General features: G+C 46.2%; 1 gene segment (V, D, J or C); it reads left to right on the forward strand.

Moving 5' to 3' along the window:
* Positions 1-6,885: 6,885 nt before the first annotated feature.
* On the forward strand, positions 6,886-111,840 carry LOC146859503 (T cell receptor alpha chain MC.7.G5-like). The segment is given in 5 exon segments: positions 6,886-6,941; positions 84,365-84,640; positions 87,526-87,579; positions 88,601-88,741; positions 107,456-111,840. Coding segments are annotated over 4 exon segments (477 nt in total).
* The last annotated feature ends 32,339 nt before the right edge of the window (positions 111,841-144,179 follow it).

Here is a 144,179-nt window from a genome sequence, read left to right on the forward strand (position 1 = left end):
TCTTAAGGTAGAGGTGTTAGTAGGCTGTGTGTTATTCTCACTGCCTCCTCTGGTCTTGAGGAGGAGGTGTGAGGAGGCTGTGTGTTATTCTCACTGCCTCCTCTGACCTTAATATAGAGGTGTGAGGAGGCTGCATGTTACTCTCACTGCCTCCTCTGATCTTGATGTAGAGGTGTTAGGAGGCTGCGTGTTATTCTCACTGCCTCCTCTGATCTTAATATAGAGGTGTTAGGAGGCTGCGTGTTATTCTCGCTGGCTCCTCTGATCTTAAGGTAGAGGTGTGAGGAGGTTGCATGTGAATCTCACTGCCTCCTCTGATCTTAATATAGAGGTGTGAGGAGGCTGCTTGTTATTCTCACCACCTCCTCTAACCTTGAGGTGGAAGTGTTCAGAGGCTGCCTGTTATTCTCGCTACCTCCTCTGACTTTTAGGTGGAGGTGTTAGGAGGCTGCTTGTTATTCTTACTGCCTCCTCTGATCTGAAGGCAGAGGTGTTATTTAGGAGGCCTTGTGTTATTCTCTCTGCCTCCTCTGATCTCAAGGTAGAGGTGTTAGGAGGATGCATGTTATTCTCACTGCCTCCTCTGATCTGCGGTAAGAGGTGTTAGGAGGCTGCGTGTTATTCTCTCTGCCTCCTCTAATCTCAAGGTAGAGGTGTTAGGAGGCTGCATGTTATTCTCACTGCCTCCTATAACTTTTAGGTGGAGGTGTTAGGAGGCTGCTTGTTTGTTTCATTGCCTCCTCTGATCTGCAGTAAGAGGTGTTAGGAGGCTGTGTGTTATTCTCTCTGCCTCCTCTGATCTTCAGGTAGAGATGTGAGGAGTCTGCATGTCACTCTCACTGCCTCCTCTGATCTGAAGGCAGAGGTGTTATTTAGGAGGCCTTGTGTTATTCTCACTGCCTCCTCTAATCTCAAGGTAGAGGTGTTAGGAGGCTGCATGTTATTCTCACTGCCTCCTCTGATCTGTGGTAAGAGGTGTTAGGAGGCTGTGTGTTATTCTCTCTGCCTCCTCTGATCTGTGGTAAGAGGTGTTAGGAGGCTGTGTGTTATTCTCTCTGCCTCCTCTGATCTGTGGTAAGAGGTGTTAGGAGTCTGTGTGTTATTCTCTCTGCCTCCTCCAATCTCAGGGTAGGGGTATTAGTTAATATGCTGTATGTTGTTCTCACTGCCTCCTCTGAACTCACAGTAGTGTTATTAGTCAAGTAGTGGTATGTTATTATCACTGGCGTCTCTAGTCTCAGGATGGAGGTATTAGTTAAAAGAGGTTTCAGTTACGGCGAGAGGTGGCCATACGCTACCGATTTAAGTTGGTCCACCTAAAAATTCTCCACAGATCATATTCAAATTGGTAGAATTAACTTGCCTCACTATCCCAGACAATGTGGTCAGACAGGCCCGTTCCTCCATTTATGGTGGGACTGCCCAAAAATACAAGAATACTAGGGCAAGGTCGCTACATGTAGGCTCACGTTGTGTGGAAAACAGATGGAGAAGACACCCTGATGGTGTTTATTAAATGTTTGGGATACGACAGACCTAATAGCGGGGAAAAAAATCTGGATCACACTGGGCTTTACAGTGGCGAAGAGCAAGATTGCGAGGAAATGGAGGGCAGATGTGCACCAACCTTGAGAGACTGGAAAATCGAAATGGACTGGTGCATGCAGGCCGAGAGGGTGGTATAAGAGAGTAGGGGATGCCCACATAAATGGATTAGAGTATGGGGAAATTAGAATATGGCAAGAGAAGGATCGCATTGTAAGGCTGTCAATACCGATGGCCCCATTATAGCGTAATGAGATCACAACATAATGTAACTATCTCTTGTAAATTGATTATTGTGACAGGAGATGATCTATATGCCATGAGATCAAAGCTGATGATCCTGTGTTATAATTGTCTTGCTACCTTGAATATGTACCATTATACGATTTGATAATTTAAAAAAAATAAGACGCTACTGTTGTTTTCGCTGCCTTTTCAGATGTCAAGGTGTAAGTGTTAATTAGGAGGCTGTATATTGGTTTTGCCTTCTCCTGAGATCTCTGGGTTTGACTCCTGAGTTCAGAGAGACAGCATGCTATTCTAGCAGCCTCCTATGCTCTCAAGTTTATACTTTTTAGTGAATCGAGTTTGCTTATGATTGTCACTGATCTCAGGGTTAGGAACGTTATTAATATGCGGCTTCATGACAGTCTCACTGCCTCCTTAGAGAACAGTTTGAGACAGAACAGCAGGGGTCTGTTCAAATTTAAGGTTTCTCCTCCACATCTGTCCATATGTACTTCAAAACATATCTGGCAAGACCCCGGTTCAGAGAGAGGATGTGATTCATGAAAAAATATATATATTTATATACATGGTTGTGGTATACGTCTCCCCGTGGTGTCAGGCCTCTCCGTCTCTTAGGTGTCATGCTTCTCTCTCCCCAATGTCCCAGATCTCACTCTCCATGTGGTCTCAGGTCTCCTTCTTCCTGTAGTCACCAGTCCCACTCGTTCTCTATGTGGTTTCAGGTCTCCTTCTCACTGTTGTCTCATGCCGCCCACTCCGTGTTGTAACCACTGTTCTCCTTCTCCCTCTGGTATTATGTCTCATTCTTCTGGTGGTCTCCAGTCCACATCAGCTTTCCTTGTGGTATAAAGTTCATGTAGTCTCAGGTCTTCACCTCCATGTGGTCTCAGGTCTCCTTCTCCATGTGGTCTCAGGTCTCCTTCTCCATGTGGTCTCAAGTCTCCTTCTCCATGTGGTCTCAGGTCTCCTTCTCCATGTGGTCTCAGGTCTCATTCTCCATGTGGTCTCAGGTCTCCGTCTCCCTGTGGTTTCAGGTCTCCTTCTCCATGTGGTCTCAGGTCTCCCTCTCCATGTGGTCACAGGTCTCCTTCTCCATATGGTCGCAGGTCTCCTTCTCCATGTGGTCTCAGGTCTCCTACTCCATGTAGTCTCAGGTCTCCTTCTCCATGTGGTCTCAGGTCTCCATCTCCATGTGGTCTCAGGTCTTCTTCTTCATGTAGTCTCAGGTCTCTTTCTCCATGTGGTCTCAGGTCTCCTTCTCCATGTGGTCTCAGGTCTCCTTCTCCATGTGGTCTCAGGTATCCTCCTCCATGTGGTCTCAGTTCTCCTTTTCCATGTGGTCTCTGTCTCCATCTCCATGTGGTCTCAGGTCTCCTTCTCCATGTGGTCTCACGTCTCCTTTTCCATGTGGTCTCAGGTCTCCTTCTCCATGTGGTCTCAGGTCTCCTTCTTCCTGTCATCGCCGGTCTCTATCAGGGCTCCGTCTCCCTCTGGTATCATGTCTCCTTGTGGTCTTGAGTCCACATCAGATATCCCCGTGGTATCAAATCTTCTTCTCCATGTACTCTCAGGTCTCCTACCCTTGTGGCCTCAGATCTCCTGCTCTCTATCATGACAGGTCTCCATCAGGTTTCCTCCTCCCTGTGGCCTGCAGTCTCCTACTACCTGTGGTCTCAGGGCTCCTGTTTCCTGTTGTCTCATGTTTCCTTCGGGTATCTTTCTCCCTGTGGCCTGAGGTGTACTACTTCCTGCGATCTCAGGTCTCTTTTATGCATCCTTCTACCTCTGGTCTCAGTTCTCCTTCTCCCTGTCATCTCAGGTCTTCTTCTCCCTCTGGCCTATGGTCTGCTACACTCTGTGGTATAAGGTATCCTTCTCCCTGTCATCTCAGGCCTCCTGCAGGTATCCTTCACCCTGTGATCTCGGGTCTTCTTCCTATGGTCTCTTCTTCTTCCTGTGGTCTTAGGTCTCCTCCTCCTTGTGGTTTCAAGTCTCCCTTTCCATATGGCCTCATGTCCCTTTCTTGCTGTGGCCTTGGTGTCATTCTCCCTGTTGTCTCAAGTCTTATTCTCCCTGAGATCTTGCTTTTATTCTCACTGTGGTCTTAGGCCTCATACTCCCTGTGGTCGAGGGTCACCTTCTCTCATTCATCTAGGTCTTCTTCTCTGCATGATGCCAGGTCTCCTTCTCCCTGTGATCTCAGGTTTAATTTTGACCTGTGATCTAAGGTATCCATCACATTTCCCTCTCCCTGTGGTCTCAGGTGTCCATCTGATTTTTTCTCCCTATGGTCTCAGGTCTGTATCAGAACTCCTTCTGTCTGTGGTTTCGGGTCTCATTATCCCTTTGGTCTAGAGTCTCCTCCCTATACTGCGACGTCTCCTTTTCCCTGTCACCTCAGGTCTTCATTAGGTCTCCTTCTCCATGAGGTCTAACTGTGGTCTGGGATCTGTTTTTCACTGTGGTCTTAGGTCTCCTTCTCTCTGTGGTCTTAAGTTTTCTACCTGTGGTCTCAGATCTCCTTCTCAATGTGGTATCAGGTCTCCATTTCTCTGTTGACCCAAGTCTCCATCAGGTCTCCTACTCAATGTTGTCTTAGGTCTCCTTCATTCTATGGTGTCAGGTCTCCTCCTCCCTATAGCCCTGGCTCTCTACTATGTGGATTCCTTATTCCTGCTGTCTCAGGTCTCCTTCTCCCCATTGTTACAGGACTCCTTTTATTTGTGGTCGTGGGTCTCCTTATCCCTGTGGTATCAGGTCTCCTTCTCCCTGTGGTCTCAGGTCTCATTCTCCCTGTGGTCTAAGGTTTCCTTCTTGTCTCCCCTAGACCACAGGTCTCCTTCTATCTGTGGTCTCAGGTCTTCTTCTCCCTGTGGTCTCATATAATCTTCTCATATAACCTGTCAGGCTTTCTTCTATCTATAGTCTCAGGTTTCTTTCTTACTGTGTTCTCACATCTTATCTCTGTGGACTTTGGTGTTCCCCTAACTGTTGTTTCATTTCTCCATCAGGCCTTTTTCTACCTGTGGTCTCAGGTTTCCTTCCCCCTGTAGTCTTGACTCTACACCAGGCCTCCTTCTCTGTGTGGTCTCAGATCTGTTTCTTCCCCTGATCTTCTATTTTCTTTTCCCTGTCGTTTCAGGTCTATTTCAAGTCTCTTTCTCCCTGTAATCTCAGGAACCCTACCTTTGGTCTGAGCCTCTTGTCCTTTGGTCTTTGGTCTCCCTGTGTTCTCAGGTTTCTCTTTCTGTATAGTCTTGGGTTTCCATCAAGTCTCCTTCTCCCAGTGTTCTCAGATCTCCCCATCCCGAGCCCTTAAATATACTTCTATCAGTGACTGCAGATCTACTTCCCCTTATTGTCTTATGTATCCTTCTAACTGTGGCATCATGTGTAATTTTCTCTCTAGTGCCAGATTGCTCTCTTACTGTGGTTTCACATCTCCTTCTCTCTGTGGTCTTAAGTTTTCTATCTGTTGTCTCATTTTTCCATCAGGTATCCTTCTACCAGTGGTCTCAGGTCTCCTTCTCCCTTTGGGGTTTCCTTTTCCCTGTGACCTAAGGTCTCCTTCTTCACAAGGTCTCAGGTTCACCTCTCCCTGTGGTCTTAAGTGTTCTATGTTTTGTGTCATGTTTCCATCAGGTATCCATCTACCTGTGGTCTCAGGTCTCCTTCTCCTTTGATCTTGACTTTCGGTCCTGGACTCCTTCTCACTGTAGTCTTATGTTTCCTTCTCCCTGTGGTCTTAGGTCACCTTCTCCCTGTAACATTAGGTCTCCATCTCCACACGGTCTCAGGTTCACTTCTCCCTGTGGTCTCAGGTCTCTTTCTCCCTGTGATCTCTGGTCTCCTGGTCTTGTCCTGTTCATCTTATGGGTCCTTCTTCCTGTGATTTATGTCTCCTTCTCCCTGTGGTCTCAGGTCTCCTTCTCCCTGTGATTGCAGGTCTCCTGGTCTCATCCTGTTGGTCTTATGGGTCCTTCTCCCTGTGGTCTTAGGTCTCTCCTCCCTGTGGTCTTGACTCCTGACCAGGACTCCTTCTCCCTGTGATCTTATGTCTCCATCTCCCTGTGATCTCAGGTCTCCTTGTCTCATCCTGTTCATCTTATGTCATATTCTCCCTGTGGTCTCAGGTCTCCTTCTCCCTGTGATCTTAGGTCTCTTTCTTCACAAGATCTCAGGTTCACTTCTCCCTGTGGTCTCAGGTCTCATTCTCCCTGTGGTCTTAGGTCTCCTTCTCCCCGCTGCCTTTGATGTTGGCTCTCCACTAGGACCCCTGCTTCCTGTGGTATTATGTCTCCTTCTCCCTGTGGTCTGAGGTCTCCTTCTTGTTGTTGTCTAAGGTCTCCTTCTCCTTGTGGTCTTAGGTCTCCTTCTCCCTGTGGTCGTAGGTCTCCTTCTCCCTGTGATCTTAGGTCTCTTTATTCACAAGGTCTCAGGTTCACTTCTCCCTGTGGTCTCAGGTCTCTTGATCTCATACTGTTCGTCTCATGGGTCCTCTCACTGTGGTCTTAGGTCTCCTTCTACTTGTGGTCTTAGGTCTCCTTCTCCCTGTGGTCTTAGGTCTCCTTCTTCCTGTGATCTCTTAGGTCTCTTTCTTCACAAGGTCTCAAGTTCACTTCTCCCTGTGGTCTCAGGTCCCCTCATCCATGTGTTCTTAGGTTTCTTTCTTCACAAGGTCTCAGGTTCGCTTCTCCCTGTGGTCTCAGGTCTCCTTCTCCCTGTGGTCTTAGGTCTCTTTCTTCACAGGGTATCAGGTTCACTTCTCCCTGTGGTCTCAGGTCTCCTTCTCCCTGTGGTCTCAGGTCTCCTTCTCCCTGTGGTCTTAGGTCTCTTTCTTCACAAGGTCTTAGGTTCACATCTCCCTGTGGTCTCAGGTCTCTTGATCTCATTCTATTCGTCTCATGGCTCTTTCTCCCTATGGCCTTGTGTCTCCTTCTCCGTTCGATCCTGGTTCTCATTATGTAAGTGGTTCCTTGTCCCTGTAGTCTCTTATTACCTTCTACCCACACCACTACTCTCCTCTGCTCTAGACATGCTGGCTGAAGAAAGTGATGCTTTTTGTAAGAGTGTTTGTCACAGTGAGACTTATGACACAGGCTGGAAGATGTTCTTCGGAGATGGAACTAGATTAACAGTAAAGCCAGGTATGTACTCACCACTAAAGCGTGAATTAGAACTTAGAAACATAGCTTACAAAAAAATAATTTCTAGCATAAACTTTTTAATCACATGTATGCGTCCAATGAGGGCAATTATTTTTCAGGAAGCCCTGAAACCAAGTCAGTAAAACATAGAAAAGCTGGGTTTCTGATGTTGTCACTTTTAAGACAATGCGTCTCTATAGAGTTTGTGGACAGAGTACTTCTTCCACAAATGTGGCAGAGTAGCCTGTCCACCAAACCGACTGACTACCTTCTCTAGCTAGAGTCATGGGTCCATGGCAGTGTCCCTTCAGACTGTCCACCGAACAGTACCTGAGACCATCTTCCCTATTTAGAGCGGACAGTCTGACATGCCTCACTTCCTGCTTGGGACCAGCAGAAAAATCCTGTTGGTTCCAACAGACAAAATAAAAAATGACCCCCCCAGACTGGCACAATGTCCTAAGTTTATATAAATCCGATAATAGGAGCTGTATAGTATACTCGACTTCCAACTATTTACGCTTGATCATATGAGGGAACGAACTGCTGGGAGAAATGTATTATGACATCTTTCTACCTTTTTATTGTTTTTAAAATTTTATTTTCTTAGCCGTTGCAGTGCGCATTTTTTACCTTACCCTAGCGAGTATTCTTGAGCTGCCCCATAATAGAAAATAATCCCGATAATGCGGGTGGCATAGCGGACCCTTAACGAGGCGACTTCCAAAGACGTTTCTGAGGTTTTTGTTCCTCTAGTTTTTGTCTTAGTATTGTGGTAGCATATGGACCGTCCCTGTATCAGGACTGTAGTTGTTTTATATACTTGCACTGCTATGATCTGTGATTCGTATCCATCATGTTTTTACGTATTTATAAATGCTTTGCACTGTGCACTTCTATGCTTCATTGAACCGAAATAAAGTTAACTGATGGTGATCCCCAAACCTTTGCAGAAAACTTCCAGGGTATCAGGGCCATTATTGTTCTTTTAGGTATTTATTTATCTATTTAGTTTATACTCCTGCTTAGGGAGGTTTTTTTTTAAAGGCAAAAAGTTTGCTGCGGTCCGTGTGAAACATTGCGAACGTTCAGTAAAGTTACATTGCCTGTAGGACCCCCCTCCCCAGGTGGCGGTTCCTCTCAATGCACAGAGCGCTCCTCCAGGCAGGTAGAGAACACCAAAGATAGTGGCTCGATGTCCGTTAGCGCAGCGGGAAAGATGGCGCTCTATGTCCACATGGGCAGTGGGAAAGATGGCGCTCTATGTCCGCTGGGGCAGCGGGAAGATGGCCGCTCTATGTCTGTTAGAGGCAGCGGGAAACATGGTGCTCTATGTCCACTTGGGCAACAGTAAAGATGGCGGGCTATATATCCACTGGGGCAAAAGTAAAGATGGCGGGCTCTATGTCCGCTAGGGTAGCGGTAAGGCTGGCAGCTCTATATCCGCTGGGACAGCTGTAAAGATGGCGGGCTCTTTGTCCACAGGGGAAAGGGTAAAGATGGCAGCTCTATATCTGCTAGGGCAGCGGTAAAGATGGTGGACTCTATGTCCACTGGGGCAGCGGTAAAGATGGAGGGCTCTATGTTCGCTAGGGCAGCGGTAAAGATTGCAGCTCTATATCTGCTAGGGCAGCGGTAAAGATGTCAGTTGTATATCCGCGAGGGCAGTGATAAAGATGGCGGCTCTATGTCCACTAGGGCAGCGTTAAAGATGGCAGCTCTATATCCGCTAGGGCAGTGGCAAAGATGGCAGCTCTATATCCGCTAGTGCAGTGGTAAAGATGGCAGCTCTATATCCGCTAGGGCAGTGGTAATGATGGCAGCTCTATATCCGCTAGGGCAGCTGCAAAGATGGCTGATCAACCTCCGGGCGATTTTCCTCAATGCGGGGGGGGGGTTCAGGTTTCTCATAGCGAGTGGTCACAAATGCTCACGACCGCTCGCGTTGAGAAACTGCCCGTTCGCGTTGAGAAAGCTGCCGCTCTGGAAAAAATCCACTCAAGCGGCAGAAAAGGAAAGCAGGAACCACTTGTGCTGTGCATGGTGCCGTTCGCAATGATTGCACAGTGTGGACAAGCATCTGGCACTGTGCAATCTCCGCAAACAGCATTTTTCTATTGTACTCCCCTACTTGCGGAGCTCCGCAACGTACGGCAGAGTAATTTTTTGCTCTTTGCGGAGTTCCGCGTAGCGCAACTCTGCAAACTCCGCCCAGGGTTAGTCACTGTGATGAGAGTGCAGGGTGAGGGGGGCTCCAAGGACAGGAAATTGGAGTGTGAGAGATGGTGCCAGTGTGAGGAGAGTGCAGGGTGAGGGGGCTCCAAGGACAGGAGATGGGAGGGAAAGAGATGGTGTCAGTGTGAGGCGAGTGCATGGTGAGAGGTGGCGTCACTGTGAGAAGAGTGCAGGGTGAGAGGTGGCGTCAGTGTGAGGAGAGTGCAGGGGGAGAGGTGGTGTTAGTGTGAGGAGAGTGCAGGGTGAGAGGGGCTCCCAGGTTACTAGAATGCATCAGCAATTCTCCCGGGCTTCAACTCATTGTGAGGGTGTCAGGGAGAGAAGAGGCAGTGGAGGGAAAGAGAGTGTCAGGGAGAGAAGAGGCTGCGGAGTGTGAGAGGGTGTCAGGGAGAGAAGAGACTGGGGAGGGAGAGAGGGTGTCAGGGAGAGAAGAGGATGGTGAGTGTGAGAGGGTGTCAGGCAGAGAAGAGGCTGTGGCGTGCGAGAGGGTGTCAGGGAGAGAAGAGGCTGTTGAGGGAGAGAGGGTGTCAGGGAGAGAAGAGGCTGGTGAGTGTAAGAGGGTGTCAGGCAGAGAAGAGGCTGGTGAGTGTGAGAGGGTGTCAGGCAGAGAAGAAGCTGTGGAGTGTGAGAGGGTGTCAGGGAGAGAAGAGGCTGTGGAGTATGAGAGGGTGTCAGGCAGAGAAGAGGCTGTGGAGTGTGAAAGCGTGTCAGGGAGAGAAGAGGCTGTGGAGTGTCAGAGGGTGTCAGGGAGAGAAGAGGCTGTGGAGTGTGAGAGGGTGTCAGGCAGAGAAGAGGCTGGTGAGTGTGAGAGGGTGTCAGGCAGAGAAGCGGCTGTGGAGTGTGAGAGGGTGTCAGGGAGAGAAGAGGCTGTGGAGTGTGAGAGGGTGTCAGGCAGAGAAGAGGCTGGTGAGTGTGAGAGGGTGTCAGGCAGAGAAGAGGTTGTGGAGTGTGTGAGGATGTCAGGCAGAGAAGAGACTGTGGAGGGAGAGAGAGTGTCAGGGAGAGAAGAGGCTGTGGAGGGAGAGAGGGTGCCAGGCAGAGAAGAGGCTGGTGAGTGTGAGAGGGTGTCAGGCAGAGAAGAAGCTGTGGAGTGTGAGAGGGTGTCAGGGAGAGAAGAGGCTGTGGAGTATGAGAGGGTGTCAGGCAGAGAAGAGGCTGTGGAGTGTGAAAGCGTGTCAGGGAGAGAAGAGGCTGTGGAGTGTCAGAGGGTGTCAGGGAGAGAAGAGGCTGTGGAGTGTGAGAGGGTGTCAGGCAGAGAAGAGGCTGGTGAGTGTGAGAGGGTGTCAGGCAGAGAAGCGGCTGTGGAGTGTGAGAGGGTGTCAGGGAGAGAAGAGGCTGTGGAGTGTGAGAGGGTGTCAGGCAGAGAAGAGGCTGGTGAGTGTGAGAGGGTGTCAGGCAGAGAAGAGGTTGTGGAGTGTGTGAGGATGTCAGGCAGAGAAGAGACTGTGGAGGGAGAGAGAGTGTCAGGGAGAGAAGAGGCTGTGGAGTGTGAGTGGGTGCCAGGCAGAGAAGAGGCTGTGGAGTCTGAGAGGGTGTCAGGGAGAGAAGAGGCCGTGGAGGGAGAGAGGGTGTCAGGGCCTGAAGAGGCTGTGGAGGGAGAGAGGGTGTCAGGGAGAGAAGAGGCTGAGGAGGGAGAGAGGGTTTCAGGCAGAGAGGAGGCTGTGGAGTGTGAGAGGGTGTCAGGCAGAGAAGAGGCTGGTGAGGGTGAGAGGGTGTAAGACAGAGAAGAGGCTAGTGAGTATGAGAGGGTGTCAGGCAGAGAAGAGACTGTGTAGGGAGAGAGAGTGTCAGGGAGAGAAGAGGCTGTCGAGTGTGAGAGGGTGCCAGGCAGAGAAGAGACTGTGGAGTGTGAGAGGGTGTCTGGGAGAGAAGAGACTGTGGAGGCAGAGAGGGTGTCAGGGAGAGAAGAGACTGTGGAGGGAGAGAGGGTGTCAGGCAGAGAAGAGACTGTGGAGTGTGAGAGGGTGTCATAAAGATGGGATTGTGGGTGAAGGGGGGTCTCAGAGACAGATGGGACTGAAGGATGAGATGGGATTCCAGCATGAGGGGGGCTGGAGGATGATGGGACTTCAGAGAGAGGGGGACCTCATGGTGAGAGGGCCCTCAAGGCCTGCAGGATGTGGAGATCCCAGCAAGAGTGAGTTTTTGATGCATACGACACCACTGTGTGAATGATGCAGCGGGCTGGAAACTTACATTTGGATCCGGGACAGCACTGGTGGTGACACCAGGTAAGCCCCCCCTTGTCCACTGCCGCCCTGACCCGAGCAATAAAGAAGCCCTTTTAAGGAAACAGAGGCCGGTCAATGGCAGCGAGGGTGGGATAAAAGTTAGAGGCGCAGGTCTTTTTTGATGTTTAGTAATTAATGCAGTTTTTCATTTCTATAAAAACTAATTAAAGGACACCATATAAAAATCAACTGCACCAATTAATTTAAAATATGAAACCATTAAAATATACAAAAGTCAGTGATGTCCCAGCTGCCTGATTCAAGGTGAGCTGCAATCTCCTAAAACTGTTCTGGCCTCTTACAAATGAGTTGTCCACCCGCCCCTCCCACAGGACTGCGGATGGTCATCACAGACCAGGCAGAGTAATTAGGAACTGGGTAGAAATCCAGTCTCATCACTCTGAACTAGATTAATGCTGGTTATTTGTTGCAGTTCAAGCTCACAGCATGCGATCCATGTTGCTTTGGAGGGACACCCTGCCAGAGCGGGGGTACTCAATGTTCCCTTTCATTCCGCTTCACGAGACAAGATTCCAATGACTGCCCTCGTGACGGCCCTTAAAGCCTCCGCAGCCTTCTAGCCCACACGCAGTTGCCAGTAGAGTGTAAATCCAGGTAGGAGAAGTGAAATACTTCTGCAAGATACCCACCCTCAAATGCCAAAGATCTCCTCTTGGGAGCCCTTGAACCCATTTTCAAGAGTTTAGATTTTGCTACAATTTGAGTCCCTAGAAAATTTGGGCAACTGCCAAGGAGCTGTTTCTCTGTTGCAGAATCAGCCCCTCATCATATGCAGACAGGAGAAAGGTAGAGTTTGTGTATTTTGAGGAGAGTTTTGGGTATGTTTGGTCTCTATAGGAAGCGGCACAGTGCGTAAAGAGTGATGGGCTGGAAAGTGGTGCGAGTGATTATGAGTGACTAAGATTATATCACGCAAACCACCCACCACTGCTTGATCTTCGTCAAATAGCTGAAGGACTCGGGCCCTTGCCAGCGATACTGCACCCCTTCGGAAGTGGACCGATTTAAAGGCTTGTTCCAATACCTTGTCCATGAGCAGTGTCTTACAAGTCCTGAGTTCTTATACTTTTGGTCTCAGTGAAACTTAAGACCAAATCTTAAATTTAACTGAGACAAAAGTCTAACTTTTCTTCTCGTCAATGCCGTTTTGAACACCGAAAGTGGTAAAGATAGACTTCCTAGGGGGAGACAGATGTTTTTGTTGAGCCCCCCCTCACTGTGGGGATACTGGCTACAAATTCTCCTTTGGAAAAGGCACAGCATTGACGGTGAATCCAAGTAAGTTCACCAGAAATATTCCAGCAGGAATTTAAAAGAAATACACCATTGTCTCAATGCAGAAACTCATCTGAAAATCCCACAAATTATATGGCACTGCCTGGGTTCATTGGAAAAGGGGATTTTATAGCTGTTGCTTAAAATGTAACTCTATGCACCTTGTACTTACTTATAATTCACGCTAATTACATGATTGTTGCAGTTGTTAAACATTAATTAATGCTCAGTCCCATATCTGGACAGGATTTGTCAGACAGGCTGAAAGAATAAAGGGTTTAAATAGAACCCTAGAGGCATAGACACCTGGTAAATAAAGCAGCTTTGCTGGAAGGGCGCTCACACATATGAAAACGTGCACGGTAACATGAGAGCAATCACCCATGAAAGAAACATACACTTCATGTTAGGGGTGGATGTAGCTAGTGTTTTTCTCTCTCACGCAAATACTCATAATTACGGCAAAATTACTCACAGATTGGGGTATTTATGTGAGAAGCATAATCCAGAATTCAGCGCTATTTACTTAGCATAAAAGGATGCATGTTGCGCTAAGAAGATAGCATTGAAAGCTACAGACACGAACCGCAGAAGCCGCAGTCACTCGCTCTCTTAATGTGTTGTTCCTGTGCCCCTGGGGTGGGATGTGTGGCCAAATTACTCTTAATTACTCAAGCTGGCATAATCGCCTGATTTCAGTAATTTTGCATCACAAGAGTAATCTGTAATTACTGAAATTACTCTGATTACTCAAGGATAATTAAAATGTCTCCCAAGATGACTTCATATCATAATAAGAAAAAGCACTTGTCCACTACACAGCCGCTGTTTCAATTCGATAGTCTCTTCTTGCTAACGACAGATTCAGTGTTAATAATATAAATGTCCTGAATTATTCATCTAAAAAATGAATCTCCGAGATGGCCCTGCCGGATTGGAAATGAGATTTTCTAACTGCAGACAAATCGGTCCATACGGCTCATGTGCCAGCAAACTATCTCACTGGAATATATTTTACTGGATTATATCTCACCAGATTATATCTCACTGGATTATATCTCACTGGATTATATCTCATCAGATTATATTTCTCCATATTATATTTCAATAGGTTATATTTAACTGATTATATTTCACCAGATTATATTTTACCTGTTTATATCTCACTGGATTACATCTCACCAGATTATATTTCACCAGATTATATTTTACGTGTTTATATCTCACTGGATTACATCTCACCAGATTATATTTCACTAGATTATATCTCACCTGATTATATACCACCAGATTATATCTCATTAGATTATATCTCACCAGATTATATACCACCAGATTTTATCTCACAGGATTGTATCTCACCAGATACACCACCAGATTATATCTCATTGGATTATATCTCACCAGATTATATATCAATAGGTTATATTTTACCTGATTATATTTCAACAGATTATATTTTACGTTTTTATATCTCACTGGATTATATCTCACCAGATTATATTTCAATAGGTTATTTTTTATCTGAATATATTCCGCCAGATTATATTTTAAATGTTTATATCTCACTGGACTATATCTACCCAGGTTATTTTTTCACCAGATTATATTTTACATGTTTATATCTCATTGGATTATATTTTACCGGATTATATCTCACCTGATTATATACCACCAGATTATATGTCACTGGATTGTATCTCACCAAATTATATCTCTCCATATTATATTTCAATAAGTTACATTTTATCTGATTATATTTCACCCGATTATATTTTACGTATTTATATGTATGTATGTATTTGACTCTTATTAAGCGCATCTGTCACCCCAAGGGTATCCTGGCGCTGAGACCCTATTTAAACCACCGAAAGAATGTTTATATTGCCCTAGGGAACAGATAGGTCTTAAGGTCCCTTTTGAAGGAGGTCAGATCTTGCTTACCCCTCAGCACTAGCGGAAGGGAATTCCATAATGAGGCGGCTGTGTGGCTGAAAGCTCGGCCACCTATCCTAACTCTAGTGATCCTTGGGATCCGCACCAGAAACGCCGATGAGGATCTCAAAGGCCGGGCAGCTTGGTACCAAGAAAACAGGCCCTGGAGTGGGATTGGTCCAAGTCCATGCAGCGCCTTAAATACAAGACATGCTGCCTTAAACGCGATCCTCTGTTGTATCGGCAGCCAATGTAGGTCAGCTAAAGCTGCCGAGGAGGAAGCAGATCGTTGGCGCGATAGAGCCAGTTTTGCCGCCATGTTCTGGATCCTCTGCAGCTTCAGGATCAGTTTTTTTGGGGCTCCTAAGAGTAGTGCGTTGCAGTAGTCTAATCTACTGAGTATAATACTCCGCACCACCTCAGCTCTAAAACCTTTGGGGAGAATAGGCAAAATTTTGCGTAGGGCACGGAGCAGGCCCATACAAGTCGCTGCGGTCTTATTAACTGAACCATCCAACTGTAGGTCCGGTTCGAATACCACTCCTAAATTACGGGCCGACTTAGCTCCTGCCACAGAGCCAGGAATGGAAGGTGGCCAGAAGTCGTCAGGCAGCGCCCGGGGAAGGCGATCAGGAGAGCAATGGAGAACCTCTGTTTTAGCCCCATTGAACTGGAGTGAGTTGGTTCGCAGCCATTCAGCTGTGGCCGACATACAGCGATGAAAGGTGTCTTTCGAAACCGACTCACTACCCTCAAATGAAAAAATCAGTTGAGTGTCATCGGCATAATTGATGACTGATATGCCGAATGACTTAATCAGTGCTATAAGGGGTCGAAGATATAAATTAAACAGGATCGGACTAATCGCCGACCCTTGAGGAACTCCCTGCTTCACCTGTCGAGTGGCTGATTGAAAAGGTGGTAAAGCCACTGCTTGCTGTCTGTCACTGAGATAGGACGTTAACCAATCTAAGGCTAGACTGGTTACACCCGCGCTATGGAGACGCTCCAGGAGAACCGCATGGTCAACCGTGTCAAACGCGGCCGACATGTCCAGCAGTACCAGAAAAACTGACCTGCCCCTGTCGACACGCGTTCGCAGATCATCTAACACGGTGACCAATGCGGTTTCCGTGCCATGTGCCGGCCTAAAGCCATAAAGCCATATATATATAACTGGATTACATATAACCAGATTATTTTTCACCAGATTATATTTCACGTGTTTATATCTCGCTGGATTATATCTCACTGGATTATATCTCACTGGATTATATCTCACTAGATTATATTTCACCAGATTATATTTCACGTGTTTATATCTCGCTAGATTATATCTCACTGGATTATATCTCACTAGATTATATTTCACCAGATTATATTTTACCGTGTTTATATCTCACTGGAGCCCTGCCCCTCGCATCTATGTTCCTCGATCAAGTGATTTACTTTTCTCTAGACATCGCCTCCTCTGGGTCACAGCCCCAAATATTCACTTGTGATTGCTTAATAATGAGTGTGTTCTCAGCGGAGAAGGGTGCGTGTCACGTCTGTCTTCCTTGTTGTACCGCATACCTTTCCCACACTTATTGAGTATTTTGACCCATTAAAGATCAAGCAGTTCTGGTGACTATGGGACCCTTGGGGTGATGGTAGGTGGGTGGCTGGTTTTTCCCAAGTTAATGTACCATAGGGTGTTGTGCATTATTGTGCATTCGTCGTCTGAGTACCAGGGGTGACCAGGGAGGACGTTGAGTCTCAGGTGGAAAATACTGGCGGTAAAGGAGCGCGCACTGAGGTTTATGTGAAGACACGCTCTACTGTGTGAATGCGGGTCTTAGAACCGTCTTTGGAGATGGGACCCAGCTGACAGTGGCACCAAGTGAGTTGATTTGTATCAGTATCACTCAAAAACAATTCTGTGGGACTGGGGGCTCAAATGGTGAACCCTGGTGACTAAAACATAATTACTTTGCATAAAATGGCAAAGACGTGGTATATAAAGTTCTGTTCTACAGGGCAGGCAGGTCACTGAATAAGGCAGAGAACAAGAGAGCTTATTGGAGTGTTCATTTGTTGTATTGATCATGTCTGTTGGGTTCAAGGGTGTGGATCTTTTCGTCCCGTAGACCTTGGGACGGATCACAAGACATTTCTGACTGGCGCTAATTCATGTCCTTGGTGGTAAATTAAGGTTGTGCTTGCTCCAAACACAGTACACAATGGAAACACGATTCAGAAGGTGTGACTCAAATGTTTGTGCTTATTTGTCGTGTTGCTTCTTGTGGTGGTAACGTGTTCCGTTGTTTTCCATGTCGCTGTGTATTTGTGTTGTCTTATTGCAATGTGATTTCATTGTAATGTACTGCAGTTGTTGTGTTCTCTCTTGACTCTGATTTTGTGATGTCCCTGTTAAGTTTGGATTGTGTTGTCATGCTGCTTTGTGTTGGCTATTGTGTTATTCTCTGTTGTTTACTTGAGATAGTTAAGAAAATGCTGCTGCGCTTTCTGCACCAGAATCACTTGCCTTAAAATCTTCTATGAAGAGCAACCATTTACCTCTGTCTAAGGTGGTGAAATAGTGCCGCTCCAGCTCTCCAAGTACGTAAGAGACCAGCCGGCCCCAAATCATGGCAGATCATGTCGCAACCTTTTCATTTCTTTTGCAGTTTTATAAAGTGTGAACTCGACCAGAAGGTATTAGAGAGCGTTACATGAGCACGAGTTACATGACACAAAATCACATCCATTTCTTGTTTTTGTTTTGTTTTGGGGCACATGGATATTAAGTCATTTGCCCAGAATCACAGGATGTTGAGCTGATGGCGGGACTCTAATGGCATAACACTAGCCTCTGTGCGGTATAGGGGGCGGTATAGGGGGCTTGAGCTCCCCGGGTCCCCTCCAGCACTGTGCGCAGGTGGCGGCCCCTGGCCTGAGAGCTCCTGACTGGGTCCAGAGCATGAGGGACTCCTCGATTACTTTTCAGAGGGGCCCCTTCATGTTTCATTATGCCACTGCGAGACTCAAACCTGGTTACCCAGTTCCAAAGTGGACAGCTCTGACCTGAACGCCATCTTAATGCCCCCCATACTATCTGTATGTGACAGGGCCCCTCGGGTGTCTGTAGGATTTTGAAACCAGTATTACTCTTTTCTAATGTGGTGCGGCTTCCATGGGAAACACTTGGTGGAAAGTGAGAACAGGAGGACATGTGCATTGTGATGGTGCTCGCTTGTGGTTTAATGCATCGATGTCAACCAAAAGGAGGAATAAAGAAAATATGATCTTAATACTCCAGAATCTACATTTACGTTGCCAAGTTCCACAAAAACTCTAAAGCAGCCCTTTAGAACAAGTAAGCCACATTTTATCATAGGATATACACGGGCCCGATTCACAAAGGCAATCTACGACAAAATTTACGACTTTTGGTATTCACAGAGGTCATTTTCCAGTAGTATCTTTACGTCCGCAGAATGCAATTTTTACATAAAGGAACATAAGGAACATGTGATAAATAGTAGAGGAACTCATGAAAATCCGTTTGGGCAGGGAAAAGGGTGTGGCCGTACACGGCATCATATCCCAGAAATGATTGCTCCTTCTCACCATGGGACGTGCAGTCGACAATTTGCGGCGCTTCCCTCAATGTTGGCTGTAGTGTTGAAACAATGTTGACTTTAGTATCAACACTACACTCAACACTAAGTGCAGTGCCTTGAGTGTTGACTGAAGTGTTGAAACTACAGACAAGATTCAGGGGAGTGCAAACTGTGCACTGCGTGTACAACGATGCAAAGGAGCAATCATTCTGGGATATGATGTAGTGTCAGTCCACACCCTTTTCCATGCCAAACTGATTTTATCACCTGCTCTACTATTTATCTCAGGTTCCTAATGTTCGTTTATGTAAAAATGTTGTACCACCCCATTGATTACACTTCATCAGGCCTGAGCCGGAGATTCTGGCCTGGTTGTGAAGATTTCAGCCCGAGGCGGAGATTACAGCTTGAGCCGGAGATTCTAGCCTGGTTGTGGAGATTTGAGCCCAAGACAAGAGTACGGCTTGAGCCATAGAGTACAGTTTGAGCCGGAGATTCTAGCCTGGTTGTGGAGATTTGAGCCCAAGACGAGAGTACGGCTTGAGCCATAGAGTACGGCTTGAGCCAGAGATTCCAGCCTGACTGCAGACGTAAAGATAAGACACGTAAATGACCTCTGTGAATACCAAAGCCGTAAAGTTAGACTTTTGTCTCAGATTGCCTTCGTGAATTAGGCCCACAGGTTTCTTTCTTTCTTGATTTAGGACCAAACACACCACTTTCACGTTAGGGTGATTAAGAGTTGAGTCAGGCAAGGGGTAGTGAGTGGCGTAGCTTTGTCTGCTTGAATCAGCTCTAAAGGGACTTTCCTGTGAGTCCTTGAATGAAAGTGGAGATCTTATGTAACATCATCAAGTCCTCTCGCAATAGCTGGAGGGACACACAGGGGAATATTTATGAGAGACTTGTGTCTTGGTTGCACCACGCAACGTGGTTCAAGGGTGACACAAACTCTAAGTCATATATCTGAATGGACACAAAGTCACTATGTGTGGCTTTGAATGGCGTTAAAAATATGGACTCACCCTTGTACCATGCAAGGGGGTGCACGGCAATGCAAAACCTATAATGAGATATACCAAGCCACGCAAGTCCACCTTGCGTGGCCCTGCGTGGCTTGGAAAATCTGGAGTAATGCAAGGCAGCAATTGCCACTGCTCTGGAATACTCTTCTCTAGGGAGGCGTTCCAATGGGTGGAGTGTGGGTGTTCCCACTCACCCACCCATGGATTCTGAAGCAATCCCAGATTTACTAATACCGGTAGACCAGGGAATGCGTCAGAATGCTACGCCTTCCCAGGGGAGGCGTAATAAGGAGAAATATACATGAGCTGCATCGTGCAGCACAGGTTGAAAGAGGAAAGAGACTCAGAGGATTGTTTTTGTGCAGGTAGGTGTCCCGTGGTGCAATGGTGCCTGCATTAGTGCTAGGCAGACGTTTGTGCACCAGCGCAGGCAGAGAGCAGGAATGTGGGTATCTTGACAGATATGGCACAATTCTGCCCATTCCCTTACACGCAGCGCAAAGCAGCACAGCAAAGTGTCTTGCTGTGCTGCGTGAAATAATGGAAAATATGGCCCTGAGCATGTAGGTGAGGGCTGAAATGGAAAGAGTTTGGTTAGGGGATGGAGGTAAGGACTCAAATGCAAACATACACACACAGGCACACACACACATGAAGTTGCCCGCCCACCCACACACAGGCACATACACTTTCTCTCTCACTCTTCCTCACTCTCTCTCTCGCAAACCTTAAGTTACTGCATGCAACGCACAACATAACTCACACCGACCGCCATATTTTACTCTCCGTAGTTAGTCTTTTTTTCTGTGCCTTTAGCAAACTGCTGTGTTGTGTGTTGCATAACATAACTAGACTGTTTTGTGTGTTGTGTGTTCAATAAAATAACTAGAGAATATAAGGTATTTGTATTGTTTCCCTTCCTTGAACCTTAACTAAAGTTTGCTTCTGTAAGATTCTATGTTTTTATGTCACACCTCACTCACCTTCATGTACACTGTCAGCCCTCTGCTCAGCCTTTGACCCTGTCATAATCACAGCCTCCGAACCACTTGACATTGTTTTTCTATTGTCAGGAATTCTAGGACACATGACATGGAGGAAACATTATGCACTAAGGTTATCTAAATTATGTGGCAACGAATGCAACTCTTTCGGCGCATTATTGGGCTGGAATATTTTCATCCATTTGAGCTGCGAAGAATATTTTTGATAAAATATACAAATTGTGAGGTAATTATGGTACAGCTATAATTGTACTGTAACTCTGCAGCCACTAAATCGTGCAAATCCACTGAGCCTCACCCTTACTCATTGTTTTATTCATTATTTAAGAATGTGAATGAACCGCTAAATATTAATTTATGGGCCGATTCACAGAACTTATCTGAGAAAAAATCGTACACTTACTACCTTTGGTATTCACAGAAGGCATTTAGTAGTAGTAAAGTTAGGATTTTGTCTTAATTTAGGATTTTGTCTTAAGTTAAACTTAAGTTAAACTTAAGTTTGTTTTAAGTTTTGGTCTTAAGCCAAAATCCTAACTTAAAACAAAATCCTAACTTTACTACTACTAAATGCCTTCAGTGAATACCAAAAGTAGTAAGTTTTGAATTTTATCTCAGTTTAGTAGTAGTAAAATTAGGAGTTCTAACTTTACTACTACTAAATGCCTTCTGTGAATAACAAAAGTAGTACGTTTTGGATTTTATCTCAGTTTAGTAGCAGTAAAGTTAGTAGTCCTAACTTTACTACTACTAAATGCCTCTGTGAATACCAAAAGTAGTAAGTTTTGGATTTTATCTCAGTTTAGTAGCAGTAAAGTTAGTAGTCCTAACTTTACTACTACTAAATGCCTTCTCTGGATACCAAAAGTAGTACGTTTTGGATTTTATTTCAGTGTAGTAGTAGTAAAATTAGGAGTCTTAACTTTACTACTACTAAATGCCTTCTGTGGATACCAACAGTAGTACGTTTTGGATTTTATCTCAGTTTAGTAACAGTAAAGTTAGTAGTCCTAACTTTACTACCTCTAAATACCTTCTGTGGATAACAAAAGTAGTACGTTTTGGATTTTATCTCAGTTTAGTAGCAGTAAAGTTAGTAGTCCTAACTTTACTACCTCTAAACGACTTCTGTGAATACCAAAAGTAGTAAGTTTTGGATTTTATCTCAGTTTAGTAGCAGTAAAGTTAGTAGTCCTAACTTTACTACTACTAAATGCCTCTGTGAATACCAAAAGTAGTACGCTTTTCCATTTTGTCGCAGATTAGTTCTGTGAATCGGCCCCTTAGTGTCCATTGTTAGCAGCACTTTGAAGAAATCAGCGATTTCACACTAACTATTCCAACATAAAGGTGTAATCCTAAACAGAGCTAGCATTGTGTAATATTGTCATATATTGCCTTTTCCGGGTACTGGTGACATTTTCAAACTATGAAGCGGGGGACCCCTTGCGAAGCGTCTCTCTCACCTTCACCATATATCCTTGTCTACACGCGCCTCTATCTCCTCTGCCCAATGTCTCCAGGGGAGGCGCATGTTTTTGTTGAGCCCCCCGACACTGTGGGGATACTGGCTACACCAAACTCTCCTTTGGACAAGGCACAACATTGACTGTGAAACCAAGTAAGTTCACCAGAAATATTCCAGCAGGAAGTACAAAGCAAGAAGTATTTTTTACAATATTGTCTCAATGCAGAAACACATCTGAAAATCCCACAAATTATATGGCACTGCCTGGGTTCATTTGAACAGGGGATTTTATAGCTGGTGTGATTTGCGTAAAATGTAACTGTATGTACCGTGTAATTAGTTATAATTTACAATAAATGCATGAATGTTGCAGTTGCTAAACACTAATTAATGCTGAGTCTCAGATCTGCACAGGATTTGTCAGACAGGCTGAAAGAGGAGAGGTTTTAAATAGAACCCTAGAGACATATAGACCTGTTATATAACGTACCTCTGCTGGAAGTGTGCTCACACATATGAAAACCGGTGCATGGTAACATGAGTGCAATCACCCATGACAGAAACATACACTTCATATTAGGGGTGGGCATAACTGGGGTAATTCTCTCTTGCGTAATTACTCATAAATACTGAAAAATTACTGGAAATGATGGTTATTTATGTGAGAAGCGTAATCCATAATTTAGTGATATTTTCTTAGTGCAAAACGCACCTTTGCATCTAAAATGTGCCAGAGGAAGCGTGTTGCGCTAAGAAGATAGCCTTGAATGCTACAGACATGAACCGCAGAAGCCGCAGTCACTCGCTCTCTTAATGTGTTGTTCCTGTGCCCCTGAGGTGAGATGTTTGGATAAATTACTCTTAATTACTCAAGCTGGCATAATCGACTGATTTCAGTAATTTTGCATCACAAGAGTAATCTGTAATTACTGAAATTACTCTGATTACTCAAGGAGAATTAAAATGTCTCCCAAGCCTACTTCATATCATAATAAGAAAAAACACTTGTCCACTGCACAGCCGTTGTTCCAACTCGATAGTATCTTCTTGCTAACGACAGATTCAGTGTTAATAATATAAATGTCCTGAATTATTCATCTAAAAAATGAATCTCAGAGATGGCCCTGCCGGATTGGAAATGAAATATTCTAACTGCAGACAAATCTGTCCATACAGCTCATGTGCCAGCAAATTATCTCACTGAAATATATCTCACTGGATTATATCTCACTGGATTATATCTCACCATATTATATTTCAATAGGTTATATTTTATCTGATTATATTACAAAATAATATATTTTACGTATTTATATCTCACTGAATTACATCTCACCAGATTATATTTCAGCAGATTATATTTTACCTGTTAATATCTCACTGGATTATATTTTACCGGATTATATCTCACCTGATTATATACCACCAGATTATATCTCACTGGTTTATATCTCACCTGATTATACACCACCAGATTATATCTCACTGGTTTATATCTCACCAGATTATACTGCACCAGATTATATTTCAATAGGTTATATTTTACCTGATTATATTTCACCAGTTTATATTTGACGTGTTTATATCTCACTGCATTATATCTCTCCAGATTATATCTCTCCAGGTTATATCTCACTGAATTATATCTCAACAGATTATATCTCACTGGATAATATCTCACCAGATTATATCTCACTGGATTATATTTCACCAGATTATATCGCACCAGATTATATTTCAATAGGTTATCTTTTACCTGAATATATTTCAACAGATTATATTTTACGTGTTTATATCTCACCGGATTATAGAGAGAGCGATTTGATGAAGGGGTTGTGTTGTGATTGCATCACTTTTATGGTGCAGCCCAAAGCAAAATCCTTTTTGGCATGTATTAATCCGGTTTGCATTGTTTGGTAAATACAATGCAGCACAAGGCAGCGTCAGGGGGTGTTCCATGGGTGGGGTGTTGGTGTTCCCGTGCATCCAACCGTGACTTTTGGCCTCGGTACTTTATTACTCGGACCAACCAACGAGTTCACGTATGTTGTGCTTTAGAAATATTGCCTAAGAACAGTCCCTCGTGATGTGCTGATTATAATTATCATGGATTTAAAATGAGACATGAGTTTAGCAGCATTAAGTAGCACTGAGCTGAATCTTAATAGCAGGTGTTAATTAAAGCGCTGCGTGACAGTTCAGGCTGTGGACAGCGCTATATAAATGCTTGCTTTACTTGAGCCCAGTCCCGCATATGAGCCGCTCTGGTGCACACGACAGGTTTCTGCTCTGCTGTGCACCAGAGTGTGAATGCTGGTGCTGGGTACAAGCTGATATTTGGAGAAGGCTCTCAACTGAGGGTAAAACCAGGTAAATGCCACTGTTTGATAGTATTGAAGACTTAATTGCTTCTCTTCTACAGCCTAATGCTTCACCTTAGCGGTAGCTTGTGCCTATTCTAAATTTTACTTCACTTCATTAATAAATCATATCTGGATTTAAATACTGGGTTTAAATGTATGTATTTTGGTTTGGAAACATGAGAGTTAAGATTGTTATTCCGAAATAAACAAAAAGGTGGCATAATTTTGGAGGGAGGTTTTATGGTAAATTAGTTTTAAAATATTTAATTGTGATCCGTAAAAAGCAAACAATGAAAATATGGAAAATTAAAATAAGAAGAGATGGGGCAAATGGTATATCTTTTGTGGAATGTGGTTATTAGTTTATACTAATAGACAGTCAGATAAAAATGTACAAAAGTAAAGTTAAGGAGCCCTCGGCTTAAGTGGAGAAAGGAGATTCGAGTGATGAGGGAACATTGCTTAGTTATATCTTTAGTTTGAGAATACATTTTACTTCAGAAATCAGTTCATACTTTTGGAAGGAATTATGTCACTGTAGATGTAGAGAAAAGCAAAGAACTTTAGAAGAAAAGATAATGAAAGATGCCTTTGTCCATGCGCCCCTCCTACAGGACTGCGGATGGTCCTCACAGGCAGTATTCGGTTCATTAGGAACTTTGCAGACATCCAGTTTCCTTACTCTGAATCAAATGAATGCTGGCCATTTATTGCAGTTCAAGTCCACAGCATGCAGCATGAATCCCCCCCAGAGCTTGGGTGGTCATACCTCCCTCTGAAACTTTTCCAATGACTGCCCTTGTGAGGGCACTTACAGCCTCTGCAGCCTTCTAGCCCACACGCAGTTGCCAGTATAGTGAAGATTCAGGAAGGAAAGTGAAATACAACTTTACCCTCAAATGCACATTCTCCAAAGTCGGTGCCGGAGGGCCGGATTCCTGTCTGATTTTTAAGATAACTGCTTTTATCTTAATGTGGATATGCTACAAATCTGGCATGGATTTCATATTTTGCCTTCGTTTGACTCCCTAGAAATTTGGGAAACACCCAAAGAGCTGTTTCTTTGCTGCAGAATCAGCCCCACATCATATGCGGACAGGAGAAAGGTAGGGTTTGTGTATTTTGGGTATGGTTGGTCCCTATCTGAAGCAGCACAGGGAGTGAATGCATGAATACATGAATGAATGAATTACACTTGTAGAGTGCAAACAGTGACTTCATTGAGGGAACTCAGCACTGATAAGAGAGTGTTAAAGGCAAGTTCAACTATAAGATGAGTAGGCTTGGTCGAAGAGCCAGGGTATAAGTACTCTACCGACTGCCCGATGGTTGAAGACAGGCCCGATAGTGGACGGTAGGTTGTTCGGTGCTTCAGATGCAAAGAATGAGAAGGGTCTACCTCCAAGTCTTGAGCTCCTGTTGCAAGGAAGTACTGAATGGCTGGAAGAGGCTCACGGCAGAGAGTCGTTGGGAATATATCAGCCACATTGAGAGCTGGTGAACACGGGGCTATGGCTCGCCAAAGCATTGTGCCGGAGTCATAGGGTTTCAAAGAGGATGTGTTCATAAATGTGAAGCCAGTGCAAGGCAGCTGGATGTCCAGAGCTCTGAGCTGGCCTCAGAAGGACTAACACCAGCAGGTGGCATATTCCGAAGTGTCGGAAGGCGTCTCAGTATAGTAGAAATACCTAAATAGATTGCTTTGCTATAGTCCAGTTTCTTATAGGTAAGTGCTCAAATGGTCATCCTGCAGCAGGAGACTGGGGGAGGGGGAATATTCCAAACGACTCTGAACAACATAAAACAAGAAGCAGAGAGTGTTGTAATCCATGATGAAAATGTAGTTTAGTATTAAAAATGATGCTTAGTTCATGGGAATGTTCAATGGCTGGAGGGGTATATGTCAATTTAAACCTGAGTTCAATTTCAAGTGGTTGAATGTCGTACAAGAAGGAACATCGTCTCATCCAGGTTTAAGAGCCTGTTGAATGAGAGCCATGTCTAAGGCCGGCTCGCGCTTCCTGATGAGGTGGGCAGGAGGGGTCATGTAAAGAGAAACTAGCTTGGGTGGCTTAGTACCTTCCCTGGATGTGGGGCGAAGGCTGAGCAGAAAGGGGGAACTTAAAGTGCTTACCCTCTGTTTGCTAGAAAAGGGGTATCCTTGCGTGAACACTGTCCCTCACTTCCGTCTCCCGGGATGGGGTGGGAGACAGTGTCAAATGCTGATGAGAGATCCAAGCACATCAATATGTTGGATCATCTGCTACCCAGACGGCGGTGCAGCCCATCAAGGGCAGCAGGCAGGACAGACCTGGGCCCATGACCTCGGCAGAAACCAGCTTGTCACAGAGGGAGAGGATTCTTGATTTCTAGCGAGGAGGAGAGATCATTATTGGGCACGGATTCCATAGCGTTTGCCTCTAAGGAGAGAATCTAAATCAGATCATCTTTAGCTGGGGGCCACCAAAGGTTGTTTCAGATGGTGGGGGTCACCATGGCTTTCTTCCAGGAACCAGGAACGGAGTCGGAAGACAACAAAAGTAGACAGAGGAGCAGCGATTTGATGAATCATCAATTTAAACATTGCATCAGGACACGGATCAAGACGGGACACAGAAGTGATGGACAGGCACAAGGTCAAATGTAGTGAGCAGAAGAAAGGATCCACTCTAGATGGTTTGGGATCCCTGGTGAGGCGAACAGTGGAGCAGTAAAGGGATCCTCCCTGTATGGTGCAAGATCCATGATGAGTGGATCAGTTGAGCGGTGTCATAGGGTTTTGTGGTCACACACCCTGTAATTTTGTAAATCAGAAATGCCCTGCCCCTCACACCTATGTTCCCCGGTCAAGTGCTTTACTTTTCCCTAGACGTCGCCTCCTCTGGGCCACAGCCCCAAATATTTACTTGTGATTGCTTAATAATAACTGTGCTCTCAGCGGAGAAGGGTGCGTGTCAGGTCTGGTCTTCCTTGTTGTACCTTCCCCACACTTATTGAGTATTTTGACCCATTAAAGATCAAGCAGTTCTGGTCACTATATATATATATCTCGCTGGATTATATCTCACTGGATTATATCTCACTGGATTATATCTCACTAGATTATATTTCACCAGATTATATTTCACGTGTTTATATCTCGCTGGATTATATCTGACTGGATTATATCTCACTAGATTATATTTCCCCAGATTATATTTTACGTGTTTACATCTCACTGGATTACATCTCACCAGATAATTGAGAGAGTGATTGATGAAAACCTTGGGGCAGATTTACTAAGGTTTCACGTCGGAATTGCGTCACTTTCATGGTGCAGCTCTGATGTGAACTCCTTTATAGAATTTATCAAGCCACACCAAGACACTTTGCATGGTTTAGTAAATACAAAGTAATGCAAGGCAGCATCAGGGGGTGTTCCATGGGTGGGGCGTTGGTGTTCCCTCGCATCCAACCGTGACTTTTGGCCTCGGTACTTCATTACTCGGACCAACCAACGAGTTCACATATGTTGTGCTTTAGAAATGTCGCCGAAGAACAGTCCCTCGTGATGTGCTGATTATAATTATCATGGATTTAAAATGAGACATGAGTTTAGCAGCATTAAGTAGCACTGAGCTGAATCTTAATAGCAGGTGTTAATTAAAGCGCTGCGTATCAGTCCAGGCTGTGGAAAGCGCTATATAAATGCTTGCTTTACTTGAGCTCAGAGTGCCCAGTCCCGCATATGAGCCGCTCTTGTGCACACGGCAGGTTTCTGCTGTGCTGTGCACCAGAGTGTGAATACTGGAGCTGGGAACAAACTGATATTTGGGGAAGGCTCTCAACTGAGGGTAAAACCAGGTAAATGCCACTGTTTGAAAGTTATGAAGCAGTTCCATGTGTCTTTTCTAAACTCTAATTTACTTCACTGAGTTTACATATGTTTTAATTTGTCTTCATTAGTAAAAAATATTTGGATTTAAATACTGGGCTTAAAATGTATGTGTGTTGTTTTAGAAACATTGGTGCTAAGAGTGAATTTCTGTAAAAAACAAGGCGGTGGCATAATTTCTCGAGAGGTTTTATGGTAATATAGTTTTAAAAAAATGATATTGCGATCAGTAAAAAGCACCGATTGAAAAAATGAAAATCTAAATGAGAAGAGAAGAGGCAAATGACATATCTTTTTAGGGATGTGAATATGTGTTTCTACTAACAGACAGCTAAATAAAAAGGTATAAAAATAAAGCTAAGGATCCGTCGGGGATAAAGGACATCCTAGTGGCGAGAGAACTTTGCATAGCTATATCTTTAGTTTTAGAATACATTTCACTTCAGAAATCAGTCCAGCCTTTTGGAAGGAATTATGGCACTATAGATGTAGAGAGAAGCAGGAAACTTTCAAAGAAAAAGTAATGAAAAATGCATTTGTCCACCTGCCACTCCTACAGGACTGCGGATGGTCATCACAGGCCAGATAGGGTAATTAGGATCAGGGTAGAAATCCAGTCTCATCACTCTGCACCAGATTAATGCTGGTGATTTGTCGCAGTTCAAGCCCTCAGCATGCTATCCATGTTGCTTTGGAGGGACACCCTGCCAGAGCGGGGTACTCATAGTTCCCTCTCATACCACTTTACGAGACAAGATTCGATTGACTGCCCTCGTGATGGCCCTTAAAGCCTCTGCAGCCTTCTAGCCCACACGCAGTTGCCAGTGGAGTATAAACCTATGTAGGAGAAGTGAAATACTACTGCAAGGGCCAGATGTATCAAGCCTTTTACTGGTCGCAAACAGGCAGATTCGCCTTGAACCCTTAAATTTCATTCACAATTTGCAATTATAAATTTGGTCATAGCAAATTGCGAATGCCTTCCCCTTCATTCCTGTGGGCCTCTAGGCCTTCCTTCTATTAAGGTATATGAAGGAATCGCTATTTATTTTGCCAAAACCTACATACATTGCATTTTGCGATTCTATAATAGCGAATCGGTAAAATTCTCTACTATAGAATCTCAAAATGCAATGTTGATACACCTGGCCCCAAGATACCTACCCTCGAATGCAATAGATCTCCTTCTGGAAGCCCTTGAACCCATTTTCAAGAGTTTAGATTTTGCTCCAATTTGAGTTCCTAGAAAATTTAGAAAACTACCAAGGAGCTGTTTCTCTGTTGCAGAATCAGCCCCTCATCATATGCAGACAGGAGAAAAATAGGGTTTGTGTATGTTGGGGTGGGTTTTGGGTATGTTTGGTCTCTATCGGAAGCGGCACAGGGAGTGCTGAGAGATGGGCTTGAAAGTGGTGCGAGTGATTACAAGTGACTGAGATTCCACCAAACGTCCAACCACTGCTTTTGTTTTTTCCAAATAGCTGATGAACAAGGGCCCTTGCTAGATATACTGCGCCCCTTTGGAAGAGGACCGATATAAAGTCTTATTCCAATACCTTTTCCATGAGCAGTGTCTTTACTCCTGGACACACAGGATAATCTGACACATTACTTTACAAAATGAATGCATGAGTGAATGCATGTATGAGTGAATGCATGCATGCATGAACGAAAGGATATGATTTACTTATAGAGTGATGATAGTGACCTCACTGATGTATCTCAGCACTGAGATGTGTGTGGTAAAGGCCAGTCCATAAGATGAGTAGGCTTGACAGAAGATCCAGGGTTTAAGGACTCTACTGACTGCCCGATGGTTCAAGATTGGCCTGATAGTGGACGGTAGGTCATCCGTGCTTTAGATGCAAAGAATGCGAACACGTAAATAGATTGCTTCGTTATACTGCAGTTTCTACTAGATAAGTCCTCACATTTAGAAAGCAGAAAAAGCCTCTAAGGATTGTTTTTGTGCAGGAAGGTGGCCCGTGGTGCTAGGGTGCCTACCCTGGCGCTCGGCAGCAGTTTGTGCCCCAGCGCAGGCAGAGAGAAGGAATGTCTGTATCCTGATAGATATGGCACATTCCTGTCGTCTCCCTTTCACACAGAAATGCGCAGTGCTGCAAGGTGTCTTGTGTGTTGCTTCAAATAATCCTAAATACGACCCACGCATGTAAGTGAGAGGTGAGAATGAAGATGTCGGGTTCGGGGATGCAGAGAAGGATTCAAATACACACATAAGCACACACGCACACACACATGAAGGTGCACACACTCACAAACACATACAGAACAGACTCTCTCTCTCTCTCTCTCTCACTCTTCCTCACTCTCCCTCTCTCAAACCCTAAGTTACCGCACACAGTGAACATCATAACTCACACCGCCCACCATCTCTCTCTCTCTCTCTCTCTAGTTAGTCTTTTTTCCTGTGCCATTGGCAAACTGCTGGGTTATGTGTTTCATACAATAACTGAAGAATGCATGGTATTTTCATGGTTTGCTTTCCCTGAACCTTAACTAAAGTTTCTTTCTGTTAAATTCTCTGGGCCTCATTTACATCAGTTGGAGTAGGGCAGCACCGCAGGTACTTATGCTCCGCTGCCCTACACCAAATCCAAAGCACAGGGATACACTGTATTTACAAGATATGGTGCATTCATGTCTGTTCTGCTTCCAACGGCTTACAATATTTGGTGCCCAGCACCAACGCAGCCCCCTTGCACTGTGGTCGAAGGGTGTCAGTGCTGTAGGCCGGATTGTTTTTGTGCAGGAAGGGACACCTGCCTACACAGAAAGAATCCATAGAGGTTTTTTCCTCTTTCTGCAGGACACATAGCAAGAAGAAGAAAAGAGGAGAAATAAAGTTATTTAAGGTTACCAGCTTTACAGATTCTCAGGCTTACACATCCTTGTAAATCTGGGAATGTGTCAAAACCCGTGAGTGCTGCATGGGAAAGCCAAAGGCAACGCCCATGAAACGCCCTCCGATGCAGTGTACGGCAAAGCGGTGACTTGCATTGTGTGCCTTCCACCATATCTACGAGGCCATGAAATGCCACACAAATTGGACTTGCATGAGCTCGTAGATATGGGTCTGCACTCTGAACTGCCGCAGCGTCATGAAAAGTGATGCACAGGCGGCACAAGGGGCTTGTAAATAAGCCCCTATGTTTCTGTGTAGCAATTCATTTGCCTGCCATGTGCACTTCCGCCCTCTGCGCAGCCTTTAGCCCTGTCAATAATGATAGCCTCTGGACCGCTTTGCATAGTTTTACCATTGTCAGGACTTCTGGGACACGTGGCACTGAGGACCACATTATACCCCAAGGTTATCTAAATTATACGGCCAAAAATGCATCTCATTCGGAAGGGTCTCAGGCTGCGATATTTTCTTCCATTTGAGATCAAAAGAATATTTCTGCTAAAATATAGAAATTTCGTGGTAAATGAAGCCGGGGACCCCTTGTGAAGCGTCTCTCTCACCGTCACCATATATCCTTGTCTATACGCACCTCTATCTTCTCTGCCCAATGTCTCCAGGGGGAGGCGCATGTTTTTGTTGAGCCCCCCCACACTGTGGGGATACTGGCTACAACAAAGTCACCTTTGGAAAAGGCACAACATTGACCGTGAATCCAAGTAAGTTCACCAGCAATATTCCAGCAGGAAGTACAAAGCAATAAGTATTTGTTACAATATTGTCCCAATGCAGAAACACATCTGAAAATCTCACAAATATTTTGGCACTGCCTGGGTTCATTGGAAAAAAGGATTTTATAGCTGGTGTGATTTGCTTAAAATGTAACTCTCTGCACCTTTTAATTAGTTATAATATACAATAAATACATGAACATTGCAGTTCGTAAACAATAATTAATGCTCAGTCCCATATCTGGACAAGATTTGTCAGACAGGCTGAAAGAGGAGAGGTTTTATATAGAACCCTAGAGACATATAGACCTGTTAAATAAAGTTTCAGCGCTATTCACTTAGCATAAAAGGATGCATGTTGCGCTAAGAAGATAGCATTGAATGCTACAGACACGAACAGCAGAAGCCGCAGTCACTCGCTCTCTCTTAGTTCTTTGATACTGCGCCCCTAAGGTGAGATGTTTGGACAAATTACTCTTAAATACTCAAGCTGGCATAATCGCCTGATTTCAGTAATTTTGCATCACAAGAGTAATCTGTAATTACTGAAATTACTCTGATTACTCAAGGATAATTAAAATGTCTCCCAAGCCTACTTCATATCATAATAAGAAAAACTACACAGCTGCTGTTCCAACCCGACACTCTCTTCTTGCTAACGACAGATTCAGTGTTAATAATATAAATGTCCTGAATTATTCTCACTGGTTTGTATATCACCAGATTATATCTCACTGGTTTATATCTCACCAGATTATATCTCAGTGGATTATATCTCACCAGATTATATCTCACTGGATTATATCTCACCAGATTATATCTCACCAGATTATATCTCACTGGATTATATCTCATCAGATTATATCTCACTGGATTATATCTCACCAGATTATATTTCAATAGGTTATCTTTTACCTGATTATATTTCAACAGATTATATTTTACATATTTATATCTCACCGGATTATAGAGAGAGCGATTTGATGAAGGGTTTGTGTTGTGATTGCATCACTTTTATGGTGCAGCCCAAAGTAAAATCTTTTTTGGCATGTAGAACAGTGTCTCGTGATGAGCTGATTATAACGATCATGGATTTAAAATGAAACATGAGATTAGCAGCATTAAGTACCACTGAGCTGAATCTTAATAGCAGGTGTTAATTAAAGCGCTGCGTGACAGTTCAGGCTGTGGACAGCGCTATATAAATGCTTGCTTTACTTGAGCCCAGTACCCGCAGATGAGCCGCTCTGGTGCACACGACAGGTTTCTGCTCTGCTGTGCACCAGAGTGTGAATACTGGAGCTGGGTACAAGCTGATATTTGGAGAAGGCACTCAACTGATAGTCACACCAGGTAAATGCCACAGTTTGATAGTATTGAAGATTTAATTCCTTCTCTGCTACAGCCTAATGCTTCACCTTAGCGGTAGCTTGTGCCTATTCTAAATTTTACTTTACTTCATTAATAAATCATATCTGGATTTAAATACTGGGCTTAAATGTATGTATTTTGGATTGGAAACATTAGAGGTAAGATTGTTATTCAGAAATAAGCAAAAAAGTGGCATAATGTGGAGGGAGGTTTTATGGTAAAATAGTTTTAAAATATTTAATTGTGATCCGTAAAAAGCAAACAATGAAAATATGGAAAATTAAAATAAGAAGAGATGGGGCAAATGGTGTATCTTTTGAGGGATGTGATTATTTGTTCATGGGAACAAACAGTCAGAATAAAACGTACAAAAGTAAAGTTAAGGAGCCGTCGGCTTAAGGGGAGAAAGGACATTCTAGTGATGAGGGAACATTGCTTAGTTATATCTTTAGTTTGAGAATACATTTTCCTTCAGAAATCAGTTCATACTTTTGGAAGGAATTATGTCACTGTAGATGTAGAGAAAAGCAAAAAACTTTAGAAGAAAAGATAATGAAAGATGCCTTTGTCCATGCGCCCCTCCTACAGGACTGCGGATGGTCCTCACAGGCAGTATTAGGTTCATTAGGAACTTTGCAGACATCCAGTTTCCTTACTCTGAATCAAATTAATGCTGGCTATTTATTGCAGCTCAAGCCCACAGCATGCAGCATGAATCCCCCCCAGAGCTTGGGTGGTCATACTTCCCTCTGAAACTTTTCCAATGACTGCCCTTGTGAGGGCACTTACAGCCTCTGCAGCCTTCTAGCCCACACGCAGTTGCCAGTAGAGTGAAGATTTAGGACGAAAGTGAAATACAACTTTACCCTCAAATGCACATTCTCCAAAAGTCGGTGCCGGAGGGCCGGATTCATGTCTGTTTATTAAGATAACTGCATTTATCTTAATGTGGATATGCTAAAAATCTGGCATGGATTTTATATTTTGCCTCCGTTTGTTCCCCTAGAAATTTGAGAAACACTCAAAGAGCTGTTTCTTTGTTTCAGAATCAGCCCCACATCATATGCAGACAGGAGAAAGGGAGGGTTTGTGTATTTTGGGTATGGTTGGTCCGTATCTGAAGCAGCCCAGTGAGTGAATGCATGAATGAATGAATGAATGAATTACACTTGTAGAGGCACAACAGTGACTGCGTTGAGGGATCTCAGCCCTGATAAGAGTGTGTTAAAGGCAAGTTCAACTATAAGATGAGTAGGCTTGGTCAAAGAGCCAGGGTGTAAGAACTCTACCGACTACCCGATGGTTGAAGACAGGCCCGATCGTGGACGGTGCTTCAGATGCAAAGAATGAGAAGGGTCTACCTCCAAGTCTTGAGCTCCTGTTGCAAGGAAGTACTGAATGGCTGGAAGAGGCTCACGGCAGAGAGTCGTTGGGAATATATCAGCCACATTGAGATCTGGTGAACCCAGGGCTATAGCTCGCCAAAGCATTGCGCCAGCGTCATAGGGTTTCAAAGAGGATGTGTTCATAATTGTGAAACCAGTGCAAGGCAGCTGGATGTCCAGAGCTCTGAGCCGGCCTCAGAAGGACTAAGACCAGCAGGCGGCATATTCCGAAGTGTCGGAAGGCGTCTCAGTAGAGTAGAAAGACCTAAATAGATTGCTTTGCTATAGTCCAGTTTCTTCTAGATAAGTGCTCAAATGGCCATCTAGCAGCAGGAGACTGGGGGAGGGGGAATTTTCCCAACGACTCTGAACAACATAAAACAAGAAGCAGAGAGTGTTGTAATCCATGATGCGGAGGTAGTTTAGCATTAAAAATGATGCTTAGTTCAAGGGAATGTTCGATGGCTGGAGGGGTATATCTCAGTTTTACCTGAGTTCTATTTCAAGTGGTTGGATGAAGTACAAGAAGGAACATCATGTCATCCAGGTTTAAGAACCTGTTGAATGAGAGCCATGTCTAAGGCCGGATCGCGCTTCCTGATGAGGTGGGCAGGAGGGATCATGTAAAGAGAAACTACCTTGGGTGGCTTAGTACCTTCTCTGGATATGGGACGAAGGCTGAGCAGAAAGGGGGAACTTAAAGTGCTTACCCTCTGTTTGCTAGAAAAAGGGTATCCACGCGTGAACACTGTCCCTCACTTCCGTCTCCCAGGATGAGGTGGGAGAACGTGTCAAATGCTGCAGAGAGATCCAAGCACATCAATATGTTGGCTCGTCTGCTACCCAGATGGCAGTGCAGCCCATCAAGGGCAGCAGGCAGGACAGACCTGGTCCCATGACGCTGGCAGAAACCAGCTTGTCACAGAGGGAGAGGATTCTTGGTTTCTAGCGAGGAGGAGAGATCATTATTGGGCATGGATTCCATAGAGTTTGCCTCCAAGGAGAGAATCTAAATCAGATCATCATTAGCTGGGGGCCACCAAAGGTTGTTTCAGAAGGTGGGGGTCACCATGGCTTTCTTCCAGGACACTGGAACGGAGTCGGAGGACTACAAAAGTAGACAGAGGAGCAGCGATTTGATGAATCATAAATTTAAACATTGCACCAGGACACGGATCAAGACGGGACCCAGAAGTGATGGACAGGCACAAGGTCAAATGTAGTGAGCAGCAGAAAGGATCCACCCTAGATGGTTTGGGATCCCTGGTGAGGCGAACAGTGGAGCAGTAAAGGGATCCTCCCTGTATGGTGCAAGATCCATGATGAGTGGAACAGTTGAGCGGCGACATAGGGTTTTGTGGTCACACACCCTGTAATTTTGTAAATCAGAAATGCTCTGCCCCTCACACCTATGTTCCCCAGTCAAGTGCTTTACTTTTCTGTAGACATCGCCTCCTTTGGGCCACAGCCCCAAATATTCACTTGTGATTGCTCAATAGTGACTGTGTTCTCAGCGGAGAAGGGTGCGTGTTAGGTCTGGTCTTCCTTGTTGTACCTTCCCCACACTTATTGAGTATTTTGACCCATTAAAGATCAAGCAGTTCTGGTGCTTCCAGAAGCAAGTGACTATTGGACCCTTGGGGTGATGGTAGGTGGGTGGCTGGTTGTTCCCAAGTTAATGTACCATAGGGTGTTGTGCATTATTGTGCATTCGTCGTCTGAGTACCAGAGGCGACCAGGCAGGACGTTGAGTCTCAGGTGGAAAATACTGGCGGTAAAGGTTTATGTGAAGACGCGCTCTACTGTGTGAATGTGGGTGCTAGAACCGTCTTTGGAGATGGGACCCAGTTGACAGTGGCACCAAGTGAGTCGATTTGTATCAGTATCACTCAAAAACAATTCTGTGGGACTGGGGGCTCAAATGGTGAACCCTGATGACTAAAACATCATTACTTTGCATAAAATGGCAAAGACGTTGGATATAAAGATCAGTTACACAAGGCAGGCAGATCACAGAATAAGGCAGAGCACAAGAGAGCTTATTGGAGAGTTCATTTGTTGTATTGATCACGTCTGTTGGGTTCAAGGGTGTGGATCTTGTCGTCCCGTAGACCTTGGGACGGATCACAAGACATTTCTGACTGGCGCTAATTCATGTCCTTGGTGGTAAATTAAGGTTGTTGTTGCTCCAAATACCGTGGACAACGGAAACACGATTCAGAGGGTGTGACACAACAGTTTGTGCTTATTTGTTGTGTTGCTTCTTGTGGTGGTAACGTGTTCCGTTGTTTTCCATGTCGCTGTGTATTTGTGTTGTCTTATTGCAATGTGGTTTCATTGTAATGTACTGCAGTTGTTGTGTTCTCTCTTGACTCTGATTTTGTGATTTCCCTGTTAAGTTTGGATTGTGTTGTCATGCTGCTTTGTGTAGGCTATTGTGTTATTCTCTGTTGTTTACTTGAGATAGGTAAGAAGATGCTGCTGCGCTTTCTGCACCAAAATCACTTGCCTTAATATGTTCTATGAAGAGAAACCATGTACCTCTGTCTAAGGTGGTGAAATAGAGCCGCTCCAGCTCTCCAAGTACGTAAGAGACCAGCCGGCCCCAAATCATGGCAGATCATGTCGCAACCTTTTCATTTCTTTTGCAGTTTTATAAAGTGTGAACTCGACCAGAAGGTATTCGAGAGCGTTACATGAGCACGAGTTACATTACACAAAATCACATCCATTTCTTGTGTTTGTTTTGTTTTGGGGCACTTGCAAAGTGTCTTGCGGTGCTGCGTGAAATAATGAAAAGTATGGCCCTGAGCATGTAGGTGAGGGCTGAAATGAAATGAAAAGTGTTTGGTTAGGGGATGGCGATAAGGACTCAAATGCAAACATACACACACAGGCACACACACACCTGAAGGTGCCCGCCCACCCACACACAGGCGCACACACTTTCTCTCTCACTCTTCCTCACTCTCTCTCTCGCAAACCCTAAGTTACTGCATGCAACGCACAACATAACTCACACCGCCCGCCATAATCTATAATTATACTGTAACTCTGCAGCCACTAAATCGTGCAAATCCACTGACCCTCACCCTTACTCATTGTTTTATTAATTATTTAAGAATGTGAATGAATCGCTAAATATTAATTTATGGGCCGATTCACAGAACTTATCTGAGAAAAAATCGCACACTTACTGGTATTCACGGAAGGAATTTAGTAGTAGTAAAGTTAGGATTTTGTCTTAATTTAGGATTTTGTCTTAAGTTAAACTTAAGTTTGACTTAAATTTTGGTCTTAAGACAAAATCCTAACTCAAGACAAAATCATAACTTTACTACTACTAAATGCCTCTGTGAATACCAAAAGTAGTAAGTTTGGGATTTGATATGAGTTTAGTAGTAGTAAAGTTAGGAGTCATAACTTTACTACTACTAAATGTCTTCTATAAATACCAAAAGTAGTAAGTTTTGGATTTTATTTCAGTGTAGTAGTAGTAAAGTTAGGAGTCCTAAATTTACTACCTCTAAATGCCTTATGTGAATACCAAAAGTAGTACGTTTTTCCATTTTGTCTCAGATTAGTTCTGTGACTCGGCCCCTTAGTGTCCATTGTTAGCAGCACTTTGAAGAAATCAGCGATTTCACACTAACTATCCCAACATAAAGGTGTAATCCTAAATAAAGCTAGCATTGTGTAATATTGTCGTCTATTACATTTTCCGGGTACTGGTGACATTTACAAACTATGAAGCCGGGGACCCCTTGCGAAGCGTCTCTCTCGCCTTCCCCATATATCCTTGTCTACACGCGCCTCTATCTCCTCTACCCAATGTCTCCAGAGGGAGGCGCATGTTTTTGTTGAGCCTCCCCACACTGTGGGAATACTGGCAACAAACTCTCCTTTGGACATGGCACAACATTGACTGTGAAACCAAGTAAGTTCAGCAGAAATATTCCAGCAGGAAGTAAAAAGCAAGAAGTATTTTTTATAATATTCTCTCAATGCAGAAACACATCTGAAAATCCCAGAAATTATATGGCACTGCCTGGGTTCATTGGAAAAGGGGATTTTATAGCTGGTGTGATTTGCTTGAAATGTAACTCTATGCACCTTGTAATTAGTTATAATTTACAATAAATGCATGAATGTTGCATTTGCTAAACAATAATTAATGCTGAGTCCTAGATCTGCACAGGATTTTGTCATACAGACTGAAAGAGGAGAGGTTTTAAATAGACCCCTAGAGACATACACACCTGTTAAATAACGTATCTCTGCTGGAAGTGCGCTCACACATATGAAAACCTGTGCGCGGTAACATGAGCGCAATCACCCATGACAGAAACATACACTTCATATTAGGGGTGGGCGTAGCTGGTGTAATTCTCTCTTGCGTAATTACTCATAAATACTGAAAAATTACTCATAATTCTGGGCAATTATGTGAGAAGCTTAATCCAGAATTCAGCGTTATTTAGTTAGCATAAAAGGATGCATGTAGCGCTAAGAAGATAGCATTGAATGCAACAGACACGAACAGCAGAAGCTGCAGTCACTCGCTCTCTCTTAGTTCTTTGTTCCTGTGCCCCTGAGGTGGGATGTGTGGCCAAATTACTCTTAATTACTCAAACTGGCACAATCGCCTGATTTCAGTAATTTTGCATCACAAGAGTAATCTGTAATTACTGAAATTACTCTGATTACTCAAGGATAATTAAAATGTCTCCCAAGATTACTTCATATCATAATAAGAAAAACACTTGTCCACTACGCAGCCGCTGTTCCAACTCGATACTCTCTTCTTGCTAACGACAGATTCAGTGTAAATAATATAAATGTCCTGAATTATTCATCTAAAAAATGAATCTCAGAGATGGCCCTGCCGGATTGGAAATGAGATTTTCTAACTGCAGACAAATCTGTCCATACAGCTCATGTGCCAGCAAACTATCTCACTGAAATATATTTTACTGGATTATATCTCACCAGATCATAGCTCACTGCGTTATATCTCACCAGATTATATTGCACCAGATTATATCTCACTGGATTATATCTCACCAGATTATATCGCACCAGATTATATGTCACTGGATTATATCTCACCAGATTATAGCTCACTGCGTTATATCTCACCAGATTATATTGCACCAGATTATATCTCACTGGATTATATCTCACCAGATTATATCGCACCACATTATATGTCACTGGATTATATCTCACCAGATTATAGGTCACTGGATTATATCTCACCAGATTATATCTCAACAGATTATATCGCACCAGATTATATATCACTCGATTATATCTCACCAGATTATAGCTCACTGGATTATATCTCACCAGATTATATCGCACTGGTTTATATCTCACCAGATTATATCTCTCCGGATTATATCTCACTGGATTATATCGCACCAGATTATATCTCACCAGATTATATATCTAACCAGATTATATCTCACCAGATTATATCTCACTGGATAATATCTCACAATATTATATTGCACCAGATTATATTTCAATAGGTTATATTTTACCTGATTATATTTCAACAGATTATATTTTACGTATTTATATCTCACCGGATTATCGAGAGAGTGATTTGATGAAGGGTTTGTTTTGCGAATGCATCACTTTTATGGTGCAGCCCAAAGCAAAATCCTTTTTGGCATGTATTAACCCATGAAAAGCCGGTTTGCATTGTTTGGTAAATACAAAGTAATGCAAGGCAGCGTCAGGGGGTGTTCCATGGGTGGGGTGTTGGTGTTCCCGTGCATCCAACCGTGGCTTTTGGCCTCGGTACTTTATTACTCGGACCAACCAACGAGTTCGCCTATGTTGTGCGTTAGAAATATTGCCGAAGAACAGTCCCTCGTGATGTGCTGATTATAATTATCATGGATTTAAAATGAAACATCAGTTTAGCAGCATTAAGTATCACTGAGCTGAATCGTAATAGCAGGTGTCATTTAAAGCGCTGCATAACATTTGAGGCTGTGGAAAGCGCTATATAAATGCTTGCTTTACTTGAGCCCAGTAGCTGCGTATGAGCCACTCTTGTGCACACGGCAGGTTTCTGCTGTGCTGTGCACCAGAGTGTGAATACTGGAGCTGGGAACAAACTGATATTTGGAGAAGGCACTCAACTGAGAGTCAAACCAGGTAAATGCCACTGTTTGGATAGAATTGAATATTTAAATCCTTCTCTGTTACAGCCTAATGCTTCACCTTAGCGGTAGCTTGTGCCTATTCTAAAATTTACTTTACTTCATTAATAAGTCATATCTGGAGTTAAATACTGGGCTTAAATGTATGTATTTTGGTTTGGAAACATTAGAGTTAAGATTGTTATTCCGAAATAAGCAAAAAGGTGGCATAATGTGGAGGGAGGTTTTATGGTAAAATAGTTTTAAAATATTTAATTGTGATCGGTAAAAAGCAAACAATGAAAATATGGAAAATTAAAATAAGAAGAGATGGGGCAAATGGTGTATCTTTTGAGGGATGTGATTATTTGTTCATGGGAACAAACAGTCAGAATAAAACGTACAAAAGTAAAGTTAAGGAGCCGTCGGCTTAAGGGGAGAAGGGACATTCTAGTGATGAGGGAACATTGCTTAGTTATATCTTTAGTTTGAGAATACATTTTCCTTCAGAAACCAGTTCATACTTTTGGAAGGAATTATGTCACTGTAGATGTAGAGAAAAGCAAAGAACTTTAGAAGAAAAGATAATGAAAGATGCCTTTGTCCATGCTCCCCTCCTACAGGACTGCGGATGGTCCTCACAGGCAGTATCAGGTTCATTAGGCACTTTACGGACATCCAGTTTCATTACTCTGAATCAAATGAATGCTGGCCATTTATTGCAGTTCAAGTCCACTGCATGCAGCATGAATCCCCCCCAGAGCTTGGGTGGTCATACCTCCCTCTGAAACTTCTCCAATGACTGCCCTTGTGAGGGCACTTACAGCCTCTGCAGCCTTCTAGCCCACACGCAGTTGCCAGTATAGTGAAGATTCAGGAAGGAAAGTGAAATACAACTTTACCCTCAAATGCACATTCTCCAAAGTCGGTGCTGGAGGGCCGGATTCATGTTTGATTTTTAAGATAACTACATTTATCTATATGTGGATATTTTAAAAATCTGGCATGGATTTCATATTTTGCCTCCGTTTAATTCCCTAGAAACTTTGGGAAACACTCAAAGAGCTGTTTCTTTGATGCAGAATCAGCCCCACATTATATGCAGACAGGAGAAAGGTAGGGTTTGTGTATTTTGGGTATGGTTGGTCCCTATCTGAAGCAGCACAGTGAGTGAATGCATGAATACATGAATGAATGAATTACACTTGTAGAGTGCAATCAGTGACCGCATTGAGGTATCTCAGCACTGATAAGAGTGTGCTAAAGGCAAGTTCAAATATAAAATATGTAGGCTTGGTCAAAGAGCCAGGGTGTAAGTACTCTACCGACTGCCCGATGGTTGAAGACAGGCCCGATAGTGGACGGTAGGTTGTTCGGTGCTTCAGATGCAAAGAATGAGAAGGGTCTACCTCCAAGTCTTGAGCTCCTGTTGCAAGGAAGTACTGAATGGCTGGAAGAGGCTCACGGCAGAGAGTCGTTGGGAATATATCAGCCAAATTGAGAGCTGGTGAACATAGGGCTCTGGTTCGCCAAAGAATTGTGCCAGAGTCATAGGGTTTCAAAGAGGATGTGTTCATAATTGTGAAACCAGTGCAAGGCAGCTAGATGTCTAGAGCTCTGAGCTGGCCTCAGAAGGACTAACACCAGCAGGCGGCATATTCCAAAGTGTCAGAAGGCGTCTCAGTAGAGTAGGAAGACCTAAATAGATTGCTTTTCTATAGTCCAGTTTCTTCTAGATAAGTTCTCAAATGGTCATCTTGCAGCAGGAGACTGGGGGAGGTGGAATTTTCCAAACGACTCTGAACAACATAACACAAGAAGCAGAGAGTGTTGTAATCCATGATCCGGAGGTAGTTTACCATTAAAAATGATGCTTACTTCATGGGAATGTTCAATGGCTGGAGGGGTATATCTCAGTTGTACCTGAGTTCTATTTCAAGTGGTTGGATGTTATACAAGAAGGAACATCATGTCATCCAGGTTTAAGGACCTGTTGAATAAGAGCCATGTCTAAGGCCAGCTCGCGTTTCCTGATGAGGTGGGCAGGAGGGATCATGTAAAGAGAAACTAGCTTGGGTGGCTTAGTACCTTCTCTGGATGTGGGGCGAAGGCTGAGCAGAAAGGGGGAACTTAAAGTGCATCCCCTCTGTTTGCTAGAAAAGGGGTATCCACGCGTGAACACTGTCCCTCACTTCCGTCTCCCGGGATGGGGTGGGAGACCGTGTCAAATGCTGCTGAGAGATCCAAGCACATCAATATGTTGGATCGTCTGCTACCCAGACGGCGGTGCAGCCCATCAAGGGCAGCAAGCAGGACAGACCTGGTCCCATGACGCTGGCAGAAACCAGCTAGTCACAGAGGGAGAGGATTCTTGGTTTCTAGCGAGGAGGAGAGATCAATATTGGGCACGGATTCCATAGAGTTTGCCTCCAAGGAGAGAATCTAAATCAGATCATCATTAGCTGGGGGCCACCAAAGGTTGTTTCAGAAGGTGGGGGTCACCATGGCTTTCTTCCAGGACACTGGAACGGAGTCAGGGGACTACAAAAGTAGACAGAGGAGCAGCGATTTGATGACTCATCAATTTAAACATTGCACCAGGACAAGGATCAAGACGGACCCAGAAGTAATGGACAAGCACAAGGTCAAATGTAGTGAGCAGCAGAAAGGATCCCCCCTAGATGGTTTGGGATCCCTGGTGAGGCGAACAGTGGAGCAGTAAAGGGATCCACCCTGTATGGTGCAAGATCCATGATGAGTGGAACAGTTGAGCGGCGACATAGGGTTTTGTGGTCACACACCCTGTAATCTTGTGAATCAGAAATGCTCTGCCCCTCACACCTATGTTCCCCAGTCAAGTTCTTTACTTTTCTGTAGACATCGCCTCCTCTGGGCCACAGCCCCAAATATTCACTTGTGATTGCTTAATACTGACTGTGTTCTCAGCGGAGAAGGGTGCGTGTCAGGCCTGGTCTTCCTTGTTGTACCTTCCCCACACTTATTGAGTATTTTGACCCATTAAAGATCAAGTAGTTCTGGTGCTTCCAGAAGCAAGTGACTATTGGACCCTTGGGGTGATGGTACGTGGATGGCTGGTTGTTCCCAAGTTAATGTACCATAGGGTGTTGTGCATTATTGTGCATTCGTCGTCTGAGTACCAGGAGCGACCAGGGAGGACGTTGAGTCTCAGGTGGAAAATACTGGCGGTAAAGGAGCGCGCACTGAGGTTTATGTGAAGACACGCTCTACTGTGTGAATGCGGGTCTTAGAACCGTCTTTGGAGATGGGACCCAGCTGACAGTGGCACCAAGTGAGTCGATTTGTATCAGTATCACTCAAAAACAATTCTGTGGGACAGGGGGCTCAAATGGTGAACCCTGGTGACTAAAACATCATTACTTTGCATAAAATGGCAAAGACGTGGTATATAAAGTTCAGTTCTACAGGGCAGGCAGGTCACAGAATAAGGCAGAGCACAAGAGAGCTTATTGGAGAGTTCATTTGTTGTATTGATCATGTCTGTTGGGTTCAAGGGTGTGGATCTTGTCGTCCCGTAGACCTTGGGACGGATCACAAGACATTTCTGACTGGCGCTAATTCATGTCCTTGGTGGTAAATTAAGGTTGTGCTTGCTCCAAACACAGTACACAACGGAAACATGATTCAGAAGGTGTGACTCAAATGTTTGTGCTTATTTTTTGTGTTTCTTCTTGTGGTGGTAACGTGTTCCGTTGTTTTCCATGTCGCTGTGTATTTGTGTTGTCTTATTGCAATGTGATTTCATTGTAATGTACTGCAGTTGTTGTGTTCTCTCTTGACTCTGATTTTGTGATATCCCTGTTAAGTTTGGATTGTGTTGTCATGCTGCTTTGTGTTGGCTATTGTGTTATTCTCTGTTGTTTACTTGAGATAGGTAAGAAAATGCTGCTGCGCTTTCTGCACCAAAATCACTTGCCTTAAAATCTTCTATGAAGAGAAACCATGTACCTCTGTCTAAGGTGGTGAAATAGTGCCGCTCCAGCTCTCCAAGTACGTAAGAGACCAGCCGGCCCCAAATCATGGCAGATCATGTCGCAACCTTTTCATTTCTTTTGCAGTTTTATAAAGTGTGAACTCGACCAGAAGGTATTAGAGAGCGTTACATGAGCACGAGTTACATGACACAAAATCACATCCATTTCTTGTTTTTGTTTTGTTTTGGGGCACATGGATATTAAGTCATTTGCCCAGAATCACAGGATGTTGAGCTGATGGCGGGACTCTAATGGCATAACACTAGCCTCTGTGCGGTATAGGGGGCGGTATAGGGGGCTTGAGCTCCCCGGGTCCCCTCCAGCACTGTGCGCAGGTGGTGGCCCCTGGCCTGAGAGCTCCTGACTGGGTCCAGAGCATGAGGGACCCCTCGATTACTTTTCAGAGGGGCCCCTTCATGTTTCATAATGCCACTGCGAGACTCAAACCTGGTTACCCAGTTCCAAAGAGGGCAGCTCTGGCCTGAACGTCATCTTAATGCCCCCCATACTAGCTGTATGTGACAGGGCCCCTCGGTGTCTGTAGGATTTTGAAACCAGAATTACTCTTTTCTAATGTGGTGCAGCTTCCATGGGAGACCAACAAACACTTGTAGGAAAGTGAGAACAGGAGGACATGTGCATTGTGATGGTGCTCGCTTGTGGTTTAATGCATCGATGTCAACCAAAAGGAGGAATAAAGAAAATATGATCTTAATTCTCCAGAATCTCCATTTATGTTGCCAAGTTCCACAAAAGCTCTAAAACAGCCCTTTAGAACACGTAAGCGACATTTTATCATAGGATATACACGGGCCCGATTCACAAAGACATTCTGTGTCAAAATTTACGACTTTTGGTGTTCACAGAGGTCATTTTCGAGTAGTATCTTTACGTCTGCAGAATGCAAATTTTACAAAAAGGAACATAAGGAACATGTAATAAATACTAGAGGAACTCATGAAAATCAGTTTGGGCAGGGAAAGGGTGTGGCCGTACACGGCATAATTTCCCAGAAATGATTGCTCCTTTGCATCATGGGACGTGCAGTCCACAATTTGCGGCGCTTCCCTCAATGTTGACTGTAGTGTTGAAACAATGTTGACTTTAGTATCGACACTGCAGTCAACACCAAGTGCCGTGCCCTTAGGGTTGACTGAAGTGTTGAAACTACAGTCGAGATTGAGGGGAGTGCAAACTGTGCACTGCGTCTACAACGATGCAAAGGAGCAATCATTCTGGGATACGATGTAGTGTCAGTCCACACCATTTTCCATGCCAAACTGATTTTATCACCTCCTCTACTATTTATCTCAGGTTCCTAATGTTCATTTTTGTAAAAATGTTGCACCGCCCAATTGATTACACTTCATCAGGCCTGAGCCGGAGATTCCGGCCTGGTTGTGGAGATTTCAGCCCGAGGCGGAGAGCATGGCTTGAGCTGGAAATTCCGGCCTGCTTGTGGAGATTTGAGCCATAGAGTACGGCTTGAGCTGGAGATTCCGGCCTGCTTGTGGACATTTGAGCCCAAGACGAGAGTACGGCTTGAGCCATAGAGTACGGCTTGAGTCGGAGATTCCGGCCTGACTGCAGACGTAAAGATAAGATGCGTAAATGACCTCTGTGAATACCAAAGCCGTAAAGTTAGACTTTTGACTCAGATTGCCTTCGTGAATCAGGCCCACAGATTTCTTTCTTTCTTGATTTGGGACCAAACACACCACTTTCACGTTAGGGTGGTTAAGACTTGAGTCAGGCAAGGGGTAGTGAGTGGCGTAGCTTTGTCTGCTTGAATCAGTTCTAAAGGGACTTTCCTGTGAGTCCTGGAATGAAAGTGGAGATCTTATGTGACATCATCAAGTCCTCTCGCAATAGCTGGAGGGACATACGGGGGAATATTTATGAGAGACTTGTGTCTTGGTTGCACCACGCAATGTGGTTCAAGGGTGACACAAACTCTAAGTCATATATCTGAATGGACACAAAGTCACTATGTGTGGCTTTGAATGGCGTTAAAAATATGGACTCAGCCTTGTACCATGCAAGGGGGTGCACGTCAATGCAAAACCTATAATGAGATTCACCAAGCCACGCAAGTCCACCTTGCGTGGCCCTGCGTGGCTTGGAAAATCTGGAGTAATGCAAGGCAGCAATTGCCACTGCTCTGGAATACTCTTCTCTAGGGAGGTGTTCCAATGGGTGGAGTGTGGGTGTTCCCACTCACCCACCCATGGATTCTGAAGCAATCCCAGATTTACTATTACCGGTAGACCAGGGAATGCGTCAGAATGCTACGCCTTCCCAGGTCAGGCGTAATGAGGAGAAATATACATGAGCTGCATCGTGCAGCAGAGATTGAAAGAGAAAAAAGACTCAGAGGATTGTTTTTGTGCAGGAAGGTGTCCGGCAGTGCAATGGTACCTGCATTAGTGCTAGGCAGACGTTTGTGCACCAGCGCAGATAGACAGCAGGAATGTGGGTATCTTGACAGATATGGCACAATCCTGCCCTTTCCCTTACATGCAGCGCAAAGCAGCACAGCAAAGTGTCTTGCTGTGCTGCGGGAAATAATGAAAAATATGGCCCTGAGCATGTAGGTGAGGGGTGAAATGGAAAGTGTTTGGTTTGGGGTTGGAAATAAGGACTCAAATGCAAACATACACACACAGGCACACACACACGTGAAGGTGCCCGCCCGCCCGCCCACACACAGGCACACACACTTTCTCTCTCACTCTTCCTCACTCTCTCTCTCGCAAACCCTAAGTTACTGCATGCAACGCAAAACATAGCTTACAACGACCGCCATAATCTATAATTATACTGTAACTCTGCAGCCACTAAATCGTGCAAATCCACTGACCCTCACCCTTACTCATTGTTTTATTAATTATTTAGGAATGTGAATGAACCGCTAAATATTCATTTATGGGCCGATTCACAGAACTTATCTGAGAAAAAATCGCACACTTACTGGTATTCACAGAAGGCATTTAGTAGTAGTAAAGTTAGGATTTTGTCTTAATTTAGGATTTTGTCTTAAGTTAAACTTAAGTTTGACTTAAATTTTGGTCTTAAGACAAAATCCTAACTTAAGACAAAATCCTAACTTTACTACTACTAAATGCCTTCTTTGAATAACAAAAGTAGTAAGTTTTGGATTTTATCTCAGTTTAGTAGTAGTAAAATTAGGAGTCTTAACTTTACTACTACTAAATGCCTTCAGTGAATACCAAAAGTAGTACGTTTTGGATTTTGTCTCAGATTAGTCCTGTGAATCGGCCCCTTAGTGTCCATTGTTAGCAGCACTTTGAAGAAATCAGCGATTTCACACTAACTATCCCAACATAAAGGTTTAATCCTAAACAAAGCTAGCATTGTGTAATATTGGCGTATATTGCCTTTTTTGGGGACTGGTGACATTTACAAACTATGAAGCCGGGGACCCCTTGCGAAGCGTCTCTCTCACCTTCACCATATATCCTTGTCTACACGCGCCTCTATCTCCTCTGCCCAATGCCTCCAGGGGGAGGCGCATGTTTTTGTTGAGCCCCCCCACACTGTGGGAATACTGGCAACAAACTCTCCTTTGGACATGGCACAACATTGACTGTGAAACCAAGTAAGTTCACCAGAAATATTCCAGCAGGAAGTACAAAGCAAGAAGTATTTTTTACAATATTGTCTCAATGCAGAAACACATCTGAAAATCCCACAAATTATATGGCACTGCCTGCGTTCATTGGAAAAAAGGATTTTATAGCTGGTGTGATTTGCGTAAAATGTAACTGTATGCACCTTGTAATTAGTTATAATTTACAATAAATGCATGAATGTTGCAATTGCTAAACACTAATTACTGCTTAGTCCCAGATCTGCACAGGATTTTGTCAGACAGACTGAAAGAGGAGAGGTTTTAAATAGAACCCTAGAGACATATAGACCTGTTATATAACGTATCTCTGCTGGAAGGGCACTCACACATATGAAATCCTGTGCGCGGTAACATGAGCGCAATCACCCATGAAAGAAACATACACTTCATATTAGGGGTGGGCATAACTGGGGTAATTCTTGCGTAATTACTCATAAATACTGAAACATTACTGGAAATGATGGTTATTTATGTGAGAAGCGTAATCCATAATTTAGTGATATTTTCTTAGTGCAAAACGCACCTTTGCATCTAAAATGTGCCAGAGGAAGCGTGTTGCGCTAAGAAGATAGCCTTGAATGCTACAGACATGAACCGCAGAAGCCGCAGTCACTCGCTCTCTTAATGTGTTGTTCCTGTGCCCCTGAGGTGAGATGTTTGGATAAATTACTCTTAATTACTCAAGCTGGCATAATCGACTGATTTCAGTAATTTTGCATCACAAGAGTAATCTGTAATTACTGAAATTACTCTGATTACTCAAGGAGAATTAAAATGTCTCCCAAGCCTACTTCATATCATAATAAGAAAAAACACTTGTCCACTGCACAGCCGTTGTTCCAACTCGATAGTATGTTCTTGCTAACGACAGATTCAGTGTTAATAATATAAATGTCCTGAATTATTCATCTAAAAAATGAATCTCAGAGATGGCCCTGCCGGATTGGAAATGAAATATTCTAACTGCAGACAAATCTGTCCATACAGCTCATGTGCCAGCAAATTATCTCACTGAAATATATCTCACTGGATTATATCTCACTGGATTATATCTCACCATATTATATTTCAATAGGTTATATTTTATCTGATTATATTACAAAATAATATATTTTACGTATTTATATCTCACTGAATTACATCTCACCAGATTATATTTCAGCAGATTATATTTTACCTGTTAATATCTCACTGGATTATATTTTACCGGATTATATCTCACCTGATTATATACCACCAGATTATATCTCACTGGATTAGATCTCACCAAATTATATCTCTCCATATTATATTTCAATAGGTTATATTTTATCTGATTATATTTCAACAGAATATATTTTACGTATTTATATCTCACTGGATTACATCTCACCAGATTATATTTCACCAGATTATATTTTACCTGTTTATATCTCACTAGATTATATTTTACCAGATTATATCTCACCTGATTATATACCACCAGATTATATCTCACTGGATTATATCTCACCAAATTATGCCTCTGCATATTATATTTCAATAGGTTATAATTGATCTGATTATATTTCACCAGAATATATTTTACGTATTTTTATCTCACTGGATTACATCTCACCAAATTATATTTCACCAGATTATATTTTACATGTTTATATCTCACTTGATTATATTTTACTGGATTATATCCCACCTGATTATATACCACCCGATTATATCTCACTGGATTATATTTTACCAAATTATGTCTCTCCATATTATATTTCAATAGGTTATATTTTATCTGATTATATTTCAACAGATTATATTTTACGTATCTGTATCTCACTGGATTACATCTCACCAGATTATATTTCCCCAGATTATATTTTACTTGTTTATATCTCACTGGATTATATCTCACCAGATTATTGAGAGAGTGATTGATGAAAACCTTGGGGCAGATTTACTAAGGTTTCACGTCGGGATTGCGTCACTTTCATGGTGCAGCTCTGATGTGAACTCTTTTATAGAATTCATCAAGCTACACCAAGACACTTTGCATGGTTTAGTAAATACAAAGCAGAACAAGGCAGCATCAGGGGGTGTTCCTTGGGTGGGGCGTTGGTGTTCCCGTGCATCCAACCGTGTCCAACGATCGAGTTCACATATGTTGTGCTTTAGAAATATTGCCGAAGAACAGTCCCTCATGATGTGCTGATTATAATTATCATGGATTTAAAATGAGACATGAGACATGAGATATAAATGCTTGCTTTACTTGAGCTCAGAGGGCCCAGTCCCGCAGATGAGCCGCTCTTGTGCACACGGCAGGTTTCTGCTGTGCTTTGCACCAGAGTGTGAATACTGGAGCTGGGAACAAACTGATGTTTGGAGAAGGCTCTCAACTGAGGGTAAAACCAGGTAAATGCCACAGTTTGAAAGTTATGAAGCAGTTCCACGTGTCTTTTCTAAACTCTAATTTACTTCACTGAGTTTACATATGTTTTAATTTGTCTTCATAAATAATAAATATTTGGATTTAAATACTGGGCTTAAAATGTATGTATTTTGTTTCAGAAACATTGGTGCTAAGAGTGAATTTCTGTAAAAAAACAAAGAGGTGGTATAATTTCTCGAGAGGTTTTATGGTAATATAGTTTTTAAAAAAATGATTTTGCGATCAGTAAAAAGCACCGATTGAAAAAATGAAAATCTAAAAAAGAAGAGAAGAGGCAAATGACATAACTTTTTAGGGATGTGAATATGTGTTTCTACTAACAGACAGCTAAATAAAAAGGTATAAAAATAAATCTAATCATCCATCGGGGATAAAGGACATTCTAGTGGCGAGAGAACATTGCATAGTTGTATCTTTAGTTTTAGAATACATTTTACTTCAGAAATCAGTCCAGACTTTTGGAAGGAATTATGGCACTATAGATGTAGAGAGAAGCAGGAAACCTTAAAAGAAAAAGTAATGAAAAATGCATTTGTCCACCTGCCCCTCCTACAGGACTGCGGATGGTCATCACAGGCCAGATAGGGTAATTAGGAACTGGGTACAAATCCAGTCTCATCACTCTGAACTAGAATAATGCTGGTGATTTGTCGCAGTTCAAGCCCACAGCATGCGATCCATGTTGCTTTGGAGGGACACCCTGCCAGAGCAGGGGACTCATAGTTCCCTCTCATACCGCTTCACGAGACAAGATTCGATTGACTGCCCTCGTGAGGGCCCTTAAAGCCTCTGCAGCCTTCTAGCCCACACGCAGTTGCCAGTGGAGTATAAACCTATGTAGGAGAAGTGAAATACTACTGCAAGGGCCAGATGTATCAAGCCTTTCACCGGTCGCAAACAGGCCGATTCGCCTTGAACCCTTGAATTTCATTCACAGTTTGCAATCATAAATTTGGTCATAGCAAATTGCGAATGCCTTCCCATTCATTCCTATGGGCCTCTAGGCCTTCCTTCTATTAAGGTATATGAAAGAATCGCCATTTATTTTGCCAAAACCTACATACATTGCATTTTGCGATTCTATAATAGCGAATTGGTAAAATTCTCTACTATAGAATCACAAAATGCAATGTTGATACACCTGGCCCCAAGATACCTACCCTCGAATGCAATACATCTCCTCCTGGAAGCCCTTGAGCTCATTTTCAAGATTTTAGTTTTTGCTCCAATTTGAGTCCCTAGAAAATTTAGAAAACTCCCAAGAAGCTCTTTTGCTGTTGCAGAATCAGCATCTCATCATATGCAGACAGGAGAAAAGTAGGGTTTGTGTATTTTGGGGTGGGTTTTGGGTATGTTTGGTCTCTATCGGAAGCGGCACAGGGAGTGCTGACAGATGGGCTTGAAAGTCGTGCGAGTGATTACAAGTGACTGAGATTCCACCAAACGTCCAACCACGGCTTTTGTTTTTTCCAAATAGCTGAAGGACAAGGGCCCTTGCCAGCGATACTGCGCCCCTTCGGAAGAGGACCAATATAAAGTCTTATTCCAATACCTTTTCCATGAGAATTGTCTTTACTCCTGGACACACAGGATAATCTGACACATTACTTTACAAAATGACATTACAGGCATATTTGTTTGGCACATGAGTGAATGAATGCATGAGTGAATGCACGCATGCATGAATGAAAGGATATGATTTACTTATAGAGTGATGATGGTGACCTCACTGAGGTATCTCAGCACTGAGATGTGTGTGGTAAAGGCCAGTCCATAAGATGAGTAGGCTTGACAGAAGATCCAGGGTTTAAGGACTCTACTGACTGCCCGATGGTTCAAGATAGGCCTGATAGTGGACGGTGGGTCATCCGTGCTTTAGATGCAAAGAATGCGAAGACGTAAATAGATTGCTTCGCTATACTGCAGTCCTCACATTTAGAAAGCAGAAAAAGCCTCTGAGCATTGTTTTTGTGCAGGAAGGTGGCCCGTGGTGCAAGGGTGCCTGCCCTGGCGCTCGGCAGCAGTTTGTGCCCCAGCGCAGGCAGAGAGCAGGAATGTCTGCATCCTGATAGATATGGCACATTCCTGTCGTCTCCCTTTCACACAGAAATGCGCAGTGCTGCAAGGTGTCTTGCGTGTTGCTTAAAATAATCCTAAATATGACCCAAGCATATAGGTGAGAAGTGAGTATGAAGATGTCTGTTTCGGGGATGGAGAGAAGGATTCAAACACACATAAGCACACACGCACACACACATGAAGGTGCACACACTCACAAACATATACAGAACAGACTCTCTCTCTCTCTCTCTCTCTCACTCTTCCTCTCTCAAACCCTAAGCTACCGCACACAGTGAACATCATAACTCACACCGCCCACCATATCTTTCTCTCTCTCTCCTTAGTTAGTCTTTTTTCCTGTGCCATTGGCAAACTGCTGGGTTGTGTGTTTCATACAATAACTGAAGAATGCATGGTATTTTCATGGTTTGCTTTTCCTGAACCTTGACTAAAGTTTCTTTCTGTTAAATTCTCTGGGCCTCATTTACATCAGTTGGAGTAGGGCAGCACCGCAGGTATTTGTGCTCCGCTGCCCTACACCAAATCCAAAGCATAGGGATACACTGTATTTACAAGATATGGTGCATTCATGTCTGTTCTGCTTCCAACGGCTTACAATATTTGGTGCCCAGCACCAACGCAGGCCCCTTGCACTGTGGTCGAAGGGTGTCAGTGTTGAGGGCTGGATTGTTTTTGTGCAGGAAGGGACACCTGCCGACACAGAGACAATCCATAGAGGTGTTTTCCTCTTTCTTCAGGACACATAGCAAGAAGAAGAAAAGAGGAGAAATAAAGTTATTTAAGGTTCCCATGTTTACAGATTCTCAGGCTTACACATCCTTGTGAATCTGGGAATGTGTCAAAACCCGTGGGTGCTGCATGGGAAAGCCAAAGGCAACGCCCATGAAACGCCCTCCGATGTAGTGTACGGCATTGCGGTGACTTGCATTGTGTGCCTTCCACCATATCTACGAGGCCATGAAATGCCACACAAAGTGGACTTGCGTGAGCTCATAGATATGGGTCTGCACTCCGCACCGCCGCAGCGTCATGAAAAGTGATGCACAGGTGGCACAAGGGGCTTGTAAATAAGCCCCTATGTTTCTGTGTAGCACTTCATTTGCCTGCCATGTGCACTGCAGGCCCCCTGCACAGCCTTTAGCCCTGTCAATAATGATAGCCTCTGGACCGCTTTGCATAGTTTTACCATTGTCAGTACTTCTGGGACACGCGGCACTGAGGAACACATTATACACCAAGGGTATCTAAATTATTTGGCCAAAAATGCATCTCATTCGGAAGGGTCTCGGGCTGCGATATTTTCTTCCATTTGAAATCCAAAGAATATTTCTGCTAAAATATAGAAATTTCGTGGTAAATGAAGCCGGGGACCCCTTGCGAAGCGTCTCTCTCACCTTCACCATATATCCTTGTCTACACGCACCTCTATCTCCTCTGCCCAATGCCTCCAGGGGTGGCGCGTGTTTTTGTTGAGCCCCCCCACACTAAGGGGATACTGGCTACAACAAAGTCACCTTTGGAAAAGGCACAGCATTGACGGTGAATCCAAGTAAGTTCACCTGAAATATTCCAGCAGGAAGTACAAAGCAAGAAGTATTTTTTACAATATTGTCTCAATGTAGAAACTCATCTGAAAATCCCACAAATTATATGGCACTGCTTGGGTTCATTGGAAAAGGGGATTTTATAGCTGGTGTGAGTTGCTTAAAATGTAACTCTTTGCACCTTTTAATTAGTTAGAATTTACAATAAATAGATGAACGTTACAGTTGCTAAACATTAATTAATGCTTAGTCCCAGATCTGCAGAGGATTTTGTCAGATAGGCTGAAAGAGGAGAGGTTTTAAACAGAACCCTGGAGACATATAGACCTGTTATATAAAGTTTCAGCGCTATTCACTTAGCATAAAAGGATGCATGTTGTGCTAAGAAGATAGCATTGAATGCTGCAGACACGAGCAGTAGTAGCCGCAGTCACTCGCTCTCTCTTAGTTCTTTGTTCCTGTGCCCCTGAGGTGGGATGTTTTGCCAAATTACTCTTAATTACTCAAGCTTGCACAATCGCCTGATTTCAGTAATTTTGCGTCAAAAGAGTAATCTGTAATTACTGAAATTACTCTGATTACTCAAGGAGAATTAAAATGTCTCCCAAGCCTACTTCATATCATAAAAAGAAAAACACTTGTCCACTGCACAGCCGTTGTTCCAACTCGATAGTCTCTTCTTGCTAACAACAGATTCAGTGTTAATAATATAAATGTCCTGAATTATTCATCTAAAAAATAAATCTCAGAGATGGCCCTGCCGGATTGGAAATGAGACTTTCTAACTGCAGACAAATCTCTCCATACGGTGCATGTGCCAGCAAACTATCTCACTGGAATATATATCACTGGATTATATCTCTCCGGATTATATCTCACCAGATTATATATCACTGGATTATATCTCACCAGATTATATCTCACCAGATTATATTTTACTGGGTTATATCTCACCAGATTATTTCGCACCAGATTATGTCTCACTGGATTATATCTCACCAGATTACAGCTCACTGGGTTATATCTCACCAGATTGTCTCGCACCAGATTATATTTCACTGGATTATGTCTCACCAGATTATATCGCACCAGATTATATATCACTGGATTACATCTCACCAGATTATAGCTCACTGGATTATATCTCACCAGATTATATCTCACTGGTTTATATTTCACCAGATTATATCTCACTGTATTTTATCTCACCAGATTCTAGCTCACTGGGTTATATCTCACCAGATTATATCGCACCAGATTATATCTCAGTGGTTTATATCTCACCAGATTATATCTCACTAGATTATATCTCACCAGATGATATCTCACTGGTTTATATCTCACCAGATTATATCTCAGTGGATTATATCTCACCAGATTATATCCCACCAGAATATATATCTCACCAGATTATATCTCACTGGATAATATCTCACCAGATTATATTGCACCAGATTATATTTCAATAGGTTATCTTTTACCTGATTATATTCCAACAGATTATATTTTACGTGTTTATATCTCACCGGATTATAGAGAGAGCGATTTGATGAAGAGTTTGTGTTGTGATTGCATCACTTTTATGGTGCAGCCCAAAGTAAAATCTTTATTGGCATGTAGTAGCCCATGAAAAGCGGTTGGGGCGTTGGTGTTCCCGTGCATCCAACCAATGCTTTTGGCCTCAGTACTTTATTACTCGGACCAACCAACGAGTTCACGTATGTTGTGCTTTAGAAATATTGCTGAAGAACAGTCCCTCGTGATGAGCTGATCATGGATCTAACATGAAACATGAGTTTAGCAGCATCAAGTACCACTGATCTGAATCTTAATAGCAGGTGTTAATTAAAGCGCTGCATAACATTTGAGGCTGTGGAAAGCGCTATATAAATGCTTGCTTTACTTGAGCCCAGTCCCGCATATGAGCCGCTCTGGTGCACACGACAGGTTTCTGCTCTGCTGTGCACCAGAGTGTGAATACTGGAGCTGGGTACAAGCTGATATTTGGAGAAGGCACTCAACTGATAGTCACACCAGGTAAATGCCACAGTTTGATAGTATTGAAGATTTAATTCCTTCTCTGTTCCAGCCTAATGCTTCACCTTAGCGGTAGCTTGTGCCTATTCTAAATTTTACTTTGCTTCATTAATAAATCATATCTGGATTTAAATACTGGGTTTAAATGTATGTATTTTGGATTGGAAACATTAGAGTTAAGATTGTTATTCCGAAATAAGCAAAAAGTTGGCATAATTTGGAGGGAGGTTTTATGGTAAAATAGTTTTAAAATATTTAATTGTGATCCGTAAAACGCAAACAATGAAAATATGGAAAAATAAAATAAGAAGAGATGAAGCAAATGGTGTATCTTTTGAGGGATGTGATTATTTGTTTATGGTAATAGACAGTCAGATAAAAACGTACAAAAGTAAAGTTAAGGAGCCCTCGGCTTAAGGGGAGAAGGGACATTTTAGTGATGAGGGAACATTGCTTAGTTATATCTTTAGTTTGAGAATACATTTTGCTTCAGAAATCAGTTCATACTTTTGGAAGGAATTATGTCACTGTAGATGTGGAGAAAAGCAAAAAACTTTATAAGAAAAGATAATGAAAGATGCCTTTGTCCATGCGCCCCTCCTACAGGATTCGGTTCATTAGGAACTTTGCAGACATCCAGTTTCCTTACTCTGAATCAAATTAATGCTGGCTACTTATTGCAGTTCAGGCATACAGCATGCAGCATGAATCCCCCCAGAGCTTGGGTGGTCATACCTCCCTCTGAAACCTTTCCAATGACTGCCCTTGTGAGGGCACTTACAGCCTCTGCAGCCTTCTAGCCCACACGCAGTTGCCAGTAGAGTGAAGATTTAGGAAGGGAAGTGAAATACAACTTTACCCTCAAATGCACATTCTCCAAAGTCGCCGCTGGAGGGCCGGATTCATGTCTGATTTTTAAGATAACTGCATTTATCTATATGTGGATCTGCTAAAAATCTGGCAATGATTTCATATTTTGCCTCTGTTTGTTTCCCTAGAAATTTGGGAAACACTCAAAGAGCTGTTTCTTTGTTTCAGAATCAGCCCCACATCATATGCAGACAGGAGAAAGGTAGGGTTTGTGTATTTTGGGTATGGTTGGTCCCTATCTGAAGCAGCACAGTGAGTGAATGCATGAATAAATGAATGAATGAATTACACTTGTAGAGGCACAACAGTGACTTCATTGAGGGATCTCAGCACTGATAAGAGTGTGTTAAATGCAAGTTCAACTATAAGATGAGTAGGCTTGGTCGAAGAGCCAGGGTGTAAGTACTCTACCGACTGCGCGATGGTTGAAGACAGGCCCGATAGTGGACGGTAGGTTGTTCGGTGCTTCAGATGCAAAGAATGAGAACGGTCTACCTCCAAGTCTTGAGCTCCTGTTGGAAGAAAGTACTGAATGGCTGCAGAGGCTCACGGCAGAGAGTCGTTGGGAATATATCAGCCACATTGAGAGCTGATGAACACAGGGCTATGGCTCGCCAAAGCATTGCACCAGAGTCATAGGGTTTCAAAGAGGATGTGTTCATAATTGTGAAACCAGTACAAGGCAGCTGGATGTCCAGAGCTCTGAGCCGGTCTCAAAAGGACTAACACCAGCAGGCGACATATTCCAAAGTGTCGGAAGGCGTCTCAGTAGAGTAGGAAGACCTAAATAGATTGCTTTCCGATAGTCCAGTTTCTTCTAGATAAGTGCTCAAATGGTCATCCTGCAGCAGGAGACTGGGGGAGGGGGAATATTCCAAACGACTCTGAACAACATAAAACAAGAAGCAGAGAGTTTTGTAATCCATGATGAAAATGTAGTTTAGTATTAAAAATGATGCTTAGTTCATGGGACTGTTCAATGGCTGGAGGGGTATATCTCAGTTTTACCTGAGTTCTATTTCAAGTGGCTGGATGTCGTACAAGAAGGAACATCATGTCATCCAGGTTTAAGGACCAGTTGAATGAGAGCCATGTCTAAGGCCGGCTCGCGCTTCCTGATGAGGTGGGCAGGAGGGGTCATGTAAAGAGAAACTAGCTTGGGTGGCTTAGTACCTTCTCTGGATGTGGGGCGAAGGCTGAGCAGAAAGGGGGAACTTAAAGTGCTTACCCTCTGTTTGCTAGAAAAGGGGTATCCACGCGTGAACACTGTCCCTCACCTCCATTTCCTAGGATGGGGTGGGAGACAGTTTCAGAGGCTGATGAGAGATCCAAGCACATCAATATGTTGGATCGTCTGCTACCCAGATGGAGGTGCAGCCAATCAAGGGCAGCAGGCTGGACAGACCTGGTCCCATGACGCTGGCAGAAACCAGCTGGTCACAGAGGGAGAGGATCCTTGGTTTCTAGCGAGGAGGAGAGATCATTATTGGGCACGGATTCCATAGAGTTTGCCTCCAAGGAGAGAATCTAAATCAGATCATCATTAGCTGGGGGCCACCAAAGGTTGTTTCAGAAGGTGGGGGTCACCATGGCTTTCTTCCAGGACACTGGAACTGAGTTGGAGGACTACAAAAGTAGACAGAGGAGCAGCGATTGATGAATAATCAATTTAAACATTGCATCAGGACAAGGAACAAGACGGGACCCAGAAGTGATGGACAGGCAAAAGGTCAAATGTAGTGAGCAGCAGAAAGGATCCACTCTAGATGGTTTGGGATCCCTGGTGAGGCGAACAGTGGAGCAGTAAAGGGATCCACCCTGTATGGTGCAAGATCCATGATGAGTGGAACAGTTGAGCAGTGTTATAGGGTTTTGTGGTCACACACCCTGTAATTTTGTGAATCAGAAATGCCCTGCCCCTCACACTTATTTTCCCTAGTCAAGTGCTTTACTTTTCTGTAGAGATCGTCTCCTCTGGGCCACAGCCCCAAATATTCACTTGTGATTGCTTAATAATGACTGTGTTGTCAGCAGAGAAGGGTGCGTGTCAGGTCTGGTCTTCCTTGTTGTACCGCATACCTTCCCCACACTTATTGAGTATTTTGACCCATTAAAGATCAAGCAGTTCTGGTGACTATGGGACCCTTGGGGTGATGGTAGGTGGTTGGTTGGTTGTTCCCAAGTTAATGTACCATAGGGTGTTGTGCATTATTGTGCATTCGTCGTCTGAGTACCAGGGGCGACCAGGGAGGACGTTGAGTCTCAGGTGGAAAATACTGGCGGTAAAGGAGCGCGCACTGAGGTTTATGTGAAGACACGCTCTACTGTGTGAATGCGGGTGCTAGAACCGTCTTTGGAGATGGGACCCAGCTGACAGTGGCACCAAGTGAGTCGATTTGTATCAGTAAGACTCAAAAACAATTCTGTGGGACTGGGGGCTCAAATGGTGAACCCTGGTGACTAAAACATCATTACTTTTCATAAAATGGCAAAGACTTTGGATATAAAGATCAGTTACACAAGGCAGGCAGGTCACAGAATGAGGCAGAGCACAAGAGAGGTTATTGGAATGTTCATTTGTTGTATTGATCACGTCTGTTGGGTTCAAGGGTGTGGATCTTGTCGTCCCGTAGACCTTGGGACGGATCACAAGACATTTCTGACTGGCGCTAATTCATGTCCTTGGTGGTAAATTAAGGTTGTGCTTGCTCCAAACACAGCACACAACGGAAACACGATTCAGAAGGTGTGACACAAATGTTTGTGCTTTTTTGTTGTGTTGCTTCTTGTGGTGGTAATGTGTTCCGTTGTTTTCCATGTCGCTGTGTATTTGTGTTGTCTTATTGCAATGTGATATCATTGTAATGTACTGCAGTTGTTGTGTTCTCTCTTGACTCTGATTTTGTGATGTCCCTGTTAAGTTTGGATTGTGTTGTCATGCTGCTTTGTGTAGGCTATTGTGTTATTCTCTGTTGTTTACTTGAGATAGGTAAGAAGATGCTGCTGCGCTTTCTGCACCAGAATCACTTGCCTTAATATGTTCTATGAAGAGAAACCATGTACCTCTGTCTAAGGTGGTGAAATAGTGCCGCTCCAGCTCTCCAAGTACGTAAGAGACCAGCCGGCCCCAAATCATGGCAGACCATGTCGCAACCTTTTCATTTCTTTTGCAGTTTTATAAAGTGTGAACTCGACCAGAAGGTATTGGAGAGCGTTACGTGAGCACGAGTTACATGACACAAAATCACATCCATTTCTTGTGTTTGTTTTGTTTTGGGGCACTTGCAAAGTGTCTTGCTGTGCTGCGTGAAATAATGGTAAATATGGCCCTGAGCATGTAGGTGAGGGCTGAAATGGAAAGAGTTTGGTTAGGGGATGGAGATAAGGACTCAAATGCAAACATACACACACAGGCACACACACACATGAAGTTGCCCGCCCACCCACACACAGGCACACACACTTTCTCTCTCACTCTTCCTCACTCTCTCTCTCGCAAACCTTAAGTTACTGCATGCAACGCACAACATAACTCACACCGACCGCCATATTTTACTCTCCGTAGTTAGTCTTTTTTTCTGTGCCTGTAGCAAACTGCTGTGTTGTGTGTTGTATAACATAACTAGACTGTTTTGTGTGTTGTGTGTCACAGAATCACAGGATGTTGAGCTGATGGCGGGACTCTAATGGCATAACAGTAGCCTCTGTGCGGTATAGGGGGCTTGAGCTCCCCGGGTCCCTCTCCAGCACTGTGCACAGGTGGTGGCCCCTGGCCTGAGATCTCCTGACTGGGTCCAGAGCATGAGGGACCCCTCGATTACTTTTCAGAGGGGCCCCTTCATGTTTCATAATGCCACTGCGAGACTCAAACCTGGTTACCCAGTTCCAAAGAGGGCAGCTCTGGCCTCAACGCCATCTTAATGCCCCCCATACTAGCTGTATGTGATAGGGCCCCTCGGGTGTCTGTAGGATTTTGAAACCAGTATTACTCTTTTCTAATGTGGTGCGGCTTCCATGGGACACCAACAAACGCTTGTGGGAGAATGAGAACAGGAGGACATGTGCATTGTGGTGGTGCTCGCTGGTGGTTTAATGCATCGATGTCAACCAAAAGGAGGAATAAAGAAAATATGATCTTAATTCTCCAGAATCTACATTTACGTTGCCAAGTTCCACAAAAACTCTAAAGCAGCCCTTTAGAACACGTAAGCGACATTTTATCATAGGATATACACGGGCCCGATTCACAAAGGCAATCTGCGACAAAATTTATGACTTTTGGTGTTCACAGAGCTCAATTTCGAGTAGTATCTTTACGTCTGCAGAATGCAACTTTTACAAAAAGGAACATAAGGAACATGTAATAAATAGTAGAGGAACTCATGAAAACCCGTTTGGGCAGGGAAAGGGTGTGGCCGTACACGGCATCATATCCCAGAAATGATTGCTCCTTTGCATCATGGGACGGGCAGTCGACAATTTGCGGCGCTTCCCTCAATGTTGACTGTAGTGTTGAAACAATGTTGACTTTAGTATCGACACTACAGTCAACACCAAGTGCCGTGCCCTATGGGTTGACTGAAGTGTTGAAACTACAGTTGAGATTGAGGGGAGTCCAAACTGTGCACTGCGTGTACAGCGATGCAAAGGAGCAATCATTCTGGTATACGATGTAGTGTCAGTCCACACCCTTTTCCATGCCGAACTGATTTTATCACCTCCTCTACTATTTATCTCAGGTTCCTAATGTTTGTTTATGTAAAAATGTTGTACCGCCCCATTGATTACACTTCATCTGGCCGGAGCCAGAGATTCTGGCCTGGTTGTGGAGATTTGAGCCCAAGACGAGAGTAAGGCTTGAGCCATAGAGTACGGCTTGAGTCGGAGATTCCGGCCTGACTGCAGAAGTAAAGATAAGATGCGTAAATGATCTCTGTGAATACCAAAGCCGTAAAGTTAGACTTTTGTCTCAGATTGCCTTCGTGAATCAGGCCCACAGATTTCTTTCTTTCTTGATTTGGGACCAAACACACCACTTTCACGTTAGGGTGATTAAGAGTTGAGTCAGGCAAGGGGTAGTGAGTGGCGTAGCTTTGTCTGCTTGAATCAGTTCTAAAAGGACTTTCCTGTGAGTCCTTGAGTGAAAGTGGAGATCTTATGTGACATCATCAAGTCCTCTTGCAATAGCTGGAGGGACACACAGGGGAATATTTATGAGAGACTTGTGTATTGGTTTCACCACGCAACTTGGTTCAAGGGTGACACAAACTCTAAGTCATATATCTGAATGGACACAAAGTCACTATGTGTGGCTTTGAATGGCGTTAAAAATATGGACTCACCCTTGTACCATGCAAGGGGGTGCACGGCAATGCAAAACCTATAATGAGATTCACCAAGCAACGCAAGTCCACCTTGCGTGGCCCTGCGTGGCTTGGAAAATCTGGAGCAATGCAAGGCAGCAATTGCCACTGCTCTGCAATACTCTTCTCTAGGGAGGTGTTCCAGTGGGTGGAGTGTGGGTGTTCCCACTCACTCACCCATGGATTCTGAAGCAATCCCAGATTTACTAATACCGGTAGACCAGGGAATGCGTCAGAATGCTACGCCTTCCCAGGGCAGGCGTAATGAGGAGAAATATACATGAGCTGCATCGTGCAGCACAGGTTGAAAGAGGATTGTTTTTGTGCAGGAAGGTGTCCCGTGTGCAATGGTGCCTGCATTAGTGCTAGGCAGACATTTGTGCACCAGCGCAGGCAGAGACCAGGAATGTGGGTATCTTGACAGATATGGCACAATCCTGCCCACTCCCTTACACGCAGCGCAAAGCAGCACAGCAAAGCGTATTGCTGTGCTGCGTGAAATAATGAAAAGTATGGCCCTGAGCATGTAGGTGAGGGCTGAAATGGAAAGTGTTTGGTTTGGGGTTGGAGATAAGGACTCAAATGCAAACATATACACACAGGCACACACACACGTGAAGGTGCCCGCCTGCCCACACACAGGCACACACACTTTCTCTCTCACTCTTCCTCACTCTCTCTCTCGCAAACCCTAAGTTACTGCATGCAACGCACAACATAGCTCACAACGACCACCATAATCTATAATTATACTGTACCTCTGCAGCCACTAAATCGTGCAAATCCACTGACCCTCACCCTTACTCATTGCTTTATTAATTATTTAAGAATGTGAATGAACCGCTAAATATTCATTTATGGGCCGATTCACAGAACTTATCTGAGAAAAAATTGCACACTTACTGGTATTCACAGAAGGCATTTAGTAGTAGTAAAGTTAGGATTTTGTCTTAATTTAGGATTTTGTCTTAAGTTAAACTTAAGTTTGACTGTTTTGGTCTTAAGACAAAATCCTAACTTAAGACAAAATCCTAACTTTACTACTACTAAATGCCTCTGTGAATACCAAAAGTGGTAAGTTTTGGATTTCATCTCAGTTTAGTAGTAGTAAAATTAGGAGTCCTAACTTTACTACTACTAAATCCCTTCTGTGAATACCAAAAGTAGTAAGTTTTGGATTTTGTCTCAGATTAGTTCTGTGACTCGGCCCCTTAGTGTCCATTGTTAGCAGCACTTTGAAGAAATGAGCGATTTCACACTAACTATCCCAACATAAAGGTGTAATCCTAAATAAAGCTAACATTGTGTAATATTGTCGTATATTGCATTTTCCGGGGACTGGTGACATTTTCAAACTATGAAGCCGGGGACTCCTTGCGAAGCGTCTCTCTCACCTTCACCATATATCCTTGTCTACACGCGCCTCTATCTCCTCTGCCCAATGTCTCCAGAGGGAGGCGCATGTTTTTGTTGAGCCCCCCGACACTGTGGGGATACTGGCTACAAACTCACCTTTGGACAAGGCACCACATTGACGGTGAATCCAAGTAAGTTCAGCAGAAATATTCCAGCAGGAAGTAAAAAGCAAGAAGTATTTTTTACAATATTGTCTCAATGCAGAAACACATCTGAAAATCCCACAAATTATATGGCACTGCTTGGGTTCATTGGAAAAGGGGATTTTATAGCTGGTGTGATTTGTGTAAAATATAACTGTATGCACCGTGTAATTAGTTATAATTTTCAATAAATGCATGAATGTTGCAATTGCTAAACACTAATAATGCTCAGTCCCAGATCTGCACAGGATTTGTCAGACAGGCTGAAAGAGGAGAGGTTTTAAATAGAACCCTAGAGACATATAGACCTGTTATATAAAGTATCTCTGCTGGAAGTGTGCTCACAGATATGAAAACCGGTGCATGGTAACATGAGTGCAATCACCCATGACAGAAACATACACTTCATATTAGGGGTGGGCGTAACTGGTGTAATTCTCTCTTGCGTAATTACTCATAAATACTGAAAAATTACTGGAAATTATGGTTATTTATGTGAGAAGCGTAATCCATAATTTAGTGATATTTTCTTAGTGCAAAACGCACCTTTGCATCTAAAATGTGCCAGAGGAAGCGCGTTGCACTAAAAAGATAGCCTTGAATGCTACAGACACGAACCGCAGAAGCCGCAGTCACTCGCTCTCTTAATGTGTTGTTCCTGTGCCCCTGAGGTGAGATGTTTGGATAAATTACTCTTAATTACTCAAGCTGGCATAATCGACTGATTACAGTAATTTTGCATCACAAGAGTAATCTGTAATTACTGAAATTACTCTGATTACTCAAGGAGAATTAAAATGTCTCCCAAGCCTACTTCATATCATAATAAGAAAAAACACTTGTCCACTGCACAGCCGTTGTTCCAACTCGATAGTCTCCTCTTGCTAACAACAGATTCTGTGTTAATAATATAAATGTCCTGAATTATATCTCACCTGATTATATCTCACCAAATTATGTATCTCCATATTAAATTTCAATAGGTTATATTTTATCTGATTATATTTCAAAAGAATATATTTTACGTATTTATATCTCACTGGATTACATCTCACCAGATTATATTTCAGCAGATTATATTTTACCTGTTAATATCTCACTGGATTATATTTTACCAGATTATATCTCACCTGATTATATACCACCAGATTATATCTCACTGGATTAGATCTCACCAAATTATATCTCTCCATATTATTTTTCAATAGGTTATATTTTATCTGATTATATTTCAACAGAATATATTTTACGTATTTATATCTCACTGGATTACATCTCACCAGATTATATTTCACCAGATTATATTTTACTTGTTTATATCTCACTAGATTATATTTTACCGGATTATATCTCACCTGATTATATACCACCAGATTATATCTCACTGGATTATATCTCACTAAATTATATCTCTCCATATTATTTTTCAATAGGTTATATTTTATCTGATTATATTTCAACAGAATATATTTTACGTATTTATATCTCACTGGATTACATCTCACCAGATTATATTTCACCAGATTATATTTTACCTGTTTATATCTCACTAGATTATATTTTACTGGATTATATCTCACCTGATTATATACCACCAGATTGTATCTCACTGGATTATATCTCAACAAATTATGCCTCTGCATATTATATTTCAATAGGTTATAATTGATCTGATTATACTTCACCAGAATATATTTTACGTATTTTTATCTCACTGATTACATCTCACCAAATTATATTTCACCAGATTATATTTTACGTGTTTATATCTCACTGGATTATATTTTACTGGACTATATCTCACCTGATTATATACCACCCGATTATATCTCACTGGATTATATTTTACCAAATGATGTCTCTCCATATTATATTTCAATAGGTTATATTTTATCTGATTACATTTCACCAGAATATATTTTACGTATTTATATCTCACTGGATTACATCTCACCAGATTATATTTCCCCAGATTATATTTTACGTGTTTACATCTCACTGGATTATATCTCACCAGATTATTGAGAGAGTGATTGATGAAAACCTTGGGGCAGATTTACTAAGGTTTCACGTCGGGATTGCGTCACTTTCATGGTGCAGCTCTGATGTGAACTCCTTTATAGAATTTATCAAGCTACACCAAGACACTTTGCATGGTTTAGTAAATTCAAAGCAGCACAAGGTAACGTCAGGGGGTGTTCCTTGGGTGTGGCGTTGGTGTTCCCGTGCATCCAACCGTGTCCAACGATCGAGTTCACATATGTTGTGCTTTAGAAATATTGTCGAAGAACAGTCCCTCATGATGTGCTGATTATAATTATCATGGATTTAAAATGAGACATGAGTTTAGCAGCATTAAGTACCACTGAGCTGAATCTTAATAGCAGGTGTTAATTAAAGCGCTGCATAACAGTCCAGGCTGTGGAAAGCGCTATGTAAATGCTTGCTTTACTTGAGCTCAGAGTGCCCAGTCCCGCATATGAGCCGCTCTTGTGCCCACGGCAGGTTTCTGCTGTGCTTTGCACCAGAGTGTGAGTACTGGAGCTGGGTACAAGCTGATATTTGGAGAAGGCACTCAACTAAGGGTCAAACCAGGTAAATGCCACTGTTTGAAAGTTATGAAGCAGTTCCATGTGTCTTTTCTAAACTCTAATTTACTTCACTGAGTTTACATATGTTTTAATTTGTCTTCATAAATAAAACATATTTGGATTTAAATACTGGGCTTAAAATGTATGCATTTTGTTTCAGAAACATTGGTGCTAAGAGTGCATTTCTGTAAAAAACAAGGCGGTGGCATAATTTCTCGAAAGGTTTTATGGTAATATAGTAAAAAAAAAATGATTTTGCGATCAGTAAAAAGCACCGTTTGAAAAAATGAAAATCTAAATAAGAAGAGAAGAGGCAAATGACATAACTTTTTAGGGATGTGAATCTTTGTTGCTACTAACAGACAGCCAAATAAAAAGGTATAAAAATAAAGCTAAGGATCCGTCGGGGATAAAGGACATTCTAGTGGCGAGAGAACTTTGCATAGTTGTATCCTTAGTTTTAGAATATATTTTACTTCAGAAATCAGTCCAGCCTTTTGGAAGGAATTATGGCACTATAGATGTAGAGAGAAGCAAAAAAGTTTAGAAGAAAAGGTAATGAAAAATTCATTTGTCCACCTGCCCCTCCTACAGCACTGCGGATGGTCATCACAGGCCAGATAGGGTAATTAGGAACTGGGTAGAAATCCAGTCTCATCACTCTGCACCAGATTAATGCTGGTGATTTGTCGCAGTTCAAGCCCACAGCATGCGATCCATGTTGCTTTGGAGGGCTCCCCTGCCAGAGCGGGGTACTCATAATTCTCTCTCATACCACTTTACGAGACAAGATTCCAATGACTGCCCTCGTGATGGCCCTTAAAGCCTCTGCCGCCTTCTAGCCCACACGCAGTTGCCAGTGGAGTATAAACCTATGTAGGTGAAGTGAAATACTACTGCAAGGGCCAGATGTATCAAGCCTTTTACCGGTCGCAAACAGGCCGATTCGCCTTGAACCCTGGAATTTCATTCACAGTTTGCAATTATAAATTTGGTCATAGCAAATTGCGAATGCCTTCCCATTCATTCCTATTGGCCTCTAGGCCTTCCTTCTATTAAGGTATATGAAGGAATCGCTATTTATTTTGCCAAAACCTACATACATTGCATTTTGCGATTCTATAATAGCAAATCGGTAAAAGTCTCTACTATAGAATCGCAAAATGCAATGTTCATACACCTGGCCCCAAGATACCTACCCTCTAATGCAATAGATCTCCTTCTGGAAGCCCTTGAACCCATTTTCAAGATTTTAGATTTTGCTCCAATTTGAGTCCCTAGAAAATTTAGAAAACTCCCAAGGAGCTCTTTTGCTGTTGCAGAATCAGCCCCTCATCATATGCAGACAGGAGAAAAGTAGGGTTTGTGTATGTTGGGGTGGGTTTTGGGTATGTTTGGTCTCTATCGGAAACGGCACAGGGAGTGCTGAGAGATGGGCTTGAAAGTCGTGCGAGTGATTACAAGTGACTGAGATTTCACCAAACGTCCATCCACTGCTTTTGTTTTTTCCAAATAGCTGAAGGACAAGGGCCCTTGCCAGAGATACTGCGCCCCTTCGGAAGAGGACCAATATAAAGTCTTATTCCAATACCTTTTCCATGAGCAGTGTCTTTACTCCTGGACACCCAGGATAATCTGACACATTACTTTACAAAATGACATTACAGGCATATTTGTATGGCACATGAGTGAATGAATGTATGAGTGAATGCATGCATGCATGAACGAAAGGATATGATTTACTTATAGAGTGATGATAGTGACCTCACTGAGGTATCTCAGCACTGAGATGTGAGTGGTAAAGGCCAGTCCAGCCATAAGATGAGTAGATCCAGGGTTTAAGGACTCTACTGACTGCCCGATGGTTCAAGATAGGCCTGATAGTGGACGGTCGGTCATCCGTGCTTTAGATGCAAAGAATGCGAAGACGTAAATAGATTGCTTCGCTATACTGCAGTTTCTACTAGGTAAGTCCTCACATTTAGAAAGCAGAAAATGCCTCTGAGGATTGTTTTTGTGCAGGAAGGTGGCCCGTGGTGCAAGGTGGCCTGCCCTGGCGCTCGGCAGCAGTTTGTGCCCCAGCGCAGGCAGAGAGCAGGAATGTCTGCATCCTGATAGATATGGCACATTCCTGTCGTCTCCCTTTCACACAGAAATGCGCAGTGCAGCAAGGTGTCTTGCGTGTTGCTTCAAATAATCCTAAATACGACCCAAGCATGTAGGTGAGAGGTGAGTATGAAGATGTCTGGTTCGGCGATGCAGAGAAGGATTCAAATACACACATAAGCACACATAAGCACACACGCACGAAGGTGCACACACTCACAAACACATACAGAACAGACTCTGTCTCTCTCACTCTTCCTCACTCTCCCTCTCTAAAACCCTAAGTTACCGCACACAGTAAACATCATAACCCACACCACCACCATATCTCTCTCTCTCTAGTTAGTCTTTTTTCCTGTGCCATTGGCAAACTGCTGGGTTGTGTGTTTCATAAAATAACTGAAGAATGCATGGTATTTACATGGTTTGCTTTCCCTCAACCTTGACTAAAGTTTCTTTCTGTTAAATTCTCTGGGCCTCATTTACATCACTTGGAGTAGGGCAGCACTGCAGGTATTTGTGCTCCGCTGCCCTACACCAAACCCAAAGCATAGGGATACACTGTATTTACATGATGTGGTGCATTCATGTCTGTTCTGCTTCCAACGGCTTACAATAATTGGTGCCTCGCACCAACGCAGGCCCCTTGCACTGTGGTCGAAGGGTGTCAGTGTTGAGGGCTGGATTGTTTTTGTGCAGGAAGGGACACCTGCCTACAGAGGAACAATCCATAGAGGTGTTTTCCTCTTTCTGCAGGACACATAGCAAGAAGAAGAAAAGAGGAGAAATAAAGTTATTTAAGGTTTCCCAGGTTTACAGATTCTCAGGCTTACACATCCTTGTAAATCTGGGAATGTGTCAAAACCCGTGGGTGCTGCACGGGAAAGCCCAAGGCAAGGCCCATGCAATGCCCTCCGATGCAGTGTACGGCATTGCGGTGACTTGCATTGTGTGCCTTCCACATTTTCTACGAGGCCATGAAATGCCACACAAATTGGACTTGCGTGAGCTCGTAGATATGGGTCTGCACTCTGCACCGCCGCAGCGTCATGAAAGTGATGCACAGACGGCACAAGGGGCTTGTAAATAAGCCCCTATGTTTCTGTGTAGCACTTCATTTTCCTGCCATGTGCACTTCCGCCCTCTGCGCAGCCTTTAGCCCTGTCAATAATGATAGCCTCTGGACTGCTTTGCATAGTTTTATCATTGTCAGGCCTTCTAGGACACGCGGCACTGAGGAACACATTATACCCCAAGGTTATCTAAATTATACGGCCAAAAATGCATCTCATTCGGAAGGGTCTCGGGCTGCGATATTTTCTTCCATTTGAGATCCAAAGAATATTTCTGCTAAAATATAGAAATTTTGTGGTAAATGAAGCCGGGGACCCCTTGCGAAGCGTCTCTCACCTTCACCTTATATCCTTGTCTACACGCACCTCTGTCTCCTCTGCCCAATGTCTCCAGGAGGAGGCGCATGTTTTTGTTGCACCCCCCTACACTGTGGGAATACTGGCTACAACAAAGTCACCTTTGGACATGGCACAACATTGACCGTGAATCCAAGTAAGTTCCCCAGAAATATTCCAGCAGGAAGTACAAAGCAATAAGTATTTGTTACAATATTGTCTCAATGCAGATACACATCTGAAAATCCCACAAATTATATGGCACTGCCTGGGTTCATTGGAAAAAAGGATTTTTTTTGCTGGTGTGATTTGCTTAAAATGTAACTCTATGCACCTTGTAATTAGTAATAATGTACAATAAATACATGAACATTGCAGTTCGTAAACAATAATTAATACGCAGTCCCATATCTGGACAGGATTTTGTCAGACAGGCTGAAAGAGGAGAGGTTTTATATAGAACCCTAGAGACATGTAGACCTGTTAAATAAAGTTTCACTGCTATTCACTTAGCATAAAAGGATGCATGTTGTGCTAAGAAGATAGCATTGAATGCTACAGACACGAACAGCAGAAGCCGCAGTCACTCGCTCGCTCTTAGTTCTTTGATACTGCGCCCCTAAGGTCAGATGTTTGGACAAATTACTCTTAATTACTCATGCTGGCACAATCGCCTGATTTCAGTAATTTTGCATCACAAGAGTAATCTGTAATTACCGAAATTACTCTGATTACTCAAGGATAATTAAAATGTCTCCCAAGCCTACTTCATATCGTAATAAGAAAAACACTTGTCCACTACACAGCTGCTGTTCCAACCCGACACTCTCTTCTTGCTAACGACAGATTCAGTGTTAATAATATAAATGTCCTGAATTATTCTCACTGGTTTGTATCTCACCAGATTATATCTCAGTGGATTATATCTCACCAGATTACATCTCACTGGTTTATATCTCACCAGATTATATCTCAGTGGATTATATCTCACCAGATTATATCTCACTGGATTATATCTCATCAGATTATATCTCACTGGATTATATCTCACCAGATTATATCTCACTGGATTATATCTCACCAGATTATATCTCACTGGTTTATATTGTGCCAGATTATATCTCACTGGATTATATCTCATCAGATTATATCTCACTGGATTATATCTCACTGGTTTATATTTTACCAGATTATATCTCACTGGATTATATCTCATCAGATTATATCTCACTGAATTATATCTCACCAGATTATATCGCACCAGATTTTATTTCAATAGGTTATCTTTTACCTGATTATATTTTACCGGATTATAGAAAGAGCGATTTGATGAAGGGTTTGTGTTGCGATTGCATCACTTTTATGGTGCAGCCCAAAGTAAAATTGTTTTTGGCATGTATTAACCCATGAAAAGCGGTTTGCATGGTTTAGTAAATACAAAGCAGCACAAGGCAGCGTCAGGGGGTGCTCCTTGGGTGGGGCGTTGGTGTTCCCGTGCATCCAACCGTGGCTTTTGGCCTCAGTACATCATTACTCGGACCAACCAACGAATTCACGTATGTTGTGCTTTAGAAATATTGCCGAAGAACAGTCCCTCATGATGTGCTGATTATAATTATCATGGATTTAAAATGAGACATGAGATTAGCAGCATTAAGTAGCACTGAGCTGAATCTTAATAGCAGGTGTTAATTAAAGTGCTGGATAGCGCTATATAAATGCTTGCTTTACTTGAGCTCAGAGTGCCCAGTCCCGCAGATGAGCCGCTCTTGTGCACACTGCAGGTTTCTGCTGTGCTGTGCACCAGAGTGTGAGTACTGGCGGGGTGTACAATCTGATATTTGGAGAAGGCACTCTACTGAGAGTCAAACTAGGTAAATGCCACTGTTTGGAAGTTATTAAGTGGTTGCATGTGTCTCTTGTAAACTCTAATTTACTTCACTGAGTTTACATATGTTTTAATTTTTAATTGGTCTTCATTAGTAAAAAATATGAGACTCATATGTGCCGCTCTAGAGATGCCACAGTGCTGTGCTCCTGCCCCTCGTGTGAGTCAGACTCATATCTGACCCTCTAGAAATGCCTCAGTGCTGTGCTCCTGCCCCATGTGTGAGTCAGACTCATATCTGCCTCTCTATAGATGCCTCCGTGCTGTGCTACTGCCCCTCGTGTGACTCAGGCTCCTATCTACCCCCTCCATAGATGCCTCTGTGCTGTGCACCTGCCCCTCGTGTGAGTCCGACTCATATCTGCCCCTCTAGAAATGCCTCAGTGCTGTGCTCCTGTCCCTCGTGTGACTCAGGCTCCTATCTGCCCCTCTAGAGATGCCTCAGTGCTGTGCTCCTGTCCCTCGTGTGAGTCCGACTCATATCTGCCCCTCTAGAGATGCCTCAGTGCTGTGCTCCTGTCCCTCGTGTGACTCAGGCTCCTATCTGCCCCTCTAGAGATGCCTCAGTACTGTGCTCCTGTCCTTCATGTGACTCAGGCTCCTATCTGCCCCTCCATAGATGCCTCAGTGCTGTGGTCCTGCCCCTCTAGTGAGTCAGACTCATAGCTGCCCCTCTAGAGATGCCTCAGTGCTGTGCTCCTGCCCCTCATGTGAGTCAGACTCATATCTGCCCCTCTATAGGTGCCTCCGTGCTGTGCTCCTGCCACTCTTGTGAGTCCGACTCATATCTGCCCCTCTAGAGATGCCTCTGTGCTGTGCTCCTGCCCCTCGTGTGACTTAGGCTCCTATCTGCCCTCCCCATAGATGCCTCAGTGCTGTACTCCTGCCCCTCGTGTGAGTCAGACTCATATCCGCCCCTCTAGAGATGCGTCAGTGCTGTGCTCCTGCCCCTCGTGTGACTCAGGCTCCTATATGCCCTCTCCATAGATGCCTCAGTGCTGTGCTCCTGCCCCTCGTGTGAGTCAGACTCATATCTGCCCTATCCATAGGTGCCTCTGTGCTGTGCTCCTGCCCCTCGTGTGACTCAGGCTCCTATCTGCCCCCTCCATAGATGCCTCAGTGCTGTGCTCCTGCCCCTCATGTGAGTCAGACTCATATCTGCCCCTCTAGAGATTCCTCAGTGCTGTGCTCCTGACCCTCTTGTGAGTCAGACTCATATCTGCCCCTCTAGAGATGCCTCAGTGCTGTGCTACTGCCCCTCGTGTGACTCAGGCTCCTATCTGCCCTCTCCATAGATGCCTCAGTGCTGTACTCCTGCCCCTCTTGTGAGTCAGACTCATATCCGCCCCTCTAGAGATGCCTCAGTGCTGTGCTCCTGCTCCTCTTGTGAGTCCGACTCATATCAGCCCCTCTATAGATGCCTCAGTGCTGTGTTCTTGCCCCTCGTGTGAGTCAGACTCATATCTGCCCCTCTATAGATGCCTCAGTGCTGTGCTCCTGCCCCTTGTGTGACTCAGGCTCCTATCTGCCCTATCCATAGGTGCCTCTGTGCTGCGCTCCTGCCCCTCTTGTGAGTCCAACTCATATCTGCCCCTCTAGAGATACCTCTGTGCTGTGCTCCTGTCCCTCGTGTGAGTCCGACTCATATCTGCCCCTCTAGAGATGCCTCAGTGCTGTGCTCCTGTCCCTCGTGTGACTCAGGCTCCTATCTGCCCCTCTAGAGATGCCTCAGTACTGTGCTCCTGTCCTTCATGGGACTCAGGCTCCTATCTGCCCTTCCATAGATGCCTCAGTGCTGTGCTCCTGCCCCTCTTGTGAGTCAGACTCATATCTGCCCCTCTAGAGATGCCTCAGTGCTGTGCTCCTGCTCCTCTTGTGAGTCCGACTCATATCTGCCCCTCTAGAGATGCCTCTGTGCTGTGCTCCTGTCCCTCGTGTGAGTTCGACTCATATCTGCCCCTCTAGAGATGCCTCAGTGCTGTGCTCCTGTCCCTCGTGTGACTCAGGCTCCTATCTGCCCCTCTAGAGATGCCTCAGTACTGTGCTCCTCTCCTTCATGGGACTCAGGCTCCTATCTGCCCCTCCATAGATGCCTCAGTGCTGTGCTCCTGCCCCTCTTGTGAGTCAGACTCATATCTGCCCCTCTAGAGATGCCTCAGTGCTGTGCTCCTGCTCCTCTTGTGAGTCCGACTCATATCTGTCCCTCTATAGATGCCTCAGTGCTGTGCTCCTGCCCCTCTTGTGAGTCAGACTCATATCTGCCCCTCTAGAGATGCCTCAGTGCTGTGCTCCTGCCCCTCATGTGAGTCAGACTCATATCTGCCCCTCTATAAGTGCCTCCGTGCTGTGCTCCTGCCCCTCTTGTGAGTCCGACTCATATCTGCCCCTCTAGAGATGCCTCTGTGCTGTGCTCCTGCCCCTCCTGTGACTCAGGCTCCTATCTGCCCTCTCCATAGATGCCTCAGTGCTGTACTCTTGCCCCTTGTGTGAGTCAGACTCATATCCGCCCCTCTAGAGATGCCTCAGTGCTGTGCTCCTGCCCCTCGTGTGACTCAGGCTCCTATATGCCCTCTCCATAGATGCCTCAGTGCTGTGCTCCTGCCCCTCGTGTGAGTCAGGCTCATATATGCCCTATCCATAGGTGCCTCTGTGCTGTGCTCCTGCCCCTCCTGTGACTCAGGCTCCTATCTGCCCCCTCCATAGATGCCTCAGTGCTGTGCTCCTGCCCCTCATGTGAGTCAGACTCATATCTGCCCCTCTAGAGATTCCTCAGTGCTGTGCTCCTGCCCCTCATGTGAGTCAGACTCATATCTGCCCCTCTAGAGATTCCTCAGTGCTGTGCTACTGACCCTCGTGTGACTCAGGCTCCTTTCTGCCCTATCCATAGGTGCCTCTGTGCTGCGCTCCTGCCCCTCTTGTGAGTCCAACTCATATCTGCCCTATCCATAGGTGCCTCCCTGCTATGCTCCTGCCCCTCCTGTGAGTCAGACTCATATCTGCCCCTCTAGAGATGCCTCTGTGCTGTGCTCCTGCCCCTCGTGTGACTCAGGCTCCTATCTGCCCTATCCATAGGTGCCTCCGTGCTGTGCCCCTGCCCCTTGCATGAGTGACCCTCATTCCTTTTTCCTACAGTGTTTGTAGGAGGGTTTCTCATGCAGCCTCACAGTCACTCATCACGTGACGTGCACCCTTACTGCTCAGAGTTCTTAAATGCGCCCCCGTTTCTGGTCTTGCCATTAAGCTGAGCGAAGCCTTGTTTTCCTCCGTTGTAAAACAAAGGACAGAGGTAAATCACTTTACGTATCTCACCTGCAGACTATGGCCAGAGGGGCTTTCTGGTTCAAAGCCCAGGTCCCTCTCTTTACAAAGTGTGTGCTCCTGGGCAGTGCCCTCCAGATCAGGGCCTCATATATCTTAGCGGAGAAGTTTCAGAGCACATTCTTGTGTTTCTTTTCACACTGTGCTCTGCGAGTTCTGATTAATGCAAGATTGAAAAGACTCCAGTGCAGCTGTGATAATGTGCAGTAATGTATATGATGATTCTTTCCTGACTCTCAGGGGCAGGCAGACCCCGGCTCAGCTCATGCCCACATTCTGCAGCACACATACAAAGAGGAAAAAGCCTCAAAGGATAGATGTTTGCAGGGCGATATCCCTTCCTGCACAAACACGACACCGGCCACAGCCCAGGCGCCCGAACGCCATAATGCAAGGGTGGCTTTGTTGGCGCGTGGCTGCCACAAGTGCGCCAGCAATAGGAAAGAGCCCAACTGCGCCAAGTCTGTGCCGCAGTGAGCTGCGTGAAATGTTAGTAAATATTAAGATTATAGAATTAAATCACTCTGCGAAATGAAAAGTATAGAAAAGTAAATCTGAAGCTAAGTATGAAAGTGAAGCCCCCCACAGACCGCCCTCGCCGTCAGTATTTTAGTCTTGTCCTGAGTGAGTTTTCACAGTTCTTTGGAGTTCCTAAGTGCACAGCTCAGGGGGAGGAGCTTCTTGTTATGGGGGTGAACACTGTGCGTCTCGGTGGATATGCACTGGTGTTTGGTGCTGGGACAAAGCTGTCTGTGACACCAAGTAAGTAGCCTTTTGTTGACACATCGGTACAGAATAAGGGTGCATGCACACTTTCCATCCATGAGCAGATTTGCCTGGTGGCTGAAGACCCCATGCCCTCCTGAGGGAGCTACCATGTCGTTGAAGACCCCTGTCCCACTGAGGGAGCTGCCTTGTGATTGGAGACCCCTGTCCTTCCTGAGGGAGCGGCCTGGTGGGTGGAGACCCCTACCCCCCTGAGGGAGCTGCCTGGTGCTTGAAGACCCTTGTCACTACTAAAGGGAGATGCCTGGTGGTCGCAGACCTCTGTCACTTCTAAGGGAGCTGCCTAGTGGTTGAAGACCACTGCCTCTCCTGAGGGAGCTCCCTGGTGGCTGAGGACCACTGTACCCTCTTGAGGGAGCTGCCTGCTGATTGAAGACCCCGTCCCCTCTTGAGGGAGCTGCCTTGTGGTTGACCCCTGTCCCTTCTTGAGGGAGCTGCCTGGTGGTTGAAGATCCCTATCATTCCTGTGGGAGCTGCCTGCGGATTGAAGACCCCTGCCCCCTCTTGAGGGGGCTGCCTTGTGATTGAAGACCCCTGCCTCTCCTGAGGGAGCTCCCTGGTGGCTGAGGACCCCGTCCCCTCTTGAGGGAGCTGCCTTGTGTTTGAGGGCCCCTGTCAGTCCTGAGGGAGCTCCCTGGTGATTGATTACCCCGGTCATTCCTATGGGGGTTGGCTGTTGATTGAAGACCCCTGTCCCCTCTTGAGGGAGCTGCCTTGCAGTTGAAGACCCCTGTCAGTCCTGAGGGAGCTTCCTTGTGTTTGAGGACCCCTGTCAGTCCTGAGGGAGGTGGCTGGTGGTTGAAGACCCAGGTCATTCCTGTGGGGGCTGCCTGTTGATTGAAGACCCCTGCCCCCTCTTGAGGGAGCCTCCTGCTGATTGGAGACCCCTGTCCCTTCTTGAGGGAGCTGCCTTGTGTTAGAGGACCCCTGTCAGTCCTAAGGGAGCTGCCTGAAGTACCCTGTACCCCCTGAGGGATCTACCTGGTGGTTGAAGGCCCCTGTCCCCTCTTGAAGGAGCTGCCTGGTGGTTGAAGACCCCGGTCATTCCTGTGGGGGCTGCCTGTTGATTGAAGACCCCTGTCAGTCCTGAGGGAGCTCCCTGCTGATTGAAGACCCCTGTCCCCTCTTGAGGGAGCTGCCTTGTGGTTGAAGACCCCTGTCCCCTCTTGAGGGAGCTGCCCGGTGCTGGAAGACCCCGGTCATTCCTGTGGGGGCTGCCTGTTGATTGAAGACCCCTGTCAGTCCTGAGGGAGCTCCCTGCTGATTGAAGACCCCTGTCCCCTTTTGAGGGAGCTGCCTTGTGATTGAAGACCCCTGTCCCCTCTTGAGGGAGCTGCCTGGTGGTTGAAGACCCCTGTCCCCTCTTGAGTGAGCTCCCTGGTGGTTGAAGAACCCGGTCATTCCTGTGGGGGCTGCTTGTTGATTGAAGACCCCTGTCTCCTCTTAAGGGAGCTGCCTGCTGATTGAAGACCCCGATCCCCTTTCTAAAGAGCTGCCTTGTGATTGAAGACCCCTGTCCCCTCTTGAGGGAGCTGCCGGGTGGTTGAAGACCCCTGCCCCCTCTTGAGTGAGCTCCCTGGTGGTTGAAGACCACGGTCATTCCTGTGGGGGCTGCCTGTTGATTGAAGACCCCTGTCTCCTCTTAAGGAAGCTGCCTGCTGATTGAAGACCCCTGTCCCCTTTCGAGGGAGCTGCCTTGAGTTTGAGGACCCTTGTCAGTCCTGAGGGAGCTGCCTGGTGGTTAAAGTTCCCTGTCCATCCTGAGGGAGCTACCTGGTGGTTGAAGGCTCCTGTCTCCTCTTGAAGGAGCTGCCTGGTGGTTAAAGACCCCTGTCAGTCCTGAGGGAGCTTCCTTGTGTTTGAGGACCCCTGTCAGTCCTGAGGGAGGTCGCTGGTGGTTGAAGACCCCGGTCATTCCTGTGGGGGCTGCCTGTTGATTGAAGACCCCTGCCCCCTCTTGAGGGAGCCTCCTGCTGATTGGAGACCCCTGTCCCTTCTTGAGGGAGCTGCCTTGTGTTAGAGGACCCCTGTCAGTCCTAAGGGAGCTGCCTGGTGGTTGAAGTACCCTGTACCCCCTGAGGGATCTACCTGGTGGTTGAAGGCCCCTGTCCCCTCTTGAAGGAGCTGCCTGGTGGTTGAAGACCCCGGTCATTCCTGTGGGGGCTGCCTGTTGATTGAAGACCCCTGTCAGTCCTGAGGGAGCTCCCTGCTGATTGAAGACCCCTGTCCCCTTTTGAGGGAGCTGCCTTGTGATTGAAGACCCCTGTCCCCTCTTGAGGGAGCTGCCTTGTGGTTGAAGACCCCTGTCCCCTCTTGTGGGAGCTGCTCGGTACTGGAAGACCCCGGTCATTCCTGTGGGGGCTGCCTGTTGATTGAAGACCCCTGTCAGTCCTGAGGGAGCTCCCTGCTGATTGAAGACCCCTGTCCCCTTTTGAGGGAGCTGCCTTGTGATTGAAGACCCCTGTCCCCTCTTGAGGGAGCTGCCTGGTGGTTGAAGACCCCTGTCCCCTCTTGAGTGAGCTCCCTGGTGGTTGAAGAACCCGGTCATTCCTGTGGGGGCTGCTTGTTGATTGAAGACCCCTGTCTCCTCTTAAGGGAGCTGCCTGCTGATTGAAGACCCCGGTCCCCTTTCTAAAGAGCTGCCTTGTGATTGAAGACCCCTGTCCCCTCTTGAGGGAGCTGCCTGGTGGTTGAAGACCCCTGCCCCCTCTTGAGTGAGCTCCCTGGTGGTTGAAGACCACGGTCATTCCTGTGGGGGCTGCCTGTTGATTGAAGACCCCTGTCTCCTCTTAAGGAAGCTGCCTGCTGATTGAAGACCCCTGTCCCCTTTCAAGGGAGCTGCCTTGAGTTTGAGGACCCTTGTCAGTCCTGAGGGAGCTGCCTGGTGGTTAAAGTTCCCTGTCCACCCTGAGGGAGCTACCTGGTGGTTGAAGGCTCCTGTCTCCTCTTGAAGGAGCTGCCTGCTGATTGAAGACCCCTGTCCCCTCTTGAGGGAGCTGCCGTGTGTTTGAGGACTCCCGTCAGTCCTGAGGGAGCTCCCTGGTGGTTGAAGACCCCGGTCATTCCTGTGGGGGTTGCTTGTTGATTGAAGACCCCTGTCTCCTCTTAAGGGAGCCTCCTGCTGATTGAAGACCCCTGTCCCTTCTTGAGGGAGCTGCCTTGTGGTTCAAGGCCCCTGTCTCCACTTGAGGGAGCCGCCTGCTGATTGAAGGCCCCTGCCCCCTCTTGAGGGAGCTGCCCAGTGGTTTAAGACCCCTGTTAGTCCTGAGGGAGCTGCTTTTAATGTTGAACAGTGTTGGCCCAGGTGGAGACGCCTGTCCTTGGACCATCACCGCTGCTGGGAGCAGCAGTAGATCGACAGCACAGGGCGAGGCATGCTGCACAGGCACCTTGTTGCAGTCAGGTATGCGGGTGTGTCATCTTAACCTCACATGCATCCATTTTTGTCGATTTAATCTCAGATGGATCTTACAGTATTGTCTTCATTAAGCCTGACTGAAACTTGTGTCCTTTTCTGTTGGAATGATTTGAAATGCCAAATAATTGCTCAAAATGATGCTTTCTGATGTGAAATGCCAGACCAGATCCTTGTGTCTAAAATATACAGACATTTAGTGATAAGAAGATAGCATAACACATGTGAACTATGAACCGCTGCTCATGCCCAGTTCTGTGGCGTTCTTTCCATCCTCCCGGAATCGCGTTTATGCGGCATAGGGCTTTGGCATTCCCTTCAGAACTTCACATCATAATCGTGATGTGAAATGCAAGCAATGACCTGAGATGCTGCCCTAAAAGATGCTTCACTTGGGCTCACTCTATGCGGAAAGTTGACGTCACCTAGACCCCATTTCTCATTGATTAAAGCTTTATGTAGTTTTTCAGCCAGACAAGCACAACCCAGACCCACAGCTGACCCTTTATTCCGAAGATGCTCCGGGCTGAGCAGAAGGCCCTGTGCAGGTGAAGACTCAGCTGAATAATTAGGTAATTAGTAGTAACAGCCATCTGATGGTGCAGTAATGACTAGTAACAGCCCTCCGAGGGAGCAGTAATGAATAGTAACAACTGGACAGTGGTGCTGTCCCATCAGTGACATGCCAGTCTTACTCTGCCACAGCTGAAGATTGGGGCAGCCATCCACATGTTTTTGTTGCAGGGTGTAGCACTGGACAGTGGTGCTGCCCCATCAGTGACAGGCCAGTGTTACTCTGCCACAGCTGAAGATTGGGGCAGCCATCCACATGTTTTTGTTGCAGGGTGCAGTACTGGACAGTGGTGCTGCCCCATCAGTGACAGGCCAGTGTTACTCTGCCACAGCTGAAGATTGGGGCAGCCATCCACATGTTTTTGTTGCAGGGCGCTCTACTGTGGCACTGATGGCTTCCGTGTCTTCTTTGGGTCAGGCACCACGCTCACTGTCAGGCCAGGTAAGTACCTTTACACACCTTGAAGGTGAGTGTGTGGTTCTGTGTCCGTGTGAATGCCAACACGGCACAGATTTACAAACACTTTGCTTAGAGCTTGTGTTTCTTTTTCATAGAAAACCCAAAGCGAAGTGTTGTGGAGGGATTTACAATACAACGTGATTTGCATTGGATGGCAACTGAAAGTAACCCAAAACTGCAACGTGTGCTGCGTTGCAATACTTTGCGTCAAGGGGGCGTTCCATGGGTGGTGCATCTCCCTACCTCCAAAGAACTGCGGACAGGGATTAGCCTCAAAATCCTGCCCCTCCTTCAGGCAGGCATAATGAGGAGAAATGTTGTCTTTTCTCCCTGTTACTCCACTTTGCCTCTGGCCTGCCTTGTACAGCTCACATTCAAAGTGGGGAATGCCTGAAAGCACAGGTGTTGTACTGGATGGGACCCCTCCCAGCCCATAGCTAGGCTCCCCATAACGAAGCCCCCCTTGTGCTATGGTACAGGTGTGTCTGCCTTGTACAGCTCACATTCAAATCCCTCCTTGCACTATGGTACAGGTGCGTCTGCCTTGTACAGCACACATTCAAAGTGGGGTCTTCCTGAAAGCACAGGTGTTGTACTGGATGGGACCCCTCCCAGCCCAGAGCTAGGCTTCCCATAACGAAGCCCCCCTTGCACTATGGTAGAAGTGTGTTTGCGTTGGCGCGTGGCAGCCAGTATTGTGCCTGTGCAGGAGGGAGCAGGAGGGACCACATCTAAATAGATATGGTGTCTTCTGCTCCCTCCCTTATACACAACGCGGCAACGTGACCCGTTGCCGTCTGATGCGCGACTTCCACCTGTCAATAATAGCGAATAACGTGAGTGCACGTGCGACACGAGCCTTTGAGATGTTAGGATTGCCTGACAGGCGTCACACAGCAGGAAGGCCCTCATTCAGGACAGTATTGACTGAATGAATGAATGAATGAGGGATTTATACAGCGCACGGCTACTCCGAGGAGTGCCCCAGCACTGTTGTGAATGTGGAGTGCGCTGACATCCTAGGGAGATAAGAATACGTAGCCCAATTGTCCCAAAGTTACATGATATAGCTTGTTAATCACTGTGTAAGTGCAAATTGCTCTTTATGCATTAGAGCGTGCGGGCCACATAGGGTATGTGAGTCGGGAGGCATAGGGCAAGAAAGTATAGTGTGTTTTCAGTGTATTTGTCGATGCCACCTCTGTGTGGCACGGGTCAGTGACACGTAGCTAGGAGTGGTCCATTATGCACCTCTCAGGAGCTGGTGACTGTCAATTGACTCACATTTAGAGACAGTGAGTGCGCGTGGGCTCTTCAAACCCGCATTTAAGACCACATAATGTCCGCAGAAGGGCAATCCCAGAATTGTATTCTTTCTATTTATTCCTCAGTGCTCACAAGCTAGGTCTGTGCTACATAGGGTCAATGTATTCATTCCTACATAGGAGCACCTACCAAAGCCGAGGTGGTCCTGGGCGTCTTCAAAGGTGGTTGTTTGTTGTGTAGCCTCAACAGAGATGGTTTTTATTCAAGATAGAGGTTCGTGTGGGTGCTGCTCACCCCCTGGCCTCACTCACCCCTTCCATCTATTCTTCCTCCAGCCCAACGTAAAGTAGGGAAAGGGCATTTATTCTGGGGATTACATTTACTACTTTCATTGCAATCCTAGACACATTGGGCAAATCCAATATATCTGTGAGGCCAGCGGGAGGCGGGTTTACTATTCGAATTCCAATCCCACAATTATTGGGAAAAGTGCATCCATTTTGGGGGACTCATTTGCTTTTCTAACTCCAGTCCTGCTGCATGAGGAAGGTTCATATATCTGCAGGGGGAAGATTCACTGTTCCAGCTCCACTCTTACAAGCACTGAAGAAAGTGCATATATTTGTGGGGGCGGGGGGGTGCTCAGATTTACTATTTCAATTCCAGTTCTACTAACATTGGAGGAAGTTCATATATTTGGAGGGATCAGGATTACCTTTCTAGCTCCAGTTTTAGCTCCAGTCCCACAAACGCCGGAGGAAGTAAATATATTTTGGAGATGTGATTTACTATTGTAAATGAACTGGGAGAGTTAGTTACGCCTCCCACAGTACTTTCCATCCCAGCACATTTACTATTCTAACTCCAGTCCCACAAACATTCAGGAGCCGCATGTATTTAGAGTGGCACAGTGACTTTTCTAGCTTAAGCCCTGCGACAGTGGGAAAAGGGCACACATTTGGGGCGGGCAGATTTACTGTTTTAACTCTGGTCCTAGATATGCCTGGAAGAAATTTGAATGACACCTGTGAAATTCACAAACTTGATTAATTTTACGTTACACAAAATTACCTTTTACTCCATTTTGTGCGATTTCTTATCCATATGCGTTGAATACGCTTCCGGTGCTAAATCACAGCGCGAGCAGTGTGACGTGCCTATTTCCACCCATTGGAGGAACTCCACGGAATCTTGCAGAGATTTTATGTAACTCCACGGAATTCCACGGAGTGAAATTCCACGAGTTCCACCTATGCTTATAGCATATTTAAGATTATGTTGCCAGCAGTACCACTTTAGTGAACTTAAATATGCTTTCAACTGTCTTACTGTCTTACTGTCCAAAGAGAGTGTATATTTTCTATTAGATGTCCCTTTAAAGGCCTCCTTCAATTTTGGTGAGCCCACCATTTAGGAGTAACTACTCCCCATTTGCGAACCCCTCCCTTGTCCTCCAACACTTACTAAAAAATGGTTAAATGGTGTACTTGCGCGTGCAGAGACCTCCTACTCCAGGGCAGAGATTTCTGTACAGTAAAAGATAAGAGAGGGAGGTGGAGATTTCCAGATGGAGGTTTGTGGCATATGTCTTAGAGTATGTAATGTACTGCTGTTACGTAACCAAAGTGGCTATTATGACTGGGCCTCAGTAAGCCAATTAAGCCAGTGATTGTCAGAGGGCACCAGAGATATTTGAGTTCAAATGTATTAAGGTTTTGCATCACCCTCGCACCACACAAGGGAACACAGGGCGATGCAAAACCCAGAATGAAATTTAACAATTCAAGCAAGGCCACCTGTCATGCCATGGTAAATTTGGGGTAAATCAAACGGAGCACGAGTCGCTTGGTGGGGACGATACATGGGTGGAGCGTGGGTGTTCTCATTCATACATCCATGTATTCAGAAGCATTCCTAGATTTACCTACACTGGTAGACCCCAGAATGTTGTGTCAGAATTGTATGCTTTCCCACCTGAGGTGCAACGAGGAGAAATATCTGTATTTATCCTTGCTGTTTCCTCTTTCTAAGTGAGCTGCATTCTGCAGCACACTTATCAAAAGGAAGATTCCTCAAAGGATAGTTTCCATGCATGAGGCTTCCCCTTTCTGCACAAAACCAATCCTGCCCGTAATGCAGGCACCCGTGCTCCACGGTGTAAGGATGCCTGCTTTGGTGCCAGGCTGCAGGTTGTGCTCCAGCGCAGGCAGAGGACAGAGTGCACCGTATCTTGATAGATATGGCGCATTCCTGCCCTTTCCCTTTCACGTAGTGAAGTGCAGGATGTTGTCTTGCAGCATTGCTTTGTATGAAAAAATGATGAATATGGCCCTTTGTATGAAGGATATGGATTTTTTAACTTTGATAGTTTAATTTCAGTTCATAGGAAATGAATTATGTTTTGCAAATTAATCTGAATAGATGCAGCTTTGGATTGTATTCACAAACGTTCTCCTCGACCTTCGATGTTTCAGATTTACGAAACTCGCCACCGTCGGTCTACCGCCTTAAAGCAGCAAACAGCAGCGAGGACCAGATGAGGTCCGCCTGTCTGATCACAGACTTCTTCCCCAGTGACCAAGTGAAGGTTTTCATCAACAACAAGGAAGGACAACGGCCACCAACACTGCTGGAAAGTGGAAAGAGGTGGAGCTATGGGGTTGTGGAATGGAGCAGCGACCCACATGGCCAACCGGTCAACTGTGCTGCATCGTACAAGGCGAGAAACATCTACACGTATGATGGCAAAGGCAAGTGGTGTCACAGTACATGGTCACTGCAGGAGGGGATGTGAGTGGAATACAAGACTGATAATATTGATGAAAAATGAACAATCTCTGCAGATATTTAGGTGTGAGATGAATCCTCCAAGATTGGTGAGACTTGAGGATGGACTAGTGCCCTGAAGCATTCTTACAGGCTGTAGGCGCATTCTTATGACCAGTATACCAGTGTACCTGTGAACCTTTAAATATAGAGTGGGTGTGTCTGGGGCCTCACTCAAAGTCTTGTTCCATGGATTGCTTCACACAATGGGAAACTGAAAAAAGGAGCTAGTCTTGTTGTCTGTGGGAAGCTACCTACAAGGAGACGCAGAGCTCCAAACTCCAGTGGGTCAGGCTTATGGCCAGGGTGGAACTGCAACGAAGAATAGATCCGGGCATCAAAATAACAGTGTCCTCATTAGCAAAGCTGATAGCTAAAATAGAAAAAGTGGTCATATCAGGGAAATCAATTGTAAAAAACATCCCAGCTGCCCATGAAACTGGCCCACACCGGCATAACATTGGCCCCCATGCTAACCTGTCAGATCTGCCCATCGGGCACTGCCAGATTGCGCTATAGGCTAGTCCGACCCTGCTCATGGCACAACCTGTTTTGTGAAACCATCAACTGCTAGGGCCTAATTATTCCATTGCGCCAGTCGACTCTGTCCCACCTGCCCCCCCAGCCTTACCGCTCTTACCTGCATGGGCCCATGCCTGCTGTTTTGTGTCTGGTGCCCGCTCTAGTGCACCACCGCTGGTCAGAAGTGGAACTACAGTGTGGGGTTGGCAGAGTCTTTACATTCTGCTCTATCCTTCTTTTGGGGTTTGAGTCAAACCATGGATCCGCCAAAGACTGAACTCACAATGAGCTAAAATGAAACAAAATCTTGAATGCAAACACAGATTTTGTCCCAAAAGAGCTTGCACCATCCTTTTTTGACTGAAAGTTTTTGAGAGGCTTTAGAAGAGTCGTCTTCAAATGTATTACTACCATGCCCCACATTTGATTAAGTAAAAAACTAATCGCCCCCAGCAAGGCAAACATATTTTGTCATAATTATTCTATAAAAGTGGCAGCTCTGAACATATTTAGAAATTCAAAGTTATGTTCACTTAACATTTTTTTAGTTCTTTCAAATACATAATTTCCAACATTCTTAGGGAGCCTGAACTCCCTAAGAGTGGGGAGGGGTCCAGAGAATCAGGCTTCCTCAGGCTTCCTCAAACGCTTTGAGGGGTTTTAGAGCCCTCCATCCTCCCTCTTCCTGTCCCCCTCACACTCCTTGTCACCCACGTCCAACCAGGACACGAGCGGAAAAGGCCTTACTGAAGACCTGTTACAAGTGGTTCACTACTACTCACTACTGCTCACTGTAACTCACTCCTACTCACTGTTACTCACTACTACTCACTGTGACTTACTGTGACTCACTGTTATTCACTGCTACTCACTCCTACTCACTGCTACTCACTACTACTCACTGCTAATCAAAGCTACTCAATACCACTAACTGCTACTCACTGCTATTCACTCCTGATCACTGCTACTCTCTACTACTCACAGTGACTCACTGCTGTTCACTACTGCTCATTGTGAGTCACTGCTGCTCAGTGCTACTCACTGATATGCACTGTGACTCGCTGCTACTACTATTCACTTCTATTCACTACTACTCATTGCTACTTACTACTACACACTGTAAATCACTGCTACTCACTGCTACACTGATTCACTGCTACTCAGTGCTACTCACTGGGGCTCACTGCTACTCGGTGTTACTCAATGTGACTCACTGCTACTCACTGTGGCTCACTGTTACTCACTCCTACTCAATGAGACTCACTGCTACTCACTACTACTTACTGTGACTGACTGCTACTTACTGCTACTCACTGTGGCTCACTGCTACTCACTGCTACTCAATGTGATTCAATGCTACCCACTCCTACTCACTGAGAATCACTGCTACTCACTACTACTCACTGCTATTCACTGCCCCTCTGTTTTCTTGCACTAAAACCAGAGCACTGTTTTACACATGGTGTTAGTCTCTCTTCCAAAGTAAAAGCTTCTCTGGACCAGAGGCTGGTTCCTCCCCTTACTAGAGCAAGTCAGAGTGCCCCTACCCCCAACCTCTGCTTTACAGGATCACCAACTATACTTTTATGAGAGTTATTTATTGATATGGAATTGGTATTTCACTCATACAAGGCCAAGGACTCCAGTACACTGTACATGCAACAAGTGAATGACCTAATCAGAGGCACTGCTTTTAGGGAAGGAAAACAGGGCGCGTGAAAGCAAAGCATGAAGGGAATCAGTGGACTGAGCTTCCTGGGATGAGTGAGAGCTGAGGGCAAGGATGGGAGACTGAGAAGCAAGTGAGGGAGGGAGGTAGTGGTATGAAGGGAGAGAGTGAGTTCCAGACTTTGGGATCGCATCTAGAGACATCAGAGGTGTGTTTATTTGGAAAAATGTGCCCTTCTTGATTTTGTTATTGTGCAGCTCTCTTCAGAGGACTTCTATCAGCCGTACAGATTGCGAGGATCATTGAGAAAGAGGGGCGTTTATTTCAATTAGAACCTGGTTGCAAATGTCCAAAGGGGAGGGGGGAATGAAAAGTATCAGATACTAAGAGCTTCTTTTGAGATAATATTGGCCTTATTGGGCATCTCCATCACCTGCATGGCGGATGTCCGATCTATCACCAAGTGCATTACAGCCTGTGGCGCTTATGGTGAGGTGATGGGGCACCAACCACACAGAGTCCTGCACCCTTTGATGTCTAAACTGGGCCCTAAATTGCTATTTTTCTGGTACGTGGTGAAACACCCACCAATAATCCTCTACATTTTCTCTTTTTCAGATGATGTTCAGCAGTCATGCCCTGTGATGTCAGTCGATGAAAGTTTTCAAACAGGTATGACATGCCATCATTTGACTGTGGTAAACCAGGTGTCCATCTTGAGTTACAGACCAGTGGGATTATGACAACAATGAAACATTAGCCTCTCAAATCATGATAAACCAGGGGCCTCCTTAAGCTAAATCCACTTGATGAGGATTACTTTATGACCTGTATAAACCAGTTTACTGAAAAAACCTAGGCCTTTATATCCACACTTTCTCATTGTAACTCTGCAGTAAGTCACAACTAAGTCCACAGCAAGCTATATTTACAGAACATTTGTCAGTGTAGACCACCAGATGAATTCTTTAGGTTAATGACCATTTGGAGGAAAAGTAGCATAACAGATGTGACTGATAGATTCGTCCACTCCAAGGTAGCAGGAGGTCAGGAGAACTGCCCAAGGAGGTCTTCAATCCGTCTATCAGCTCTCTTTTTCAAACCGATCTAAGATCTCTCCATCTGCTCATCCCCTCTCTTTTTCAAACGCTCTAAGATCTCTCCATCTGCTCATTGTCTCTCTTTTTCAAGTTGGTCTAAGATCTCTCCATGTGCTCATCCCCTCTCTTTTTCAAAATGCTCTAAGATCTCTCCATCTGCTCATCACCCCTCTTTATCAAATCTCTTTTAGAGACCTCCATCTGCTCATCCCCTCTCTTTCTCAAACTGCTCTAAGATCTCTCCATCTGCTCATCCCCTCTCTTTCTCAAACCGCTCTAAGATCTCTCCATGTGCTCATCCCCTCTCTTTTTCAAGTTGGTCTAAGAGTGCTCCATCTGCTCATCACCTCTCTCTTTCAAACCTCTCTAAGAGCCCTCCATCTGCTCATCCTCTCTTTCTCAAACTTCTCCAAGATCTCTCCATCTGCTCATTACCCCTTTTTCTAAAACCACTCTTAGAGACCTCCATCTGCTCATCCCCTCTCTTTCTCAAACCGCTCTAAGATCTCTCCATCTGCTCATTGTCTCTCTTTTTCAAGTTGGTCTAAGATTTCTCCATCTGCTCATCACCTCTCTCTCTCTTGCACCTACAGACGAGAAGCTCAATACCTTGTCGCTCACGGTGCTGGGACTGAAGATCATCTTCATGAAGAGCATCGCCTTCAACCTCCTCATGACGTTGAAGCTGTGGACCCGCTGAAGGTTTCTCCGCAGGATCAGCCCCTCTGACAAAGGTATTGTGGGTGTCACTGAGTTGCCTCCTATGGCTCCTTCTCCCGCAGAGGTGAAGATGTGCCTTCTAAAGGCATTCCCCAAACCCAGACTCTTTCCCATGAACACCACCTGGCACAAGGGCAGCTGGGATACTGCTCTGTCTTTTGTACTGAGTCAAGTCAGGCTGCCCCACCACACACAGCCCTTACTGACCGCCTCTTCTCTGTCTCACCAGAACCCCACAGTTCAACTAACCTCACGTGCTAATGAAAGGGCCACTGGGTTCCAGCAGCTGGACTTCAACACGATGGACATCTTTCCTTTTTTGTCTGATTATAAACACAGCTGCATTGATGGTATCATCCAAACATGCACAGCTGGTGGTCTTCATGGTCTCTGCTCATGACAGCCATATTTTCCCTCAACAATAGATGCACATATCTTCGGTGAGTAAACCTTGCTTTGGACATTTGCATGAAAGAACATCCCAGGAATACTCACACCATGAGCCTTTCATAAATCTATCACCTCTTCATGAGGTGGGGGTGACAGGCCTGTGGGGCAGAGGCTGCCCTGGTCCCCACAGCACACCTGCCGCTGGCTCTGACGTCACCACACTTTGACCTCTCTAGGGCGGGGCTTCCATGAGTAATGTTGCCTTCCAGGGCCGGGCACGTGAGGCATGGCGGTCCCAGACAAGAAATCGGAAAACTGTCCCTGGCAAGCAGGAAGAAACCCCACTGTGCATCAGGGACATGTATTTTATTCTGCCAAGGGGTCCCCCTGCCTTGGGGGTCTTACTTGAGAACAGAACGGGCTAGAATAGTGATGCTAGAAGCAGCCTCGGTGGGCTCTGGGTTTTGTCACCCATGGAGGATTCCGCTTCGAAGCATTTAAACAAAACAGTCAATAAATTCAGCGGCTTTAACTTTTACCCTGGAGTCTCTCCCGGCCCTAATCACTGGGCCCTGGGTCCCTGCTTTCCTCAGTCCTGGTGCCCATGAAGGCAAGAAGTTCAAGGCAGTGTTTGGAAAAAGCATTGCCCGGTTGAATGTGTGTGCCCTCTAACGCTGCTCACAGAGCTCCTAAGAAGAAGTCCAGACCTGCCAATATTCCCCCAGGCATACCCTCCATTCACCAGGAGCACTTCAAACGCAGATGTTCCTTTCTACCCAGCTAAATCTGTGTCCAACAGCAACTTGCAGACATGCCCCCCCACACTGCGTAAAGTGACCGGGAGGTCATGTGCAGAAACCTTTGCAGAGTTTGCATATAAATGCTGTGAGAACCAAGCGCCAGATCTGTGACCGGTCTGCGTCGCTCCTCCACCTTACAAGATGGTGCAAGAGCGGCGCAAACCTTAAGACAGATTTATGAAGCCACGCAAAGCCACTTTGCGTGCCTCTAACTGGCTCAACAAATCAGAAGAAACACAACGCAGCACAAATCACTCGCTGCGTTACTCTGCCCTGGGAAGGCGTTCCCACGCAGCTGAAAATGTAATGGCAGTGCTAGTAAGAGCAATCCATAGTTACTACACTGTTGTGAAGGCATTCCAAGGACAAGAAGTATGTTTGGTACCTTGAATAAACTTCTCGTCTGCGGTGTAATCAAACATTCACTGAACTGCAACACCCTCCCCTGGCTCCCTGTAACTTCATTGGAGGCGTGAAACTGTCACAGAGGACACAGGAAGGATCAGAACTCGTCATGTGGCAGGAGTGTGAAAGAGTGAAAGAGCTGGAGGTGCAATCTTTGAGCATGAGAAGGAGCAGCGCTCATCATGGGGCAGGAGTGTGAAAGAGTGAAAGAGCTGGAGCTGCAATCTTTGAGCATGGGAAAGAGCGGCACTCATCATGGGGCAGGAGTGTTAAAGAGTGAAAAAGCTGGAGGTGCAATCTTTGAGCATGAGAAGGAGCAGCGCTCATCATGGGGCAGGAGTGTGAAAGAGTGAAAGAGCTGGAGCTGCAATCTTTGAGCATGGGAAAGAGCGGCACTCATCATGGGGCAGGAGTGTTAAAGAGTGAAAGAGCTGGAGCTGCAATCTTTGAGCATGAGAAGGAGCAGCGCTCATCATGGGGCAGGAATGTGAAAGAGTGAAAGAGCTGGAGGTGCAATCTTTGAGCATGAGAAGGAGCAGCACTCGTCATGTGGCAGGAGTGTGAAAGAGTGAAAGAGTTGGAGGTGCAATCTTTGAGCATGAGAAGGAGCAGCGCTCATCATGGGGCAGGAGTGTGAAAGAGTGAAAGAGCTGGAGGTGCAATCTTTGAGCATGAGAAGGAGCAGCGCTCATCATGGGGCAGGAGTGTGAAAGAGTGAAAGAGCTGGAGGTGCAATCTTTGAGCATGAGAAGGACCGGCAGATGCCATGGAGCAGGAGTGTGAAAGAGTGAAAGAGCTGGAGATGCAATCTTTGAGCATGAGAAGGAGCAGCGCTCGTCATGGGGCAGGAGTGTGAAAGAGTGAAAGAGCTGGAGGTGCAATCTTTGAGCATGAGAAGGAGCAGCACTCGTCATGGGGCAGGTGTGTGAAAGAGTGAAAGAGCTGGAGGTGCAATATCTGAGCATGAGAAGGAGCATCACTAGTCATGGGGCAGGAGTGTGAAAGAGTGAAAGAGCTGGAGGTGCAATCTTTGAGCATGAGAAGGAGCAGCGCTCGTCATGGGGCAGGAGTGTGAAAGAGTGAAAGAGCTGTAGGTGCAATATCTGAGCATGAGAAGGAGCAGTGCTCGTCATGGGTCAGGAGTGTGAAAGAGTGAAAGAGCTGGAGGTGCAATATCTGAGCATGAGAAGGAGCATCACTAGTAACGGGGCAGGAGTGTGAAAGAGTGAAAGAGCTGGAGGTGCAATTTTTGAGCATGAGAAGGAGCAGCGCTCATCATGCGGCAGGAGTGTGAAAGAGTGAAAGAGCTGGAGGTGCAATATTTGAGCATGAGAAGGAGCGTCACTAGTCATGGGGCAGGAGTGTTAAAGAGTGAAAGAGCTGGAGGTGCAATATCTGAGCATGAGAAGGAGCAGCGCTCGTCGTGGGGCAAGAGTGTGAAAGAGTGAAAGAGCTGGAGGTGCAATCTTTGAGCAACTGAAGGAATGGCACTAGTTATGGGGCAGGAGTGTGAAAGAACAGAACAGATGAAGGTGCAATCTTTGAGCAGTGATGCAACTAGAAGCCCTTGGTTGCTAATTATGAATACACTACACTTGTGCATTAGTGAACTTCTCACCACCAAGGGTTAGTAAAGGAGCTGAAATTTGGACTCTACCTCTTCAATGTCCACTTGAGTTGTGAGGGCCTCTAAACGTCCATGTCAAATTTGTTATGTGAGACACAGGACAAAGAGGTGCAGATCTCAGAGTTTGTGGGCTCTCTCTAGGAAGCAATCATGGCATTCTGAAGGAGAGAATAGTATTTAGTTCTCATCAAAATGTTATTTGTATTTGGGAAAGAAATGCAAGAGTCAAAGAAACAGTCTCGAAAATGCCCTCACAAATTTTAGATGGGAGGGGTACTAACATTGACACCACAGATCATGAAGTGTAGGTGGGGAAACTACCTTTGGGGCTGCTAGTCATGAAAGGGTGGGTGGGAAGGTCTACCATGGGCTTGTCTGCTCATTAGGTGTAGGTGAGTGGTACTACCACTGGCACCTCTGGTCACAAATTGTAGGTGGGAGAGGTACTACCATGGACACCGCTGATCATGAAGTGTACATGGGGATACTACCATGGGCATCGCTGGTCACAAATTGTAGGTGGTAGGGGTACTACCATGGGTGCCACTGGTCCCAAAGTGTAGGTTTGCGGCACTACCATGGGCCTCGCTGGTCACAAAGTATAGGTAGGGTGTACTACCATGGGGACTGCTGGTCACAAAGTGTAGGTAGGGTGTACTACCGTGGGCACCGCTGGTCACAAAATTTAGGTGGGATGTACTGCCATGGGCACCAGTGGGAATCCAGACTCTTTCAGCCCACATAACTCCCATCCTCCCTCCTGAGTGGTTCTGTAGAGTAAAGAATGCATAAACCCACCTCGAGTAATGTAAATACTGGCCTAGCCCTCAATGTTTCTGTTTAGTCTATCCTACTTTCAACACCATCTCAAAATGTTCTCCATCCACAGCTCGACCTTTGCTTTGCCTTTATATCAAATAGATGTTGCACGGCTCCCTATCACTGAATGAGACCTATATTCCTTGTTTTAAGAGAGAGCAAGAGACTGTCATGAAATCGAGACCTATAATGCACCTTACGGGGCGGCCGGGGAGACCAGATCACAATGAGTAGTTGCGGCTGCAACTGACTCCACACATCTTGCCTGGGATCTGGAATCAAAGTGGGTGGATTTTTAGATTAACGTTAAACTCTAACTTGAAACAAATGTTGACAAAAACACACAGACAAACCCACTTCCCTGAAACAAACTGAAGACTTATGGTCCAGGCAGTGTAACTGCCTCCCAAATGAAGCACAACCCTTGTGTTCCTGTCTCTGAACCTCAAACATGTCATGCCCACTGGGGTCAACCTCTCCAGTTAGTGCCCATATTCTGCATAATCTTCAAATCCTGATGCATCGCCTTCAAATCAGGAGGAGTCGGTGCACTCGGGCACTGGCCAAGGGCACTTAGATTGCGTAACTGAGGGGGACATGACTCCAAAAGCGTCCAGTGCAAAGAGAAAGAGGAACAGGAGCGGCCCCTTCTGCCTTTATTATTTATTATTATTTAATTTTATAAGGCGCACAGCTACCCGGAGGTTTCCCAGCGCCATCAGATAACGGGCAGAGTGAAAGAAGACTATTGATTGAATAACCACGTTTTTAAGCGTTTGCGGAAATTCGTACAGATGGTTTCATTCCGAAGAGACATAGGGAGTGAGTTCCACAGAGAAGGACCCAGGCAAGAGAAGGACCCGCTGCCTATGCGTGACAGTCTGGTCCTAGGAACCGAGAATGTAGCCTGAGTGGAAGAGTGAAGAAGGCGCGGTGGAAGGTCGGGGTGGACTGAGGCGTTCAGATATTGTGGTGCTGAACCGGATTTCATTTTATGCCTGTACCTCAGGGCCTTGAATTGGATGCGGTTCTCCACCCTGAGCCAGTGAAGGTCGCAGAGCGAGCCTTAGATGGAGGCCCTTCTGGGAACCTGACAGAGTAACCTGGCCGCCGCGCTCTGCACCACCTGCAGTTTACGAGTCACCTCCGTATTGGCTCCTAAATACAAGACGTTGCCATAGAACAACCTGGAAGTAATCAGAGCCTGGACCACAGTTCTTTGCGTGGGACCAGGCAACATCTAAAGGATTTTTTAAGCCACTTAAGGATGGTGAAGCAGGTTGAGGCGACCTTGACTGCTTGCTGCTGCATTGACACTCATTGATAATAACACCTAGATTGTGGACCTGTTGCGCAGGTTGGGGAAGAGTACCCATTTGAGGAGGCCAGTGTTGGGGGCCCCAGAGATCTTTAATTTTCCCAAAAATGAGTACTTGTGTTTTTTTGCCGTTGAGTTTCAGCAGGTTGGCTTGCATCCAACCTGCTATATTTTGTAGCCCTGCCTGGAGAGAAGACTTGGATGCTTCTTTGGAGAAAAGGGAGAAGATTAGCCAGGTGTTGTCGGCATAGGTAAAAATAGACATCTCAGCGTCTTCCGCAATCATAGCCAGAGGCCTGACGTAGACATTGAACAGTAGTGGGCTGAGAATGGAGCCCTGCTGTACGCCGTGAGGAGAAGCATGGAACTTAGAACTGGCTGACGGAGAAAAGACCTGAAAAGTACGGTCGGTCAGGAAATCAGTGAGCCATTTGAGTGCTGCCCCGACAGCGCCCAGTGATTGTAAAGCTTTCAGTAGGACGTTATGTGACACAGTGTCGAAAGCAGCACTCAAATCAAGCAGTATGAGAGCCACAGTTTCACCCATATCAAGGCGGTCGCAATGTTTCCGTATCTCCCAAAAGGGTGGTTTCCGTAGAGAAACCAGCTCTGAAAACAGACTGAGATGCGTGTACATTTTTTGGGGAGTCAATGAAATGTGTCAATTGCTGGTTAATAAGTTTTTCTAGTATTTTGGAAAAGGCTGGAAGCAGAGAGATCGAGCGGAAATTGGGAGGTTCCGCTGGATCAGCATTGGCTTGTTTCAAGAGTGGGAGACCCGTGGCGTGTTTCCATTCAGATGGAACAGCTGCTTCCTGCAGGGAGGCATTGAGCGACTCCATGATTCGCTTTAGTGATGGTGGCTCAAGCTTCTGAAGCACGGCGATGGGAAGAGGATCTCTAGGAGAGCCGGATTTAAAACTGCGTCCTTCAGGGAGGCATTGAGCGACTCCATGATCAGCTTTAGTGATGGTGGCTCAAGCTTCTGAAGCACGGCGATGGGAAGAGGATCTCTAGGAGAGCCGGATTTAAAACTGCTTCCTGCAGGGAGGCATTGAGCGACTCCATGATCAGCTTTAGTGATGGTGGCTCAAGCTTCTGAAGCACGGCGATGGGAAGAGGATCTCTAGGAGAGCCGGATTTAAAACTGCGTCCTGCAGGGAGGCATTGAGCGACTCCATGATCAGCTTTAGTGATGGTGGCTCAAGCTTCTGAAGCACGGCGATGGGAAGAGGATCTCTAGGAGAGCCGGATTTAAAACTGCGTCCTGCAGGGAGGCATTGAGCGACTCCATGATTCGCTTTAGTGATGATGGCTCAAGCTTCTGAAGCACGGCGATGGGAAGAGGATCTCTAGGAGAGCCGGATTTAAAACTGCGTCCTGCAGGGAGGCATTGAGCGACTCCATGATCAGCTTTAGTGATGGTGGCTCAAGCTTCTGAAGCACGGCGATGGGAAGAGGATCTCTAGGAGAGCCGGATTTAAAACTGCTTCCTGCAGGGAGGCATTGAGCGACTCCATGATCAGCTTTAGTGATGATGGCTCAAGCTTCTGAAGCACGGCGATGGGAAGAGGATCTCTAGGAGAGCCGGATTTAAAACTGCTTCCTGCAGGGAGGCATTGAGCGACTCCATGATCAGCTTTAGTGATGATGGCTCAAGCTTCTGAAGCACGGCGATGGGAAGAGGATCTCTAGGAGAGCCGGATTTAAAACTGCTTCCTGCAGGGAGGCATTGAGCGACTCCATGATCAGCTTTAGTGATGGTGGCTCAAGCTTCTGAAGCACGGCGATGGGAAGAGGATCTCTAGGAGAGCCGGATTTAAAACTGCTTCCTGCAGGGAGGCATTGAGCGACTCCATGATCAGCTTTAGTGATGATGGCTCAAGCTTCTGAAGCACGGCGATGGGAAGAGGATCTCTAGGAGAGCCGGATTTAAAACTGCTTCCTGCAGGGAGGCATTGAGCGACTCCATGATCAGCTTTAGTGATGATGGCTCAAGCTTCTGAAGCACGGCGATGGGAAGAGGATCTCTAGGAGAGCCGGATTTAAAACTGCTTCCTGCAGGGAGGCATTGAGCGACTCCATGATCAGCTTTAGTGATGATGGCTCAAGCTTCTGAAGCACGGCGATGGGAAGAGGATCTCTAGGAGAGCCGGATTTAAAACTGCTTCCTGCAGGGAGGCATTGAGCGACTCCATGATCAGCTTTAGTGATGATGGCTCAAGCTTCTGAAGCACGGCGATGGGAAGAGGATCTCTAGGAGAGCCGGATTTAAAACTGCTTCCTGCAGGGAGGCATTGAGCGACTCCATGATCAGCTTTAGTGATGGTGGCTCAAGCTTCTGAAGCACGGCGATGGGAAGAGGATCTCTAGGAGAGCCGGATTTAAAACTGCTTCCTGCAGGGAGGCATTGAGCGACTCCATGATCAGCTTTAGTGATGATGGCTCAAGCTTCTGAAGCACGGCGATGGGAAGAGGATCTCTAGGAGAGCCGGATTTAAAACTGCTTCCTGCAGGGAGGCATTGAGCGACTCCATGATCAGCTTTAGTGATGATGGCTCAAGCTTCTGAAGCACGGCGATGGGAAGAGGATCTCTAGGAGAGCCGGATTTAAAACTGCTTCCTGCAGGGAGGCATTGAGCGACTCCATGATCAGCTTTAGTGATGATGGCTCAAGCTTCTGAAGCACGGCGATGGGAAGAGGATCTCTAGGAGAGCCGGATTTAAAACTGCGTCCTGCAGGGAGGCATTGAGCGACTCCATGATCAGCTTTAGTGATGATGGCTCAAGCTTCTGAAGCACGGCGATGGGAAGAGGATCTCTAGGAGAGCCGGATTTAAAACTGCGTCCTGCAGGGAGGCATTGAGCGACTCCATGATCAGCTTTAGTGATGATGGCTCAAGCTTCTGAAGCACGGCGATGGGAAGAGGATCTCTAGGAGAGCCGGATTTAAAACTGCGTCCTGCAGGGAGGCATTGAGCGACTCCATGATCAGCTTTAGTGATGATGGCTCAAGCTTCTGAAGCACGGCGATGGGAAGAGGATCTCTAGGAGAGCCGGATTTAAAACTGCGTCCTGCAGGGAGGCATTGAGCGACTCCATGATCAGCTTTAGTGATGATGGCTCAAGCTTCTGAAGCACGGCGATGGGAAGAGGATCTCTAGGAGAGCCGGATTTAAAACTGCGTCCTGCAGGGAGGCATTGAGCGACTCCATGATCAGCTTTAGTGATGATGGCTCAAGCTTCTGAAGCACGGCGATGGGAAGAGGATCTCTAGGAGAGCCGGATTTAAAACTGCTTCCTGCAGGGAGGCATTGAGCGACTCCATGATCAGCTTTAGTGATGGTGGCTCAAGCTTCTGAAGCACGGCGATGGGAAGAGGATCTCTAGGAGAGCCGGATTTAAAACTGCTTCCTGCAGGGAGGCATTGAGCGACTCCATGATCAGCTTTAGTGATGGTGGCTCAAGCTTCTGAAGCACGGCGATGGGAAGAGGATCTCTAGGAGAGCCGGATTTAAAACTGCTTCCTGCAGGAAGGCATTGAGCGACTCCATGATTCGCTTTAGTGATGATGGCTCAAGCCTCTGAAGTACGGCGATGGGAAGAGGATCTCTAGGAGGGCCGGGTTTAAGGCTGTTTAAGATACGTTTAAAAGAGCTGTTATACAGAGGCAGCCAATTTTCTAAAGTGTTGGATGGGATGGCGGTCTGATTAGCCAGTGGCGCGGAGCTGCCTGATGTAGGGGGAACGTTCTTAGTTTGCTGCACCACGTTGGTTGTCACTACGTTCAGTGCTGAGTAGATTTTCTCCACTTTATCGATGAAAAACTTGGCTAAGTCCTCACATTGAACTTCGGTGAGCACAGGTGGGCTGGGTTGGCAAGCAGCACCCAAAAGATCTTTAATTAATTTAAACAGTGTCTTGGAACTGTTTTGTGCCGACATGATGGCTTTGCTCACATATTCAGCTCGTCCAGCATTGCAGAGGGAATGGCATTCCTTTTTTGCTAATTTTTATGCAAGTTTGAGTTTGGCGCACAGTCCTTCCTCCAGCGTCTTTCTAGCACTTTACATTTAGTTTTCTCTGTTTTTAACCTTTCAGAGAGCCAGGGGTCAGGAGGTCGGTGATTGTTCACTTTTTTAATGGATGATGGGAAGCACACATCAATGGATGTTAAAATCCAGGAATGGATGGTGTCTGAGTGTGCTAGATTGACTTAAGTAATAGTGGGGATGTTATTAAAGAGGTGTTGCTTCAAAGTATCTATGCCTAGTTTCTACCAGTTTTTGGACCTCGACTTGGTGGCTAACATGAGCGCGTTTGCACACTGCAGATCCTGCCTCACTCTGAACCCGACCAAAAAATTATTGGACCAAACTACAGGGAGAGAGGGGCGTGGCTAGCTGCCGAGCGCGATGGCCGCAGCCTGAAGGAGCTCCGGGAGTGAGACCGTCCTCCCCGCCATCCGCACACTGATCCGCGTCCTGTGGCGAGTTCCCAGTCTGCGCCTGTGACGCCGCGGCACAGCGACGCCCGTTTGTGTCACCCGGGAGTCTCTCCGTGACCGGGAAGGCGGCCGCGGCCGCGCTGCGAACTTGGGCCTGTACCTGCGACGGAAGCCGGGGCCTCGGGTGCGGCGGCGTGCCCGGGTGCAGTGCACGAGCCCCGGGGTCGCTGAGTGGCGGCCCCCCCCGCCCCTGCCCTGCAATTGGCCGGAACGTGCGGCGGACGGCGCGGAGCAGTAGCCTGGAGCCTGACTGCCCTGGAGGGCGCCCACTGGCCGCGCAGACCCCTGGTACGTCCGGGGCACCGCCGAGTGAGGAGCGAGGTGGCGTTGCGGGGCGGTGGCGGATCGGCGCCAGCGGCGCTTCCCCCTGCGGGACAAGATTCCCGGATCAGCACCGCCGGCAACGCTAGAAGTGCGGGGGCGAGCTGCCGGTGCCACCAGTAGTGCAAAACAGCGGAAGAGGTGACCGGAGACAGGGGGTGAGGAGGAGTGCGCCCCTGGACAGTTGTGACTGCGGCAGCCCTGGCGCGCTGGTGTTGGCTCGCTGAGGCGCCGTCCATCGATCGCCCTGCCCCCTTGGAGATACCTGAGGGGTGGCAATACTGCCTTGGGTCCAGTGTGGAGCGCAGCAGCCCCTGATTTCCTGTCCTCCCCCTGGAGTCGTGGGGACGACGACCCGCCACGGAGTTTGGTCCCCGGCCTCACCATGAGCGGTAAGGGGAATAGGGCGCACCACCAAGGGAAACTGGACAAATTTGCGTTCACTAAAGGCTCGCCCCCGCCGACGGACCACGACAAGCGTGCGGGCACGGCCTCTGACCCGGCCGGCCCGCCTAAAGTAACGCTGGAGGACATCATGGCCGCCCTGACCACTGTGCAAGCGACGGTGGGGTCGATATCCACGGATGTGACGCTACTCCGAGCGGACTTCCAAAAAATGTCCGCCAGAGTCACAGAGGTTGAACAGGTGACTACCACTCTGAAGAGAGACACTGGCACGCTGCTCCAAAAGGTGTCGCGACTGGAGGCCGAGAATAAACGCATGGTCGAGAGGCTTGAGGATCAGGAGGGGCACTCCCGCCGCAACAATGTCCGCATCACGGGCATTCCGGAGAGCGAGGGGAGCCCAGCCATGGACCTCTATGTGGAGAACCTTATTAAAACTGAACTGCAGCCCAGGGGGCTCTCTGCCTTCTTCTCAGTGGAGCGGGCGCACAGGGTGCCCGGGGGGAGGCCGAGGGTCGGGGCTCCCCCCCGGCCGGTCCTGGCCCGCATTTTCAATTTCCGCGATCGTGATGCCATTTTACAGACGGCCCGCGTGGCCCCACCCTTGCGTATCCAGAACTCCCAAATATCCTTCTTTCCGGACTACACGGCGGCGGTGTCGGCGCGGCGGCGGAGCTTCCTGGAAGTCAAAAAGAGCTTGAGGGCCCGCGAACTTTCCTACTCAATGTTATTTCCGGCCAGACTGAGAGTGGTGGCAGAGGGAAAGACTTTGTTCTTCGAATCGCCGGAGGAAGCACATGACTGGCTGGAGGGGTGGCAACAAGTGAAACAGTCAGGCCGTTCCGACAGGCGCAAACGACCGGCGGGAGAGGCGCCGGACCCCACTGGCCGAGATGAAGCTCTGATGGCTGCGGCGCGGCTGCAGCACGAGGCTTAACCCGAAGGCGTTGGACACTGCTTACTTAAATGGACGGTGCAGGGTAAGGGGGATGACCCTGGGGTGGGGAGATGGCTATGTTTCCTACAGTAGCCCGGGACATACGGACACTCGAAATGGGGAAGGTACTGGTCTTCCTCGGACCTTCCGCTCCTTGCACGCGAGTTAGGTGCTGGGATATGGGGTCAAAGCGCTCTGCTGAGTTGGGGTGGCGGGCAGTTTGGAGTCCGCATGGCAGGGAGGCAGGGAGGGGGTTGGAGGGTATGAGGGTAATCTGTTGGGGTTTTTTAGCAGTTAAGGTTTACATTGGCAGTAATGTTTGTTGTGCGGCACATGCAACCACTACAGAGCACACACTGCGCGCCGTTTGCTGCGCGCCGCTGGTTCCCCTGGTACACGAGCGTTCTGATGGCTACTCACCGGGAGGAGGCGCCTGAGCTGGGCCCCTCCACTCCGATACCACCGCTCTCCCTGCTCACATGGAATGTGCGTGGCCTGGGGGACAAAATCAAGCGAGGCCTCGTTTTACACAGTCTTAAGAGATGCGCCCCAGCGATTGTCCTGCTGCAAGAAACCCACCTGATCGACACCACCAGTAAAGCGATGGACAGGTGGGGGTACAAAATGGTAGTACATTCGGAGTTTACCTCCGGGTCCAGAGGGGTGGGTATTTTAGTACGGAAGCACTACCCGCTTATTATACACACACATAAAACGGACAGAGCGGGGCGGTTTGCGGCTATAGCCATCCAGTGGGAGGGACGGCCCCTTAACATAGTCTCCGTTTACATCCCTCCTGCAATGCACGCCACCGCGCTGCCGGCGCTTAGCGAATTCCTCCTCGACCTGCCGGAGGGGGAACTGCTCATTGGCGGTGATTTTAATGCTGTAGTGCACGAAGCACTTGATAGGCACCCTCAGCGAGCGGGGGGGGCGGGACTGTCCCGGTTCGGAAGTTTTCTGGAGGCCATGGGTCTGTTGGATTTATGGCGGTTGCACCATCCGACGACAAAGCAATACACGTACCACTCGGGGGTGCATAACAGTCTTACCAGGATTGACTACTTCCTGGGTTCCACTAACTGTCCCCGCAATATCGATAGTGTTGAGATTAGACCTAGGGGTATCTCCGATCACTCCCCCATACTTCTGAAATATGACTGCTACGGCCTTGCACGTCGCCGTATTCCGGTGATACGTCCGGGTTGTCTCCAGGTTCCGACGATACATAAAGCGCTGTCAAAGGCGACGGTCCTCTTCTTTAAGGAAAATGCCCCTTCTGCTGCTTCGCCGACGATATTATGGGAGGCATACAAAACAGTCCTCCGAGATCAGGCGCTCACCACCATGGCGGCGCACCGGCGTGCGACGCTGGCGGAGCTACAATTGCTTGAACGGGAACTGCGCCTGGCGGAGGATCGGCAGGCTCGGGACCCAACTCTGGAGTCAGCCGCAGCCCTGCGGGCTGCGCAAACCAAGTATCGGGCGCACCTTACGGAGCACACGAAGCAGCAGCTGCTGGCCACACGGCACAGGATATATGACCTGGGGGATAAGACAGGGAAGCTCCTGGCGTGGCTTGACAGGAGGGAGGGTGGAACTAGGTGGATAGCGCAGCTCGCCTCTGAGGCAGGCCGGGTGCTAACAAAACCTGGCGAGATAGTGGACACTCTCGCGCGTCACTTTCGGCGGGTCTACTCCTCCAGCTCCTCTATGACAGAGAAGGAGGCAGGGACGTATGTGCGGGATCTGGCGATGCCCCGGCTCACCCCTGAGGCGGCGGATGTCTTAGAGGCTGACATTACAGTGGAGGAGGTGCAAATGGCGATCCTTGCGCTGCAGTCAGGTAAGGCGACGGGACCCAACGGTATACCAGTTGAGCTATACAAGCGACTGGCCGGGACGGTCGCCCCTCATTTGCTCAACATGTTTACGGATAGTCTCCGAGCGGGTGTACTCCCGCAGGACCAACGGACAGCTACTATTGTGGCTATCCCTAAGCCTGGCAAGCCGGCGTCAGAATGCACCTCCTATCGCCCTATCTCTCTGCTGAACGCAGAGGCGAAGATCCTCGCGAAACTCTTGGCATCCAGGCTCACGCCGCATTTGCCGAACATTGTACACCCGGACCAATCGGGTTTTATGCCTGGCAGGAGCACGGCCCTTAATCTGCGACGATTACACGGAGTGCTGGCCCGTGTGGGTCAGGTGCAGGAACCAGCGGTGCTGCTCTCATTGGATGCGCGAATGGCATTCGACATGGTCGAATGGCCATTCCTCTTTGCCGTCTTGTCGCACTTGGGCTTTGGGCCCAAATTTAGGGCCTGGGTCCGGCTCTTATATGCCCAACCACTGGCCCATGTGGCCGTGAACGGACACATATCGAGAGACTTTCCCCTTACGCGTGGCACCCGACAGGGATGCCCCCTGTCGCCCCTGCTCTTCGCTCTGGTGCTAGAACCCTTGGCAGCTTGGATCCGCTGGGAACCCCAGATACGGGGACTTAAATGGACAAATGGTTGGGAGGACCGTATCTCCCTCTACGCGGATGACGTGCTACTCTATCTCTCCTCCCCGAGACGCTCCATCCTTGCACTACTCAACATTTGTGCTATTTTCGGGAGAGCGTCCGGTTATACTATCAACTGGTCGAAATCGGTGCTCTATGTGCTGCGCGGCCCCACTCCCCGGCTCCCCGTGGACTGCCCGTTGCAGACGGTGACGGAGTCGTTTAAGTATCTGGGTATCCATATCACGGCCAACCCCACGGACTTCTTCCAACTAAATCTGCACCCCCCATTGGACCGCCTCCGGCGTGATGTGCGCCACTGGGGTACGCTACCGCTTGCGTTGCTGGGGAAGGCGGCCCTCTTTAAAATGATGGCCCTTCCCCGGTTCGTCTACGTGCTGGAAAACACACCGTATCGCGTCCCGCCAGACTACTTCCGCGCGATAGCAGCGCAGGTGGGGTGGCAGACCGCCGCGCATAGCGCAGTCAAAACTGACTCGCGGCTGGTACGACGGGGGGATCGCGCTTCCCGACATTCAGCTCTATTATTGGGCTGCGCAGCTCAAAGTCATAAACCAGTGGCTTCATGTCCCGCATACGGACCCGGCATTTAGAGCAGATAGGGACATAATGGGGGAACGAGGTGTGTTGGCGACCCTGTATGGTGGTGGGCTGACACCGGCTTTCATCGGCCCTCTCAGACAAACGGTGGCCATATGGCATGCAGCACAGGCCAGATTAGGGTGGCGCGGGGTGCTGACCAAGCTCACGCCGCTGTGGGACTCCAGGCAGCTTGGGAGGCTCCGGCACAGCAGGGGATTTGACAAGTGGGACGCTATAGGGATCTCTACGATTGGCGACATGTGGCATGGGAATGACGTTATCACATTCGACCGTCTCCAACAGCAATACGAACTGGCGCCCTCCGAATGGTTCCGCTACACGCAAATTAAACACGCCTTGCTGGCACGGCTAACACCGGGTGTGGCGGTACCAGAGGCATCGCCCTTAGAGGACCGGTTATTAACGGATTATATGCCGAAAAGGGCCACATCGTTTACATACCGTAAACTGATTAACAACCTGCCGGACCCAATGGGCCCTCTCCGCGAGAAATGGTCCCGTGATCTAGGGGAATTCGACGAACCGGAGTGGCGAGAGGTGCTGGCCTCGCCACGGGAGGCGGGTATACCATCGAGGCTCAGGCTGGTGCAGCTTCGCATCTTCCACCGCTCCTACTACACCAGGCACACACTGCACAAGATCGGCAGCGCGACACATCCTTTCTGCCTGCGCGGTTGCGGGGAGGTGGGAGGCTTCTTCCATACCATATGGGAATGCCCCGTGCTTCAGGAGTACTGGCGGGGGGTGCTGCACATGTTGTCACAGTCGGGGGGAGTCACGCTGGTGCCGGAGCCCAGACGCTGCCTGCTGAATATCTGGGAGCCTAACGACCTCTCGCGCTTGGCGCAGGGCTGGGCCACACTAGGATTAATGATAGCTAAACGCAACATAGCTCAAAAATGGGGGACAGGGGAACTGCCGCGCCTCACTGCTTGGGGCACAGACATGGACGAGGCCATGTTTGCAGAGAAGTCGGCCTTTATCAGACGGGGCTGTCCTGGCAAATGGAGTAAAGTATGGGGAGCGTGGAACTCCTATAGGGGTGACATCTGTGACCCGCCCTCAGATCCTGAAGACGATGCCTCAGACACAGACTAGGGTGGGGGACCCCGGGGATGGGGGAGCGAAATGGTGGATGTTGGAAAAATGTACCGCTGTTGAACTGTTTTCCGCCAACTTGCCGCATTCAGGGGCTACTGCGTTGCTCTACATTGTGGAACATTATGTATCTGATTACTGTATTGTGCTGCTGCTAATGAATACAATAAAAACAAGTTTAAAAAAAAAAAAAAACTACAGGGAGAGCTGCCTGGCATGAAATATTAGATAGATTTTGAAAAATGGGGTCCAATAGATGGCCCGCCATGTGGGTGGGACCTGAGTTGCAGAGTAAGATATTCATTGCCGCCAGATCAGCCATCAGAGAGGTGTTCGTTGTGCATGTCGGGTCATCAAAGTGAATATTCATGTCCCCCAGAATAGTTACGTTGGCAGCGTCCAACAAAAGGGGGGCAATAAGTTCAGGAAAGGCCGCAACCCTTGGCCTTGCTGGCCCCGGTGGGCGGTAGAACAAGTTCCCAGAAAATTTAAATTGGGGTGTAAGGGAGAGTTTGAATGAACTGTCCTCGCAACCCTTAAAAGGCAGGTCCTCCCACTTACAGGTGTAAACGTTATTAATTATTCATCAAGGATATGGACTAACATCTCCTAGGACTTCAGAGTTCACCTTCAATCCTCATCATGGGTATGGACCTGTCATCTGATGCCGCATGTGTCCTGACGAAGGAGTATCTCCCTCTTCCCTTAGAATTGTAAGCTATCTTGTGACACTCTCCTCTCAATCAATCAGGCATTTGTGAAGCGCGCTACTCAACCGTCAGGGTCTCAAGGCCTCAAGGCCTCTAGTTTCAAAGTAGACAAAGGTCTTAAGTCGCCTGCACTGGCATGTGAAGCTTTTCACTGCATCACCTCCTTGTCTGCATCAGAGATGCATCAACACCAACTTCTGAATCTTGTCTTACAGGTCAGACCATAGCCGCATCCGTTCCACACTGTATCATCTAAACGCCATCTTGTGTCCTTCTGAAGACCCTCTAGGTAGAAGGACAGGAGGACATCTATTAGTCCATGGAGGTGTTTCCTACATGTTTAATCTCAGGGAGACCTTCAGGTCCGGAATGGAGAGCATGACACACAAAGCTCTCCTTCCAGCTAACCCAGGAATCTAAAAAACACAAACTCCATATTAGCGAGGTGGTGGAATCACTGGAGAGAGATGCAGCCCTCCAATAGAAATCCCACACAGAAGGAGACCCCAAGCTCTGGACCAGGCCTCCTCCTGTCAGGCTTCAAGAGTAAGGAGCCGCCTACTGGAAGAGCTCACGTGGATATGGGGTACCATCCCTCGAGAAGTATTTTAAGAACCTACTTTTCTGAAGGCGCGTAAAGGACAGAGAATGTTCAAGTCTGGTCTCTCACTCATCCTGACCCTGGTTGCTGTATCTTGTTGTGAACTTTGTTACTTGCCAAGCTCTGCGCTGACCATGACCCTAGATCGAACTATGAAAATATCATTCATAAAACACATAAATAAGATATACATTGGGTTTATTAAATCAGCTTATTAAATTGATCAATCTGGAGGTGTGTCTTCCATTTTCCACACTAAAGGGGGCCCCAAGAACTCTTGTTTCCATGTGCATGATTTCGTCTAATTTAACTAGGTTTTGCCACAGAGCTCACCTAAACCCACACCAACCCGGCCTCTGACTGACGACTGACCAGAAAAATCACATGTGAAACACGTTTAACTGCAAATTCAAATTTTTGAGCAAAGTCTGATAATAAAGTGCACAAAAGTGGAACTTCCTCGCGAGGCCACCAAGATGGCTCAGTGACACCAGCGCTCCCTACTGACACCCATTTAAACATTTAGGGGCAGATTTACAAGCCCCTTGCGCCTCTTTGCGCCACCATTGCATCACGTTTTTTGACTCAACGGTGGCGCAAACAATGCGCCCTATTTACAACGTGACGCATCTAGGGAGATGCGTCACGTTGTAAAGCCCTGCATCACATTATACCTGCGTCAGGTATAATGTATGCAGGGGGGCGTTCCTACGCAGGAAAGCCTCATAAAAGTGACGCAGTGAAATCTACAAGATTTCACTGCGTCACGTTTAGGACACCACTGCGTCAAAACCATACGCCTGCTTGAAGCAGGCGTAAGGAGTGAAGCAGTGTAGTAGGAATAGGCTACAAAATGCATTGCTGGAGTTGCGTCGTGCTTGCAACACGACTCCAGCAATGAGTGACTTTTGCCCCAACAGATGCGTCAGAATTTCTGACGCAGCTGTCAATTCTTCCGTCATGGTGCGCATCCATGGTGGCGCAAGCCTTTTTCCGGGTAGCACAAGGAAAGTGACGCCTCTCTAGAGATACATCACTTTCTTGTAAATCTACCCCTTAGGTTACAAGTTTCATTTTTAACAGGGCTCTCATACTGCAGAGGTCCAGGCCCTGAGAGCAAATTAACTTATAGAAACACTTACTACTTACAGGGCTTATAAATGCAAAGCTGCAGAATTACAACCTATATTAAAATAAGTTATTATTACTATTATGCAGCCATAGTAATCATTAAGGGGACTCTTCCTTTTGTGCTCTGCAGCAGGGCCAGTAGTAAAGGTGGAAATTAAGTAGTGTGTTTAAGTAGGGTGTAGTCTTCCCTTTGAGAAGTAACACCATCTCCCATCCACCCCTGCATTTCCCTCTCAATAACTCACTAGCGCTCAACACATGCGGAGTTGAGACAGAATCAACGCGCTGTGGCTGTTTCAAGGCGCTGCAGCGTTAGCCAACAGGCTTCCTACCGCTACACCAGGCAGGGGTTGGGTGGTGGGCAGGAGCGTGAAGGGGTCCACAACATGAAAACATTTGAATATTTAGTAAGCAATTTGTGGATGTGCTACATAACAGAATGACCAGAATGTAACAACTTTAAGATCACCTGTGGAGCTCAAATGACACATATCTGTAATGAATTCTCTTTGTCTCCGTTCCTTAGGATTGAAAGTGCGGAAGATGGTCAGGGAAGCACACAGATCATATGTAACCATTTCAGCTTGCATCGAGCCGGCCTATCAGCGCAGTAACCACAATGGTCCTATGTCCCCTGCCAAGGAGCTTTATGTCAACGATGATGAATTTGAAGATATCTCCATCCTTCATCTTCAGCTGACGCAGTCACTGGTCTGGCCAAGGACAGCATCGCAACCCATCTGCTGTGCTGAAACCGCAACAAAGACATTTCAAAATTCAGTACTGATTCTGGCTAAAACCAAAAAACATTCATCCGAGAGGAGTGGACTTGTGCCTGTGACTGCAAAGCATCAGAATTTCATTTTCTCATTCATAAACTGCCTCTATGTGTAGCTCACATACCTTGTCTCTGTCCTTCTCTTGATGTTTCATCATACAACCAGCTTGTCTCTACCTGAAATGCATGGTGCATTCTGGATCATTAATGTCTCTTGTCTAACTCAAAAACTCCACTTGGCTGTTCTTCTAGTGAACAGAGCCTCTTGGGTTCCTCTTCTACAGGAGTGAGCTTCTAGCATCGCTGTTCTGGAGAAGGTGGCCTCCTGGGTTAGTCTTGCAGAGGACTGAGTCCCCTGGGTTTCTCTCTTAGAGGAGGGAGCCTTTTAGTATTGCTTTCTAGAGGAGGTGGTTGCTCCTCTACAGGAAGAAGAAATCTTAAATTGCTCTTCTAGAGAAGGGAGCCTCTTGGGTTGTTCTTTTACGGGAGGGGGCCTCTAGAATTGGAGTTCTAGAGAAGGTGGCCTCCATGGTTTTTCTTGTATTGGAAGGAGTCGTTTGGGTTTTTCTACTAGTGAAGGGACCCACTTGGGATCCTATTCTATAGGAGAAGGTGATTGGGTTTCTATTCTGAGGATTGAGCCACTTGGGGTTCCCTATTAGAGAAGGGAGCCTCTTGCTATTCCTAGTTCTAGAGGAGTGTGTCACATAGGTTTCTCTGCTAGAGGAAGGAGCTTCTTGAGATCATCTTCTAGAAATGTAATCTACTTGGGTTGATCTGCTAGAGGAGGAAATCACTTGGGTTGCTCCTCTAAAGATGTGAGTCTCTTCAGTTGCTGCTGTACATATGTGATCATCTTTAGGTGCCCTGCTACAGATGTGCGTCTCTTGGGTTGCTCTTCTACAGATGTGAGTGTCTTAGGTTTCTCTTCTAGAGGAGAGAGCCTCTTGGGTTGCTCTTCTAGAGGAGTACATCTCTTGGATTGCTCTTCTAGAGATGTGATACTCTTGGGTTGCTTTTCTAGAGGAGGAAGCCTCTTGGGTTGCTGTTCTACAGATGTGAGCCTCTTAGGTTGCTCTTCTACGGATGTGAGCATCTTGAGTTGCTGTTCTAGAGTAGGGAGCCTTTTGGGTTGCTGTGTTAAAGATATGAGCCTCTTAGGTTGCTCTTCTACAGATGTGAGGGTCTTGGGTTGCTATTCTAGAGGAGTGAGCCTCTTGGGTCGCTCTTCTAGAGATGTGAACCTCTTATTTCACTCTTCTACAGATGTGAGCCTCTGACGTTGCTCTTCTAGAGAAAGGGAGACCCTGAGGCTGTTCTTCTAGAGGAGGGAGCTTCTGATGTTGCTCTTCTAGAGGAGGGAGCACCTGAGGTTGCTCTTCTAGAGGAGGGAGCCCCTGAGGTTGCTCTTCTAGAGGAGGGAGCCTCTGACATTCCCCTTCTAGAGAAAGGAGCACCTGAAGTTGCTGTTCTAGAGGGGGGGAGCCCCTGAGGTTGCTCTTCTAGAGGAGGGAGCCTCTGACGTTGCCCTTCTAGAGAAAGGAGCACCTGAAGTTGCTCTTTTAGAGGAGGGAGCCCCTGAGTTTGCTTGTCTAGAGAAGGGAGCCCCTGAGGTTGCTCTTCTAGAGGAGGGAGCCCCTGAGGTTGCTCTTCTAGAGAAGGGGGCCCCTGAGGTTGCTCTTCTAGAGGAGGGAGCACCTTAAGGTTGGTCTTGCAAAGGAGGGATCACCTGAGGTTACTCTTCTAGAGGAGGGAGCCCCTGAGGTTGCTCTTCTAGAGGAGGGAGCCACTGAGGTTGCTCTTCCAAAGGAGGGATCACCTGAAGTTACTCTTCTAGAGGAGGGAGCCTCTGAGGTTGCTCTTCCAAAGGAGGGATCACCTGAGGTTGCTCTTCTAGAGGAGGGAACCTCTAACGTTGCTATTCTAGAGGAAGGAGCACCTGAGGTTGCGCTTCTAGAGGAGGAAGCCTCTGACATTGCTCTTCCAGAGGAGGGATCACCTGAGGTTGCTCTTCTAGAGGAGGGAGCCCCTGAGGTTGCTCTTCCAAAGGAGGGATCACCTGAAGTTGCTTTTCTAGAGGAGAGAGCCCCTGTGGTTGCTCTTCCAAAGGAGGGATCACCTGAGGTTGCTCTTCTAGAGGAGGGAGCCCCTGAGGTTGCTCTTCCAAAGGAGGGATCACCTGAGGTTGCTCTTCTAGAGGAGGGAGCCCCTGAGGTTGCTCTTCCAAAGGAGGGATCACCTGAAGTTACTCTTCTAGAGGAGGGAGCCCCTGAGGTTGCTCTTCCAAAGGAGGGATCACCTGAGGTTGCTCTTCTAGAGGAGGGAACCTCTGACGTTGCTATTCTAGAGGAAGGATCACCTGAAGTTGCTCTTCTAGATGAGGGAGCCCCTGAGGTTGGTCTTGCAAAGGAGCGATCAGCTGTGGTTACTCTTCTAGAGGAGGGAGCCCCTGAGGTTGCTCTTCCAAAGGAGGGATCACCTGAGGTTGCTCTTCTAGAGGACGTAGCCCCTGAGGTTGCTCTTCCAAAGGAGGGATCACCTGAAGTTACTCTTCTAGAGGAGGGAGCCTCTTGGGTTGCATCTTACAAATGATTGGATCTCCGTGGCTGTATTAAGAATGCTGTCAAATGCTCAATGGAAGGTGTAAGCCTCTACTATCCATCATCCACATGAACATTAAACATTAACCCCGTGCAGGGAACCCACTACTTATGGAAGTAGGCATTGCTATCCCTCTATTTACAGATGCCTGTGAGGAACATTGAATGGCAATGGAAAGAGCATTAAAGTTGTGTCTTATCAAGACATGAAATACTGAAATAACTCACAAGGAAGAACTTTCACACCAATTTATTTTCTAGGATCAAATACATAAAGGATCCTTCTGGGAAGAAGGAAGGAAGACAATAGTGAAGGTGTGCCATAAAACGTGTGCTTTGTGAGTGATGTGTTTAGTGCAGGCAGCGCTTGTAATACCATTCGATTAGTGCAAGAAGAGATACAATTCAACTGTAAATACTGCACTGTTACACTAACATAAACAGTGCAACGAGGCACTCTGTCTGAGCAATCCGTGCTAAGAATACAATGTGCTCAGCTCAATAAGGGGAGGATCTCTGCACCTCTATCATAAATAGGAGTCGCATTATACACATTTTAGTTCACTGGCTCCCCATCGTCAACAACCACAAACTTCAGTGTTTAACGTCCTCTACAATGTCCACCACAGCATCCAACATCCACCACAGAAGCCAACGTCCACCATCGGCACTCAACGCCCACCATACGCCCTGTGCCCACCACCAGCCATCCATGCCCACCACCACATCCAATGTCCACCACAGCATCCAACATCCACCACAGAAGCCAACGTCCACCATCAGCACTCAACGCCCACCACACACCCAGTGCCCACCACCAGCCATCCATGCCCACCATCACATCCAATGTCCACCACAGTATGAAGCCAACGTCCACCATCAGCACTCAACACCCACCACACACCCAGTGCCCACCACCAGCCATCCATGCCCACCACCACATCCAATGTCCATCACAGCAGCCAATGCCCACCACCAGCACCCAATCTCCACCACAGCTCCCATCTTCTGCCACCAGCCGCCAGTACTCACCACACCATGCAATGTGCATTACCAATCACCAACGCTCAGCATCCATGACCTCTCCTGGACAACAAACCCAAGAGGTGAAGAACATAATGTGTTAAACTGAGAAGGTCTTGTCAGCCGTGTAAGAGCTGCTTATATCAGGAATGTCCACTCTTGACACTGGTGGTTGGTCTGCTCTAGTGTTTGCCCGAGGCCATTATAATGGTTTGCCCCAGAATGACACACGCAGCAGTGAGTAGCCTTCTGTGGGGGTTCCACAGGCGCAGTTCACCAGTCGCTGTGCCTGCAGCCCATATCGGGCTTAGTCGCTTAATCTCTATGAATGTATTTCATTTCTGTGTTATTCCCTTGAGAAAACTGTAAATTTAAATTATGTATTTTAGTAAATATAAAGACAAAGCGTAGAGCTTTTATCTGAGGTGTACTCATTCAGTTTATATTTCTGAAACAGATGCATATTCATTGTATCACTTTCTTGTATTACAATAAATTCTACGAAGAAAAGCCGTGCATCATGTGTCTTTGTGACTCAAGCTAAAGGGAAAGAGATACAATATCTTTACATGTCTTTTAACCGGGCAAGGTTTGTTTGATTTTAGCAACCATTCTATTTAATTATCTGCATTGGGCTATATTCAATCTGTATATAGTATTAAACATTAAACAAAAAAAGCTCAGCACACTTGTAAATGTTACATATGGACAATCCACAATAAGATGTGTCGACAGCACAATTCTTGTCTCAAAAAGAAGTCGATACATTCTGTTGATATAGAGTTTAGTCCTTTATTCACAAACAAGCATTTTTTTGCAACCGCCAACGCGTTTTGTACACAATCGGACTTCTTCAGGGCTACAAAGATATATAAAAAAACACACTATTTACAACACTGAATATACAAACATTTAAAAAATCATTAAAGCCTAGTTAGTTCTTAGAATAAAATACTGACATCATTAAATAGGTGGTATATAAGCAAATCATATCAAAAATTATATTTGAGATATACAGTCCCTATATCGTTTTACATTTGTTAAAAAAGGGGGAGGAACAATCATATGTATATAGAACAGAACATAACCTAAGATGTATTATTCTGGTTAGTTCTCATTTTTAATACAAAATTCATTGGATAATGTCAAACCAATCCTTTATCTATATCATATTACCAATAATTACAACATATGCAGATGTGCACAGACCTCACAATATAGATTTCATTCCTTTAGTATCTAAGTATCCATTTCCAAATATATTTGACCAATTTATTTAAAAGCGAGTTATCCAGACATAGTGCATCTACAATTTCCAGAGAACTAGTCGTATATCCTAAAGAGAAATGCATAAATGGGCAATATGTCAAAAGACCACTATTGGTCACAGTGAATTAATATATATGGTGTTCGTGCTTTTTTATGGTCGATCTTTAAAGGAATATACATTACATAGTATTTTCATTTGTGTTAAATATGTCAAATATTATGCATTGCCTACAAGAATTTCTGTGCTCTTTGGAAGTAACTTATAAACAATGGTCGTATCTTAACTAGTTGGCATTTTAGCTATATTTCTCAGAGCGAATCTTCATAAAGTATTTATTTCAAAAGACCAAGAACACATCCACAGGTATTACACCGATAACATATAGTAATTGTGGCACCCGTCTTCCCTGTATAAGCATCATACGTGCATGAGAATTAAGATAATTCACTCCTATTTAGCATTGCAGGGAGGAGCCATAAGCGCATATTATAGACACATCAGTCCAGAATACTGAAAAAATCATCACACGGCCCGATTTTCAAGGACAATTAGCCCAGATAGTTCCAGTGAGTTGTCCCAGGGGTTCAAAGTATTTTATTGCTTTGAATATCCGTCAAACGATATGACGTTTTGTACATTTTTTAATTCGGTCAAATCTTGTAATATACATGTACACATTAGGATAATTGCACCTTAAAATCTCCACCTTTAGCCTAGAGCTCGCCCTTCACGTAAGCCGCCATTTTCGGGAGGAGGAATTTGAAGGTATAGTGTTTCATGTACGTGCCCCCATGGCAGCATCCTGGGAGCACCTATGGGTGTCCCGGAAGCACTTGTCAGCATCCTCGAAGTGCCCGTCAGCGTCCTGGAAGTGTCAGACATCAGACATGCTGTCCTTTTTCTCCTCCATTTTTTATATACTCAAGAAGAATTTCTGAACTTAAAAAAGTAGTTGAGTGCGATTGCTGAGGTAAATAAAGCTTCTAATGAGATGAGGGTGCTTCAGGGGCGTAAAACAGGTGGTAAAATGGTGACCCCAGAACCCAGGTTGAACTGCACGCTATCGTCACTCACAGAGGGGTGGAATCATCAATGTTTCATGGGAGAGTCCAGGAATGCGCCATATTTAACATTATATGTTGTACTGCAGTCCTCTCCTTGCACTGGGGCACTATGTGCTGCCAAGCGCCAACGCAGGAACATTTGTGTCATGTTAAAAGGGTGCCTGCGTTAAAGGCAGAATTCTTTTTGTGCATGAAGGTGCACCCTCCTGCACAAAAACTATCATCTGACGCCTTTTCCTCTTTCTACGAGAGCTGCCGAATGCAGCACACACAGGAAGAGGAATTAACAAGGAGAAATAAAGATATTTCCCCTCGTTGCACCTCCCCTGGGTAGGCATAGCATTTTGATACATTGCTAGGGCTCCCGTTCTTGGTAAATCTGGGAATGCGCAAAAAGTCCATAGATGGATGCGTGGGAACACCCACACTCCACCCATGCAACGCCTCCCTGGGGCAGAGCAGCACAAGGCAGTGACTAGCGCTGCCTTGCGCTACTCCAGGTTCATGAAGCGCCGCTGGGCCACGCAGGATGGCCGCGCAGAGTTTAGCGTTGCATTGCCCTTTCCTTACCTTGCGTGGCACAAGGACGACACAACATTTTGATGAATATGGCACAAAATACTCATGCAGAGAGAATGTCCCTCCACTGAATATCTCGATGTGCTCGGTCTGACTGAACCGTGGCCGAGGGATTGGTATGGCCCTGACCTACATACACCATCCCCCCCCCCGTACAACATTATTAGAGAGGACAGAGAGGCTGGCTCACCCGGGGGATACCCGGGATTTCCCATTCAAATGTGTTAATTAAAGAGATTGAAATGACCAATTTTCCATTATCATAAACTTTAATTTTATGGAACTCCAAGCAAACATAATGTGGACTTGCTCACTATCATATTCCCCCCCATACCCAGGTATAGTTTGAGTTTTGGTTCCTCTCTAGCTCAAATAAATGCTCTGCATTTATTAAAATCTTAGAATTTTTTTTAATGGGAGGGTTTCAATATACTGTGGAATGATAAAAACAATTGTGAGTCTACAGACTTGTCGCTCTGGTTATCGGCTGTAAACCTGGAATGAATGTTTGTACCACACACGTGAAAGTCCTCTCAATTCATCTAAATTTTTACAATGGATAAGACACATTTTGCGGGGGGAGCTAAAGTTGGTATGTTCTGAACATTTTACATTAAAGAGAACAGCAATGGACAACCGCCCATCAAAGTTACCCAACTATTGGGGTGACATTTCCAAAGTGTCCTTGGTAAAAGCCCTTGAGCAAACCCCCAGCTGCAAGCTGGAGTGGTAAAGAAGTTAGCAAGCCAGCAGAGGGCGTCAGTGACTGGCTTAATGGTGCTCCACATTCAGTGGTAAGGACGGTACCCAACCAGTGGAGCGCGTCACTGACTGGGTTAATGACACTCTACATTCAGTGGTAAGGAGGGTACCCAATCAGCAGAGGGAGTCAGTAATTGGGTTAATAACGCTCTAGATTCAGGACCAAGGAGGGTACCCATCCAGGGGGGTGGCAGTGGTTGGCTTAATGATGCTCTAGATTCAGTTGTAAGGAGGTTACTCAACTAGTAGTGTGGTCAGTGACTGGGTTAAAGACGCTCTAGATTCAGAGGTATGGAGGGTATTCAACCGTTAGAGGGAGTCAGTGGTTGGGTTAATAACACTCTGGATTCAGTTGTAAGGAGGTCAGTTACCCAGTGGAGGGCATTACTGACTCAGTTAATGATGCTCTAGATTCAGTTGTAAGGAGGATAGTCAACCAGTGGAGGGCATCACTGGCTGGGTTAATGACGCTCTAGATTCAGTTTTAAGGAGGGGACCCAACCACTGGAGGGAGTCAGTGACTGAGTTAATGATGCTCTAGATTCAGTGGTAAGGAGGATACTCAACCAGTGGAGGGACTCAGTGACTGAGTTAATGATGCTCTAGATTCAGTTGCAAGGAGAATAGTCAACCAGTGGAGGGCATCACTGACTGGGTTAAGGATGCTCTAGATTCAGTTGTAAGGAGGATAGTCAACCAGTGGAGGGCATCACTGACTGGGTTAAAGACGCTCTAGATTCAGTTGTAAGGAGGACAGTCAACCAGTGAAGGGCATCACTGACTGGGTTAATGACGCTCTAGATTCAGTTGTAAGGAGGGGACCCAACCACTGGAGGGAGTCAGTGACTGAGTTAATGATGCTCTAGATTCAGTGGTAAGGAGGATACGCAACCAGTGGAGGGACTCAGTGACTGAGTTAATGATGCTCTAGATTCAGTTGCAAGGAGAATAGTCAACCAGTGGAGGGCATCACTGACTGGGTTAAGGATGCTCTAGATTCAGTTGTAAGGAGGATAGTCAACCAGTGGAGGGCATCACTGACTGGGTTAAAGACGCTCTAGATTCAGTTGTAAGGAGGATAGTCAACCAGTGGAGGGCATCACTGACTGGGTTAATGACGCTCTAGATTCAGTTGTAAGGAGGGGACCCAACCACTGGAGGGAGTCAGTGACTGAGTTAATGATGCTCTAGATTCAGTGGTAAGGAGGATACGCAACCAGTGGAGGGACTCAGTGACTGAGTTAATGATGCTCTAGATTCAGTTGCAAGGAGGATAGTCAACCAGTGGAGGGAGTCAGTGACTGAGTTAATGATGCTCTAGATTCAGTGGTAAGGAGGATACGCAACCAGTGGAGGGACTCAGTGACTGAGTTAATGATGCTCTAGATTCAGTTGCAAGGAGGATAGTCAACCAGTGGAGGGAGTCAGTGACTGAGTTAATGATGCTCTAGATTCAGTTGTAAGGAGGATAGTCAACCAGTGGAGGGCATTACTGACTGGGTTAAGGATGCTCTAGATTCAGTTGTAAGGAGGATAGCCAACCAGTGGAGGGCATCACTGACTGGGTTAATGACGCTCTAGATTCAGTTGTAAGGAGGATAGTCAACCAGTGGAGGGCATCACTGACTGGGTTAAGGATGCTCTAGATTCAGTTGTAAGGAGGATAGTCAACCAGTGGAGGGCATCACTGACTGGGTTAAAGACGCTCTAGATTCAGTTGTAAGGAGGATAGTCAACCAGTGGAGGGCATCACTGACTGGGTTAATGACGCTCTAGATTCAGTTGTAAGGAGGGGACCCAACCACTGGAGGGAGTCAGTGACTGAGTTAATGATGCTCTAGATTCAGTGGTAAGGAGGATACTCAACCAGTGGAGGGCATTACTGACTGGGTTAAAGATGCTCTAGATTCAGTTGTAAGGAGGATAGTCAACCAGTGGAGGGCATTACTGACTGGGTTAAAGATGCTCTAGATTCAGTTGTTAGGAGGATAGTCAACCAGTGGAGGGCATTACTGACTGGGTTAAAGATGCTCTAGATTCAGTTGTTAGGAGGATAGTCAACCAGTGGAGGGAATCACTGACTGAGTTAAAGATGCTCTAGATTCAGTTGTTAGGAGGATAGTCAACCAGTGGCGGACATCACTGACTGGGTTAAGGATGCTCTAGATTCAGTTGTAAGGAGGATAGCCAACCAGTGGAGGGAGTCACTGACTGGGTTAATGACGCTCTAGATTCAGTTGTAAGGAGGATAGTCAACCAGTGGCGGGCATCACTGAGTGGGTACAGATGCTCTAGATTCAGTTGTAAGGAGGATAGCCAACCAGTGGAGGGAGCCACTGACTGGGTTAATGACTCTCTAGATTCAGTTGTAAAGAGGATAGTCAACCAGTGGAGGGCATCACTGACTGGGTTAAAGATGCTCTAGATTCAGTTGTAAGGAGGATACTCAACCAGTGGAGTGCACCACTGACTGGGTTAATGATGCTCTATATTCAGTGGTAAGGAGAGTACCTAATCATAGGAGGGAGTCAGTGATTGGGTTAAAGATGCTCTAGGTTCGGTGGTAAGAAGGTCACCCAACCAGCAGATGGCTTTCTTGACTAGGCTAATGATGTTCTAGATTCAGTGGTAAGGAGGGAACCCACCAACTCCAGGCAGGAACCACCACTCTAGGCAGGGTAAGCTAAACATACAATAAGATAGACTGTGCTCACCGTCTGGTAGCTTGGCACAGAGCAGTCAGGTGTATCTACTAAGGCAATGTGTAAAGTATTTGTTCTACACACATACACACAGTAACACAATTAACTCATCAAAACGGACTCCATACAGGTTTAAAAATATAGATAATATTTTAATGAATAAAACAAGACCAAAATGACAAAAATTCAATAAGGAGAACCGGAATTATGATTTTTTTTAAAGACTACACCCAAAACAGTGCTTAAAAGTCAATAGCACTAAAAGGTTACTTTATGTCACTCTAGGTGGGGGAAATCCAAAGTTCAGGGCAAATGCGATGGAGCGCGGGTCGGATACAGTTCCAAACAGGTACTGCTGAAGTTTTACCTTCTCAAGCTGAGCCAAGAGCTCCGTTTGTGGGTGACATGATCACTGACAGCAAGTAGAGCATCACTAGCAATGATGCTGAGGCCACAAAGGGTCGGCCGGGTGTCACAAATGGCAGACGGGGCGTCTCAGATCCAGGCGGCAATGCGTACTGACCATATAGAGAGGATGTTGAGGTGGCTTGCGCTAATCCTTCGAGAGAGCGGTGCAGTACCAGTGAAAACTGGCCTGTTTGAAGTCATGAAGAACCCACAAGCTTGATTTCAGGTGCCTAGGTGCTGAGGTGCTGTAGGTGATGAAACAACTGCAAAACCCACGTCTGGGGCCCAGAGCTTGGAGAGGACACCTCAGGCAAGTGTATGACTCACAGTGGGCAGAGTCCATCAGCACCAGCAGAAATGTAGAAAGTCTTTTATGCCCCTGAGACTTCAGAAAGTAGAAGGTAAGCCAGCAAGCCCTTAGAGATCATTTAGAGGGAAGGCAGAGTCCAGCTCTCCTTCCTGCAGAGTCAGGGAAAGGCAGCAAGGCAACAAGCAAAAAAGCAGTCCTTCCAGAAAAGCAGTCCAGTTGAGTCCTTCAAGCAGCTCAGCATTCCTTCTGACAGATGCAGAAGTGTCTGATTTTATGGGGTCAGAGACCCAGCACTTTTACCCAAAAATGCCTTTGATGTAGGGGGTGACTTCAAAGGAACTCTCTGAAATGCACATGGATCCCTTACACCCCAGTCCTGTCTGCCAGGCTTACCCTGGCAGGGGTGGTAAATCAGTGCTTTGTGTTGTTGTTTGGACTACCTCTCCCTCTTCCTGCTCAGTAAGGGTATCAGAATGCAGAGGAATGCAGAGGAGTTCCCAGTCACACATAGCCCTTCCTCTGTTAGTGGTTGTCAAGAGGGAATTCATAAAGTGTAGCTGTCACCCAAACCAGCCTTGTATAAGAAACAGGCTGTCAGGCACAAAGATCAGTACCTACAAGTGGCATTTCTAAAACAGTGATGTTAAATCATCTTCACTTTAAGGTGATTTATCATCACCCTTCGAAACCAATCAAACATGAATAAGCTGCTCCTTCCTGATCAGGAATTACAGCTTAAAAGTGTATTAAGGAACTCCCAATGCTGGCCTATGAGAGGGGTAGGCATTACAGTAGTCAAAAATGAAATAGGCTGTTTGTCACCACCAGGACAAGCAATACATAAAGGCACTTGCCCTAACATTTTCTTATATGGCACCCTGCCCTTAGGGTTACTTATTACCTACCTTAGGGGTGACTTATATGTAATAAAAGGAGAGTTTAAGGCTTAGCAAGTAGGTTTGAATGCCAAGACAAAGTGGCAGTAAATTGCACTCGCCGGCCTTACAGTGGCAGGTGTGAGACAGGTTTAAAAGGCTACTTGTGTGGGTGGCACAAGGAGTGCTGCAGGCCGACTGGTAGCATTTGAAGTACAGGGCCTGGGAATGTGGTATACCAGTTTACAAGGGACTTACCAGTACAACAAATATGCCAATCAGGTATAGGCCAGTATCATTATGCTTGGGGGAGAAGCATGTCCACTTTAGCACTGGTCAGCAGTGGAAAGTGCTCAGAGTCCTAAGGTGAACAAAAAGAATCAATCAAAATGAGAGGCAAAAGGCAAACGTTTGGGGTAAAGACTGCTGGACGGATGACAGGTCTAACAGAGGGAACCAGTGAGTCAGTAAAAATAACTTTATTCGATTTATCATAATAAATCATAGACGCACATATAGTATAAATTCATTAAAATCATCAAAACACATTTCAATACATTCATCAGAAAAAGAGAACAACTCCAGACTAAAACAATGACACATAAAAACAAACTGTGTAATTCTCTAAGAATTGTCAATATAATTAGGCTAGCCTCACTTGTCTAAAACCTAGTGGCACCAATAAAGCGGGGACATATTTATGTCGCAGATTGATAAACTTTGGACAAATAAAAACAATATGTAAATTGTTGAGTGCAGCAGCCATACCACAAGTACAAAACGAAGCATCCTTTAGTTTATGTCATCCAACCAACAGCTGTAGAAATAAATCTAGGTGAAATTAAGACAGGAGGCGCATATGAAATACCGGCATGTCTAGAGTTAAATGCCATTCATAATTGCTCGAGAGTTTTACCATCTCATGGTGCTTACAGGAAGTTTTAGACAAAGCCCTCTCTGCCCTTTTTTCCTGCATGTGGAAACTATAATCATCCTTCGCTCATACATTTTTGCAAGTAAATCTGGGTGGTAAAACATCTCTGGCCTACCCATCTCCCTCAAGAGATCTTTGATGTGCTGTATCCATGGACTTTTATGGCTAGAATCCAACCCCAGACAGTCTCTCAGAATCATTCTGTTAAAATCCAGGTCACTTTTGAGCCATACTGACAAACATAATAATACGGGCGGATTTGGATATAATGTGAGGTAAAACCGACTCCCAGTTCTTCATGAAGAATTTCTGAAGGGTCAGACTGAGGCAACCTCAGAATCCTCCTCAAAAATGAGTTCTCTGCAACCTGGCTGAAGGAACAGGACACATGCCCCCAGATCTCTGCTCCGAAAGACACAGTGGCTGGAGGAACAGGACACATGCCCCCAGATCTCTGCTCCGAAAGACACAGTGGCTGGAGGAACAGGACACATGCCCCCAGATGTCTGCTCCAAAAGACACAGTGGTTGGAGGAACAGGACGCATGCCCCCAGATCTCTGTTCCGAAAGACACAGTGGCTGGAGGAACAGGACACATGTCCCCAGATCTCTGCTCCAAAAGACACAGTGGCTGGAGGAACAGGACGCATGCCCCCAGATCTCTGCTCCGAAAGACACAGTGGCTGGAGGAACAGGACACATGCCCCCAGATCTCTGCTCCGAAAGTCACAGTGGCTGGAGGAACAGGACACATGGCCCCAGACCTCTGCTCCAAAAGACACAGTGGCTGGAGGAACAGGACACATGCCCCCAGATCTCTGCTCCAAAAGACACAGTGGCTGGAGGAACAGGACACATGCCCCCAGATCTCTGTTCCGAAAGACACAGCGGCTGGAGGAACAGGACACATGTCCCCAGATCTCTGCTCTGAAAGACACAGTGGGCGGAGGAACAGGACACATGCCCCCAGACCTCTGCTCCGAAAGACACAGTGGCTGGAGGAACAGGACACATGCCCCCAGATCTCTGCTCCGAAAGACACAGTGGCTGGAGGAACAGGACACATGCCCCCAGATCTGTGTTCCGAAAGACACAGCGGCTGGAGGAACAGGACACATGTCCCCAGATCTCTGCTCTGAAAGACACAGTGGGCGGAGGAACAGGACACATGCCCCCAGACCTCTGCTCCGAAAGACACAGTAGCTGGAGGAACAGGACACATGCCCCCAGATCTCTGCTCCGAAAGACACAGTGGCTGGAGGAACAGGACACATGCCCCCAGATCTCTGCTCCGAAAGACACAGTGGCTGGAGGAACAGGAAACATGCCCCCAGACCTCTGCTCCGAAAGTCACAGTGGTTGGAGGAACAGGACACATGCCCCCAGATCTCTGCTCCGAAAGACACAGTGGCTGGAGGACCAGGACACATGCCCCCAGACCTCTGCTCCGAAAGACACAGTGGCTGGAGGAACAGGACACATGCCCCCAGATCTCTGCTCCGAAAGACACAGTGGCTGGAGGAACAGGACACATGGCCCCAGACCTCTGCTCCAAAAGACACAGTGGCTGGAGGAAGAACAGGACGCATGCCCCCAGATCTCTGCTCCGAAAGACACAGTGGCTGGAGGAACAGGACGCATGCCCCCAGATCTCTGCTCCGAAAGACACAGTGGCTGGAGGAACAGGACACATGCCCCCAGACCTCTGCTCCAAAAGACACAGTGGCTGGAGGAACAGGACACATGCCCCCAGATCTCTGCTCCGAAAGACACAGTGACTGGAGGAACAGGACACATGCCCCCAGATCTCTGCTCCGAAAGACACAGTGGCTGGAGGAACAGGACACATGCCCCCAGATCTCTGTTCCGAAAGACACAGTGGTTGGAGGAACAGGACTCATGCCCCCAGATCTCTGTTCCGAAAGACACAGTGGCTGGAGGAACAGGACACATGCCCCTAGATCTCTGCTCCGAAAGTCACAGTGGCTGGAGGAACAGGACACATGCCCCCAGATGTCTGCTCCAAAAGACACAGTGGTTGGAGGAACAGGACGCATGCCCCCAGATCTCTGTTCCGAAAGACACAGTGGCTGCAGGAACAGGACACCTGTCCCCAGATCTCTGCTCCAAAAGACACAGTGGCTGGAGGAACAGGACACATGCCCCCAGATCTCTGCTCCGAAAGACACAGCGGCTGGAGGAACAGGACACATGGCCCCAGACCTCTGCTCCAAAAGACACAGTGGCTGGAGAAACAGGACACATGCCCCCAGATCTCTGCTCCGAAAGACACAGTGGTTGGAGGAACAGGACGCATGCCCCCAGATCTCTGCTCCAAAAGACACAGTGGCTGGAGGAACAGGACACATGCCCCCAGATCTCTGCTCCAAAAGACAGAGTGGCTGGAGGAACAGGACACATGCCCCAGATCTCTGCTCTGAAAGACACAGTGATTGGAGGAACAGGACGCATGCCCCCAGATCTCTGTTCCGAAAGACACAGTGGCTGGAGGAACAGGACGCATGCCCCCAGATCTACGCTCCGAAAGTCACAGTGGTTGGAGGAACAGGACGCATGCCCCAGATCTCTGCTCTGAAAGACACAGTGGCTGGAGGAACAGGACGCATGCCCCCAGATCTCTGTTCCGAAAGACACAGTGGTTGGAGGAACAGGACGCATGCCCCCAGATCTCTGCTCCGAAAGACACAGTGGCTGGAGGAACAGGACGCATGCCCCCAGATCTCTGCTCCGAAAGTCACAGTGGTTGGCGGAAAAGGACGCATGCCCCCAGATCTCTGTTCCGAAAGACACAGTGGCTGGAGGAACAGGACACATGCCCCCAGATCTCTGCTCCGAAAGACACAGTGGCTGGAGGAACAGGACGCATGCCCCCAGACCTCTGCTCCAAAAGACACAGTGGCTGGAGGAACAGGACACATGCCCCAGACCTCTGCTCCGAAAGACACAGTGGCTGGAGGAACAGGACGCATGCCCCCAGATCTCTGCTCCGAAAGACACAGTGGCTGGAGGAACAGGACACATGCCCCCAGATCTCCGCTCCGAAAGACACAGTGGCTGGAGGAACAGGACGCATGCCCCCAGATCTCTGCTCCGAAAGTCACAGTGGTTGGAGGAACAGGACGCATGCCCCAGATCTCTGCTCCGAAAGACACAGTGGCTGGAGGAACAGGACGCATGCCCCCAGATCTCTGTTCCGAAAGACACAGTGGTTGGAGGAACAGGACGCATGCCCCCAGATCTCTGCTCCGAAAGACACAGTGGCTGGAGGAACAGGACGCATGCCCCCAGATCTCTACTCCGAAAGACACAGTGGCTGGAGGAACAGGACACATGCCCCCAGATCTCTGCTCCGAAAGACACAGTGGCTGGAGGAACAGGACGCATGCCCCCAGATCTCTGCTCCGAAAGTCACAGTGGTTGGAGGAACAGGACGCATGCCCCAGATCTCTGCTCCGAAAGACACAGTGGCTGGAGGAACAGGACGCATGCCCCCAGATCTCTGTTCCGAAAGACACAGTGGTTGGAGGAACAGGACGCATGCCCCCAGATCTCTGCTCCGAAAGACACAGTGGCTGGAGGAACAGGACGCATGCCCCCAGATCTCTGCACCGAAAGTCACAGTGGCTGGAGGAACAGGACACATGCCCCCAGATCTCTGCTCCAAAAGACACAGTGGCTGGAGGAAAAGGACGCATGCCCCCAGATCTCTGCTCCGAAAGACACAGTGGCTGGAGGAACAGGACATATGCCCCCAGATGTCTGCTCCAAAAGACACAGTGGCTGGAGGAACAGGACGCATGCCCCCAGATCTCTGCTCCGAAAGACACAGTGGCTGGAGGAACAGGACACATGCCCCCAGATCTCTGCTCCGAAAGTCACAGTGGCTGGAGGAACAGGACACATGGCCCCAGACCTCTGCTCCAAAAGACACAGTGGCTGGAGGAACAGGACACATGCCCCCAGATCTCTGCTCCAAAAGACACAGTGGCTGGAGGAACAGGACACATGCCCCCAGATCTCTGTTCCGAAAGACACAGCGGCTGGAGGAACAGGACACATGTCCCCAGATCTCTGCTCTGAAAGACACAGTGGGCGGAGGAACAGGACACATGCCCCCAGACCTCTGCTCCGAAAGACACAGTGGCTGGAGGAACAGGACACATGCCCCCAGATCTCTGCTCCGAAAGACACAGTGGCTGGAGGAACAGGACACATGCCCCCAGATCTGTGTTCCGAAAGACACAGCGGCTGGAGGAACAGGACACATGTCCCCAGATCTCTGCTCTGACAGACACAGTGGGCGGAGGAACAGGACACATGCCCCCAGACCTCTGCTCCGAAAGACACAGTAGCTGGAGGAACAGGACACATGCCCCCAGATCTCTGCTCCGAAAGACACAGTGGCTGGAGGAACAGGACACATGCCCCCAGACCTCTGCTCCGAAAGACACAGTGGCTGGAGGAACAGGACACATGTCCCCAGATCTCTGCTCTGAAAGACACAGTGGGCGGAGGAACAGGACACATGCCCCCAGACCTCTGCTCCGAAAGACACAGTAGCTGGAGGAACAGGACACATGCCCCCAGATCTCTGCTCCGAAAGACACAGTGGCTGGAGGAACAGGACACATGCCCCCAGATCTCTGCTCCGAAAGACACAGTGGTTGGAGGTACAGGACACATGCCCCAGATCTCTGCTCTGAAAGACACAGTGGCTGGAGGTACAGGACACATGCCCCAGATCTCTGCTCCGAAAGACACAGTGGCTGGAGGAACAGGACACATGCCCCCAGACCTCTGCTCCGAAAGTCACAGTGGTTGGAGGAACAGGACACATGCCCCCAGATCTCTGCTCCGAAAGACACAGTGGCTGGAGGACCAGGACACATGCCCCCAGACCTCTGCTCCGAAAGACACAGTGGCTGGAGGAACAGGACACATGCCCCCAGATCTGTGTTCCGAAAGACACAGCGGCTGGAGGAACAGGACACATGTCCCCAGATCTCTGCTCCGAAAGACACAGTGGCTGGAGGAACAGGACACATGCCCCCAGATCTGTGTTCCGAAAGACACAGTGGCTGGAGGAACAGGACACATGCCCCCAGATCTCTGCTCCGAAAGACACAGTGGCTGGAGGAACAGGACACATGGCCCCAGACCTCTGCTCCAAAAGACACAGTGGCTGGAGGAAGAACAGGACGCATGCCCCCAGATCTCTGCTCCGAAAGACACAGTGGCTGGAGGAACAGGACGCATGCCCCCAGATCTCTGCTCCGAAAGACACAGTGGCTGGAGGAACAGGACACATGCCCCCAGATCTCTGCTCTGAAAGACACAGTGGGCGGAGGAACAGGACACATGCCCCCAGACCTCTGCTCCGAAAGACACAGTGGCTGGAGGAACAGGACACATGCCCCCAGATCTCTGCTCCGAAAGACACAGTGGCTGGAGGAACAGGACACATGCCCCCAGATCTCTGCTCCGAAAGTCACAGTAGGCACATACTTGGCTCTATAAACAACCATCATTGATTTAATACGCGGGCGTCCTAATCTTTTCGAAAAAGCATCAGTCCAATGAGCCACTTTGTTAAAAGATGGCAAACGGCGCTAACTAAAGGCTCGTCATTTAGTTCATCTAACCGACTGCATAAATAGCGACATTTGTTCATCCTGCTAATGTGCTGTCCCCGTATCATCTGGGATTTACTTTTAGCTCTTTTAAGCCCTAGCACCATCACATAAGTTCTGGCCAAATTGATTTTCCACCTAAACTGTTCATAAAATTTAAAAAAAACAATCAATTAAAAGTTGCAGTCGATTGGCTGCACGCGCTATAAACACAGGGGGCCCGATTCACAGAACAAACTTAAGACAAAATCCTAAACTTAGTACCATTTTGGTATTCACAGAATGCACTTACTACTTCTGGTATTCACAGAATGAACTTACTACTTTTGCGATTCATAGAATAAACGTACTACTTTTGCTATTCACAGAATGGATTTACGACTGCTAACTTTACGTCCGCACTCGGGCCGGAAATTCCAGCCCGGAGGCGGAGCTTCCGGCCTGGAGGCGCAGCTTCCGGCCTGGAGGCGGAGCTTCCGGCCCGGAGGCGGGGCTTCCGGGCCGGAGGCGGAGCTTCCGGCCCAGAGGTGGAGATTTTGGCCGGAATCCCCACCTCCGGGCCGGAAGCTCCGCCTCCGGCCCGGAAGCTCCGCCTCCGGCCCGGAAGCCCCACCTCCAGGCCGGAAGCTCCGCCTCCGGGCCGGAATTTCCGGCCCGAGTGCGGACGTAAAGTTAGTAGTCGTAAATCCATTCTGTGAATACCAAAAGTAGTAAGTGCATTCTGTGAGTACCAAAAGTAGTAAGTGCATTCTGTGAATACCAAAAGTAGTAAGTTTAGGATTTTGTGTTAAGTTAATTCTGTGAATCGGGCCCAGGATCATCTGCGAACAGCAAGGCTGGCCCCTGCCTTTCACCCACCAGAGGGGCACCCTGGCACCATACCACTAAAAACCTTTCCAACGGATTAATCTACACAGCAAAGAACAAATGTGATAAAATACAGCCCTGACAGACTCCTCTCCCTAACCAAAAGTGCAAAGAGCAGTGCCCTTTGACCCCGTATCTAACTGAGGCTTCCAGCCCCACGTACAGATCTGTCAGGAAATGAATGGCAGCCTTCTTGCCCCCATCCCCCCAGCACAGTCCATAGAGCGGCTCTGTAACTGCATCAAAGGCTGTGCTGAGGTCCATGGAGGCCACGTGCATCTCTTCCTCCCTCACCCTAACACACTTGGGGATCAATAAATAAAGATTACAGTTTTGCTCGACTGTTCCCTTCCCTGATCTAAAACCATATTGGGTGTCTAAAATAATATTCCATTCTCCGCCCAGTCCTCAATCAATGTAACTGCACCCTCCTTATAAGCTTCACTTCAGCATCCACTAAAGAAATGGGCCGATAGCAGGCTGGCTGCATCCCCATGTTTTAAAACCTGTCCGAAAGCGGAGCTGACCCCCAACTCACAGGCATCCCCTCACTCACCCCATGCCTCCGCTTTGAGTACTGCCTTTCGGATCTTGCAAGCCCGACTAAACCGCTCTCTGGCCTCCATTACTAACTCCTCGCCCTTGGTATTTGAGGTAAGTACTTCCTCAGCTCCTTATGAGCTGAAGACCAACTCTTGTCGAAGCACCCGGGCCTGGCTGTCCCTTCCCCCCCAGTTTTCGGCTTTAACGGAAGTGCCTAACACACTGATTTGAAGATGTTAGAAAAGTAGTTTAATATGATCTGATCTGAGGCATCTGTCAATAAACAGTTATCCAACTCAACTTGCTGTGTCTGGATCAGGTCATTTAAAAAGTCCTCAGGTCCTGTTTTTCCCCATTTCAGCCCGCGGCCTCGGCCCTGTATCTGCCGAGGCTCTTCATGAGGAGTGACCACCTGAACTGAGCCACTAGCGATTCTGCCTGCCACCACTGTCCATTCTGTGGTAAAGGTAGAAGCAAGGGGACCATCCCCGCCGAGACCAAAGGAAGTCAATAACAGAGCTGCCCCTTAAAAGTCGGTACGATATCAGGCAAGGGATAACTAGATTTCGTCAGCGAGTTAAAAAGATGATTTGTGGCTGCCAGAATATTCAACATGTCACCGTGGCGGCAATGAGAGACATTACCCTGATCTACCTCTGCTCATGTCGCCTCCTCCCCTCATCTGAATGAGTTGAAATCACCCACTAACACTATCCAAGGGGAAAACTATACCTCGGAAAATAACCTCCGGAAACTTAGATACTTCCGCCTCTAAAACTTCGCCTGAGGAGGGTGAATTGTAAACATTAACCACAAGGACTCGTGAATATGTTAGAAAAACTCCCAATGCGGTAGTTAAGCTGGAGATGGCCAACTCCAACTCACAGCCTAGGGTTAAGCATGGCCCACCCTCCCTTTGCTCTCTACCTCAATGCTGGCGAGATGTGAGCATCACACCTGGTATAATGTGAGGGGAGCCCGCCTGAACCAGCCCATGTCTCTTTTAGACATATGATATGGAAGGATTTCAGCACAGTAACCTCAGGATCACAGCCCTGCCACATTCCAACACATGCTTCTCAGCTGCTTCCAGCTCCTTGAAGGTAGCTCTGTGGCTCCAGCAGTCTTCACCCTTTAACCTCCAGTGCCAAAGGTCAATCCTGCTCTTAAAGCTGAGAAAGGACTTCAAACCTGGTACGTAAATGAACTTCTTAATTAATAACCAAATGTGGTGGGGGCCCTCTGTGGCCTCTGTACCCAGCCCCAATGAACACTGAGCCCCAACAAGTTTCATCCAAGACTGGAAAAATCCCAAAGGGGGGCGTGGCTAGCACCCAAGGAGGATGGCGGTGTCTCCCCGACTCTCCGTGGGTCGGCGCTGGGAGCAGCTACAAAGACAAAGAAGAAGGAGCTTGCGAGCCTCCGAAAATTGGTTTGCGGGCTCTGAAATCAACAAGGTTGACGAGGCAGTGAGTGTTTGGCATCTCAACACTCTGTAAGCCTCCAACTTTGATTCTCAGGTCACGGGCTGCTCTGATGCAATTGTTTTATCACTATAAGCAACTGTTGTCAACAAGTAGACCCACAAGGACTACAATTTTTATCGAGAGACTCCTACGGTGTTTTCTATGTCGGGTGGAATATCAAAGATATTGAAGAAGACACCTCACTCACATAATAGTGACATGCTTCATCATAGGCGTTACCTCCACACCCAGAGAAGATGATACTATCTGGGCGGACTCAACCAAAGATGTAATGGGAGTACTTATATAAGTTGGTAACTGGTTAAGCAGGGAACCAGATTTTTTATAAGATAAAAATACCTACAAGTGTTACCCCTACTCGATCCTTTATTCTGGGGCACTTGTGGTACCATTAAAAACCGTATGTTGGGGTTCTTTTGTACATAATTTTATTCAAATGTACCCTCATATAAGTGCCAACATGTTTCAGCCCACATTCATAGCCCAATTGGGTCTGGGGCCTTCGTCAGGGCATTTTATTTCTGTTTCTTAATTTAAGGTCCCTGCCTGATCTTTACGCATATACTTCATGCATCCCAAACGTGAGGCCTAATGCACTCACCTGCACTTCTTGTATTCGAGCTCCAGTAGATTTTTTATAAGAAGTAAAGAAGAGAATATACACACCTGTGTATAATTATATGCATCATTATTCTCATGTGCCTATATCGTGCTCTTTTTCACTATAGTAGTGTAGAGTATATGTGCACCACCCGACTAAGTGCTCACTATTTTGATGTTGGTAAACATTGTTTGCCTAATCAGCTCTGATGCGATGCCACCCACCATCTTGCAGGATTAAGATTGTAAGAGAAACACAACGCGTGCATATTCTCCTCAGGAGCTTCAGAAGTCACAAAATCTCCTTTGAGCATGCAAATCACCTTTTTGACTTGCCAGCAACGAAGCGGGAAATATTTGTTATTACCTCATATGCTGCACTTTCTGAGGTAATAATTTATTATCTCAACAAAACCTTTCTGACTTCCTGCTCTTTTTCTTTAAAAAAAAATAAGACTCACAAAAATATCCTACAGCAGCGTACTTTTTTTTTAATGCAGATATTGTGTGTCATTTATATAAATCTTACAAATACCTGTTAGAAATGCATTTATTGAAATAACAATTGATGGTCATGCAAGCGTCTTGAATGAAAACTACTCAAAAGTCTGGCTCCTCCATGAAAACGCCCCACAGGAATCTTTTATAACACCCCCACAACTTAAATGCTGACATACCGTTGTGAGGCTTGTTGACTTTCCTCATGTATTTAACTATATGTAGTGTCACTTCAAGTAAACTATGACATGAAATTCTTTTTCCTAGAGGACATCTGCATTAAAAGTTTTGAACGCTGCTTTCTACTGCCTCCTCATATGGGCAGACTGAAAAAAACTATAACTTTGTTGACACCTTCAACTCACAAGCTTCTAAATCGATCACATTTTTTCACATACCATACCACAATGGAAGACTCTACGACCGCCTTACCTAAAGGTGCCTCATCTGCAAATATTAACGCATCTTCTGCAGTTAGCACAGCACCAACAAAACATTTGAAAAAGACCCCCTTTCCCCTCCAAAACACGTCGCAACAGTTTCCATGGATCTTCTTCTACAAGAGACTTGCGCTCTTTGACCATGCATAGAAGAGACTAATTCTAAACTACAAATTCTAACAGATAGGTGACCACGAATGGAGGAAACAATTACTACAACTGAACAGAACATTGAATCTCTAGGATCAACCAGTCTTAAAGTAAATGTTCTTCAGTCTCAGATCTCCTCCCTTCAGAAGCAAGTCGAGAATCTTAAAAACAGGAACAAAAGGAATAATCTTCAGTTGTATGGTTTACCGGAAGGTTCAGAGTCAACTGTTCCAACAATCCTTTATTTGCCAGAAGGCACTCATCTCAACATTTAATGCCCCTATCAATTGGGTCCTCAAAATAGAGATACCGCCAACATTAGGAAACCAAGAGGAGTCATAATGTATTTCTTAGAATATACTGACCTCCTTAAGGTTTTATCAGCAGTAAGAGCAATAAAACGTGTCTCGTGGTCAGGCAATCCTCTATTCTTCTCACAGGATTATGCAATAGATACCGCTGATAGACGCAGGGAGTTCCTGGCTATGAGACCAGATCTTTGCTCCATTGGCGCACGTTTTGGCCTCTTCCTTCCCTGTTTATTTAAAGTTACCTATAACAACAAGACTATTACTTACGAGGATCCGGTCAAACTGAAAAGCTTCCTTAATTCTCACAGAATGGATAATATGGACACCTCTACAGCACAAACTAAGTAGCTTGTTTAGTCCTCTTTTCTATATTAATGTTATAACAGACATTTCTCAGGTTTTCCTGTTTTCGAATATGAAAACGGTTTTTGTTCAATACAAGTTATTTGATGTTAATAATCCTTTTACATGTTGTTTGTGATGCGGTCCCTCCCACCTTCCCTTGTGGAGTCTGGACGTGTCATCTAGTCCATGTGGCCTCATCCCCCCTCACTCCCCATGTATCTCGGAATTTGTGTAGGTATGTTCTCTTTCACTTATGTAATTCTAACATCAATCTTCCTTTTTCTAGGTCTTTCCTATTTTCTTTCTTGAATTCTTCTTTTCATATCACATTTTATTTTCACTCCCATATCTCTTATTCTCTTTCCTTTCCCTTTCTCGATCCTTTGGTCCTTAATGTCATTATTTTCGTATTTGTTGTTTGGTTTATGATACATATACTATGCAATGCTGCTGGTTCATTTAACTGTTCATTTTGTATACGCATCTTATGTCTTTAAAAATTGTTACACGGAATGTCAAAAGCTTAAATTCCCCCATCAAAAGACAACGAGTATTATCATAATTATCTAAATTAGATGTCCATATTACCTTATTACAATAATCTCACCTTAGATTATCTGAATCATTAAAACTCAGAAAGAGCTGGGTAGAAGTGTTTTTCTCTCCTGGGGATGGTAAAAGAAATGGTGTAATAACCCTATGCCATAAGGCACTTAACGCTAAGCTCTTATCTCAATAATTAGATAATGAAGACAGATGGTTGTTCACCATTTTGCTTATTGGGAGGACTCCAGTCTCCTTGTTCAATATATGCACCCCTACTAATGGAGATGCTTCTTATTGGTCCCACATATCAAGGCTACTCACAAATTACCCCCGCAGAGAACTTTATTCTTGCTGGCGACTGCAATCAGGTAGCTGACCCTTTCCTAGATCGAAAATCCAAGTTTTTTTTCATTCCACACAAAGTATAACTTTTTCTCCCCACCTCATCAGATCCAGTCCAGAATTGATTATATTTTCACTTCACACAATATTTCTCAATCTTTACGTTCGTCTGTCATTGGCCTCATATCTGATCACGCTCTTATTTGGGTTCAATTGGATATGTTACCCCAATCTGTGCTTCCCAAGAGATGACGATTCAACAACTCCCTACTTCTGGAACCAAATTTCAACTCTTCTTTTATAACCTTTTTTCAAGAATATTTCCAAATCAATCAGACTGACAATATTCCTTTCCATACTCTTTAGGATGCATTTAAGGCTACTGCATGTGATTTTATAATCAGATTTATCTCCATCAAAAACAAACTTTTAAGTAAAATAAAGAGACTGGAGTACTCCTTTTACACTTACAAGTCAAAGTCTTAGATTGAGTTTAATAAGGATTCCAGAGAGAACGCCTCCTTGTATCTACTGAAAACGAGTGCGAAATTGTATGGGGGCCAAAGTAAATCTGGTAAATCTTTAGCCAATTACTTCAAGATTAAGCAATTCTCAAACTGAATCCATTCTGGATGCAAATGAAATATCAAAGCAGAAAGACTCTGAGATTCTACAAGAGTTTGTACAATTCTATATATCATTGTACACGCCAGAGAACACACCTACAGATGCGGATATTTCCCATTACCTTTCCACTATACAAAAGACTGCGGATCCTCTAATAAACTTCGATCTCTGGGAGTCCGACATAACTCAGATGGAAATGCTCAGTGCATTGAAGGCTCTCCGAAAGGATAGAGCCCAAGGTCCGGATGGTTTAACAGTTGAATTTTACTTGCATTTTGCCCCAATACTCCTTCCATACTTGCACACCCTCATATCCTCTTTTATTACTTCACCACTACCTCAGGTTCTTTTTTAGAGGCCCTAATTTGTCTCATCCCAAAAGAGGGCAAGGATGTATGCTACTGCAAAAATTACAGATACATATCCCTAGTCAATGTTGACTACACATTTTTTTCTAAGGCTCTGGCCCTTCGTCTCAAATTGTATCTTCTCCAATTACTCGTCAAGGATCAATCGGGTTTTGTGAAAGGGTGCTGTATAACTGACAACACAGGTTTATTCTTTGATATATTATCTAAAACATCACATTATTCACAACCCCTTGCAGCAATTGCCTTAGATGCAGAAAAGGCATTTGACAGAGTGCATTGGCCTTTTATTTTCCACACACTCATGTGGTTTGAATTTGGCCCAAAAAATCATTTCATTAATCTCTTTACTTTACTCTGCACCAGGGCTGCAATTGTTGCTAATGGTCTCACTTCCACATATTTTTCTCTACGTAGAGGAGTACATCAAGGCTGCCCTCTGTCCCCCTTTCTTTGTAATTTGGGACTAGAACCTTTTTTTATCTAGAATAAGACAAAGCCATTCCATAACTGGATTAACTTTTAGTACTTATCAGATCAAGTTAGCAACTTATGCAGACGACATCTTATTGTTTGTCTCCCAACCAAAAAGTACACTTCCAGCATTTTTGGAAGAGGTTGACACCTACAAAATGGTATCTGGTTACAAATTAAACAATTAGAAATGTGAAATGTTGCCCTTGACCAAAAACACTTTTAAGGAGGATTTCTCAATGTCTAACTTTACATGGAGCCCCAAGCATATCAAGTACCTTGGCTAAGTGTTCACTCCATCTAACAAAGCATCAATTTCCCTAAACTTCGATAAATGATTAAATAAATTATCTACACTTACTATGAAATGGCAGCCTCTTTACCTGTCCTGGTGGGGTCATCTGGATACCATCAAAATGATGCTATCTCCTGTCATACTTTACATCATATCCAATATTCCAGTATCCATACCAGCTATGTCTTTTCATAAAATTAATTCCATCCTTTCAACCATTCTATGGAATAACAATAAATCTAGAATGTCGATACACAAAGGATCACGTCCAAAATCGGAGGGACGTGTAAACTTCCCCGATTTCCCTAAATATCATTAAGCATTCCTTTTAAGGCAATTGTCCAAATGGGTGTCTAACTCAGCATCTGACTCCCCGCTCTGGATTGACCCTGAGAAATCTTTCCTTTCTCCCTTCTCATTCGCAGAATACCTATCCTTTACTCGTAAACCGCAAAAGATATCCTTGCCGGTTATTAAACACTCCTGCAAGGTATTAAACACTGTCCATCCTTCTACAACGAGTGATCTTGACACCTTTCTCACCTTAACCATTTGACACAATAAACATATACATGTCAAAAATAAACCCATTTACCAGAGAAATAAGGGACTAGTCTGGGTTCACCAGCTTTTTGACCAACACAAGCTGCTTACATTCTCGAGGGTGTGCTCTCTTTATGAACTACCACTTTCCTTCCGTGATAATTTTTCAATTTTAGGAAATGCAAGACTTTAAGCATGCACCCGCTTTCAATCTCTGAGCTCTTCCTCCTGTCTGACTGGCTTTACGTGGTATATCCTACTCCGTACAAATCCCAAAGCCTCAAGTATCTATTCTTGCCTGAGTGACTCTTCCACAGATAGAGATAAAACTAAAATAGAACTTTCATGGGAAGCTGACTTCGATACGGAATGGCCACTCTCCCTCTGAAGAAGATATGGACAAAAATCAGGAAATCTTCGAGAGCAGCAAACACTACACTTTTCATATAAAACCGGCTCTTACTGACACCCGCGACATTACGCAGAACGCACGCTGAACGTCCAGACATTACGCAGAACGCACGCTGAACGTCCAGACATTACGCAGAATGCACGCTGAACGTCCAGACATTAGCCTGTCATGCTCCTTTGAGCATGCTGATTTAAAGCATCTACTTTTTACTTGTCCATATGTTCTTACATTTTGGTGACAAATCTAGGCTCAGATTATTGCTATTTTTCATACCACAGCCTCTTTCTCACTCAATAATATTTTTGTGGGAAGCCTATCTGAGGATTGGAATATGGGCCAATCACAAGTACAAATCATAGACTTGTTGTTAGCTGTTGGTTTACAACAGATAGCAACGAATTGTAGGATGCATTTACAATTGTCATATTTAACCTGGTGGTACGCTGAATGTCATAACCACAGACTAGATACAACTTTTGTATATCCCTTGTCTCTTGCTAAGAAACGTTTAGAGATATGGTCTCCTGTCACACTATTCTAGGATAATAGCGTAAAAAAAGTATTTCGCTCCTATTCCCCTGCTACAAGAAGGTGTTCAGCCTCCCTGACTTCCCTTTTTATTGATAATTATAATGGTTAGAATATCATTCATCTCTTTATTTATTTACTTATTTATCTTTAGGTCATTCCTGCTATGATGAATTCCTCACATATTAAAACCTTCTTCTTTTTTCTTCTTTTATTGCGGTTTTGACAAACCAGTTCTCTGCATATTTAAAAAAAATGTCTTACTGTTCTCCTCTCATCAGAATTTGAAATGCCACTGCTATTTCTTATGTAATCTTTAATATTTGATTGTACGAAGTATTGATGTTTGTTCAGTTTCTTCAATAAACTTACTCTTTGACACTAAAACAAAAAAGAGAAATCCCAAAAGATGAATTATAATTCCCCTTAATAAATCACACGCAGAATAAATATGGAAGACAGACTAATGGTCCTATGAACACACAAGTAAGCTCCTACCTGTTTGATCCTTGTGAACAAACAAACGTGTGATGGTGAAGTAGTGTTACAGTGCTGAAAACATGTGTCAAAATCACTACTAAGAAAGTTGAGTCACATGTATGGACAGGACAGTTCGCTTGGAACCATTACTGGTGATATCTATCGCAGCATAGAAAGAAGCTCGCTTTCTTCTTTAAAAGGGACAAAGCAAGGGAGTCAAACAAATGTAACTGTGAAATGAGAGTAAACAAAGTTAGAGCTACAAGGAGAATCAACAAGAACATGAGGATGACAACGCAAAGAATTCACCACATGCAAAGAGTTCATGCAGGTGATTGAAACCCTGGGGCAGATTTACTAAGGTTTTACACCGTGATCGCAAAGCAGCGCAGAGTCTTGTTGTATACTTCTCTTACAAGCTGGAAACACCATGAAAGTAGCGTCAAGCGGCGCTATTGCCGCTTTGCATTACTCAGGCCACGGGGGCGCACCATGGGTGGTGCATTGGCTTTCCCACGCAACCCCGAAGATTCTGAGGCTAAAATCCAATGTACAGAATGAAGAAGACGGGATTTAGCATCAGAAAACAGTGCACACTTCAACCAGGCACTATGAAGTAGAGATGCATTATTTGTCCTATATTTTCCAACTTCTTCTGTGTGCTGCACTGTACAGCACACATACAAAGTGGCAACATGTTTAAACTTAGTCTAAGCATAATTATATGTATGAAAGGGTATCCTTCCAGCACAAAACCTCTGCTGGACTCACTGAGACACCCGTGCACTATGGCGCAAAGGTGTCTCCGTGGCGCACAGAGGCTGATTTCTGTGCCGGAGATAGGGACAGGGAGGAGAGGGCCACGGTTCAGTACATTTGGTGTCTCCTGCTCTCTCCTTCTCACGCAGCACAGGATTTGCGGCCGCTGAACTGCGCTGTGTGGCAAATTGGTAAATCTCTCCTTAAAGTTCTTCAAAGAGATCTATAAAAGTTTTTAAAAATCCAGGGTGAACCTACCAAAAACTATAACTATAGACAGAGAAAGGTTATACCAAATGCTTGTGACAATGAAGAATGAAATAAGAACAGAACAACCTAATAACTCCTCCTAACTAGATCACCCATGTTCATGAACTCAGATTGAAGAACGTCATAATGTACTTTGCTTTTCTTTTTTTAAATTATATTGCTTTATTTACTTTATTGTTCTTACATATACATTTCTTTTTTGTGTCATTTCTCAATTTTGTATTTGAGTTTATTCAATTTCTTTGCTATGATTTCTTCAGTTTCACATAATGTTAATTCTACCATACAGCACTAATTAAAAACTTCAAATAATCTTTGTTGAACAAACATTGCTCCAGACTGACAAATCTTTGGGGTTTGTTGCTGATACTAAATAAAATGGTGTGCTTCAGCGGTGTCAACGGTGCGCCTGTTGCACCAGTGAATTCACTTTCAGCAAGAGGTCTCTGTATGTGCAGGGCAGTAATACCATGGGGGGGGGGCAAGGGAAGCCTTATCAGCTCCTCTCTGTAGAGGGGGTCATGATGAGCCCTCTGCTCTCTCTTTTTCAGTTCTGAGATCCTGGATTCTGGTGTGATGCAGCCTGCCTGGGGTGTTATGGAAGCCAAAGGTGCCATTTCTAGTGGCCTTGCATACGATGCAGCCAGTCTTGTAGATGATGCAGGCTTGAGAAGGAGTTCGTAGCGTTCCATCCAGGCTGGGGTCATGCAGGTGAATGTCACACCAGTAGACAATCAAAGAGAACATTAGGAGGCATATTTAAAAGAAAGTGGTGCGGCATGGAGCTGCACCAGATTTTGCAGCGCCGCACTGCACCATTTCCAAAACACAGACGTGTGTTGTATTTACAAGAATACGGTACACCCCTGTGTTTTCCCTAGCTCTGGCGCTAACACAGACACTCTTGCACCTCAGTGAAGGGCGCCTGCGTTGCAGGGATGATTGTTTGTGTGCAGGAAGGTGTTGTACACCAATGTCAATGAAGCAGCTCCTTTGTTCAACAACCTCACCCTTTGGTGATTTCAAACATCAGGCTTCAAAAAGAGATGGTGTGCCCTGAAGAGAACACCAGTACCACTACCCTGGATCCATGGTACTAATCCATTCTTCAGCACTGGATGTCTCTGTTTATGAGAAATGGATTGTCTTAAAAGCGAGTGAATTGGAAGATGAAACATTGTGTCTTCGAAGGGCACAGAAGAGCTCAAGTGCCAGCTTCACCCTCTGAAGAGTCCAGTTGTGGTTCTTATTCTGGCAGCACGTTGCAACCACAGCAGCAGCACCTGCCAGTGCAACATCGACATTTCAAGACACAACTGCTTTTAGATTTACGACACTATCTCTTTTACTCACATCCTCTGCAATAGAGGAGTTTATAAAGTGAAGGGAAACTGACACCAGTAAACATCAACAACCACGGCAATGATGAAGACCATACAAGACAACTTGAATGACCAAGCAGAAGTTCGTTGGTTGACCATGCAGCCATCCATCCATCCACCCAGCTTTCCATCCATCCCTCCATCCATCCATCCATCCTTCTATCCATCCATCCAGCCATGCTTCCATCCATCCATCCTTCTATCCATCCATCCATCCAGCCATGCTTCCATCCATCCATCTATCTGTCCAGCCATGCTCCCATCCATCTATACATCCATCCATCCAGCTTTCCATCTATCCTTCCATCCGTCCACCCATCCATCCATCCATCCGCCCAGCTTTCCATCCATCCATCCATACATCCATCCATCCACCCTTCCATTCATCCATCCATCCATCCATCCATCCATCAATCTATTCATCCATCCATTCAGCTCCATCCATCCAGTTTTCTATCCATCCATCCATCCATCCATCCATCCATCCATCCATCCATCCATCCCTCAATCTATTCATCCATCCATCCTTCCACCATCCATCCATCCATCATAAATCCATCCATTCATCCATCCAGTGACCTCTTGGCTTGTGAAAGTGGAACAGATGTTGGAACTGAGAAGGCTAGTCTAGTAATAAAGTATTCAGCATCTTCGGTAGCCAGCGTATCCTGGAAGTGGACCTTCATGGCAGCTGTGTGATTGTGATGGTCAAAACACCCAGCAACACTCTCCTTGAAATGTGGGGATACTGATGAGGTTAACATGAAGAAACAGCTTATCCTCAAAGATGACACAACCCAGAAGACACCAGAGTGGATGCAGATAATTGAAGAAGGAGCGCCCTCCAGAAGACCTCCCAGAATCTGAAGATGAAATCTGTTTTCTGTAATAAAAACAATACCATAACACAACAGAAACATCTGCTGATAAAAAAGAAAAGAAAAACAGAAAGTTATTTTTATATTTGGTATGACAATGGGAATAAACTTAAATGGAGCAGTATACAAGGCACGGGCAGGTAATCAAGGGGTACACAGCCATCTTGGCCTGGTGAGCGAGGGGTGAGAGGTGACAAAAGAAGAAAACAAATTCAACTTTGGGGTCCACTGTAGATTTTTCAATCAGCATTGGATATTTCATTCCCATTGCAGTCAGTGGAGATTCAAGGGACGGGACTTCTTTCGTATGTCGTTACCTGGGGCAGCTGACCAACACGCTCCAGCCTGGCCTTCTTCTTGGGGTCTCCCTCCTCAGTCTGGCCATTGGCAGGAAGATCAGGATGGTCTAAAGAAAGAAGAAGAGGTCTTGAGAACTGTACCCCTCAAGCACATAGTTGCAATGCCAGCTCCTTGGTTAGGGTGCCAGTGGAAATCTGTTAGGTTAGGTGACCCTGCGATCAAAGCTTGGGTTCCTGTTAGGTTAGGTGACCCCGCGATCAAAGCTTGGGTTCCTGTTATGTTAGGTGACCCCGCGATCAAAGCTTGGGTTCCTGTTAGGTTAGGTGACCCTGCGATCAAAGCTTGGGTTCCTGTTAGGTTAGGTGACCCTGCGATCAAAGCTTGGGTTCCTGTTAGGTTAGGTGACCCTGCGATCAAAGCTTGGGTTCCTGTTAGGTTAGGTGACCCTGCGGTTAAAGCTTGCGTTCCTGTTAGGTTAGGTGACCCTGCGATCAAAGCTTGGGTTCCTGTTAGGTTAGGTGACCCTGCGGTCAAAGCTTGGGTTCCTGTTAGGTTAGGTGACCCTGCGATCAAAGCTTGGGTTCCTGTTAGGTGAGGTGACCCCGCGATCAAAGCTTGGGTTCCTGTTAGGTTAGGTGACCCCGCAATCAAAGCTTGGGTTCCTGTTAGGTTAGGTGACCCCGCGATCAAAGCTTGGGTTCCTGTTAGGTTAGGTGACCCCGCGATCAAAGCTTGGGTTCCTGTTAGGTTAGGTGACCTTGCGATCAAAGCTTGGGTTCCTGTTAGGTTAGGTGACCCTGCGATCAAAGCTTGGGTTCCTGTTAGGTTAGGTGACCCTGCGGTCAAAGCTTGCGTTCCTGTTAGGTTAGGTGACCCTGCGATCAAAGCTTGGGTTCCTGTTAGGTTAGGTGACCCTGCGGTCAAAGCTTGGGTTCCTGTTAGGTTAGGTGACCCTGCGATCAAAGCTTGGGTTCCTGTTAGGTTAGGTGACCCTGCGGTCAAAGCTTGGGTTCCTGTTAAGTTAGGTGACCCTGCGATCAAAGCTTGGGTTCCTGTTAGGTTAGGTGACCCTGCGGTCAAAGCTTGGGTTCCTGTTAGGTTAGGTGACCCTGCGATCATAGCTTGGGTTCCTGTTAGGTTAGGTGACCCTGCGGTCAAAGCTTGGGTTCCTGTTAGGTTAGGTGACCCTGCAATCAAAGCTTGGGTTCCTGTTAGGTTAGGTGACCCTGCGGTCAAAGCTTGGGTTCCTGTTAGGTTAGGTGACCCTGCTGTCAAAGCTTGGGTTCCTGCTAGGTTAGGTGACCCTGTGATCAAAGCTTGGGTTCCTGTTAGGTTAGGTGAACCTGCGGTCAAAGCTGGGGTTCCTGTTAGATTAGGTGAACCCGCAATCAAAGCTTGGGTTCCTGTTCGGTTAGGTGACCCTGCGATCAAAGCTCGGGTTCCTGTTCGGTTAGGTGACTCTGCGATCAAAGCTTGGGTTCCTGTTAGGTTAGGTGACCCTGTGATCATAGCTTGGGTTCCTGTTAGGTTAGGTGACCCTGTGATCAAAGCTTGGGTTCCTGTTAGGTTAGGTGACCCTGCGGTCAAAGCTTGGGTTCCTGTTAGGTTAGGTGACCCTGCGATCAAAGCTTGGGTTCCTGTTAGGTTAGGTGACCCTGCGGTCAAAGCTTGCGTTCCTGTTAGGTTAGGTGACCCTGCGATCAAAGCTTGGGTTCCTGTTAGGTTAGGTGACCCTGCGGTCAAAGCTTGGGTTCCTGTTAGGTTAGGTGACCCTGCAATCAAAGCTTGGGTTCCTGTTAGGTTAGGTGACACCGCGATCAAAGCTTGGGTTCCTGTTAGGTTAGGTGACCCCGCAATCAAAGCTTGGGTTCCTGTTAGGTTAGGTGACCCCGCGATCAAAGCTTGGGTTCCTGTTAGGTTAGGTGACCCCGCGATCAAAGCTTGGGTTCCTGTTAGGTTAGGTGACCCTGCGATCAAAGCTTGGGTTCCTGTTAGGTTAGGTGACCCTGCGATCAAAGCTTGGGTTCCTGTTAGGTTAGGTGACCCTGCGATCAAAGCTTGGGTTCCTGTCAGGTTAGGTGACCCTGCGATCAAAGCTTGGGTTCCTGTTAGGTTAGGTGACCCTGCGGTCAAAGCTTGGGTTCCTGTTAGGTTAGGTGACCCTGCGATCAAAGCTTGGGTTCCTGTTAGGTTAGGTGACCCTGCGGTCAAAGCTTGGGTTCCTGTTAAGTTAGGTGACCCTGCGATCAAAGCTTGGGTTCCTGTTAGGTTAGGTGACCCTGCGGTCAAAGCTTGGGTTCCTGTTAGGTTAGGTGACCCTGCGATCATAGCTTGGGTTCCTGTTAGGTTAGGTGACCCTGCGGTCAAAGCTTGGGTTCCTGTTAGGTTAGTTGACCCTGCGATCAAAGCTTGGGTTCCTGTTAGGTTAGGTGACCCTGCGGTCAAAGCTTGGGTTCCTGTTAGGTTAGGTGACCCTGCGGTCAAAGCTTGGGTTCCTGTTAGGTTAGGTGACCCTGCGGTCAAAGCTTGGGTTCCTGTTCGGTTAGGTGACTCTGCGATCAAAGCTTGGGTTCCTGTTAGGTTAGGTGACCCTGTGATCATAGCTTTGGTTCCTGTTAGGTTAGGTGACCCTGTGATCAAAGCTTGGGTTCCTGTTAGGTTAGGTGACCCTGCGGTCAAAGCTTGGGTTCCTGTTAGGTTAGGTGACCCTGCGGTCAAAGCTTGGGTTCCTGTTAGGTTAGGTGACCCTGCGGTCAAAGCTTGGGTTCCTGTTAGGTTAGGTGACCCTGCGGTCACAGCTTGGGTTCCTGTTAGGTTAGGTGACCCGGCGGTCAAAGCTTGGGTTCCTGTTAGGTTAGGTGACCCTGCGATCAAAGCTTGGGTTCCTGTTAGGTTAGGTGACCCTGCGATCATAGCTTGGGTTCCTGTTAGGTTAGGTGAACCTGCGGTCAAAGCTGGGGTTCCTGTTAGGTTAGGTATGGCTGGGCAGGTGCTCATCGGAAGTTGGACGGATTGATGAAAGGAGTGTCAGGAGAATAAACTTAGGAAGACATAGGATAGATGTGGCTTGTCCCCGGAGGGACAGGACTCAGGAAGTCGTGATAGGCATGGGTGGGCAGCTGGGCACTCACCAGCACCCCTCTTCTACTAACAAAATGAGATGGCCGAGTTGAGTGGCCGAAGGTGGATAACTTTAAGAAAGGGTTGGGGATGGGGTAATATGGGGCAAGAAAGGAATACTATAGCAAATGCTTTTCCATCTGCCATTAGTCCGCCTTCCTCATTTGAGGGTCTTTGCAGTCAGTACTTGGGAAGTAGTACAGATATTGTTCCACATTTCGTTTTGGGATGTGGCTGGGTAGCGCCAGTCAAGCAGTCAGGAAGTAAGGACATGACCTGCTTCCAGCTCCAGCCCCGCTTGCGTTTGTCCACCTTGAGCCTGACATTCCCATGACGCTCCTCTACATGCACCGCTCTATACAAAAAGTGTCTGGAAAGGACTTGAATATGATTCAGCGCTGTGTAACAGGCAGTATATATATGAATATATAGGCGAACCACCAGCACCTGCTGAAATGCTTTCCACTCCAGTACATCCACCAAGCATGCAGCTCACTGACAACACCAACACTTGGTGGGGCTTATTTACAAGCCCCTTGCGCCGCTGGTACATCACTGTCTTTGAAGCACCGGTGGCACTGTGTGCTTGCCCATATTCACAAGTGTGGCATTTCATGGCCTTGTAAATATGGCCCCCTTTCACACATTAATCTGCGTGAAAGGGGCGTTCCATGGGTGTCGCTGTGGGTGTTCCCACGTAACTTCAATGGAACCCGATGAATTCCCAGATTTACAAGGTTTTTTAAACCTGGAAATGCGTCAGAATCGTCTGCCTCCTCAGGGGACGGCGTAAGGGAGGCACAACAAGGAGAAAAATCTCCTTGTTTTTAATTTTTCTGTGTGTGCTGCATTCTGCTCCCTTGTAGCATTTTGCAATTTCTGCCAAGTGGGAGCAAACACCAAAGGGCATATCAGCAACAGCCGGCGATAATTATCGCTAAGCGTGCTTAACGCGAGGATAATTATCGCCAGCTACCGCTGTTTTATATCGCCGAGATAGCGTGCTATCAGCAATGCTTATCTCCGATGCGATATATAAACCAGCGATAGTTGCAAAATGGTGCGATTATCGCTGGAAATCCAGCGATAAACGCACAGCGACAGGTGATACCTTGTTGAAAGGGCTGGGTGGTCTCAGCCCTATGATCCACCACCCATAGGCTAACATGGTTTAGACAAAAGAAAAGCAAGCGTAAAGAAACCTGCGATAAGCGCGGTTAGCGCTCCTTTTATCATCGCTGCACAGGTTAGCGTGCAGATTGATAATAGGAGTAATGTCGCTTAGCGACATTTTCCGGGTAATTTCTGTGAGTTACGCCCACTTTGCATCTCATTAGCGATGCATGCAAAGATGGGCGTTGATGTAACGGGTGCTAAGTCAGCAAAAAATGCGATAGCGTGTCTTTGCTGGTAAGGCGACAAAATTATCGCCGCTTTTCGCCCAAAAACGGACGCTAAAGCGGCGATAATTATATCGCCTCTCCTTGACGATATGACCCCAAGTCTGTTTCCAGCGGATGAGAGCTTCCAAAATGCTCCCACCGCCTGGGAGCTGACTTTTGATCTGTTGCCTTGCCTGCACTGAAACGGGCTGGGAAACAGACCAAAATATTGCTCCCGCCTGGAGGGCGCAGCCCCCACGGACCCCAACAAGAGTATGGTGAGTACCAGGGCATGCACCTTTTAGAAATGTGGGCCTTAAGGAATGGGGTCACCAGGGCCAATTCAG

Source organism: Triturus cristatus, chromosome 3_2, assembly GCF_964204655.1.
Source record: "Triturus cristatus chromosome 3_2, aTriCri1.1, whole genome shotgun sequence".
Classification (NCBI taxonomy): Eukaryota; Metazoa; Chordata; class Amphibia; order Caudata; family Salamandridae; genus Triturus; species Triturus cristatus.